Source organism: Hyla sarda, chromosome 8 (assembly GCF_029499605.1).
Source record: "Hyla sarda isolate aHylSar1 chromosome 8, aHylSar1.hap1, whole genome shotgun sequence".
Taxonomy (NCBI): domain Eukaryota; kingdom Metazoa; phylum Chordata; class Amphibia; order Anura; family Hylidae; genus Hyla; species Hyla sarda.
The window spans coordinates 204,924,964-205,069,142 of NC_079196.1; the positions used below are offsets into that span (position 1 = coordinate 204,924,964).

Sequence of the window (144,179 nt, forward strand, 5' to 3'; positions counted from 1 at the left end):
TCTTACCCAGGAAGAAGTACAGTGCCGCCTATTAAAAAATCAAAATAGACAAATCATCAGGTGCAGATGGCATTCACCCCCGTGTTCTAAAGGAATTAAGTAATGTAATAGACAGATCCCTATTTTTAATATTCAGGGACTCTATAGTGACAGGGACTGTACCCCAGGACTGGCGCATGGCAAATCTGGTGCCAATATTTAAAAAGGGGTCAAAAGGTGACCCCGGAAATGATAGGCCTGTTAGTTTAACCTCCATTGTATGTAAATTATTTGAAGGTTTTCTAAGGGATTCTATTTTGGAGTATCTTGATAAAAATACATTTATGACCCCATATCAGCATGGCTTTATGAGGGATCGGTCCTGTCAAAATAACCTGATCAGCTTTTATGAGGAGGTGAGCTCTGGACCAGAGGCAATCGCTGGATGTCTTATATCTGGATTTTTCCAAAGCATTTAATATGGTGCCACATAAAAGGTTGGTGCATAAAATGAGAAGGATCGGGCTGGGGGAGAATGTGTGCAAGTGGGTAAGTAACTGGCTCAGTGATCGGAAACAGAGGGTGGTTATTAATGTTACTTATTCTGATTGGGTGACTGTTACTAGTGGGGTACACTAGTAACCACACTCATTGCAGTCTTGGGTCCTGTTCTATTTAATATATTCATTAATGACCTTGTAGAGGGGTTGAATAGTAAAGTAGCAATCTTTGCAGATGATACTAAACTCTGTAAAGCGGTAAACACAATAGAGGACAGTGCACTGTTACAAATGGATCTGGATGGGTTGGAGGTTTGGGCTGGGAAGGGGCAGATGAGGTTCAACACTGATAAATGTAAGGTAATGCACATGGGGAAGAAAAATCCAAACTGGGATTATGTATTAAATGGGAGAACACTTGGGACGACTGACATGGAAAAGGATTTAGGAGTCTTAGTTAATAGTAAATTTAGCTGTAGTGACCGGTGTCGGACAGCTGCTGCCAAGGCAAAAAAAATCATGGGGTGCATCAATAGGGGCATAGATGCCCACAACAAGGAAATAATTCTACCACTGTACAAATCACTAGTCAGATCACACATAGAATACTGTGTACAGTACTGGTCAGCCCACACATAGAATACTGTGTACAGTACTGGTCAGACCACACATGGAATACTGTGTACAGTACTGGTCAGACCACACATAGAATACTGTGTACAGTAGTGGTCAGACCACACATAGAATACTGTGTACAGTACTGGTCAGACCACACATAGAATACTGTGTACAGTACTGGTCAGACCACACATAGAATACTGTGTACAGTAGTGGTCAGACCACACATGGAATACTGTGTACAGTACTGGTCAGACCACACATAGAATACTGTGTACAGTACTGGTCAGACCACACATAGAATACTGTGTACAGTACTGGTCAGACCACACATAGAATACTGTGTACAGTACTGGTCAGATCACACATAGAATACTGTGTACAGTACTGGTCAGACCTCACATAGAATACTGTGTACAGTACTGGTCAGACCACACATAGAATACTGTGTACAGTACTGGTCAGACCACACATAGAATACTGTGTACAGTAGTGGTCAGACCACACATAGAATACTGTGTACAGTACTGGTCAGACCACACATAGAATACTGTGTACAGTACTGGTCAGACCACACATGGAATACTGTGTACAGTACTAGTCAGACCACACATAGAATACTGTGTACAGTACTGGTCAGACAACACATAGAATACTGTGTACAGTACTTGTCAGACCACACATGGAATACTGTGTACAGTACTGGGCACCAGTGTACAAGAAAGATATAGTGGTCCTGGAGAGGGTTCAAAGACGGGCAAGCAGAGTAATACGGGGAATGGGAGGACTACAGTACCCAGAAAGATTATCAGAATTAGGGTTATTTAGTTTAGAAAAAAGAAGGCTTACGGGAGACCTAATAACTATGTATAAATATATCAGGGGACAGTACAGAGATCTCTCCCATGATCTATTTATACCCAGGACTGTATCTATAACAAGGGGGGCATCCTCTACGTCTAGAGGAAAGAAGGTTTCTACACCAGCACAGACGGGGGTTCTTTACTGTAAGAGCAGTGAGACTGTGGAATTCTCTCCCGGAGGAGGTGGTCATGGGGAACTCTGTAAAATAGTCCAAAAGGGAAAAGGGGTCTGGATGGATTTCTGGGGAACATCTCTGGTTATGGAAATTAGATTTATAAGGACAGAACGTTGATGCTGGGATTTATTCTGATGCCATATTGGAGTCGGGAAGGAATTTTTACCTCTAGTATGAGGTTTTTTTTTACCTTCCTCTGGATCAACTCAGTAGGGACTCATTAGGGTTATAGGTTGAACTCGATGGACTCCGGTCTTTTTTCAACCTTATGAACTATGTTACTATGTTACATCATCACCTACTAGATCTCTCCCCTTCCAGCTCCATGTACTATTTCTATGGGATTAGAATATATAGTAGTTATACACTTCCCTTCCAGCTCTATCTGTATACTGCTGTTATCTCTATGGCATCAGTGTGTGTATATGTATATATATATATATATATATATATATATATATATATATATGTATATACATATATATATATATATATATATATATATATATATATATATATAGTAGTTTAACACCGCTCCAACAGCTCTATCTGTATATTGCTGCTGATATATCTATGGTATCAGGATATATAGTAGTTATACACCTCCCCTCCAGCTCTATCTGTATACTGCTGCTATTTCTATGGGATCAGGGTATAGTTGCAATACCCCTCCCCTCCCCCTCCAGCTTTATCAGTATACTGCTTCTGCTTTCTCTTTAGGATTAGGATATATAGTAATTATATACCTCCCTTCCCAGCTCTATCTGTATACTGCTGCTGCTATCTCTATGGAGATTTTTTGCTGCAAAGATCAGTGCTATTTTACCGCACTTGTGCAACCATGTAATTTTTTCTGTGATTTTGGAAAATTGCCGCTAAACAGCCTAAATGTAGAAATATAGTGAACGTTGATGTAAAATCTCAACATGCAAACTCAGCCTAAAGACTTCAAATCTTCATTTTAAAAACGTGTTAAGAATATAGATCAAATTACTTTCACCTGATATTTCTCTAAAATATATACTGTGAATAAGAAAATCATCAAAACTGCACATAATGTGAACTGACCTAAATCCACTTATGAGTCTAATGAGTTCCCTTGGCTGAACTCCAGCACTAGCAACTTAATTAGTCGACCAGGTGCAGTGATCAAACACCACAACCAAAACAAGATGATTGATGGAAAATGAAGGCTTCATTACAGAACCATGTCAGTGATGGATTTACATTCCAAATGAATCCAATCTCTGCCTGCCAAATTAGCTAAAACAGGTAAGAACTAGACATACGCAAGAACCTCTACATTATAGCCTATGCTGCACTATATAATCAAAAATTCTGGAATGCTTCTTTAATACAATTAAATAAACATGTTCAAATTACCTCTGGTTTCATCTAGCTAATATAGTCACGGTAATAAAAAAAGTTCCAACTTTCATCTCTTAGAGCAGTGGTCTTCAACCTGCGGACCTCCAGATGTTGCAAAACTACAACTCCCAGCATGCCCGGACAGCCGTAGGCTGTCCGGGCATGCTGGGAATTGTAGTTTTGCAACATCTGGAGGTCCGCAGGTTGGAGACCACTGTCTTAGAGCAATAGAAAGTTAAATTAAAGGGGTATTCCAGCAAAAAACTTTATTTATATATATATATATATATATATATATATATATATATATATATATATTAAAAAAAAAAAAAATATATATATATATATATATATATATATATATATATATATATATATATATCAACTGGCTCCAGAAAGTTAAACAGATTTGTAAATTACTTCTATTAAACAATCTTAATCCTTTCAATAATTATCAGCTGCTGAAGTTGAGTTGTTCTTTTCTGTCTGGTAACAGTGCTCTCTACTGACATCTCTGCTTGTCCCGGGAACTGCACAGAGTAGAAGAGGTTTGCTCTTGGGATTTGCTTCTAAACTGGGCGGTTCCCGAGACACGTGTCATCAGAGAGCACTTAGACAGAAAAGAACAACTCAACTTCAGCAGGTCATAAGTACTGAAAGGATGAAGATTTTTTAATAGAAGTAATTTACAAATCTGTTTAACTTTCTGGAGCCAGTTGATATGTATAAAAATTTTTTTTTCCTGGATAACCCCTTTAAGTCTGTGTTTCTACCTTCATCTCTACATCTCATACATGAAAATGTAACATTCTGACTTTAGTTGCCTTTTAATTGAAGTCATTCGTGATGATGACCCCCCTCTTGTCTGGGAATCTTACATCCGCTTGACAACAGGACCGGTGCCATGGATTCTGGATGCGGTCCAGACCTTCCCACCCCGGAGGCCGGCTAATATTTATCTAATTACACTTCAAGGTCTGAGTTGCTGAACAGTATTTTAAAATCAATGGCAGTTCATATTCTGGTCAAAAGTGAGCAAACATCAATGCCTTGTCAGCATACACGCATTAAAATGAAGGAATATACTTGAATAGCTACAAGGGGGGTTCACTTTAAGGGGTTGTCTAGTCTGGTTTATTGCAGGACTGTCATCTATTAGCCACAGTGAGGAGCAACTGCAAAGAGTTGACCATGCATTACCCAGACTACCTTTTACTTTGAAAGAAGACGTGTGGCCAATATTCCCCCCAAAAATAGTTCGCATTATCATTAACCCCTTAAAGGGGTACTCCGGTGGATAACTTTTTTTTTTTTTTTTTTAAATGAACTGGTGCCAGAAAGTTAAACAGATTTGTAAATTACTTCTATTTAAAAATCTTAATCCTTTTAGTACTTTTAAGCAGCTGTATGCTACAGAAGAAATTCTTTTCTTTTTGAATTTCTTTTTTGTCTTGTCCACAGTGCTCTCTGCTGACACCTCTGTTCGTGTCAGGAACTGTCCAGAGCAGCATAGGTTTGCAATGGGGGTTTTCTCCTGCTCTGGACAGTTCCTGATACGGGCATCAGGTGTCAGCAGAGAGCACTGTGGACAAGACAAAAAAATTCAAAAATAAAAGAATTTTCTTTTTTTAAGGATTCAGCGTTTTTCCCTTTTTGCATTTTCATTTTTTCCTTATCACCTTCTAAAAATCATAGCGCTTCAATTTTGCACATAAAATTCCATATGAGGGCTTATTGTTTGCGCCAACAATTCTACTTTGTAATGACATCAGTCAGTTTACCCAAAAATCTACGGCGAAACGAAAAACATTAATTGTGAAGAAAAAATGTAATTTTGTAACGTTTGGGGGCTTCTGTTTCTACGCAGTACATTTTTTGGTAAAAATGACACCTTTTCTTTATTCTGTAGGTCCATACGGTTAAATTGATCCCCTACTTATATAGGTTTGATTTTGTCGTACTTCTGAAAAAAATCATAACTACATGCAGGAAAATTTATATGTTAAAAATTGTCCTATTCTGACCCCTATAACTTTTTTATTTTTCTGCCTATGGGGCGGTATGAGGGCTCAATTTTTGCGTTGTGATCTGAAGTTTTTATTGGTACAATTTTTGTATTGATCAGACTTTTTGATTGCTTTTTATTCATTTTTTTATGATATAAAAAGTGACCAAAAATACGCTATTTTGGAATTTGGAATTTTTTTGCGCGTACGCCATTGACTGTGTGGTTTAATTAACAATATATTTTTATAGTTCAAACATTTGCGCACGCGGCGATACCACATATGTTTAATTTATGTTTTTATTTTCACAGTTTCTTTTTTTTTGGGGGGGGAAAGGGGGGTGATTCAAACTTTTATTAGGGAAGGGGTTAAATTACCTTTATTAACTTTTTTTTTTCACTTTTTTTTGCAGTGTTATAGGTCCCATAGGGGCCTATAACACTGCACACACTGATCTTTTAGCCTGATCCCTGCAAAGCCATAGCTTTGCATGGATCAGCATAATAGGGGGTTGATTGCCCAAGCCTGTAGCTCAGGCTTGGAGCAATCAAGCGCCGATCGGACGCGACGGAGCATGGTAAGGGGACCTCCGCTTGCGTCCTAGCTGATCGGGACAGCTAGTCCCGATCAGCCCGACTGAGCTGCCGGGAAGCTTTTACTTAAATTTTTGATGCGGCGATCAACTTTGATCTCCGCGTCTGAAGGGTTAATAGCGCGCGGCACAACGATCTGTGTCGCGTGCTTTTAGCCTAGGGTGTGATGCGGGGTGACGGCCTGACCCCGTTTTAAACACCGGGACCGGGCGCAGGGTGTACAGGTACGTCCTGCGTCCTTAAGAAGTTAAAGAGTACCTGTCACCAAACTAAACTTTTAATATATTGTTACTAATATAATTATAAGACACTTTGCTATTTACCTGCTGGTAAAATTCTCAACCTTTATATGTTTTTAACGTGATTGAAAAAAATGGCAACTAGGTGGCTCTGTTTTGTTCTCTGCACAAGTCAAACAGTTAGTTTGGTCTCCTCCCAGCCTGACAGGAGACCAAACTCAGGAAGGTGGTGTAGGGCATGGTGAGGCACAGCTCATACAGGCTTCAGTGATGTCACGCCTGTTGGGGAAGGCCCATGTTCTCCTGCCAGGAGCTCACACAAAGGGAGCAAAGGGAAGGGTGTGATACAAAGCTTTTTAAAGCTTGGAATTTTTTTTTTTGAAGTGCAGAAGGGGTGTTGGGAGTAGTTAAGGAATATAATATGAGTTAGTTTAGAAAATATGGTTTAATGACAGGTAACCTTTAAATATCTTAGGATGCCCTGATCACAAATCTTTTTACAATTTCTTGACACTTCCTTCCGATCCTTAAATAGACAGTCTATGGACAGTGTTGCAGTCTTTAAATGGTCAAGGGACAGCCAACACTGTTCAGATGTTAATAGGGTGTGAACCTGAGCGCCCTGTTAAAGAGGAACTGTGGCCAACACCCAAAGAATAACTTCACAATATCAATAAATAGCTAAGAGTGTCCTGATCACAAACCTTTTAACAGTTTCTTGATACGCCCTTCGATTCCTGAGATATGAGAGTTTATAGATTGTCTGACAATTCAGGGAATTAGTCAGATTGTCGTGATGGGCGGGATTATACAGTCATGGGGTGTGTATTAGACAGACCCGCCCCTTATTGTTCGACATTCACATCCCCTAACTGTGCAATCCTGCCCATGACCTTGGCTACAGCAAGTCAGGATGCATCATTGTGCTTTTAGGCTGGACCTGAGGAAGGAGTACGTGAACTCCGAAACGCGTTGTCCATTCTTCTTTTTTCTATACATAGAACCAGACCTGTAAAATTGTGGCAGCTAAGTTTTCCTTGCATGCAGACAGCGGCCCTCAACAAGACTCCCTTTTCTGTTCTTCGTTCGTTCCTTTTATTAAAATTAAGTTCCCATCCATCTGACTCATTCCCTGAATTGTCAATCTATAAATCCTCATATCTCAGGAACCGGAGGGAGTATCAAGAAACTATAAAAAGAAGCGTGATCAGGGCACCCTAATCTATTTAATGGCAATGCAATCTTTTGAGTTGGCCACAGGTCCACTTTAAATAAGAGCTATGTAGTACTTAAAGGGGTATTATGGGCAAAAACATCTTATCCCCTATCGAAAGGATAGAGCATAAGATGTCTGATCGCGGGGGGTCCCAGTGGCGGGCCCCCGCGATCAGACATCTTATCCCGTATCCTTTCGATAGGGGATAAGATGTTTTTGCCGGGAATACCCCTTTGAGTACTACTTAGGACTTATTTAAAGTGGACCTTTGGCCAACTCAAAAGATTGCATTGCCATTAAATAGATTAGGGTGCCCTGATCACGCTTCTTTTTATAGATCTCCCTGCAGCAGCCCGCATTCTATGCGTAGCTGCGTCTGCAGTTTCGGAAACCGCCGGGCTTCCGAGACGGGGACGTGACGTCATGCCACGCCCCCTCCATTTATGTCTATGGGAGGGGGCGTTGCGTCCGCAACGCCCCCTCCCATAGACATGAATGGAGGGATAAGATGTTTTTGCCCGGAATACCCCTTTAATTTGCCCTGTGGTGGAACTGCAATGAAATTGAAAGCACTTTGCCTAGTTATCCTCTCCTGTGCCTTGGAATAGCATACAACAGAGAACTCAACCATGTTGAATGTATATCTTGTGATAAGTTACTGCTATCTGTGCTTTGTTGACCTTTTCGTGTGGTTGGGGCGATTTAGTATGAAATTGGACTTGGGAATTGGAATGTAATATATCTGCATATATGTTGAATTGATGCTTTTGGGAGACACCCCCTGGACAGTGGCTAAATATATGCACTGTTGTGTTACATGATGATATATTAAGAGATAATCTCTAATGTTAAAAGTAATATTGGGAAGTGTTCAAATTATTTCCTGTGTTTTTGTGTTTTGACTACGGCTTTTGTCATTCTATATTACTACACTGATAAAATAAACAAATAAACTAAAAAAGAGGGACTCGACAAGCATTGCAAAATAGCACTATGAAGCGGATTTCAAATTGAGGAGTTTCAGAGTTGAATTCCGCTTCGAAATTCCGCTTGGAAATTCTGGTGCTGCCAATGGGATTCCGCTGCACAGTGCACACCACGGAATTCCAGCAGCAAAGTTTCCTCCACCGGAATTCTGCCTTCGAAGAAAAGATCTTATTCTTTTGGCTGAATACGCATGGAATACGCTGTCATTTATGGGTATGGCAATGTCCGTACTGTCCTACCCCAACTTAATATGTTGGAGGAGGGCGTCCTCTGTTTTTCAGCCCCTGGAAAAATGGTGGCCAGAGAATCCGAGGGCCCCCGGCGCCAACTGAATCACTGAATTCTCAATGTAAACCCTGCCTTAGTATTTTCAAATGATATTTATTTTTAAATGGAGTCCAAACCTACCAGCTGGTGTGATTTGCATGATCAAGGTAAATTTGCCCAATTTTTACAGCAATTTTGCAAAAATCATGGTAAAAACACAGTGACCTCACAACAGTATAGCAAATAAATCACAAAGCCTAATGATAGGCAAACTTACCTCTGGAACAAGTACGGTATATCTTTTTCAGCATGTGAATTTTTTTGTGGGTTCCTTTTTTGGCTTCTTTTTAGTAGGCGTCTTCTCACAACATTTTTGGATTCGAATTATGATTTGTAAGATAAATCTTCTTCGGTCACATAACTTTTTTATTTTTGTGGGATATGACAGGTTCGAATTAAGTAGAAATGACGAGAAGAGAAATGGCACTTAGGTTACTGGACCAACTCAGGGGGCCATCATGAAGTTTTGGCAAGCTATATTTTTTTTCTTGTGCTTTTCCATGACATGTTTGACTGCTACATGCTGTACTTCTAAAATTATCTTCTCTCCAATATTTCTGTGATAAAACAGGACATTATCGGGAACACTGTGTTTTATTATGCAGTAAAGTAACAAGGCATTGCCAAATGTCAATCATTATTTTTCTTCTCTGATAAATGATGAAGACTGGGACCAGAAGTCTCAACGGGAATAACAATCACAATGAGGCTAAGAGATGTAGGAAAAGAGCATTTCAGAAGAAGAAGAAAAGTACAAGAAAGTAAATGAGAGATTGGGTGGAATTCAAGAAGATCCCAACAGAGTCAAAAGTGGATTGATCCATAACAAAAAAGAATGTTCTCAGAAACTACATAGCCTAGGTTCCACACGGAACTGGACTAAAATTCATATTTTTTGTAAATTGACTTCAAAGGGGTACTCCGCCCCTAGACATCTTATCCCCTATCCAAAGGGATTGCTAGGGACCCCCGGGATCTCGGCTGCAGCACCCACCTGTTACGGCTTCCGGAAACGCTGGAGGCTTCGGCTCCCGACCACGGTGACGTGAGATCGTGACGTCACGACTCCGTCCCGTGTGACGTCATGCCCCGCCCCTCAATGCAAGTCTATGGGAGGGGGCGTGGCAGCTGCCACGCCCCCTCCCATAGACTTGCATTGAGGGGCCGGGGCGTTACATCACACGGGGGCGGAGTCGTGACATCATGATTTCCCATCACCGTGGTCGTGAGGCATTAGGATGAGAGCCTCCAGCGCTGCCAGAAGCCGCAACAGGTGGGTGCTGCAGCCGAGATCCCAGCGGCGGGACCCCCGCGATCTGACATCTTATCCCCTGTCCTTTCGATAGGGGATAAGATGTCTAGGGACGGAGTACCCCTTTAAAGGGATATAGGATAGGGGATAAGATGTCTAGTAATGGAGTACCCCTTTAAGGTAATTAATGCATACCCAGAGCTTAGTAGGGTATTGGGTGACTGGTGCCATCTAAGGTTGTATTGTTGTTACGCCAAGCGCTCCGGGTCCTCGCTCCTCCCCGGAGCGCTCACAGCGTTCTCCTGTTCGCAGCGCCTGGGTCAGACCTGCTGACCGGGTGCGCTGCGATAATGTCCCCAGCCAGGATGCCATTCGCGATGCGGGACGTGCCCGCTCGCGATGCACATCCCGTCCCGCTTACCAGACTCGTTCCCCGTGTGTGCTGTCCCGGCGCGCGCGGCCCCGCTCCCTAGGGCGCGCGCGCCGGGTCTTTGCAATTTAAAGGGCCGGTGCGCCACTGATTGGCGCATGGGTTTTAATCAGTACCTTCATCTGTGCACTTCCCTATTTATACCTCACTTCCCCTGCACTTCCTTGCCGCATCTTGTTGCCATTGTGCCAGTGAAAGCGTTCCTTGTGTATCCCTAGCCTGTGTTCCAGACCTCTTGCCGTTGCCCCTGACTACGATCCTTGCTGCCTGCCCTGACCTGCTACGTCCGACCTTGCTCCTGTCTACTTCCTTGTACCGCGCTTATCTCAGCAGTCAGAGAGGTTGAGCCGTTGTCGGTGGATACGACCTGGTTGCTACCGCCGCTGCAAGACCATCCCGCTTTGCGGCGGGCTCTGGTGAAAACCAGTAGCAACTTAGAACCAGTCCACGCCAATCCCTCTCTGACACAGAGGATCCACCACCAGCCAGCCGAATCGTGACAATTGTGATAGACCTTTTGGGCTCCATTTTAGGGGTTCTTTATTGTGTCACAACCTGGGCCTATAAGAGGATCCTCTGATGGGCAAATCCAACCATGATAACATGTGGGGAAATTTTAGCCATTTAGCCACCCATATACCGTATATTGAAAATTTAGATATTCAGAATGGCAGTGCAAGCACCCAGAAACACCATTTTGATGATGACTAAGGAACCTGTTCCTGAGATCCAGGAAGAAGGGACCAGCAGTGAACAGATAGCAATTCCTTATTCTGAGGATAGATAACTTGTAGTTGTGGGACAACTTCTTTAAAGGGGTACTCCAACAGAGCAGGAGAGGTTAATTATGGGGATTTGTTCCTGCTTTGGGCAGTTCCTGACACAGACAGGGGTGTCAGCAGAGAGCACTGTGGTCCGACTGGAAAGAACTACACAACTTCCTCTGGAGCATACAGTAACTGATAAGTAGTGGAAGGATTAAGATTTGTATGTAGAAGTCCTTTACAAATCTGTTTAACTTTCTGCCACCAGTTGATTTAAAAAAAAAAAAAAAAATTCCACAGGAGTACCCCTTTGAGGGTGCTAAACGCTGAAGGGTAAAGTGATTGACAGATATCTTTAAAGCTAGTTTTCAAAATTAGCATTGTAAGGAAAAAATATAGGGGGAGATTTATCAAAACCTGTGCAGAGGAAGAGTGGTGCAGTTGCCCATAGCAACCAATCAGATTGCTTCTTTCATTTTCCACAGGCCTCTAAAGAGGCCTGTGGAAAATGAAAGAAGCAATCTGATTGGTTGCTATGGGCAACTACACCACTCTTCCTCTGCACAGGTTTTGATAAATCTCCCCAATAATCTTTATATAAACTATAGTAGTCACACAGTGTGGAAAAAAAGGTTGGAATTGAAGCAAGTCAGATGTTTACAGATTGAGTTAGGCCAATATCCAAATTGAGCAATAGCATATATCAAAAGTTAAAAAAAAACATATGCACCAAATTACAGCCAAATATATGAAAATGTATGCATCAAAGCAAGGACTGAGTTATAAACACATATCAATAATCCAGAATTACCCAAGGAGGGTGCCTCCAGCTGTTGCAAAACTTCAACTCCCAGTTTTGCAACAGCTGGAGGCACCCTGCTTGGGAAACACCGCAATAATCAATAGTACACATCCTAGTATAGGCTACTGTGTATGTGATATACAGAAATGATCACCTTAATGTAGGAAAATATAAAAATCTCCACTCACATAGACCTTTAGTGACCTGCGGAGGTCCAGGCTCCATAACTGTATCATCACCCCAAATGTCCAGGAACATATATGCATCAGTTCTTGCTTTGAGGTATATATGTTTACATATGGCTGCAGTTTGAGGAATACATATTTTAATAGACTGAATATGGCTGTAGTTTGATGTACATATGATTTTTTTTTAATAAGTACAGCTACAGTTTCATGCATATATGTTTTAATAAATACATATAGTTTGATGTGTATATGTTTTTATTATATATATACAGCTACAGTTTCATGCATATATGTTTTAATAAATACATATAGTTTGATGTGTATATGTTTTTATTATATATATACAGCTACAGTTTCATGCATATATGTTTTAAAAAATACTTATAGTTTGATGTGTATATGTTTTTATTATATATATACAGCTACAGTTTCATGCATATATGTTTTAATAAATACATATAGTTTGATGTGTATATGTTTTTTTTTTTTATATATATACAGCTATAGTTGGATGTGTATATGTTTTTAACATATATGGCTGTTTGATGCTAATATGCTTCTAATGTTTATGGCTGTATGGTTCGGGTTTTCTAAGTTTAAATATCTTATTTGCTTTGATAATTTTTTTTCCCTACACAGCACTATATGATACTATAGTTTACATGCTAATGGAGAATTTATACCAGCATGTGGAATCGTTATATCAGTATAGAAAAAAATAAGTGTAATTACATAAATATATATATATATATATATGTATCTGTGTGTGTGTGTGTGTGTGTGTGTGTGTGTATATATATATATATATATATATATATATATACAAATATGTATACGACAAATCCAATGTGGTTAATTAACTTTAGCTCCAAAAACAGAAACCCATAGACACTACTGTACATACAACCGCAATCTTATCTTTCATCTAGAATTCACATGGCCTACTGGATGCAGACTATAAAATACAAGAGACAATGAATATTCAGGTGATTGGTGATAATTATTCATTACAATAGTAATAAGTGCTCAGAATAGGATTTTTATAATCTATGAAAAGGTTCATACACAGATTTGTAGCTCTGTAAAACCTCCTAGTGATATAGAGTTGTAATATGGCACCCCCACCAATCCATGGGGTGTAATGTACCCCTGTTGGGCTCCAACATAATATGGGACTCATTTCTGCCTAATTTCATATGTATCTGACAAATCCATCATTTCTGGGGCATGCTCCATTGGTTCCCATAATTCGGTGCCTTAAAGGAAAACGGTTACCCGTTCATCCGCACTATAATGTGATACACCAGGTTATAGTGCGGGTGAACAGGAGACCGATGCGGGGTCTGGGACTGCTATACCTACCTGCAGTCCGGAGCCTCGATCCCCCAAAGGTCCCCCTCTTTCAGTGCTAACTTGCGCTTTGAGGCGGGCCCACCGGCTGGATTTAAATATTCATAAGCACTGGTGACATGAGCACTCGTGCCTACGGAGCGCTCATGTAACCGGCGCTTATGAATATTTAAATCTAGATGCAGGGCCCGCCTCAAAGCACAAGTCAGCGCTGAAAGAGGGGGACCTTGGGGGATTGGGGCTCCAGACTGCAGGTAGGTATAGGAGTCCCAGATTTTTTCCATGCGAAAATCGTCATTAAATTTGTATAGTGCGCATGCGCGATTATATCTTTCAACTAACACTATACCCTACACTAGAACCTATCAACTAAACTAAACTACCCTAAAGGACCGTTTATCGTATCTCCCGATCGTTTCAGGGTCGGGCTCCCTGTCTCAGCCTCTCTCGATCCTTGTTGACAATTACGTTCAACCTTGGATCAAAAAATTGTAGATGTGTCTTATCGATACTAATGATTTTCTTGGTAGACTAGAAGCCATCAATAGTGAGGGAGTGACCTTTTTATGTACCCTTGATGCACAAAGTTTGTACACCAATATACCTCAAGGAGAAGGGATTCAATGTATTAGAGAATTATTGTCTCAGGATGTTAAACTAGATAATAGGAAGATTATTTTCCTCATGATACTGTTGGAGTGTGCCCTCATGAAAAATTATTTTAGTTTTTATCAAGATTTTTCAGTGGCCCTAGGATTGCTAATGACTTTATGGCCAATTTTGAAAAAACATATGTTTTCAGATCTCTCAGCCTGGAGACATCGTCCATGTGGCTTCGCTACGTGGATGATGTCTTCATGCTAAGGAGAGGTTCAGAGGAGTCATTAATGTCATTTCTGGATCAGTTAACTTGATGTCATAATACTATCAAATTTATATATAGAATTTGCTTTTTAGATGTGGAGGTAAGAAAAATGATGACAGGGTTTGAGACTATATTATTTACAAAACCAAAAGATAGAAATAGTATGCTCCATCGATGTAGTTATCACGCTCCCACAGTTTTTAAGAGACTTCCCAAAAGTCAGTTTGTAAGAGCACAACGTATTTCTAGTAATAATGGTGAATATATAAAAAATAGTAAGAAAATTGTTGAGAGATTCGTGTCAAAAGGATATAGTAAAAAATGGTGGAAAGGTGGGGACATGTTACGCCGAGCGCTCCGGGTCCCCGATCCTCCCCGGAGCGCTCCGGGTCCCCGCTCCTCCCCGCTGACCGGGTGCGCTGCGATAATGTCCCCAGCCGGGATGCGATTCGTGATGCGGGACGCGCCTGCTCGCAGGTGCGCATCCCGACCCGCTTACCAGACTCGTTCCCCGTCTGTGCTGTCCCGGCACGTGCGGCCCCGCTCCCTACCCGCTCCCTAGGGCGCGCGCGCGCGCCGGCTTTTTTGGATTTAAAGGGCCGGTGAGCCACTGATTGGCGCATGGTTTTAATTAGTGTGTTCACCTGTGCACTTCCCTATATTACCTCACTTCCCCTGCCCTTCCTTTCCGGATCTTGCTGCCATTGTGCCAGTGAAAGCGTTCCTTGTGTATCCCAAGCCAGTGTTCCAGACCTCTGCCGTTGCCCCTGACTACGATCCTTGCTGCCTGCCCTGACCTTCTGCTACGTCCGACCCTGCTCTTGTCTATCCCTTGTACCGCGCCTATCTCAGCAGTCAGAGAGGTTGAGCCGTTGCCGGTGGATACGACCTGGTTGCTACCGCCGCTGCAAGACCATCCCGCTTTACGGCAGGCTCTGGTGAAAACCAGTAGAAACTTAGAACCGGTCCACCGACACGGTCCACGCCAATCCCTCTCTGACACAGAGGATCCACCTCCATCCTGACGAATCCTGACAGGACAGAAGTGGGTAGAGAGGATTTAAGAGTAAAAACGAAAAAATGAATGTGTACTGTATGTTGGGAGATACGAGAAACGGTCCTTTATTATTCAAAATTCCAATAAAAAGAAATTGCTATCTACAGGTAAAAAATATGGATCATTGTTTCGCGATCCCCCCCATCTTTACATATAAAAAGGGTAAAACTGTGTGTGATAAACTAGTGAGAAGTGATATTACAAAAAAAGCGTAAGGATAAACAAACATTTATGGCAGACAGAAAAAATGGTACATTTTCATGTCTCTTAGAGTAATGGTATTATAAAAGGTGGTGATATTTTACATCCAACTAAGGGCCACAAAATCCCTACTAGAGGATATCACACATGTAACAGTAGTAACGTGATTTATCTCTTAAAATGCCCGTGCGGGTTTGTCTATGTAGGACAAACCACACGGATGATTAAATTAAGGGTAGGGGAACACAAGCCTGCAATAAGACGGTATTCAAACGAAGACTCTGTGGCATGTGCGGTACCTCAGTATGGAGAAACAATCGTGGCCAGACATTTTAAAGATTATGGTCATGTGGCGTCTGATCTAAGATGGCAAGTTATTGAGGAAGTAAGAAAAAACAATGATGTGGATATGAATAAAAGGAACTTGCTGAAAAGGGAAACATTTTGGATAGTAGAATTGGAATATCTGGAACCGAAAGGGTTAAATGAAAATTGTAATTTTAAAGTGTATTTGTAATGGTGGATTTTAGCATGCTAGCGAGTTCTAGATGGTTAATGAAGTATGACGATGTGCGCTAGTCCTGTAGGGTTAATTACTCACCTGAATCCAGCCGCTACCATTCTTAAACCCACTCCTCTATCGAACCATGACTAAGGGGGCGTGCCCCTGAAACGTAGCGCGGCAGGTTTGTATTTGTGTCTCTCTCCATCTGACCGAGGTATGCTTTTTCCATCTTGCATTATGAATAATGGCACTCATATGTAGTGTTGCTCACGAATATTCGCAATTCGAATATTATTCGCGAATATCGCATATTCGCGAATTCGCGAATTTCGCGAATATAGCGCTATATATTCGTAATTACGAATATTCGTTTTTTTTTTTGTTTTTTTTTTTCACAGTACACATCACAGTGATCACCCCTCTCTGCTTCCAGCTTGTGTGGTGTAAAGAAGGCTCTAATACTACTGTGTGAGACTGGCGTGCGAAAATTCGCATATGCGAAAATTCGCATATGCTACTTTTCGCATATGCGAATTTACGCGTATGCTAATTTTGTATACGCTAATATTCACGTATGTTAATTTTCGCATACGCGAATTTTCGCATATGCGAAAATAAAACGAATATAACGAATATGCGAATATTCGCGAATATATGACGAATATTCGTCCATATATTCGCGAATATTCGCGAATTCGAATATGGCCTATGCCGCTCAACACTACTCATATGTCATGTCAAGAATTGAATAAATACATGAAGGATTTATCATCTGTATAAAAGTATGGGCATTATGCTTTATTCTACCTGTCTGCAGTACTAACGCTTGATCATATGAGTCTATATATGTGTGAATTGGGTCCGTAGAGCCCATGGATCAATAGCGTTGCCCAGAATCATTGACTTTCTAGGTGCTATATTGGTAACTATGGGGTTCTAAAAGGTGGGAGCAGTAGTGGAAAAATGGGAAGTCTGGTATGGATGGAAAAAAAAGATGATGGGAGTAGTGGTGTGAATGGTGGGTCTGGCTCTGGGTCTCGTCCGGCTGCCCCCCCCCCCCCCCCATCTCCTAGGAGCTATGCTAATGTTGCTGCCGGGGGTTTTGGGGAGTCCCCGTATCTGTCCGGCCCTGGAGGTTACTTTCAGCAGCGCCTCCTGGATGCTTGTGTAGGGGCAACAGGTCGATCCAGGTAGAGGGGAGAAGTGAGGTTGACCTGTCTTTCTGGATAGAGAGGCACAGTTTGGGGGCTTTCTGAGAGCGGAATGGGGAGGTGGTCTTGTCCCTCCCCACACCCGGGCAGGGCAATAACCGTAGGAATGTGGTCTGTCTGATTTGGAGGGGCAAGGATGCGTGCCGCCCATGTGCTAAAGTGGTTGAGCTCCTCCTTCAGATGGAATTCAGGGCAAATGACATCTTTGCCCTGATTCACCCCTACGGTTCATCCGTGTTTGACATCAGTTTCGTTCAGCCAGAGGGTCTTGAACTCTTCTTGTCAAACTACGAAGTGGCGAAGAGCAAGCCCAGCTGGCGGGATTTCGCCATAAAGGTGATTTCCTGTCAGAACTCAATCAAGAAGGTGACCGTTTTGACCCGTAACAAGTCATTTTCTTGTTATGACATCATTACCTGGCTCGGACAGTATGGAGATGTGACGGACATGCCCAAGAAAATCTTGGATGAGCATGGGATCTGGTTCGGGGCCTGGACATTTTCTGTCAAACTCAAGCGTTCCGACAGTACGATTGCCTACATTCTGTCAGCTGCCGTCCTTGGACATGATAGAATTCAGATCTTCTACCAGGGGAAACCTAAGGTCTTTCACAGGTGTGGCAGCCCCACCCATTTTAGCGCAGCCTGTACTGCGCAGGTCTGTGCTTTGTCTGGCTGCATCCTGTAGACAGATCCGGTGCCACCTGTGTGGTGTCCTTGGGCACCCTTTCAGCCATTATCCTAGCGTCTTTGCCTGTGCGGCGGCCGCTTTGGTCGCGGAGAGCTGTGAAGTTAACAGGGTTAGCGCAACAGGGTTAGTGAGGAGGAAAAAGGACCCCACTAAACTAATGCAGAAGGTAAATTGTAGGAAGAGTAGGGAGTTGGAGAGTGCCCAGGTGACGGGGTAGCTCCAGCCCCTGCTCCTGAAGCTAGCCTTGTAACCGCTAAAGCCCTGGAGGATGATGTGCTGAATGAGGAAATAAGGAGGATTTGCAGAGAGAAAGGCAATATGGTCGACCTTTCTGATCCCTCCCACTATGAAGGTTTGGATGGGAAGGGGCCCAAAAAGAAAGACAAGGGCAAAAGGAAATGGAAAAAGAAAAGGTCCCAACCCTCTGTACCATGTACTGCCGGCCAGGTCCAAAACGTAAGCCTGACTGCCCTCCCCCCTCTGATTGACCTGTCAAACTGGTAGGAAGAGCCTCTGGGGGAACTGGGTCATGTCGAGGCACCTTTCTCTGATGGCAGGGCTAGACCGGGTCCGGACAGAGACGGGGATCAAATGGATCAATCAGAGTCTAAAAAAAGACCTTAAAGTGGTCCTGCCCTCTCATCTTCTTCAGGGGATGAGGGGCTAAAAAAAGAAAGGGAAACAAAAGTAAAGGGTGTGGCCATCTAATTTAATCACCCAGTATGGCGGCACTCACCCCACTGATGCTGGCATCTATTAATTGTGCAAGCATGAAGTCTGGCTTTGTTGAAGCCAACATTTTCTTTTTACAGGAGACCAGGTTGTCAGATCTAGCCCCTCTGGTTAAAGCCAGAAGAGAGTGGAGGCGCTGTCCCTCCCCCTGGTCTTCTTTGTGGGACTGCTGGGGTTGCAGCTCAAGGGTAGGGTCACAACTTTTTGCAACTTTTTTTCTGCAGCTGATTTTGCTACCCATTGACTTCTAATAGTAGAAAAATATGCAGCAGCAAATACCCTACCCTAAAGGTCCACATACACCTGAAAGCACTTGTGTATTATGTAAAGGATGCCATCTTGCTCTCTTATGCCACCTATTGGATGTACTGTATGTATGTATAACACACATTTTTAATCTAAAATGTGTAGCTTAAAGTCTGTGTGTTATACGCCGATAAACTATTTCTGGCCCCGCATAAGTCGCTGCGGTTCAATGATTCAAAGCGGCCGCTTTAAATCATGTAACAGCAGTGGCTTCTGCTGGGCCAGAGTCCCGCTGCCCCGATTCCCTCCTCATCCCCAGCTTTCATATATACCTCTCCTGGGGGGCGCTCCTGAAGGCTCAGTGCGACGTCACTCGTCATTGCGCAGCCAACAGCGCAGGATGCCGCCTGAGCCTGCAGGAGCGTGCCCCCAGGAGAGGTAGATATGAAAGCTGGGGAGGGAATCGGGCAGGGGCGGCGGGACTCTGGCCCTGCAGAAGCTGCAGCAATTACCGCAGTGGCATTTGTAGGGCCAGAGTTTATCGGGGTCTACATGCACCCTGATTTTAAGAACCTTTTTGACCCAAATTTCTTAGGAAAAATAAGGGTGCGTGTCATATGCCGGTGCGTGGTATACCCCAATAAATACGGTATATGTCTTGTGCTTACCAGTTTTAACTCCTTACCAGTTTTAACTTGATATTATTGCCTACACTTCACATGTATGATGTGGTTGTCCAGAGAGATTGGGTGTAGTGTTTGATCACTGCACCTGGTCAGCTCATCAGGCTGCTGGTATCCAAGTTGGTTGAGATCAGTTCACATGAGTTTTAGTGCACTCAAATTATGTTTATATTGCTATTCTTATTCTAAGTACAATAAAAATTGCCATAAAGTGAAAGTAATTTCATTTTTTTTATTACAATCAAGGTGTTTTATGAAGATTGGAAGACTTTAGGCTGTGTTCACATGTTGTTTTTTTGCTGCATTTTCACACTTTTTACTGCATGCCGTCTGTTTCTGATGGGGTTTTCCAAAATCGCAGTGAAATGAGGAAAATCATGGCAAAAAGAGAACAAACGCAACAAGAAATACAAAATATATCCTCATCCCAGAGAGATAGTAGAAGTATATAGATAGAGAGGGGTAGGGAGGTGTATAACTACTATATATCCTGATCTTATAGAGATAGCAGCAGCAGTATATAGATAGAGCTGGAGGAGAGATGTATAGCTACTATATATCCTGATCCCATAGAGATAGGAGAAGTATATAGATAGAGAGGGGTAGGGAGGTGTATAACTACTATATATCCTGATCTTATAGAGATAGCAGCAGTATATAGATAGAGCTGAAGGGGAGGTGTATAGCTACTATATATCCTGATCCCATAGAGATAGCAGCAGTATACAGATAGAGCTGGAGGGGAGGTGTATAACTACTATATACCCTGATCCCATAGAGATATCAGCAGCAGTATACAGATAGAGCTAGGAGGGGTAAAAATAAAGGTGGTGTTGCATCTGCATGATATGGGGAAAAAAAAAACTTTAACGGACAGTATAAAATAGCAGCAGATATACATTTCATAGTTATGAATTTGATATCAGTATAATGGTCCATCTATTCCGCTCATTAACAATTTGTGCTTAATTTTATTGTTCTAAAAATAAGGAATAATCTTTGTTCCATGCGTATTACATGTGTCGGCACTAAGCACGTATTTTATTAAACAAAGGGAAAAAAATCTTCATATCTGAAAGGGTTCCATTATGAAATTACTGCAAACCATGATTACATTAATTACCTAATTTCCTCATTAATGAGGCATGATATGCAAATCAGCCGTGACCATTTGTCCCCGCGGGCACCATTCTGTATCTATAGCAGGGATTTTTTTGTATATTCTCTGGTAGTGCAGATCACCATGTAACATCAGTACTGAAGAATATTTTTTTAGAATTTTATTGTATTTGTCATTTATTGTATTGTAATTCCTGACTATATACATTGCCAGTCAGATATCAATTGCTTCTCGTATTAATTCATATTTCTTTTCCATAAAAGGTGATATTGTATTAATAGGTCTCACTGTAGTAGATATAGGATATTCTACTTATTGGTTATTCCAATAACCTACCCTTTAGGATGGTGTTTCCCAACCAGGGTGCCTCTATCTGTTGCAAAACTACAACCCCAAGCATGCCCGGACAGCCTTCGGCTGTCCGGGCATGCTGGGAGTTGTAGTTTTGCAACAGTTGGAGGCATCCTAGTTGGGAAACACTGCTTCAGTCAAAAGAGTAAGATAATGCTTAAAAAGGCACTACACTTCCATCAAAGTTCGCTTAAATCAATAGTAAAAGCAAATGTAAGAAACTTTGTAATATATATTTAAAATAAATTGTTTACTTAAATCTATCTTGAGATACAGTAGATCAACTTGCCGAAGGAAGTATCAGGTTACAGCTGCCCATAGAAATCTGTAGAGGGTCATTGGCTGGAGAGAGAGAGAAAGGCTTCAGCAGCTTGTAGTGAGCATTATCTTTTATCTGAGTTCAGTTTACACTGCTCTGTACTGCTCTATAATGTTCTCCATGTTGCTGATGCTTTTCAAGGTGTGCTTTAAAGATACAGATTTTTTTTTTATTGATTTTTTTTGTGTATGAAGTATATGAGTGACATCATAACAGTTAGTCTCAGCCTACCAACTCAGAAACAACTGATGTCCAAAAATAGTGCTAGTACTCATGTGCCCACTTATCCTGGCATGGCATGATTAAGAACATATTTGTTCGAAACGCGCCGGTGGACGTGGGTTTTTAACTCACTAGAGCACTTTTTTGTTATGTGTGTTTTCCTTTCATCAATTTTTGTTTATATGATATGAATTAAAGTTACCTATTTTTAACAATTTTTTGGTGGAGCTGGAACCCGTCTTTTCGTATTGGAATGTGTCACCAATGCTGGGTAGCGGCAATGCCAACATAGGTACCGGTGCTGGGTCCTGGCAGCGCCAATAAACTATGCTGTGTCTCGAACCTAGTTACACAAATACGAGAGCGTTTTCCTCAAAGTTTAAAGGGGTACTCTGCTCCTAGACATCTGATCTCCTATCTGATTGCAGGAGGTTGCCGCTACCCCAAAACCCACCACCCCCCTACCCCTCCCACCCCTGCGATCTTTGGTGCCGCACCCAAGTCTTTCGGTGCACAGAGCAAAGACTGCTAGGTGCCGGATGGCTGGCGACCACTTGGCAACCACAGCTTCCTTCCATTCATGTCTATGGAGGGAGGCATGGCAGCTATGTTCCGAGCGCAACGGCGTTCAGAACATAGATAGGGGATAAGATGTTTTGTGGCGGAGTACCCCTTTAAAGTGTCAGGATGTATTTGTATTTTATTTATTCTCTTCTCTGATTTATTTGCTGCATAGGTATTGTATGCCGATGCCGGTTGTATATACATTGAGAATGTACTGACAGAAAACATAAATTTTTGGAAGAGAAAGCCGGATCAATGGCTAAATGTCTCGGTTGTTTGTGATGCTTCATTAAATATTCTGAATGTCATGGCAGTATTCCCGAGTCCACCACACAAATCACACGTCGGAGGAGAATCTGTATTGTAAAACTACTGTGAAATCAGCAATTGATAATGCTGCGTGTGCTGGAATTAACTTTACTTTTCACTTCTTCTATGTGTGTAGTATTCTAAGCTTTTCAATATATATCGTGTTTAAGAATAAATATTAAAATTGCTGGACTAGGATCGTAACAGGTGGTAAAACTCCTGGTGTAAGATGCAATATATAGGACTCCCCTTTACTCACTCTTTTGGAGGCAGTCTGTGACACAACATTCGTAAAGGAAGCCCTAGAATGAAAAATATTGCTATGGAGGGGTGCATGACAGGGGGAGGAAAAGCTAGGTAGTAAGGGGTTAATGAGAGAGCGTGAGGAAAGGGGGTGGGAGGAGCTAGGAGGGGTTAAAAGGAGGTGAAGGAGAGGGGAGGGGTCACATCGGTACCTCAGGACGTGAGAAGAAGTTATCGCCCACCCGTCCTTGTTTATACAGTGGTCCCTCAACATATGATGGTAATCCGATCCAAATGAACCACCGTTTGTTGAAACCATCATATGTTGAGGGATCCGTGCAATGTAAAGAATAGGAAGTTGTACTCACCTGTCCCCGCCGCTCCGGACCGTCACCGCCGCCCTGGATGTTGCGCTCCATCGCTGTTGCCGCGTCCCCGTGGTGTCCCTGCCACTTCGGAACGTCTCTGCTGCCCGGGTACGTCGCTCTGACGTCTCCGTCATCACGTCACTAAGCACACCGTTCCTATTGGATGATGGGACGGCGTGTGCGACGACATGATGACGACGTTGGAGAGCACTGGCGATGGAGGGGATCCCAAAGAGGACGCTTCGGAGCCCCGGGGACAGGTAGGAGACCATCACCGGAGCACACGGGGCACCCTAAACGGTTATCCGGTGGCAGCTGAAGCAGTCAGCGCTGCCGGATAGCCGTTTATACGATGGCCACCATAGGTCGGGGGGTCACTGTATTTTGATAGCAGCAGTTGCAAGGAAAGGTTTTCGGAGGCACAGTAAAATTTGGTAAAATGGGTGGGCTGGGGCGGTTCCCAGCCTGATGATGTTTTCTTGCGGGCATGGGCCCAAGGGAGGAGTGGGGGCCTCTAAAATGGTGCCCCTGGGTCTGGTGCCTTACGACCAGGGGTACAGTAGGAGGCCCAGAGTGGGTTAATTGATGATGGGAAGAGAGCGAGGTGCCTCCAGGGCCTTCTCCTGAGGGGGTTAGACTCAGGAAATATTCACATAATATTGGGAATGTTATAACGTTTGGATACGTTTTATACTGTATGATGTTCATACGTTTTGTTTGTTATTTATTATTGTTTGGTGAATTTGTTAATAAAATTTGGCTGCTGTGGCCTCCGTAACACCAATAAGTCTCTTTGTGTTTTTTGGGTTAATGGTATGGTAAGAGGAGTGGGTACTCCAAGGGACACATAGCTACTAGACTATCCCCTGGTCAGGGCGCATCCAGGGAAATCCTTCCTATCTTGGTAGACAGGCTGGCAATGGTGCAACCAGAGGCGCACAATAAATCATGAAGGTCCTTGTACAACTTTTCCTTTCTGGAAAATATTTTCCTCTTGAAGTCTTAAGACGATGTAAATAACTAATTTTTTTTTTTTTTTTTTTAAATGAGTTCTCGGAGAGTGAACTGGAACTAGGCTTATGGACAATGGGGGGAGATCTATCTAAACCTGTCCAGAGGAAAAGTTGCTGAGTTGCCCATAGCATACAAGTGCAATGCAGACAAACACTTTCACAATACTTCTCTATCCAGTACTTACAAGGCAAGTTATGCATCCAGCAAACCTCTTATGGGTAACATTGCTAAAAATGCTGTACCTGGCTATCACACTGCAGAGGAGTAGCATGGAACCTTGCTAAGAAGCAGAGTCTGAGGCCGGATTCACACTACGGAATACCCATTCAGAGAAATTCCGGGTGGATATTCCATGCACAGCAGATGCCAACTGATTCCGTCGGCATTAGAAATGCCCTGTTTTCCTTGACAACTATGCATTTCCGATGGATTCCGCTGAAATAATTATTTACTTTAGTGCAATTCAGAATTTGAATTTCCGTGGCGGAAATTCTGAAGGGGACACAGTGCAGCAGAATTCCATTGAAGACATTGAGGGGCTGTTGCACTCAACTTTCTGATAGGAAATGCCATAGTGTGAATGTCTCCTGGTCTTCACCCTTAAAGGGGTACTCCGCCGCCCCAGCTTTTGGAAAATTTTGTTCTGAACGGTTGGAGCGGGCAGCGGGGTCATGATGTAATGGCCACGCCCCCTCAATGCAAGTCTATGGGAGGAGGCATGATAGCTGCCCCTCCCATAGACTTTCATTAAGGGGTGTGGCATGACATCACAAGGGGCATGCTGCACAGAGATTGTTAGTGTCCCAGCAGCGGGACCCCCGTGTTCAGACATCTTATCCCCTATCCAAAAGATAGGGAATAAGATGTCTAGGGACAAGGCATCCCTTTAACCACTGCAAGGGTCTATGGACATCTGTGGCAGGGAACTTCCAGGTGGCTACCCTTAAAATGTTGACATTTGTCAGCTGTTGGTATAGATATAGCATGGTACAAAAAATAGGCAGAGGTATAGTCATATAGGAAATAGGTTCATGGAGGCATAGTTTGTTCAAATTGAGGTCACAAACACAGATCAGGAGAGGAAGCTGACCAAAGAGTAGTCAAGTAAAACTTGAGAGAGATGCATCCAAACACACCTATCCCCATGCCCCCCCCCAAACTAAAAGCTATTTTGTGTAACCAGAAAGTGGCTTGGTGAGAGCAAACACAGAAAAGGAGTTGTATTCTTTGGCCAATAACTTTTTATAGGAACAGAGACTGACAATAACCAGATCCCAGTGATTGTCAATTCTGCGACCTCCAGAGGCAAAGTCAACCTGTGTGAGAAAGAAATAGCTAGTGTTTAATTTCCCTACAGTACCCCCACAGGTCAAATAAAGTATTACACGGAAGCAATGAAAAAGTGCTGTGCAGGAGATCGTAAGGAGTCGCAGCGGTCGGACTCCAATACACCCCCCCCCCCCCCGCGCGCGCGCGCGATCAGACGCTCATCCCTTATCTTTGAATAGGAGATACACTGCAGTACCCCTTTACCTACCAGTGTTAAATCACAGTTGTGTTGGGTCCTCCAAGTTGACTCACATGTAGAGAAACAAAACATGGTCCCACATCCACAACTTTTTTGTTGTGATCACTTGGGTTAAAAATGAGGTCCACAATGGGAGACGACCATTATTTACTCAGAATTAAAGGGGTTATCCAGGAAAAAACTTTATTTTATATATCAACCGGCTCCAGAAAGTTAAACAGATATGTAAATTGCTTCTATTAAAAAATCTTAATCCTTTCCGTACTTATGAGCTTCTGAAGTTAAGGTTGTTCTTTTCTGTCTAAGTGCTCTCTGATGACACCTGTCTCGGGAACCGCCCAGTTTAGAAAAGGTTTACTATGGAGATTTGCTTCTAAACTGGGCGGTTCCCGATACACGTGTCATCAGAGAGCACTTAGACAGAAAAGAACAACCTTAAAGGGGTACTCCGGTGAAAACCTTTTTTCTTTTAAATTAACTGGTGGCAGAAAGTTAAACATATTTGTAAATTACTTCTATTAAAAAAATCTTAATCCTTCCTGTACTTATCAGCTGCTGAATACTACAGAGGAAATTCTTTTTTTTTTTTTGAATGCTCTCTGATGACATCACGAGCACAGTTCTCTCTGCTGACGTTATTATAATAATAATAACGCTTTATTTATTTTTGTCCTTAGTGGGATTTAAACCCAAGTCCCCAGCACTGCAAGGCAGCAGTGCTAACCACTGAGCCACCATGCTGCCCTTAGCATATATCTCCTATGCATCTGCTATGCATCTGTATGCATGGTTGCTAAAATGGACAGAGATGTCAACAGAGAGCACTGTGCTCGTGATGTCATCAGTGTTCCAAAAAGAAAGGAATTTCCTCTGTAGCATTCAGCAGCTAATAAGTACTGAAAGGATTAAGATTTTTTAATAGAAGTCATTTACAAATCTGTTTAACTTTCTGGAGCCAGTTGATATATACAAAAAAGTTTTTTCCTGGATAATCCCTTTAACTCTTTAAATTGATCATTAATATGGTCCTGACCCCTGTCTTATGGGTGGTGTCCTCTAAGCACCTGCAGATTCTGAACTCTTCGATGCACTAACAGTGACAAAGCATCTTAGAAAATGGCATTCAAATAGTGGTAACCCATTGAGCGACTGGTATGAAATTCTGGGAAGTCTATAATGCTATCATTCTTCTGATGCTCACAAGGACAAATGCAGTATGCAGAACAACACAGCAATCAATCTTTTTTTTTTCAACTTTCTCCAGATTTCTCTACGGCATCCAACAAACGATTTAACCAGCGAGCAGACTTCCATTAAGATTCCACATGAAAAAATGCCTTTCCCGGTGATAAATTAATTACTGTTTTGGACAAATACGTACAGCTCAACCCAAGGGTTTAGCCTTCGTCTAAGCTGCGAGCCGCATTGTAAGCTTGTCGATGAACAGAGAAGTGAGTTTAATATTTTATCTTCCTTCCGCCTGAGCCTTCTTGCCTTTGTCTCGGCAGGAGATTGGCTACTATCACACAATCCTGTCTGTGAGGGGGTCATAAACAGGCAGAATTATCCAATGGTTACCAAAGTCATGCTGTGGATTATTGCTATTAAAACAATAAGCAGAACCAAATTTCTGCAGTTACAAAGGCATGTAAAAACAGCGGTGTCTCGCAGAGGCCCGGGGGCTGTTTTTTATGACTTTACAAAACTTAAAGAAGCAAAAGAAGGTAAAAATAAAATAAAAAAGAAAGTAAAAAAGAAAAAGTGCAGCTTGTCAGGACACTTTGAGCAGAGGCTGGAAGATGGATGAAAGTGCCTTTTCTTTATATTTCTTGTCCAGTGCAGTTAAACCCGCGGGGGGCACAATGCCGAAGCTGCGTTGACAAGCAGAGAAGGCTGACATTTATAGCAAGTTCTGTTCAGACTTAATATTGAACTCTGTCCCTTTTTATTAGTACTGTAGTGGCTTGACTAATCAGACCTTTGTCTATTAGTTTGAAGGGGTATTTAAGGAAAAAAACTTTTTTTTTTTTTTTTTCATATCAACTGCCTCCAGGAAGTTAAACAGATTTGTTTAACTTCTATTAAAAAACCTTAATCCTTTTAGTAGTTATTAGCTGCTGGATTTGAGTTGTTCTTTTTTGTCTAACCACAGTGCTCTCTGCTGACACTTCTGCTTGTCTCAGGAACTGTCCAGAGCATTAGAGGTTTGCTATGGGGATTTTCTCCTGCTCTGGACAGTTCCTGAGAAAGGCAGAGGTGTCAGCAGAGAGCACCGTTGTCAGACAGAAAAGAACAACTCAACTTCAGCAGCTGATAGATACTGAAAGGATTAAGATTTTTCAACAGAAGTAATTTACAAGTCTGTTTAACTTTCTGGAGCCAGTTGATATCTATATAAATAAAAAAAAGTTTTTTCCTGGAATACCCCTTTAACCTCTTATCCCCTATCCAAAGGAAAGGAGATAAGATGTCTGATAGCAGGGGCCTGGCCTCTGGAGACCACCGCGATCTCGGCTGCAGCACCCCAGACACCCAGTTCATGGAGCGAACTTTGCTCCATGCCGGATGACTGACGATGCGGGGCGGAGGCTCGAGACATCACAGTCACGCCTTGCTCGTGACATCACGGCCTCGCCCCCTCAATGCTGTCATTCCCCCTCCCATAAACTTTCATTGAGGGGGCGTGGCCGCGAAGTCACGAGCGGGGTGTAACCGTGACATCAGGAGCCTCTGGCACTCCGGTGCTGCACCCGGGATAAGATGTTTAGGGGTGTCTAGGGCACCCGCAGTAATTGTACACTTCTTTGTGCACATAACCGCATGGTGCGGAGCGGCTATGAAGCTAGCACAGAAGACTCACCCACTGATCACACTGATGTATGGCTTTAACCCTATCATTATTTAGGCATCTACAGGGAAAATGGAGGTGCTGTTGGGTTCGGAGGAAGGGGGGGGGGAGTCATTAGACCCCTGCTGTGTGATTGTGGGGATCTGATGAGTTCAAATGGATGCTAGAGGTCTCTTAACCTTCTCCAGCAGAATGGATCTACAATCTTCTTGTATGGTCTGCTAGGCAGGCTGTACAAGAAAATTGCAGATATCTCTACTTATTACTATGCTTAGCCATACTCTGCTACCTTACTCCCATGCCACTGCCAGTCCAACAGCAGTCCCCATTGCTTTTAGCTGCATTCTGGTTCCTGTGATGTGTTGTTCCTGAAGAGACTCCCCACTTCCTGTTTGCCTGTCTTGCCTGTGACCTACTGAACAGGCATTTCCTCCAGGGAAACAGGTCACAGGAACCAGCCGAGAAAAGTGGAAACTATGAACCATTCATATTAAGCCATATGAAAAGTGTTGCTGACGAAAAAAGAGTCGGTTGCTGCCGTAAAACTTGGCTTTTATTAAATGGGTTTTTAGCTACAACCTGTTAATAAAAGCTAAGTTTTACGGCTCCTTATATTTTTCTCTTTCGTTTGCTATCTGAAAGGTGGTGGTATCATGGCATATATGTGGTCTCATTTCATACACGTATACTTTATTTAACCATTGGGGGTGGTCCGGATAGGTGAAAGTTTATTGAAAGAGCTTGGGTAATCATACAGTCGTCATTACATTTCATACAATAAATTACAATCATACATAGCATGACAGTTCAATATACAGCACAGGTGCCCTATGCTATACACTATACCACATGCTGCACGAACAGTCTGCTCCATCACTCCTTATCGAAAAACAAAGTAAAAGAAAAAATGCATTTCAATCTGTGATCTGGGAAGGGTGTGGGGTCTATGGGGGTAGGGAGGGGCGAATCACAGGGCCAATCTGCTCAGCAATCATGTGGGGAGGTGGGGAAGTAGAGGGGTTTTAGTCCTCTTCTTCATCGACGTCCGGACTGTCCAAGATGGAATAGTCTCTAAGCAGTCTATGGCTGAACCTGCGACAGTCCCGGACTGGCATGTCTTCCCTGTTGAAGATGAGGCGGTTCCTGGCAGACCATATAGCGTCCTTAAAACAGTTCATAAGGCGCCAGTTCTCGACCTCGTGAAATCCCAGGAAAAAGTCCAAAAAGAGTCTCTAAGTTCAAGTTCCAGGGCGTTCAATAGACCTTGCGCAAAGGGGCACTGCCAAAAGACGTGCACAGATGTTGCCAGCACATAGGGGCGATGGGTGAGTACCTGGTTCTGCTAAGGCCATGGGCATGCATGAATGACCTGCGAGACAGACCTCCCTGAATGGCTATCCACGACAATTCCTTGTGTCCATTGGTAAGTCTTGCAGAGGCCACATTGTCCCATACAGTCTCTACAGTGGCCTTGCAGCCCTGGAATGAGCTCCAGCAAGTCCTTAGCTCTGATGAGCTTGTACACATTCTTAGGCTTCCAGAGGTTGGGATTGAGTCCCTCCAGTTGATGTTCCCTTATGAACCTGACCACATCCCCATAGAACAAGGGAGTGTCCCACTTGTCCCAGCCGAGCCTCTTCCAGAGGGGTAGGAGAAACAGGTGAGACATGGACCTGCCCGCGGAGCCTTTCTTTTCGACCAGAGTCCTCTGCACGCTGACACATGCAAAAGAGGACCCCAGCAGAGTGGGTATATCAGGGATGCCCTTCCCACCCATGCTGGGCTCCTTGTACATCAAAATCCGCATAACTCTGTTCATTTTGCCCCAGAAAGTTGAAGTGAAACACAGTCTGGGTGATGGCCCTGCAAATGGTGGTATGGGGGGCCAGGCAAAACTTCACTCCGCAGGACAAGTGTTTTATCCTCAATAGAGAGGTGTCTGGTACTACAAAGTGCGATCTTTGAGTCCATTTTAGTCAGTCAGTCTTGCCAGGACTTGCGGGCCATGCCTTCCTTGCCGAACCAGACTCCGATGATATTGATGAAGTCTGGTTTAACTGTGAAGGGAAAGGGGGCAGAAGAAGCCAGGTGCCAGTTCCAGAAGAGCATAGCCTCTGACTTCCCGCAGTTGATCTTTGTCCACGAAGCTCTGCTGAAGTCCTCGCAGGTCTGGACGAGTGCAGTCACCGAACGCCGATCAGTGCAGAAGACGGTCACATCATCCATTTAGAGCAATCACTTGACCTCGTAGTGATCTGGTCCTAGTGCAGTGATCCCTCTGATCTCTCCATTCTGCTGGATAGACTCTGTGAAGAGCTCTATAACACAAACAAAAAGAAGAGGTGAAAAAGGGCAGCCATGTCTGACCCCGGAACGGATAGGAAAGGGGTCAGTCCTCCAGCACCGTGCTGCAAATGTCAAGATACATCACGCTAACAAAAGAACAAAACATCTTCCCCAGACCCAGCTTGGACAGGATAGGGAAAAGCAGCGAAGTTGCAATCTCCCATTGATTTTAATGGAAGTTGTACAAAGGGTGTAGCCTGCCGTTTACATAGCTCCCATTAAAGTCAATGAGAGTTACTCTAATTGCATAACTTCCCTGATACAGCTGCTTTTGGCTTTCCCAACCACCCCTGGTAGCCTTATGCAGGCAAGAGGTTGCCGGAAAGTCAAATTGTCCAGATGGGACAAACCTGTCCCATGGCTTATCGGAGAACACAGAATTGGGATTCAGCTGGTTGTCTTCGGTACCTATGAACACCACTGTTCCTAATGGGGAGGGTTCAATGGTTTTTCCCACACTGGCCACCCCTGCTATTAATTTAGAAAGGGGAGGAGACAGCGTAGTGACATTATTATACTGTCTTCTCCTTTTCATAGGTACTACTGTGATACTAGCTGAGACCGACTGGAGGCACTGACGAGTGAGACCCGTCCTTCTAATGGGTCATGTCATGCTGGAAACAACCAAGAACCAAATTACTTAAACCTGAATACAAAGATCAAAATTGGTAGCCTGCACTCAGCGGTAAACTTGAGACTCCATGGGGGAAATTTATCAAAGCTGTCTATGTCCCGCATCAATATAGACCAAACTACAGAGTGTTAGGCCGGTCTATTGTGCGCCTAATTTATCAAAAGTCGCACGGCTCTTGATAAATTCTGCGCACGGACTTCGTGATCTATGCTTTAGACTGTATTTAAACCTGCTCCAGTATGGTCTGACATTTCCGCCTACTTTCAGTCGATGCGACTTGTTGCTGAAAAGTCGCTATTGATAAATTCAGCACCAATGCATTTTTCCATCTAAAATAGACTAGAATGCATCATGTTCTAAAAATCCTCTAAAGCAAAAGTCGCAGAAAAGTCGCACATATTTAGACTGTGACTTTCTGTGCGACAAATTTAGACAGGAAAAAACAGTCTAAATCCTTTGATAAATCTCCCCCCATAATTCTAAATGGATCGACCGTTGATCTAAGTGCCCCACGCCAGTTCTGGAACCAGGTCCGTTGGTCGATTCATTTAGGAGTGCGGGATACCGATTTTGATATTTCTACCCTACTCCAAGAAAAACATCCAAATAAATTCAGATCTCTGTAGACTAGTCAGGCAGCTAACATAGGATGAAAGAGCAATGATCATCTTGCCCATTTTATTCCAAAGACACTGTTTGTTCACTGGACAACATGTTACATTTTTCCTTAATTTAAAATTGAATTTTATTAAAAAATCAGAAGGGGCAATCACTTTTTAACATCACGACACCGTGCTTGTTGAGTTGACAGCATTATTTGGGTTTGTCTTACAGCGTCTGGTAATTATTTTTGTCTTTTACCAGTTAGCTACTCCCGTTTAGTTGGACTCCTATTGCCTCCTAAGCGGCATTTGGTGTCAGGGGGAATAAAGCGTATTCTAGTGACATTAGTCCTGCCGAGCAGAATTTCGAAGCACTTTTCAATGCAGTATTATGAATCTTTGCAGGCACAGCTTGAGAAGATTCATTGTGTGTATCAATCTTCCCAGGACTCTTTCGGCTGAAGCCCGTGCTACATAACAATGTTTAAGTTAATTTCCCAGCACAGCCAGTCCCTCTCTACAAATATTTGCTCTAATCAGTAGGTTAAAAAAAAAAAAAACTAAACTGCGAATAATAAAAAAATTAAGAAAAATTATAATATATAAATAATTTTACAATTAAATATTAGAATAATAACGAATTATTTTAAATATAAATTGACATGAAATTTTCACTAGATGTTATTAACAATCTTAGTAATCCTTACATACAAAGAAACCAAAACAAATAAACTCTGAAATTAAATTATTGGTAATGACAGCTTCAAGACGCCTCCTGTATGAAGATACTAGTCGCATGCATTGCTCTGGTGGGATTGTGGCCCATACTTCCAAACAAAGTCTTCAAATCTTGAAGGTTCTGTGGGCCTCTTCTATGAATCATGATCTTCAGTTCTTTCTCTAGATTTTTTCTAAAGGGATTTAGGTCAGGTGATTGGATGGGCCATTCTAGCAGCTTTATTTTCTTACTTCGAAACAATTTGAGAGTTTCCTTGGCTGTGTGTTTGGGATCATTGTCTTGCTGAAATATCCACCCTTGATTCATCTTCAACATCCTGGTAGATGGCAGCAGATTTTTGTCACAATGACTCAATATGCCCATTCGTCCTTCCTTCAGTTTTGGGAAGTTTGTCAGAACCATTTGATGAACATCAGCCCCATACCATGATGTTCCCACCTCGAAACTTCACTGCTGGTTTGGTGTTTTTAGGGTGATGTGCAGGGCCGTTTCTCCTCCAAACATGGTGGGGGAGATTTATCAAAACCTGTCCAGAGGAAAAGTTGCTGAGTTGCCCATAGAAATCTATCAGATCACTTCTTTCATTTTTCAGAGGACTAAAGTTGCTGAGTTGCCCATAGCAACCAACCAGATCACTTCTTTCATTTTTCAGAGGCCTAAAGTTGCTGAGTTGCCCATAGCAACCAATCAGATCGCTTCTTTCATTTTTCAGAGGCCTAAAGTTGCTGAGTTGCCCATAGCAACCAACCAGATGGCTTCTTTCATTTTTCAGAGGCCTAAAGGCCTCTGAAAAATGAAAGAAGCCATCTGATTGGTTGCTATGGGCAACTCAGCAACTTTTCCTCTGGACAGGTTTTGATAAATCTCCCCCGTGTGTATTATGGCATCGAAACTGTTCAACATCTGATCGCACTATATTGTACCAGTATTTCACTGGCTTTTCCAAATGTGCAGCAAACTTCAACGTACTTTATATTCAGCTTCAACGTGCTTTATATTCAGCTTCAACATACTTTATATTCAGAAATGGAGTCTTGTGTGGTTAGCATGCATAGAGGGCCATGGCGGCAGAGTGCAGTACTTACTGTTTTCTTTATTTCCTGGTCTTTTTGAAGCTCTTCACAAGTGTTCTTGGCTCTTGGACAAGTCTTCTTATCCTTCCTTTCACTCCTTTGTCAGTAATCTTGCAAGGAGCACCTAGCAAATTTTAACGTACTTTTGTACTATGGCCCCAACAGTGCTCACTGGAACATTCAGAAGCTTAGAAATGCACCTGTGACCAACACCATTGTTATATTTTGCTACAACTAGGTTGTGAAGGTCTTGAGACAGCTCTTTGCTTTTACCCATCATGAGATGCGCCTTGTATGACACCTTGACAATAAGACCTTTTTGTAGCCATCAGTTGGGACTGAACCAGCTGATATTAATTTGCACTGACAAGGGGATGAATTGATTTTTTCATTACTGATAGATTTCAGCTGTTGTCTTGGCTTTCCAGGCCTTTTTGCATCTCCCTTTGTACATGTGTTCAATACGTTTTTCCTTTGTCATTTCACACTATTGCAAATAACCTAATTTCTGAGCTAATTAGTTCTGGTTTCTTTGTATGTATATCTTAGTATGTATAGATTCCTTGGGTTGTTACCAACAACAGATTTTGCATTGGTGTTCAGGAACTTAAATTTTACAACTCTGATTCTGAGCTCTGTACTGCACCATAGAATGTGTTGGCACTATATGTAGATTAGAAGATAAAAACACTTTCTTTCAAGTCTCACAGTCATTATTATTTTATATCTGTGCATAGATTTTATTCACATCTAAAATATTTAGAACTCCTGACGTGAAGTAGAAATTTGTGTCCCAGGACTCCCACATATTGAGGTTGTTTGTCATAGCCGAGCATATTTATGTGACTTCTGGTCCCTGCCAATACCCTGCTCTAACAAGCTGAATATTCCCCACTTATGTATTATCCTGACTTAATAGTTCCCACTTTAGTCAGTAATACTGTAAAATAGCTCAGCTTAAATCTGTAGTCTTTTCTTGTTAATAGCAAGAGAATGTTTCTTCTAAGACGTTATTATTGCAGAAAGTCCCTATCTTGACAATATTTTTTTTATCTCTGTCAAAAAGCGTGCAAACATGAATAAAGGATGGGGATTTTATACCGGAGGAAGCTTTGCATTAAATGGGGGTGTTTTAAAATAAATGGGGGGGGGGGGGGCATAGATCAATAAAGGGACCTAAAGTTCCCTTTCCTCTCCCCAGAGCTGTAACTTGTAGCTTCTGGGCCCCATGTGCCAAATATTTTACTGGTCTCTTATGGGGCATTTGGACCCCAGTACGACTACTACCTCTGCACCCCCTATAGCTATACCTTTGCCCCTTATTATACATATCTTCCTCTTCACTGGTTGTAGCTAATTAACACATATCGTTCTTCAACCACACTGTAGACTGAGCCATGTGCAAGAGGTTAGAGAGCACCCCAATGGACAACTGCAACATGCTCCATCTAATTCTCTTTGCTAGGAAAGAATATTTCTGCAATACCGTATCTGATAGAAATTGTCACAATTATCACACCCACTCCCATAGACATGAATGCAGGGGGGGCTTGACGTGACATCACCAGTTCCAGAAACACAGAGGTTTCCAAGATTGGAGAAGCAGCCCCACATAGAATGCAGGTGCTGTCAGAGATCGGTGGGTGGGGGGATGTCCCAGTGGCGGGACCCCTGCGATCAGAAATCTTATCCCCTATCCTTTGGATAGGGGATAAGATGTCTTTGGCCAGATAACCCCTGTAAGGAGAAGACCATAACAGTGTGTAGAACGTTATAGGGCATTAACACTCCACTTGGAATTCTGGGAAGAAAAGATATGCAAAGCAGCTCCATTATGCTGTAGCGTTAAGACTAAATACTAAATACTAAACCTACTTTTTAGTTGACTCAAAATATTATGTTTTGTTTGTAATCTTAAAAAGTGTGTTCTAAGAACGAATGCATATGAAGTAAGGTGCTTAAAATATCAATGTAAATGAACCAAACATTAGTTTCTTTGTGGAAATTGCTATATTTTTTCTTAAAATAACAACCCAACAAAATAATTATAGCATGTGTGAGAAAAGGGAATTGATACACTAGGTTTGCAAGGTGTTACGTGAGCAGAAACAAACAACTGCAGTATCACTGCAGGAAAGGAGTTACATCACAAAAGAAGCCATGGTCTAAGCAGTGTACTGCTGAAAAAGATGATGACTAACCAGCAGCTGAGATGATCACTGCCAGGAAGGGGGTTATATCACAAAAGCAGCTTGGTGCCCTGGTCTAAGCAGTGAACCACCGGTGATGATGATGATGAGATTGACAAACTAAAGGAAGGGGGGTAAAGATAATTATATTCAGGAGGCAGCACAGTGTACATAGTAAGAACACAAGTATTTACACACTTACACACACAGGACAGTTGCCCATAGCTTTATGGATGGTCAGAGATAAGACGGCATGCCACCACAATCACTGTGTTCAATATTGGTTTGTAAAAAAAAAAAAAAAAAAATGTCCAATAAAGTGCTCCTCCTTTATTAGTGCTGCCCTGGGTACTAGAATTTGATATATTTCTGTCCCTGATGTCCAATTTTCATCCCTGGCATTAAAGTGAATGCACATGTACAGGGATCAGCTACTACTTATATGTATTTTTTTATGAATCATTATTATTATTATTATTAAGATTATTATTAAGATGAATTATTATTATTATTATTATTATTATTATTATTATTTGTGTTATTAGGTTTTAAACCTTTTCTTTGAACACATTTATTTATTTATTTATGTTAAATATTGTTATAATATTTTGCACATTTGATTCTATCCCAGACTTTTCAGCACCAGACGGCAACGGTGACACCTGCAGGTACCGGAATGAATTTGTGAAACCGGAAAATGAAATGATAAGTACTAAATACCAAGTATTAATTCTAATATGACCGTATTTATGTATCGGCAGTAAAAATAGCATTTAATCATATTGAACATCTATACTCATCCAGGGGGTTCTGTGAAAGGAGCAGACGGCTGAGCGCATACAGTGGAAATGCATACGGCTTATGCAACCTTCCTATAAAACTTGTGGGGTTGAAGATGTCATGGGAAAGTACAGTAAAACCGGAGTATTCTATTTGATTCAAATACATGAGAATCTCTCAGATTCCATTAAGAATAATTTCTGCAGTCTCTGCTTTTCCCAAAGTGGCTGAAAGGGGAGGTTGCCTAGCAACAGGGACAACCTTCAGCCAGTGACACCTGTCGATCCCCATGTTCTTGCGGAAATCAAAGGGTTTATGGAAGCTTATATAGATACCTATTTAAACATTTTTCATTGTAATAGAATAGTGGTCTCCAAACTATGGACCTCCAGCTGTTGCTAAACTACAACTTTCAGCATGCCCGGACAGCCAACGGCTGTCCGGGCATGCTGGAAGTTGTAGTTTGGCAACAGATGGAGGTCCAAAGATTGGAGACCTAGGTAATAGGGCATGATAGTTTTCCAGCAAGGTCCTTTATCCTCTATTAGGTCTGTTCCCCAGATATCATTGGCATTAGTGTCAGCACCCTATATGCTAGTGATCGTACCGGCGTGATACCCATCACTCATGTAATCAACAGGGAGAGCATTCAGGTTCACAATCCTTTGACAACTGAGCAGTATCGTCTGCCCCCAGGACAGTCTATGGACTCTGTTATAGTCTAAAGTTGGTCAAGAGTCCGCCAACACTGCTCAGATGTCAATATGGTGTGAACCTGAGCACCCTGTTAAAGAGGACCAGTGGTCAACCCCTAAAAAAATGAATTGTATAACTCTAAATAGCTTAGGGCGCCCTGATCCCAGGCCTTTTTACAGTTTCTCGATACGCCCTCCCGTTCCCGAGATATGAGGGTTTATAGTTTGTCTAAATATTCAGGAGATAGTCAGATGGGCGTGAACTTAATTTTAACAATAGGAGTGACTATCAAGTGGTGGGCTGGATTATACAGTCAGGGGGTGTGCATTTGGCATACACGCCCCTCAATCTACAACATTCACTGCCCCTGACTGTATAACCCCATCCACCACCTCATAGCCGCTCCCATTATTAAAATTAGGTTCACGCCCATCTGACTGATTACCTGAATTGTCAGACAAACTATAAACCCTCTTATCTCAGGAACAGGAGGGTGTATGAAGAATCTGTCAAAAGGTGTGTGATCAGGACACCCCAATCTATTTGGCTCAATTTTTGGGCAGGCCATAGGTCCTATTTAAGAACTGAGCAGTGGTAGCCACCCAGCTGACTTAGCATATCAGGCACTGACAACTGAGGAGCAGGGAGCTGTGAGGAAGATCAGAGGCTGGACATGGATCATAAGAAGATTTTTGGAGACACCCCAAGTCTATATCTAGTTTTGTGGGGATAACTTATGAAAGCCCTTTAAATCTTAACTTTTTCTGGGCTAAGTAGTCAAGTGGGAGGTCCTATCCAGTGATTGACAGTTATCGGCGTATAAGTGGAGGGACCGCCCACATGACTACTTACCCCAGAAAAAAGCAGAGGCCTACATGAATAAATGACAAGTTATCCTGGAACTTTTCCCACAAAACTTAATATCAATTTGCTCCTCCTGCTATATAACCTGATACCTGCAGATACAACTATATGCCCATTGTCACAGTTAAAGATATGCTTTACAGCAGCCAAATGGACCATAGAAGCCTATAGTCTGGAAATGACTAATTGACTTTAAAAGGAAAGTCTTCCAGAGCTCATTGTGCATGGGGAAAGAGGCAAGTTATGACCATCACCTATTGTGAATGGTGATAGATCCTGTGTTATCTATATAAAAGTGTCACATTTCATTGTAATATGTAATGATAATAAAGAATAGATCATTACAGAATAGAAAGCTTTAGTTTATTATTATATAATGAAGGAGGTCCCAGAACTCACCGATGCAAGCAATTGATATTTTATTGTATATCCAAGTCACAGGACGCGTTTCAGCACTTAGCCTTCCTCTGCTGTAAGCAGAGGAAGGCTAAGTGCTGAAACGCGTCCTGTGACTTGGATATACAATAAAATATTAATTACTTGCATCGGTGAGTGCTGGGACCTCCTTCATTATATTGCATTACCCTTTTCCTCGTGCACCACCACCTTTCAGATAGTGCTGACCATTGCTCTACCATTAGTTTATTATTAGACTGTCCAAAGTAAATACTGCAGGATATAAGAAATGTTTTTTAATGCTGATAGGGAAAAGTTTAAACATTCTTGAAAAATGTGTTTAACATAAAAAAACTAAATAATTTTCTAATTAAATATTAATTTTCATTTTTATAAATCACATAATTTACCAAACATTATTTCTTACCCTGGAAACTCAGCTCTAAAGTCTTGTCCGCTAGATGTCTCCCTTTCTAGCAATGTTGCCAGGGGATATTTTTCTTTAGTAACATAGAGACCAAGGAAAAAACACTGAAAAGTGGGGGCGGGGCTAGCTGCAAGCTGAGCCAGTCTTATTGGTGAAGATAGTTCACAACATTCCTAGAAGGTAAATCAAGGCTTCTCTTTCATATTTGACTTCCCAAAAACCACAGGTTAGCTGTCCCTAGTGTAAATACCAGTCTTCCTATTTCTGTATATCCACAGTGCTGCAGTGTAATATCCCCCTCCCTTCTGAGTTGTAGCTAGTGTAACCCCTTCATTGCTGCTGCTGTTTTTTTTCTTTCTGCTACATAGCACCTTGCAATCCCAATGCATAAGTAACTACTGCCTCAAAAAGTTCTTTGACACCATAATAGTGCATTAGCTTTTTTGCAGAATGTCTGGTTTTGCAGACATCATGGTGGTGTATTCTATGACCACATCACTGGCTCTTTTTGGATTAGTAGATGCCAAATAATGATCAAAACATCAGAGGTCAATTTTAATTTATAAAGGAGTGCTCCACTGCCCCTGCATTCGGAACATTTTGTTCCGAACACTGGGTGGGGCCGGCGGGGGTTGTGATGTCACACCACGCCCCTTCAATACAAGTCTATGGGAGGGGGCGTGGTGGCATGGCTATGATGTCACGACCCCTGCAGGGGTGCTACACAAAGATCATGGGGATCCCAGTGGCGGGACCCCCACGATCAGACATCTTATCCCCTATCCTTTGGATAGGGGATAAGATGTCTAGGGGTGGAGTTCCCCTTTAAGAATAATCCTATTACAGTTACTTGGAATCTTCCAGGTAAGGATGTACAGTATATTACTAAATATACAGCGAGGCTTTTCCTTTCTCTAATGAATGCTTATCTGATGGAGACATGTGAGGGGCCTCGGTGGGGACAGATGTGGCTGCAGGGCTTTTGAGTTCCAGCTCAGTCAGCCCATAGGCAACGGTCGCAATCTCAAGACTGACTCCTTGTGACATGCGGGAACGCTCTTTCAATTATTTCCTGCCTGGCTATAGTTTTCTCCTCATTGTTAACAAGGTCTTTGTACTTCTGTTTCTATATAATGGGCATGATTATTTTTGGTTATCTATTAACAATTATATATTTTTTTCCTCTGCACAGCTGCACAGCTGAACAATGCGGAGCAGGATGCGGAGGGGCGTTCATCTTAATTATTGATTGAGTGGTGACATAATAAGCGGTTACATTGTGAATCTGTCCAGTATTATATTTTCTTTAGTATTTTACAGCATTTCCCTTAACAATAAATGGCTTCTATCTTTCTCCTCATAAACATTTCTGTATGCAGTGAGCTCCCCCTAGTGGTGGCTGTAAACACCTTTATAAGCAACAATAAAACCCCTCCTGCTGCAGTGATTTTTACTGTTTGTTCTGTCTTCCTTGCCATCAAAGCCACATCTTTTGTATTTTTTGATCAACAGGAAAAATCTTAACGTTTCTGTGTGTGTAAATATATATATATATATATATATATATATATATATATATATATATATACAGGGGCGGACCCAGACAACAGAGGGCCCCTGTGCAAAGAATGTGCCTGGGCCCCCCCCCCCAAAAAAAAAAATAAAAGTAATATGCCATAAAATTGCACTGCAACTCACATTAATCTGCATTAGGTAGGCAGCAGTTCCCCCACATTAGGTAGCATAGTTTCCTCACATTATGTAGCATATATTCCCCACATTAGGTAGCATTGCATAATTTCCCCACATTAGGTAGCGTAGCATATATTCCCCACATTAGGTAGCATAGATTCCCCACATAAGGTAGTGTAGGATAACCCCAACAAACACACACACACACACACACTCTCACTCACCCACACACTCTTACCTTGCCTGCACTACTTACATCTGCCTGAGAGGGCTTCCTGGCAGAGGTGAACGCTATAAGTGACGTTATCGAACGCTCTGCGCTGGACGTCAGCGTCCAGGTGCTTGCGATGACGTCACTCACCGCACGCACCTCAGCCAGGAAGTCCCCATGGGCAGATGTAAGTAGCAGTTTAGTGACTGGGCAAGACTGGTTTCCCTGTCATATGTGCACTGGCAGGGCTGCCATCAGAAATTTCGGGGCCCCTTACACAACTCAAGGCCTGAGACCCCCACCGATCACCTTGGTTGAAGTGGTTCTCCAGCTGTTGGAAAGCTAAAACTCCCATCATGTCTGAAGAGCCTCTGGCAATGGGAGTTGTAGTTTTGTAACAGCTGAAGAGACACAGATTGGACACACTTTTACCCATCATCACTGCAGAACTTACAAGTGACTACAGCTCTGATGGGACAGTCATAAGAACACACAATGATGTCAGTGACCTGAGTGACGTCTTCTGACTTAAGTGATATCTTCTCTGTAATCTTTTCTTCTTCATCTCGTCCAGAGACCAGGTCTTCCTCCAGCTCCATCTTCTCTGCAGAGTCTGACATCCGGACATCATTGGCTCCTCACTTTGTCAGCAGATCCTCATCCTCTGCATGAAGACAATAATCATTATAACCTTGCCAGAAAGTGTAACCTAAATAAAATACTGCCCCACACTGTACCCTGAATATAATCCTGCCACACAATGTACCCTGAATATAATCCTGCCACACACTGTACCCTGAATATAATACTGCCACACACTGTACCCTGAATATAATACTGCCACACACTGTACCATGAATAGAATACTGCCATACACTGTACCCACTAAATATAATACTGCTATTAACTGTACCTACTAAATATAATACTGCCCCACACTGTACCCTAAATATAATACTACCAGACACTGTAACCTGAATATAATACTGCTGTACACTGTACCCACTAAATATAATACTGCTATACACTGTATCCACTAAATATAATCCTGCCACACACTGTAACCTAAATATAATACTGCCACACACTGTACCCTGAATATAATACTGCTATACACTGTACCCTGAATATAATAATGCTATACACTGTACCCTGAATATAATACTGCTATACACTGTGCCCACTAAATATAATCCTGCCACACACCGTACCCTGAATATAATACTGCTATACACTGTACCCTGAATATAATACTGCTATACACTGTGCCCACTAGATATAATCCTGCCACACACCGTACTCTGAATATAATACTGATATACACTGTACCCTGAATATAATACTGCTATACACTGTACTCACTAAATATAATCCTGCCACACACTGTACCCTGAATATAATACTGCTATACACTGTACCCACTAAATATAATCCTGCCACACACTATACCCACTAAATATAATACCTCTTATCCTCTGTGTCCTCATCATTCCTCATCACCCCCATAACCCCTGCCAAACCTCTCCTCAACACTACTATAACCACCACCGCACCTCTCATCATTGCTACTATAACCCCCTGCACCTCTCCTCATCACTACTATAACCCCCCACACCTCTCCTCATCACTACTATAACCCTCCCCGCACCTCTCCTCATCACTACTATAACCCCCCCAGGCACCTCTCATCACTACTATAACCCCCCCCACACCTCTCCTCATCACTACTATAACCCCCCCGCACATCTCCTCATCACTATTATAACCCCCTGCACCTCTCCTTATCACTACTATAACCCCCGAACCTCTCCTCATCACTACTATAACCCCCCGCACCTCTCCTCATCACTACTATAACCCCCACACCTCTCCTCATCACTACTATAACCCCCCCACACCTCTCCTCATCACTACTATAATCCCCCTGCACCTCTCCTCATCACTACTATAACCCCCCTGCATCTCTCACCACCCCCAAAACACCCCCTGCACCTCTCTTCACCCCCATAACACCCTCCTGCACCTCTTATCACCCCCATAACCCCCCTGCACCTCTCATCACCCCATAACACCCACCTCTCATCACCCCCATAACACTCCCTGCACCTCTCATCACCCCCATAACACCGCCTGCACCTCTCATCACTCCCATAACCCCCCTGCATCTCTCATCACCCCCATAACCCCCCTGCATCTCTCATCACTCCCATAACCCCCCCTGCATCTCTCATCACCCCCATAACCCCCCTCTCATCACCTCCATAACCCCCTGCATCTCTCATCACCCCCCCCCTGCATCTCTCATCACCCCCATAACCCCCCCTGCATCTCTCATCACCCCCATAACCCCCCTGCATCTCTCATCACCCCCATAACCCCCCCTGCATCTCTCATCACCCCCATAACCCCCCCTGCATCTCTCATCACCCCCATAACCCCCCTGCATCTCTCATCACCCCCATAACCCCCCTGCATCTCTCATCACCCCCATAACCCCCCCTGCATCTCTCATCACCCCCATAACCCCCCCTGCATCTCTCATCACCCCCATAACCCCCCTGCATCTCTCATCACCCCCATAACCCCCCTGCATCTCTCATCACCCCCATAACCCCCCTGCATCTCTCATCACCCCCATAACCCCCCCTGCATCTCTCATCACCCCCATAACCCCCCTGCATCTCTCATCACCCCCATAACCCCCCCCTCTCATCACCCCATAACACCCCCCTGCACCTCTCATCACCCCCATAACCCCCCTCTCATCACCCCTATAACACCCCCCTGCACCTCTCATTATCCCCCATAACCCCCCTCTCATCACCCCTATAACACCCCAAGCACCTGTTCCCCTGCACCTCTCATCACCATTGTAGTCTGCAAACAACATAGCCCCCATCTCCAACCCCCCCCCCCCCCCAGGTTCAATTAACCTGCCGGGGTTCGGTGCAGCTGCTGCTCCTGTCACAGTGTTCCACTGCACGGGGAGGAATCGTTCGGGAGGCTGCTGGACTGGAGATCGCGCCGGGACAGGTCAGGTGACTGGAGTAGACGTGCGTGCCTGCGCGGGGCACGTCGACTCCCATCAGCCCCCGGCCTGTCCGGCCCTGCCGTACTTTTTAAGGGGCCTGCGCCCTAGAAAGAGCGGGCCTCATAGTCCTGCGGTCCCCCCAGACTATGAGGCCCGGTCATAGTTCTGACAGGTACCCAGCCAGGAGTCAGTGAGTGACAGTCGCAGTCACTCACTGACTAGCCGGAAAAAAAAAAGTACAGGGACGTCCGGGCCTCCCTGAAGCTCCGGGCCCCATACAAGTGTATGGGTTTACCCTCTGATGGTGGCCCTGTGCACTGGGTCCGATGGTAGGACCGGCCCAGCGTGTGAGGGCCCCTGTGCAGCTGAACCTGCTGCACAGGCGATATGTCCGCCCCTGTATATATATATATATATATATATATATATATATATATATATATATATATATATTGTAACTGTATGTATCAGTGTTTTCCGACCAGTGTGCCTCCAGCTGTTACAAAACTGCGACTCAGCATGCCCAGACATACTGGGAGATGTAATTTTGAAACAGTTAAAGGCAAATGTATATATATAACTATATTTGTGCTACGTCCCACATTATGTGTGTATTATTGATTATATTGCCCAGTATAGCTACATTGCCAGGTGTAACAAGGATTAAAGCACTACACAATAAATGATGCAGAGGTTACACTGGAGTTAGGTTCCCTTTAAGGGCTAAAATCACGTCAGATGTAGTGAAAGGAAGTCCATACATGGCCCAGTTACCTGTCCCTAGCTGAGTATGAGTTGAGAACATGAGTGGAGACAGAAATGAAAAAGCAAGGAGAACCAGATAGGGAGACCAAGTTCATCACTGAACCTATTCCGCACTGACAGGGAGTCCATTGACCATTACATCCAAGAGGGAGCTTTCAGGAGAAGTTTGAAAGGACCTGACAGCACACAGAGAAAACTGATCATCCTTTGCTTTAAGGACCTGGTCCAGTCCGCAGTACTTATTGTCTAGTCGGGGAATGCCAATCTGGACGTGCCAGCAGGATCATGTTGCAGTGAAGTCAACACTTTTAATGTGGAATCCTATGAAAAAGTTAGGCTGGGTTCATATATATCCGGCATAGGCGAAATCAGCTTAGATCTCGACACAACTGATGCCACGACTGATCAGTTGTGGCATCAGTTGTATGGCATCCGCTGTCCATTTTATTTCTGCATGGCGGACAGGGGAATGCAACAAGCCGGTGCCCATTGGCCTGTCCAACCATCCGGCGTCAAAATTGAGGCAGTGGATGATTGTAAACTATCCCATTTAAATGAATGGGATAAGTTCTAGCATCAGTTTCCCTCCAGTGCTAGACACCTGATATATGTGAACCCAGCCTGGCACCTCTAAGAAGACCATGCTTTAGTAAGTAGAATTTGGAAAAGATAGATATGAGATAGATAGATAGATAGATAGAAATGAGATAGATAGATAGAAATGAGATAGATAGATATGAGATAGATAGATAGATAGATAGATAGATATGAGATAGATAGATAGATAGATAGATAGATATGAGATAGATAGATAGATAGAAATGAGATAGATAGATAGATAGATAGATAGATAGATATGAGATAGATAGATATGAGATAGATAGATAGATAGATAGATATGAGATAGATATGAGATAGATAGATATGAGATAGATGCATATGAGATAGATATGAGATAGATAGATAGATATGAGATAGATAGATATAAGATAGATAGATATGAGATAGATAGATATGAGATAGATAGATAGATAGATAGATATGAGATAGATAGATAGTTATGAGATAAATATGAGATAGATAGATGTGAGATAAATAGATATGAGATAGATAGCTAGCTATGAGATAGATAGATAGATAGATATGAGATATATATATATAGATATGAGATATATAGATAGATATGAGATATATAGATAGATATGAGATAGATAGATATGAGATAGATAGATATATAGATATGAGATAAATATGAGATAGATAGATATGAGATAGATAGATATGAGATAAATAGATATGAGATAGATAGATAGCTATGAGATAGATAGATATGAGATATATAGATAGATATTAGATAGATAGATAGATAGATATGAGATATATAGATAGATATGAGATAGATAGATAGATAGATAGATAGATATGTGATAGATAGATAAATAAATAGATAGATATGGGATAGATAGATAGATACGAGGTATATATGAGAGAGATAGATCGATAGATAGATATGAGATAGATAGATAAATAGCTATAGCATCAGTTTCCCTCCAGTGCTAGACACCTGATATATGTGAACCCAGCCTGGCACCTCTAAGAAGACCATGCTTTAGTAAGTAGAATTTGGAAAAGATAGATATGAGATAGATAAATAGCTAGATAGATATGGGATAGATAGATAGATAGACGGATAGATATGAGATAGATAGATAGATATGAGATAGATAGATAGATATGTGATAGGTATGAGATAGATAGATATGAGATAGATAGATAGATATGAGAGAGATAGATCGATAGATAGATATGAGATAGATAGATAAATAGCTAGATAGATATGGGATAGATAGATAGATAGATAGATAGATAGATAGACGGATAGATATGAGATAGATAGATAGATATGAGATAGATAGATAGATAGATATGTGATAGGTATGAGATAGATAGATATGAGATAGATAGATAGATATGAGATAGATAGATAGATATGAGATAGATATAGAATAGAAGGATGCAGCACTCCCAATTAGTGTTGAAAAAAACTTGTAGTTTATTCCATGATGCAGATAGATAGATAGATAGATATGAGATAGACAGATAGATCTGAGATGAATAGATAGATAGATATGAGATAGATAAATAGATATGAGATAGATATGAGATAGATAAATAGATAGATAGATAGATATGAGATAGATAGATATGAGATAGATAGATATGAGATAGATAGATAGATAGATAGATATGAGATAGATAGATATGGGATAGATATGAGATAGATAGATATGAGATAGATAGATATGAGATAGATATGAGATAGATATGAGATAGATAGATAGATAGATATGAGATAGATATGAGATAGATATGAGATAGATATGAGATAGATAGATATGACATAGATAGATAGATATGGGATAGATATGAGATAGATAGATATGAGATAGATATGGGATAGATAGATATGAGATAGATATGAGATAGATAGATATGACATAGATAGATAGATATGAGATAGATATGAGATAGATAGATATGAGATAGATAGATAGATATGAGATAGATAGATATGGGATAGATATGAGATAGATAGATATGAGATAGATATGGGATAGATAGATAGATATGAGATAGATATGAGATAGATAGATATGGGATAGATATGAGATAGATATGAGATAGATAGATAGATATAGAAGCAGTCTCTCTCACTCGCAGTGTACTGCACATAAATAAATCCGTCTTCTCATCCTCTCCACAGGATAGTGCCCTGCGTGCGCCTCACAATACATAACCACAAGCCTCTCGGTCCCCAAAGCAAACCTGTCTGGATCAAAGCGCAGCCGAGTAAATATGGCTCCTCAGTCAGGGGACATGAAAGAGAAATGAAACTTTTATTCTTTTATTCTGTTTGATTTGTGTACAGGTCACTGGAGATTACAGGGATAGAAAAACAAATGGAGGGAAAAAAACCTATTGGAGGGAGTAGAAAGTGTTTTATCATAAGAAAAGTGTTTGAATTAGAGATTTGCTCGGCATACGGACTTGTTTAGCCGTGTCCGGGGTTACGAGAAGGGGAGATAATAGGTTAACAAATTCTCTTTTAACCTGGTACTTACCTGGGGGAGTACCACAGCTTCATATACTCGCAGGGAAATATTGAGGTGTTTAGGGCTGGTTTTAGGGTTTGTTCTCATATTAATAATTAAGTGGGGTCCCCCCGGCCTACCACAGTACCGGAGGAGGTTTCCCCGGCAGGACCAGCCTTTCCGAAAATACTATGGAGGAAATCACTTGGCACTACATTCTAGTTCAGTGTTTCCCAACCAGTGTGTCTCCAGCTGTTGCAAAACTACAACTCCCAGCATGTCCGGGCATGCTGGGAGTTGTAGTTTTGCAACAGCTGGAGGCACACCGGTTGGGAAAACATCAATGTAGTTCACAAATATCCTATCAGACCTTACTGATGATAGGTGAAAACAAATTACCTTTATTTCGGTAATTTGTGCCAAAAACTGTAGTAATTAGTTACGGTATCGTTAATCCGCCGCAACATGTGAACACAGCCTTATAAGCCTCCCGCAATGTTACGTTCCGATGCGTCATTATCGGCCACACGTCCCCCATGTGCACAGAGATCATTTAAAGGGGTACTCTTTTTTTTTTTTTTTTTTTTTTAAATCAACTGGTGCCAGAAAGTTAAACAGATTTGTAAATTACTTCTATTTAAAAATCTTAATCCTTGCAGTACTTATCAGCTGCTGTATGCTCCACAGGAAGTTCTTTTCTTTTTGAATGTCCTTTCTGTCTGACCACAGTGCTCTCTGCTGACACTTCTGTCCATGTCAGGAATTGTCCAGAGCAACATAGGTTTGCTATGGGGATTTGCTCCTACTCTGGACAGTTCCTGACAGGGGCAGAGGTGTCAGCAGAGAGCACTGTGGTCAGACAGAAAAGAACTACACATCTTCTTCTAGAGAATACAGCAGCTGATAAGTACTGGAAGGATTAAGATTTTTAACAGAAGTAATTTCCAAATCTGTTTAACTTTCTGGCACCAGTTGATTAAAAAAAAAAAAAAAAAAGAGTACCCGTTTAAATTATCTCTGTGCACATGGGGGACGTGTGGCCGATAATGACGCATCGGAACGGCCAATCATTGACGTGACATTGCGGGAGGCTTATAAGGCTGTGTTCACATGTTGCGGCGGATTAACGGTACCGTAACTAATTACTACATTTTTTTGGCACAAATTACCGAAATAAAGGTAATCTGTTTTCCCCTATCATCAGTAAGGTCTGATAGGATATTTGTGAACTACATTGATGTTTTCCCAACCAGTGTGCCTCCAGCTGTTGCAAAACTACAACTCCCAGCATGCCCGGACAGCCAAAGGCTGTCCGGGCATGCTGGGAGTTGTAGTTTTGCAACAGCTGGAGACACACTGGTTGGGAAACACTGAACTAGAATGCAGTGCCAAGTGATTTCCTCCATAGTATTTTCCGAAAGGCTGATCCTGGAACAAGTTGATTTAAAAAAAAAAAAAAAAAAATTTTCCAGCGGAGTACCCCTTTAAATGGCCACAGAAAAAGATCCTATCTGAAAGAGCATTTGCTTGTTCGTCGGCTGATCGCTAGCCCTTCAAAGGCACGTTCACACGTGGTGTTTAATTAGCGTTACTGCACCACAACATTCTGGTGACCGGTTGGGGTCTGAACACTCAGACCCTGATAGATCAAAACTCTTGTCTTGTTTTTTTTTTTTTTTTCTTAAAGCGATAGATACATTTGAAAAAAAAAATCACATTCATGCCCAGGTCTCCAACACAATACCCTTCCTGGTGCCATTTTCTGGCCATACCTGTTTTTTTTTTTTTTTTTTTTTTTTTTTTTTTTAAACGCTCACGGCATTTAAAGGGGTATTCCATTGGAAAACTTTTCTTTTTTAATTCAACTGGTGCCAGAAAGTTAAACAGATTTGTAAATTACTTCTATTAAAAAATCTTAATCCTTCCAGTACTTATTAGCTGCTGAATACTACAGAGGAAATTCTTTTCTTTTTGGAACACAGAGCTCTGTGCGGACATCATGACCACAGTGCTCTCTGCTGACATCTCTGTCCATTTTAGGAACTGTCCAGAGCAGCATATGTTTGCTATGGGGATTTTCTCCTGCTCTGGACGGTTCCTAAAATGGACAGAGATGTCAGCAGAGAGCACTGTGGTCATGATGTCCGCACAGAGCTCTGTGTTCCAAAAAGAAAATAATTTCCTCTGTACTATTCAGCAGCTAATAAGTACTAGAAGGATTAAGGTTTTTTTTAATAGAAGTAAATTATAAATCTGTTTAACTTTCTGGCACCAGTTGATTTAAAAAAAAAAATGTTTCCACCGGAGTACCCGCTTAATGCATAATGTTCAATATAAAAAATGTCTATAGGAAATGTAAACCATACCGGTCATATCACAGAAAAAATAATGCTTCAGTATGCTACTCAATGGGTCATGCAGATAATTTACATGTCTTTTTTATATGCCTAGTTTCCGTATTTGACTCACAATTTCCTCTGTTCTTTTGCTCACTCATTCTGACATCCACTGCTCAAGAAGGGGTGTGTTTGTGGCCCTCACCATGCATTCACTTCCTCCCTGAGTCTGCTGTGCTGGGTCTCTTCATCCAATCACTGCAGGCTGCTCTATAACCCCCTCCTCTCTGTTTTCATGCTGCAGTCTGATAGGTTTTCCACAGGAGTTCCACTTTAACGCCAGAGCACTCCTTTAAAAAAAATGTTGTCTTCTTGTATTCAGGGCAGAGTGGTGAGGCTCCTTCTACAGCCAGTTGCCTTAGGATATGTTCACACGGCGGAATTTTGAGGATGTATTCCGCCATAATTTACTGTCTACTGATTCGAATGGGATTCTGCTGTCCCATTCAGACAGCAGAATTCCCGCCATGGAAATTCTGCTTTCTGCACTCTACAAAAATATAACACTAGTCTCATGTTTTACAAAATTCCGTGGCGGAATCTCATTGAAATCAATGGGGCTTAAATTTCTGCGGAAATCTGAGTTCTCGAAATTCTGTAGGAATTCTGTAATTTCGTGATTCCGTTCAGCAAGCTTTGCTGTACAGATTTTCTGCGAAATTGCGGAAATTGTGCTCTTACAGAGACAGGATTCTGAGCAAGTGGATGATATTCATTATAAATATCTCCTTTTTTACAACCAGAGAAAAATGATCATGAAATGAGAAGATAATTAAAAAAAAAAAAATTTCTATACCTCTTAGGCTGGGTTCACACTGCAGAATTTCTGCCGGAGCCGGCGGCGCTAGGACCGAGCAGACTGCAATTCATTTCTGGGAGGATCTTTTGGGAAATCTGCTCCGAATTGCATTGCCATCCACTGGAACGGCAATGCAGTCTGCGCGGTCCTAGTGCCGCTGGCTTGATCTCAGGTAGAAATTCTGCCCAGAAATTCCACAGTGTGTTACAGAATGTCCCATTTTCTTCATGGTAGATCAGTGGTCAGAATTGTTGCCTTGCAGCTCCGTGGTCCTGGGTTCAAATCCAACCAGGGCCATACATGCATACAGTTTGTATGTTTTCCCCTGTTTTTGTGGGTTTCCTCTGGGTAGTCTGGTTTTCGCTCAACTCCAAAAACATAGTTGTGATTTTGTGCCCCTAATGGACATGAAGACCAATGTGAAAATCCTTGTACAGCTCTGTGGAATAGGTCAGCACTATATAAAGACAACAAATATATATGGAGCTGCAATACCAGGTACAGCTGCTACCGAATGAGTTGTGCCTGGTAGGTAAATGATGAGGCCACCCCACTTGCTCCTCAATCAGCTGATCGTTGGGGGTGCCAGGGGTCAGACCCCCACCAATCTGATATTGATGGCCTATGCCAGTGTTCCCTAGACTGTGGACCTCCAGATATGGCAAAACTACAACTCCTGGAATGCCTTAAGAGCTATATGCCTTGATAGGTCAATGGTCTCCAACCTGTGGATCTCCAGCTGTTGCAAAGCTACAACGTGTGGCTATCGGGACAAGATGTAAAATATTAGAGTGTAATTGTGCATCTGGACAGCCATAGGTTGGAGACCATTAGTCTACTAAGGCATATGGCTGTCAAGACATGCTGGAGGTCCACAGTTTGGAGAACCCTATAGGTCATCAATATACAAAATCTCACAAACCCCTTTAAGTGGATCCAAAGGATAGGGGATAAGATGTCTGATCGTAGGGGTCCCGCCGCTGGGGACCCCCGCAATCTTTCTGCTGCTTTCAGCGTTCGTACAGAGCGTCTGGTGCAGCACCGGAGGCTCGTGACATCACGACCTGCTTGCGAAGTCACGGCCACGCCTCCTCAATGCAAGTCTATGGGAGGGGGCGTGACGGCCGTCACGCCCCCTCCCATAGACTTGCATTGAGGGGGCATGGTCGTGACGTCACAAGCCTCCATCCCGTATCCCCATTCATCCGGCACGGAGCGAAGTTCGCTCCATGCACCGGATGTCTGAGGTGCCGCAGCCGAGATCTCGGAAGTCCCCAGTTGATATCTAGGGGTGGAGTACCCCTTTAATGCAGGTGAAGTTATCTACTAATTCATTAATAGAGTTGAAACTCCGGAGTTTCCTAAAAGTCCTATTATCCGCCTCCCCATCAGTGCCAACCGGTTCTTTCCAGCAGAGATATGGTTAAATGATCGCAAACAATTTGTCAATATGTTCTGCTGCTCTCATCTTGAGGAATCACTGGATGAATGATAATGATTAAAACAGGCTCGATGGCCCGATTCATCACCCGGTGGATGTCCTCACTGCCCGTGGTTCTATTGGGCTATTGATTTAAGAGCGCGTTAATGCTAGATGTACATTCTGCTCGTATTTATCAACCAAGTGTGATCTCCATGGTTAAAAAGAAAAAATCTGTTGCCAATCTCCGCTCTATTCCATTTACAGAACATAATACGTTTGTACACTTCGGCCATGTTAGTTAGTTGTTAGTTATGGAATATAAGACTCTTTCGGATAGAAGAGGAACAATGCACAAAAGTGGCGCTCTTGACTCCTTCAAAAGGGCTGTATATCAACAATCATCAAGACTGGGTATAGGGGTAGGCTACACGGCTACGAATACGGCACCAGACACCATCCACTCAGATGATATCTCCTTATGTCAAAATGTGGTCAAAGGTTGGCAGAAAGTCATCTAAATTGGCCTTTTTGAAAGTCTTACATCTCCATAGTGTATGACTAGATGGCTCAGTCTACTCTCTCAGATTTTAGCGGCCTTATGACAGAATCATTTAGTCTGCTGTGTGTTATTCTTTTTTTGCAAGGGAGGAAAAAATTTGCAACCTTAGGAACCAACTACAGTCACCCCCCCCCGACATACGATGGCCCCGACATACGATCATTTCAACATACGATGGCCTCTCAGAGGCAGCATCAGCATACGATGCTTTTGTATGTCGGGGCCATCGCATAAACGGCTATCCGGCAGTGCAGACTTCTTCAGCTGCCACCGGATAGCCGTTTACGGTGCCCCGTGAGCTCCGGTGACGATCACTTACCTGTCCTCGGGGCTCTGGCGCGTCCTCTTCGGGATCCCCTGCATCGTCGGCGCTCTCCATCGTCGTCATCACGTCGCTGCGCACGCCGTCCCGTCATCCAATAGGAGCCACGTGCGTAGCGACTTGATGGCAGCGACAGAGAGCGCGGATGGCGGGGAAGCAGAGGCCTTGCTGGAGTGTTGGGGACACCTCGGCATCGCGGCGACAGCGATGGAAGGCGACATCCCGGGCAGCGGTGACGAGCGGTGACGGTCTGGAGCGGCGGGGACAGGTGAGTACAACTTCCTCTACCAGTGGTCTTCAACCTGCGGACCTCCAGATGTTGCAAAACTAGAACTCCCAGCATGCCCAGGCACGGATCCCTCAACATACGATGGTTTCAACAAACGATGGTCCGTTTGGAACGGATTACCATCGTATGTTGAGGGACCACTGTATAGGTATGGGGCCCATCAGTGTCTGTGAGTATCCATTGTACAACAGATCTATCATTTAACACTCATGACTAAGTTAGATCAGAGCCCAAAACAAAGGCTGATTTAACCGTATCTTTACTTTAGAGCTAATTCAGTAAAAGGTAGAGATCACAATGTAAATGGTTACTATTACTTTATCATACAGGTTTATTTACATAAACAGGAAATGTCCCACCTGAAAGAGGCAAAAATCCTCAACAAAAAAGTCCTCACACTTGGTGGAGAAGAGGATCGGCAGGAGCAGCCATATGCAGCTTATTGGTTCTGTGTCAGCTGGCGTCACGAACGGGAGACAAAAGATACACTTTAGCCATTATTTATCAAGGAGAGGAGAAGGGTTGGAAGGGTTATGGGTGACGAAATTTCACACTTTTTTAAAGGAAATTTCTATAAACACTATGCCTACCTGGCAGTGGTGGTGAAGATGTTTGCTTCTCATTTGGCATAGAGTTGTATCTAAAAGGTCCCCTAGTTTTTAACCTCCAGACCCTGTAAAAGGATCTGGGCTTCGCTGCAGAGAACCATAGGTGACCGGCGGAGTAGATAAAAACATACTACCGCTATGTTCCTGCATTCTGATTCTGACAGCCGTTATTCAGCAATAAAAAATGGATGAAAAAGCTGACTACAACTGATGATAACTGATGACCAATTTTGACAGACATTCTGTCAAAATAAAGGAAATGTGCCATCCGTTATCACCCGTTATAGTCCGCAATTTTATGTTTGTTATTTTATTTCCATGTTGTGATGCTATACTGAGCACGCTCAGTACAAATAAGGGATCATAACGGAAGGTGTAAAAAACGGTCAATAACGGAACAAAAATTAGTGCATGCACCGTCTTTTGTGCCATCTAAAATAACAGCCATTATTAGTAACGGACATAACTGATGCTAAAGGATGGTCAAAAAATCTTATTGACATGAATCGGATTTTTTGACGGCCGTTTTCAGGACTATTTGACGGTAGTAATGACAGAGGTTTTTACAGGAGGATATCGGTAGTGTGAAAGAGGCCTAAGATTGTACAAGCAGAAGTACAGTGAGAGCAGGAGTTTGGTTGTCAAGGTGTGGTGTCCCGATACCGTATTGCATACCGTACCTAGTGTGGTGGTCCCCAAAGTCAGAATTACTACGCTCAGGTAGGGTCCCCTCTAATTCTATAAGTGTTTATATGTGTAGTTATCTAATAATATGTGTATTTAATATAATGTATAGAGTACTTACCTTGTTAGCGTCGCAGGACCTTCGGTCATGTGACCATGTTGAATCCTCTATGGTATGTTGGAGGACCTTTGGAGGTCCTTGGGTCACATGTTACCTATAATCCTTTGTAATGGTGATTGACACAAGTATTGGACCAATTATCTCTAGTCCAGCCCCTGCCCATATAAGGGATCTGTAGCCAATTATCGCTCTCTTGGGTTGCTGCTTTTGTGGATGCCGGACTAGCAGAATGGATCTGCACAACTTTCAAAGACACGCTAGGTGAGAAAACCTACCGGCCTCAGCTGAACTAAACCTTCTAAACTAATCCCCGCTAAAGCTAGCGTGACTACTGGACCACAACTAAATCCCCTAAATCCAGTGGAACAGCGCATATTATCCTAAATACTCTAAATTGCTTAAAGAGTAGCTATCACTAAATTAAATTTCCCTATTCCCCCTCCCCATCTGTCCCTGACACTAACTACATCTATCCCTGTCTGAATTTCTGCCCAAATCCCCCTAAAAATACCTTTGGAAAAACGGCTGCAGGAGCTCAGAGTTGAGCTCTCTGGTGAGGGCAGGAAGTGGGCGGCCCCGGCAGGCGCGACGTCATCTGAAGCCTGGTCGGGGCTCTCTCTTTCCTGCAGCTCGCGTGCTGCAATGAATGAGGAGAGGGAGATGCAGGGGGGCGGGGATATTAAAATTTCACGCGCCGTGCGCACACCATCGCTGTACTCGCTCTCTGCCTGTATAGGAAACAGGCAGAGAGCGAGCATAGTGCTCGCGTGCACGCGGCACGCGAAATTTAAGTATCCCCGCCCCCCTGCATCTCCCTCTCCTCATTCAAGTGAACGCGCGTTTCGGACCACGCTGGGCCATGTTGCCCGGCCAGCGTTGGTCCGAACGTGCTGAACGTCACGGGGGGGAAAGTAATCCTGAGCCATATAGGGTGACACCTAGTGGCCAGGTTTACAAACGTAAAAAAAACACATAAAACATGATTTTTTTTAAATAAAATTTATTGGAAACATTTTTTTTTTCATAATCTATTTAATATTTTTTTTTTTTTTATGAGAGTACCCATTTAAGGTCCAAACCTTTGTCAATCTCCAAGAGAAGTTGCATGCATAGAGACTGTTCCGGTTATGAAGCTTGCATAAAATCTTCAGTAAAAGTTACAACTGTTTTCAGCAAACTCTCCGATTGTGGACATTCCATTATTCTCTACCTCCCTATCGCTCTTGGGAAGGGTGGCGGTAGGACAAGCATTACAGAGGAGCCCACACCCTGGCGTCACGAATAGCAAAGGTTAACTATGCACCCTTTAGTCACCGCACAGCTACACTCCCTACACCCAACTCCCCCAGGCTATCACATAGCGTTTTAGGAAAGTGCGTCAGGGCAAGCAGCAGTAAAGATAATGGTCAGGAAACATGGTGGGTCAGACTCAGAACCATAAAAACTAATGAAGTATATGTTTTTTTTTTTTTTTTCACTTAGACTAAGGAACCAAGGAGAATCCCTTTAAATAATATATGGTGGCAAAAGATTGGAGGAGGGAAGAGATTGGCCCATTCAATCTGTAAGAGCTACAGCATTAGTCAGAAGGACATAGGAGGACAAGGGTGGTCACAGGGAGGTGACAGCAGGGAAGGTCCAGGTGGGCAGCTGTGTTTGCTGTGTGAAGTGAGCATTCGGGAGTCGGGCAGTAAATTAGGGAGGAGTGGGAGAAGGAAAACAATTGGGACATTATCCTTTTATGCTAGGTGCCAGTGGCCATCAATAATATAATTTGCATTGGACAGGCTATTTAGACGTAGAGCTAGGGCCTAGGTCTTCAAACTGTGGACCTCCAGCTATTGGTCCAAGTTTGGAGGCCACTGGACTACGGTAACAAGTCAAAGTAATGCCTAGTTAAAGCCTCGTAGGTGTAAACATTTCTGTGAGTAACATTATAGCATGGTGAGCAAGTGCATCCATTATGTAAACCATAGTCTACCCCTTCTTTCCACAACACTCCTAGAAAATGAAGCTTTTCAAGCTCACTGGACTAGGGTAACAAGTCGAGTCTTTGCCCCAAGAGAAGTAAAGCCATGCAGGTGTACACATTTCTGTGAGTAACATTATAGCACAGTAAGAAGGCGCACCCCTTATAAAAAACCTAAATCTACCCCTTCTTTCAACAACACTCCTAGAAAATGAAGTTTTGCAACGGGTCACGTTTAACGCTCAGGTCAGCGCTCACAGGGCTAGGGTAACAAGTCGAGCTCTTGCCCCAATAAAAGTAAAGCCTAGTTAAAGCCTCATAGGTGTATACATTCCTGAGAGTAACTTTACAATGCGGTAAGCAAGCGCACACATTATACAAACCATAGTCTACCCCCCTCCTAGAAAATGAAGCTCTTTAAGCTCATGGGGCTAGGGTAACAAGTCGAGCTCTTGCCCCAATAGAAGTAAAGCCAAGTTAAAGTGCAACTGTCATGAACTTGGGGCTATGTGCTGTATGCTATATGTTTTATGCTGGCAAGCGCGCGCTCGCTCCCGCCACCTGCCTCCTCAGTGAGCCTGCGCAGTGCTAGAGGCAGAGAACGCGCTCTCTGCCTCTAGTACTGCGCAGGAGCACTGAGGAGGCAGGCTGCGGGAGCGAGCGCTTGCCAGCATAGCACGCTGCAGGATAAGCTAAGATGCGCTTGTGCTGGGACCTGTGTGTCAATCACATTGCGGTCCCAGCACTGATGTACAGGGGATAGGCGTGTCGGCGGTGGGGCATGGCAAACCTTGCGCCACGCCTATCCAACTGTGTGCGGCTGCTATCAAAAAAATTTTTTGGGGTGATAAAAGCAGAGAGAACTAAGGTAAAAACACTACTGTAGACACAATCTACACACGGTACAAAGGCTGTGTGTAGGGTATATAGCCCCAAGTTCATGACAGTTGCGCTTTAAAGCCTCCTAGGTGTACACTGAGTAACATCACAGCACGGTAAGCAAGCGCACACATTATACAAACCATAGTCTACTCCCCTCCTAGAAAATGAAGCTCTTTAGGCTCATTGGGCTAGGGTAACAAGTCAAGCTCTTGCCCCAAGAGAAGTAAAGCCTAGTCAAAGCCTCATAGGTGTATACATTTCTGAGAGTAACTTTACAGCACGGTAAGCAAGCGCACACATTATACAAACCATAGTCTACCCCCTCTTTCCACAATACTCCTAGAAAATGAAGCTCTTCAAGCCGGAAAAGATATAATCATTTGGTGCTGAAACATGTATTAGCCTTTATAAAAAGGCAATGAAGCTTTCATCTTTCTTGCCGGTGGAAATAGTATTTTGTAAATAAAATACCAGCTAAAAGCATCATATATGGCTGGAATGATCACAGGAGGCCGAGTGCCATAATAAGACATTACATGCTATTATATTGTTAAAGATGTGACAAATGCACATGTTTTTGAAAAGCCCATACGTGGATCTACATACATTAATAAACATATGTATTCCGGAGATATCTATAGAGGGAAAAAAGTCTTCTTCCATTCTGATGATGACGGTAATGGAGATGTTCTTTCAAAGCCTCTTGTCGAAATTGTTGTAGATTGAAGGACCAAGATGAATGCACTGCTGGTTGGATTGATGGGAAGAATGGTCATTCACGCAGATGCTATATTTTCACTTCGGAACTGACGGTATACGGGAGGGAATGGTTTTATGACATGTGTTAGCTCGAGATATAACAGAATATTCCTTAAGGTCTTCAAGAAAGAAGGATAGAACATGTGTTGTGGATGCATGAGATGGCTATTTCCTTTGCTGAACACAACTCTCCCTTATACTGTATATAACCTCTCAATGACCTGGACGATTTTGGCCTTGACTAAAGTAACCCCTTAAAGGGGTATTCCAGTGGAAAATATATATATATTTTTTTTTTTTAATCAACTGGTGCCAGAAAGTTAAACAGATTTGTAAATTACTTCTATTTAAAAATCTTAATCCTTCCAGTAGTTATCAGTTGTCGTATGCTCCAGAGAAAGTTGTGTAGTGTGACCACAGTGCTCTCTGCTGACACCTCTGTCCATGTCAGGAACTGTCCAGAGCAGGAGCAAATCCCCATAGCAAATCTCTCCTGCTTTGGACAATTCCTGACATGGACAGAGGTGTCAGCAGAGAGCACTGTGGTCAGACTGAAAGAACTACACGACTTCCCTTGGAGCATAAAGCAGCTGATGAGTATTGGAAGGATTCAGATTAGCATGTTGCAAAACTACCACTCCCAGCATGTCCGGGCATGGTATTTTTGCCACATCTGGAGGTCAACAGTTTAAAGATGACTGGTATAATGAAACTTTGAGAAATCCTAAAAAATAAGAACTGGGTGGTTGCTGTAATATACTAATACTACTACTACTAATAATAATGATAATTAAAAAATAAAATACAAATAATATAATTATAAAAACTAAGTAAAATAAATACAATGATAACAATAATAATAATTATTATTATTATAATAATAAATTTTTATAAAATAAAAATAATATAAATATAAAATTAAAGTAACAAATACAATAATAATACAAAGAAATTATCATATATAATACAGTAAAATATAAAAAAAAAATTCTCATTGAGGTGGAAATGGAGGAAGGGAATACACATTGTTTTTGTATGGCTGGGATAGGTTTCAGTTCAAATATACGGTAATCTATTGACTTGGTTTCAATAGATTCCAGTTCATTGATGTTGCTTGAACAAAAAAAAAAAGATGAAATGTGTTTACTGTTATTAATATTCCAGAGACACGCGAGTCGCCTCTTTGTTCATATAATCACTTGAAATAGGATCTCGCAGACTTCATTGGAATTAAGTTCCATCATTCCTCACAATTTATACAACAAAATTAAAACCTGGCAGGTAAATCAGAAATAAATGACAATTAATGTCCAATTTTCATTATACCTGGCAGCGATATTCATAGCGGCAGCGGATATAATGGGTTTAATTATTGGTGGAAGCAGAGCTAAAAAGTCTATTCCTTATTACAGAACCTGCAGTGTCATCGTAGGAATCATATAAGAAATCAAAGGGGACCATAGTGGATGACCATGGGGTCTTAGGAGAGTCCTTGTTGGTCCCATCACTTTTTTCAATTGGTAAAACTGGTGTAGAACTCCTCTCTCCAAGGAAGCCCCATTATATTAAAATTTTCTTGAGATTCTTCATGACTCTCATCAGTTTTTGTGATCTTTTAAACCTTTTACAAATGCAAAAATAATATCTTTTTATCAACTGTTGCCCAGAACTTACATACACATTAAAAGGGTATTCCAGATTTGTTTTTCTTCAGCATTTAAGCCCATGTTGCCAAGTTATAATACTGTGTCATTTGCCTCTATTACTGCCATGCATCACTTTGTCCCGTTTTCATGCACAAGACCCACACCGGAAGTGCTGTAGTCTTTTTATTTTACTATATTCCACAACAAGCATAAAAGAAATGGAGCACTCACCAGGTCATTCGGGCTTCTTCATTTCATGTTAGCTTGGCAATGTACAAACATGCATGGGAGAGTGGACGCAACAGAGAGGGTGGGGGAGAGAGGATTGGGCGACGGTCAGTATCGCGCACTCAGCGCTTCTTCAGGCCCCTTTGGGGCCTGACGAAGCGCTGAGTGCGCGATACGGACCATCGCCCAACCGGCCCTCCCATGCATGTTTGTATATCCCCAAGCTAACATGAAATAAAGAAGCTTGATGACCCCGAATGACCTGGTGAGTGCTCCATTTCTTTTATGCTTGTTGTGGAATATACATTTGCACTGTTTTATGTGAGCACCGGGAAGGTCAGCCTATAGAGAAGAGCATTACAGATTAGTGGATAGCGAAGTAGCAGTGCCGGGTTTTCTCTGTTCAGGACTATTGGGGAGATTTATCAAAACCTGTCCAGAGGAAAAGTTGCCCAGTTGCACAGAGCAACCAATCAGATCACTTCTTTCATTTTTCAGAGTCCTTTTCAAAAATGAAAGATGCGATCTGATTGGTTGCTATGGGCAACTCAGCAACTTTTCCTCTGGACAGGTTTTGATCAATCTCCCCCTATGTGCTTTTTATTTTATTGTTGTCTCTGACCTTTCCCAGCATTCCATGTAATTTTGTAGTCGTAGCCATTTTATAATTGTGTAAAATTGCTGCAATTTTTTGCTCAACTGCTCCAATTTTGGTGCAATCTCACTAAGGCCCGGACCACACATTTAAACTTGGGAAGATCAGAGCAATCTATTCACAAAGAACATGCGCCTTTTGATAAATTTGTGGGAAGTACACCTGACGTACGCCAGGAAAATGGTGGGAAAAATAACTTGATTGAGGGTATGTTTTCACTTGTTTTTTTTCACTTGAGAAAAATGCCCCCCAAGAAACTTCCCTTTTATTTTGTACTCCCAAGATGCAATTTCTGTGGTGTTTTTTAAAGAGTTTTAGTCTTGGCATTTATTCCCTATGCTTTTTTATCATCACAAAACATTTGATTCATTCATCATGTGACTCAAGCATTTCTGTTGAACAATTGGGCAAAACATCAATTTTTTTTTTTTAACTAAGAGCCGAGGAACGTGCAAGAAAAAGTGCAAATGTGTTACACTAAAAAAAAAAACATGCACAAAGGATGCGGTCTATCGCAAGCCCTTCTCCGATAGGAGAGAGGCCCCCCAACAAATCTTACCCTTCGCCTCCGGACCAAAAGGTACCTGCGAGGTTCCAGGTTCAATGTCCCTTTTCACCGAAGCTACTAAGGGACCACAAATGCTCCCAGCATCCCCCTTGGCGTTAACCAAGGTATCTGCTCGCAGAGCCGTTAATGGTTGGTACCCTGCCCATACAGGAGTACCCAGGGTTTTTTTAGGGAGGTGCAGAACCTGATGGCCACAAACACCTCCCCTAGACCGCTAGGAGGGACACCCAGAAGGGCTCCCGCATCCTGACAATCCTGTGGACACACAACACACAAAAAGTGACACAGTGACAAAAAAATAAAATAAGTGAATGTGTGCAGATACACTGCCCGGACATCCGAACGGATCTCTAAAAATTTCTCTGATACTTGCCAGAAGGCCGGGAATCAAGATGTGAGTGCCACAAGGTCAAGAGTTCATGTGCCCGTGCTTCAACTCAGTGAGTCTATCCTCCCAGTGAGTTTCGGCACCTCAGGGTCACCACTCCCCAAGGCACTAAAGTACCTCGGCACTAGACCCTCTCAGCCTCATGGCGAGACCCGGAGGAAACAGGTCACATCGGGGCAGCCATTGAGATGATTCCTCAGAACACCTGCCCACTACCATGCAGCACCCATCCCTACCAGCTCCACACCGGCGGAAACTGATAAGAACAGATGCTTCACTTGATCTTAGCCAAAAGGCCGAGAAGCAAAACATAAATACTATACCCACATGGCATTTTCTTATTTTATTTTTTTTTTGTTATTTTTTTTTGCAAAGGTTTCATCATCATCGTCCCAACATACTGCTGTTTTAGAAATTGTCTACTGAACCCAAAAATGCTGAAAATGTCAAATGCCAAAGACAAAAACATCAAATGGGTATGGCGTTTTATAAATCCCTATTGACTTTATTTTTTTGGGACTTTTTTTTTTTTTTAAAGAAAAATGGAAACTTTCTGCATTCCTGCCAGTGGGTCCTTCAAACAATAAGGATGAACACTTTTATGATGTCCTGTATACTGTATACCAACCATGTTTTATTCTCTCTATCATATATATTGTCAAATCCGGCTAATTCACTGCCCCAAAATATAATTTATCTCTATAACATGTACGACATCTATCCAATTTAACCGGAAGCTCGGCAACATATATACAGTGACCTCTTGGGCTCCGATGGCCCTGACATATGATAATTTCAACATGCGATGGCCTCTCAGAGGCAGCATCAACATACGATGCTTTTGTATGTCGGGGCCATCGCATAAACTGCTATCCGGCAGCGCAGACTGCTTCAGCTGCCACCGGATAGCCGTTTACGGTGCCCCGTGTGGTCCGCTGACGATCACTTACCTGTCCTCGGGGCTCCGGCGCGTCCTCTTCGGGATCCCCTGCATCGTCGGCGCTCTCCATCGTTGTCATCACATCGCTGCGCACGCCGTCCCGCCATCCAATAGGAGCGTCGTGCGTAGCAACGTGATGGCCGCGACATAGAGCTCGGATGCCGGGGAAGCAGAGACCTTGCCGGAGCGTCGGGGACACTTCAGGGACATGGCGACAGCGATGGACGGCGACATCCAGGGCAGCCGTGACGAGCGGTGACGGTCCGGAGCGGCGGGGACAGGTGAGTACAACTTCCTCTACCAGTGGTCTTCAACCTGCAGACCTCCAGATGTTGCAAAACTACAGCTCCCAGCAGCCAACGGCTGTCCGGGCATGCTGGGTGTTGTAGTTTTGAAACATCTGGAGGTCTGCAGGTTGTAGACCACTGTTCTATACTTTACATTGCACGGATCCCTCAACATGCGATGGTTTCAACAAACGATGGTCCGTTTGAAACGGATTACCATCGTATGTTGAGGGACCACTGTATATATATATTTTTTTTTTTATTCCTCAATTTATTTTTCATGATATAAAATATTAACCACATCTTGCATTTCACATAGCTGGCACGTAGGTTCCCACAAGATGGTCTCCGTCTCCTTCCCTGCCACGCGGGGTTAAGTGCAGGTTTAAATGCAAGCATTATTTAAGATCACCGAGCTAGCGTTGCTTACAAAGCCATCTCCGTGATTTACTGGGGGACTAGACGGATAGTTTATTCACCGACAGGATAAACAGTTGCAAAGTTAAACAAAAAAAATGCTGCTTTTTAGCCTGGCCTTGGGGATGGGAAGAAGCTCGGGGGAACATATTGACGAGCCATAAAGCATTCATTACAATTACGCGGGCACCTCTCTGACAATATTGGCCCTGAAGGCCTTTTTCTTATCACTAAAAAAAAATTTTTTAAATGGATGAATGGTCACAGTCGGGCGAATAAATTATGAATACAAAGCAGATCAGGCAATGACAGCTTATGTTCCAAACTTACAATGTAGTATACAAAGTGACGGAGCAGATTTCTGCAGATAATGCAGATTCCTCTACTATTAATATTCTTATAAAGGTATAACTTCAATTGTATGTACTGCTCCATAAGAATGCAATGATTGTGGTGTCACTGGAGCCTAAGGGAGCCAAAAAAAGGTCCCCAATTGAGATCGGTAGTACCGTATTTTTCGCCGTATAAGACGCACTTTTTCTTCCCCAAAACTGGGGGGAAAAAGTCGGTGCGTCTTATACGGCGAATACACCTGCGCCCATCAACGGCCGGGACCCGCGGCTAATACAGGACATCACCGATCGCGGTGATTCCCTGTATTAACCCTTCAGATGCGGCGATCAAAGCGGACGCCGCATCTGAAGGGAAAGTGACACTAACCCGGCTGTTCAGTCGGGCTGTTCGGGACCGCCGCGATTTCACTGCGGAGGTCCCGAACAGCCCGACTGAATAGCCGGGTTAGTGCTTACAGGACACCGGGAGGGACCTTACCTGCCTCCTCTGTGTCTTCTCCGTTCAGGGATCTCCTGTATTGCCGGCGCTCTCCTTCCTCGTCGTCGCGTACGTGCGTCGGCGTGCGTAACGACGTGATGGCGGCGACGGAGAGCGAGGATACCCGGCCGGCAGCAGAGACGTTCCGGAGCGATGGGGACACGGCGACAGCGATGGAGCGACATCCAAGGCAGCGGTGACGGGTCCGGAGCGACGGGGACACGTGAGTATTACCTCTTATGCAGTGGTCTTTAATCTGCGGACCTCCAGATGTTGCAAAACTACAACTCCCAGCATGCCCGGACAGCCGTTGGCTGTCCGGGCATGCTGGGAGTTGTAGTTTTGCAACATTTGGAGGTCCGCAGGTTGAAGACCACTATTGGGTTCAAAATCTTAATTTTTTTAGATTTTGCACCTATAAATTGGGTGCGTCTTATACGCCGGTGCGTCCTATAGGGCGAAAAATACGGTATACGCTATATTGACAATTATATACAGGTGAAACTCGAAAAATTAGAATGTTGTGCAAAAGTCCATTGTATTTCATTAATGCAACTTAAAAGGAAAGGAGGCATGAAATGTTCCAAAATCTGCGTTGACCCTGGACTTAATGAAGCATAGTGACCAACACCAGCAGATGACATGGACCGCCAAATCATAGTTATTGGGGGGGGGGGGGGGGGGGTGTCTTTGGGGTTTCATGAGCTGTAAGCCATAATCATCACAATTATGACAAATCACGGCTTGAACTATCTTGATTTACATGTAATGAGTCTCTCTCATATATGAGTTTCACCTTTTAAGTTGCATTACTGAAATAAATGAAGTTTGCACGATATTCTAATTTTTCGAGTTTCACCTGTATATATATATATTTATTATTGGGCTCCAGCTCTTAATCATTTAACTCAGGTGCAGTGGCCCCTCAAGTTACAATATTAATGGTTCCAGGATGACCATTGTATGATGAAACTATTGTATGTTGGGACCATTGTATGTTGAGATCATTGTTTGTTGAAACCAACCATTGTATGTTGAAACCATTGTATTTTGGGACCATTGTATGATGAAACCATTGTATGTTGGGACCATTGTATGATGAAACCATTGTATGTTGGGACCATTGTATGATGAAACCATTGTATGTTGGGACCATTGTATGTTGAGACCATTGTTTGTTGAAACCAACCATTGTATGTTGAAACCATTGTATTTTGGGACCATTGTATGATGAAACCATTGTATGTCGGGACCATTGTATGTTGGGACCATTGTATGCTGAGACCATTGTATTTTGAGACCATTGTATGATTAAACCATTGTATGTTGGGACCATTGTATGATGAAACCATTGCATGTTGAGACCATTATATGTTGAAACCATTGAATGTTGGGACCATTGTATGATGAAACCATTGTATGATGGGACCATTGTACGACGAAACCATTGTATGTTGAGACCATAACTCTTTGGAAACCTGGTAACTTGGTTCTAAAGCCACCAAAATGTCATAAAAAAATAGGAAAAAATTAGGACGCGCCCCTTCCTAAGCAATGGATGTCAGAATGAGTGAGCAGAGAAATTTGTGAGCCAAATACAGAAGCTAGACACATGAAAAGGACATGTAAAGTATCTGCATGACCCAGTGAGGAACATATTGAAGCATTATTTTTTCTGTGATATGACAGGTATGGTTTAAGTTTCCTATAGACATTTTTTATATTGAACATTATGCATTAAAGGGGTACTCCGGTAGAATACAATTTTTTTTTCCAAAATCAACTGGTTCCAGAAAGTTGAACAGATCTGTAAATGACTTCTATTTAAAAATCTTAATCCTTCCAGTACCTATCAGATGCTGTATGCTCCACAAGAAGTTGTATAGCTCTTCTGTCTGACCACAGTACTCTCTGCTGACACCTCTGTCCAAGTCAGGAACTGTCCAGAGCAGGAGCAAATCCCCATTGCAAACCTCTCCTGCTCTGAAGAGTTCCTGACATGGACAGAAGTGTCAGCAGAGAGCACTGTGGTCAGACTGGAAAGAACTACACAACTTCCTCTGAAGCATACAGCAGCTGTACTGGAAGGATTTTTAAATAGAAGTAATTTACAAATCTGTTTAACTTTCTGGCCCCAGTTGATTTAAAAGAAAAAAAAAAATGTTTTCCACCGGAGTACCCCTTTAAACCTTTCGCAACCCCTGTTCCTATGTAGTACTAGTTGAGTATTAAATGAATGTTTTTCTCATTTTTACAATTCAAACAAACTCCACTTGTCTGGAGTCCTCACGGCCATGTATTACAAGGCTATCCATTCATGTCATCCCAGTCATTGGCTTAGTGGCAATTTCCTGTGTGTCCACATGTGAAGCAGGAAGCAGTGATCAGCGGGGATCGGGCACCACAACAGTGATTGGCTGCAGCGGTCACCGGACACAAGTCTGTGCTGAAATGGACAATGCAGTAGAGACCAATGGGAGAAGCAGAAATGTTGGAATGGAAGTGGCCGATAATTTGTAAGTCATAACTTTATTAATTTACAACATTCTAAACTGTTAAAAAATTAATAATTAATGGGGCAAAAACCCTTATTAATATTTAAGAATGTGATATATTGTAGTACTGTAGTACAGTAAACCTCTTTGAAATATATAAAAGTTTCCTTATAAAAGTCCTGTCCACCCTCACGTAGCTGCCTTCTGCCTCCGTCATCATTATAGGGGTACTCTGGCCCTGAGACATCTTATCCTCTATCCAAAGGATTGGGGAGAAGATGTCTCACAGCGGGGGTCCCGCCGCTGGGGATCCCCGCAATCTTGTATTCGCCACTCACCTGCTTGAGCAGCATGCCGTGGTGCCAGCTCACAAACTGCCGGGTGGCGACTACAGGGCAGGAGTATCGTGACATCAACACTCTGCCCCCGTGTGACGTTGATAGGGATGACCCTTATGTTTTTAATAACTGATCAATATACTAATACTAAAATGCCATTGCTACTGGAAAAATATATCTATTACCTACTAGTGTTGCTCACGAATATTCGCAATTCGAATTTTATTCGCGAATATCGCATATTCGCGAATTCGCGAATATTCGCGAATATAGCGCTATATATTCGTAATTACGAATATTCATTTTTTTTTTGTTTTTTTTTCACAGTACACATCACAGTGATCATCCCTCTCTGCTTCCAGCTTGTGTGGTGTAAGAAGGCTCTAATACTACTGTGTGAGACTGTTGTGCGAATTTTCGCATATGTTAATTTGTTGTATATGCAAATTTTCGCATATGTTAATTTTCGCACACGCGAATATTCGCATATGCGAAAATAAAACGAGAATATTACAAATATGCGAATATTCGCGAATATGACGAATATTCGTCCATATATTCGAGAATATTCGCGAATTCGAATATGGCCTATGCCACTCAACACTATTACCTACCCTTTAACCCATATACATCAGAATGCTATCTGCTCGTGACTCTGAATATAGGCCTTGAAATGACTCCATGCGGGAGTAGAAAGACTGAACATCTGACAAACAGAGAACTTCTGTCAAGAAATTAATGGACACTAGATATGCTAATATATATGGACACAATAATCGAACAACCAATCAAAATGTAACATGCTAATCGTGATGTCATTACTAACCCTCCTTTTTCCAAATGTAAAAACCAAATTTATTTCCTGTAATAAATCAGAACTCCCTGGAGTTCGTACCGAGGAGGGAACTCATACCAACCTGACCTGGTGTTAATTTTCTTGTGTTGACACTCGGAAAAAATAGTACAGCGGTAGTCACTCACAGATTAAGGCCGCACATTAACCCATCCTTAACAATATCACCCCACGCCCCCGCCACGCAAGTCTATGGGAGGGGGCGTGACGGCCGCCACGCTCTTTCCCATAGACTTGCATAGCGGGGGCAGGGGGGTGACGTCACACGGGGAGGAGTCGTGACGTCACGATACTCCAGCCCTGTGGTCGCCACCCAGCTGTTTGTGAGCTGGCACTGCGGCGTGCAGCTCAAACAGGTGGGTGGCGAATATAAGATTGCGGAGGTCCCCAGTGGCGGGACCCCCACGGTGAAACATCTTATCCCCTATCCTTTGGATAGGGGATAAGATGTCTCAGGGCCGGAGTACCCCTTTAAAACATTTTTGTTTTTGTATTTTTACATTTTCTCTCTAAATTTGTTTAAATAACCCTCTATCCCGGCTGCAGTCAAAATCAAAGGGATGTCTTGCAGCCCTTCTGCTCATAAGAAGTGATTTACCAGCACGTGTCCTGTTTGAAGTCCATTATTTTGCATTAAGTGGATTTTAATCCATATTTGATGTTCTGGTTCACAAAAGTTTATGATCTGAAATCACGAAATCACAACAACTGGTATGGACCTTCTGTTCCATCACCCTCCTTTCATTTGTTGAGTTGTATAGTTCTAGTATGCTGAAAAACATGTTTGTAACTCTTTGAATGACAGCTTGAAAGGGTTGTCTGCTTTATAAAGTTTTTTTTTTGCACAAATGGCAGTACCGAGTGTAAGGAGGAGACTGATGTCTCATGGGATGTCTTGCTTGGTGGCAATGGTGACATCCTATTACCATATTCATAAATGTTTGTGAAGGCGACTGCATTGATAGGGATGGGATTTTATACACTTGTGGCAATGGGAATGACTAGAAGTCATTTACAAATCTGTTTAACTTTCTGGCACCAGTTGATAAAAAAAAAATTTTTCCACCGGAGTACCTGTTTAATGCATAATGTTCAATATAAAAAAATGTCTATAGGAAATGTAAACCATACCGGTCATATCACAGAAAAAATAATGCTTCAATATGCTACTCAATGGGTCATGCAGATACTTTACATGTCCTTTTTATATGCCTAGTTTCTGTATTTGGCTCACAATTTCCTCTGTTCTTTTGCTCACTCATTCTGATATCCACTGCTCAAGAAGGGGCGTGTTTGTGGCATGCACTGAGCCTGCCCTCACCATGCATTCACTTCCTCCCTGAGTCTGCTGTGCTGTGTCTCTTCATCCAATCACTGCAATCTGCTCTATAACCCCCTCCTCTCTGTTTTCATGCTGCAGTCTGATAGGACAGGAGTGAGCACACATTAGTGCTAGTCCCGCCCTCATTTTCTGGACTGTGTCTCAGCATGTGCTTCAGCTGGGACAAAGATGATGTGGTTGCCAGACCGTATTATGTTCTGGATGGTATGGGGACCCCTAGTGGTCTTTTTTTTTATAAGCCATGATTTCTATAAAAATGATATGGAGTATATTAGAAAGGTTAATGTTTTGCCAAGATGTACAACATATAAAAAGTTATTGATTCTGACAGCACCCATTTAAAGAATTATATAGGACAATGCGGCTCATGCATAATGTGCTGAAGATTGAATAGAAAGTTTCTTTCGAGAAGATGAATTATTCCGAGCAGGACTCGGTTTATTGTTCTTTGAAATACAAATAAAACTTTGTCGAAGACTGTGACATTGAAGTAATGCTTCCATCTGGCATACTGTCTATCTCTCCGTTTTATTAACGTAATTGGATGATCTCGGCCCCAGATAAATTGGCCTTTGGTGCAGCTGCTAACAAAAAGATTTTAGAACAAGTGACATATTAGGGTTTTTATTCTCTTTTTTTTCCTTCCTAAGTCAGACCCTCCAGCTAAGCCCAGCCATTCATCTGAATCTCCAACCGTAACATCAACCATGGTAAATCAGGGATTTAGAGACCTCGGACACATTCAAATGAAAAGCACGTATACGGATAAAACTAAAACCTTTTCTTTTTCTTTCCAACATATAAAGAAAGATGGAAAGTCGACGAAATGAGTCAATAATAATTCCTGCAAACAAATAATTCATTAGCTGAACATACATGAGCGGATTGCGGATTCTCTCCTCCCACCACCCAAGGGATTCTGGGAGCAAATCGAATTAATTATCCCTTATGCATTACATATTTTATTTATGATGTTCTACTAAGTCATAGTTTAGGGCTAAGAGGATAAAATGGCAGAACAAGCCACATAATGCCTGAATTATATTGGAAAATACAACTATTTAGGCCATAAATACATATATACACTTTTCTCTTTGTGCGGCACCAATTAGGCCGATGTAGCTTTCATATGTCTCGAAGCCGAGCGAGGAAGAGCAGAAAATACACAATTATGATCCAAATGGCTTTAAATCATTGTTTGTGTGGGAAATAGGGAAATAAAGGAGGGCTTGAAAGACTATCGAGAGAGAAAAGGAAACAAAAAAAAGAGTAAACATCTAAAAAAGAATATATTTAATAGATGAAGGTCATCAAGCCAGTTATAGAATGTATAAGGATAGTAGGATAAAAGGGTGGGGGGATAAAACCTCAAGAAACATTATTCATATCGGTTTAATCATTGAATAAAAAAAAAAGTCTGGAAAAGGTGGAGATTCATGTTATTACAAAAAAGCTTAAAGAGGTGTTCTGGGGTTTTTGTTTTTATTAGACTATGCTACAGGGGCTGTAAAGTTAGTGTAATTCATTATATAGGAAATTAAATAAAATTGGGGGGGGAGGGGCAGCTTGTAAACCGCTGTCTGCAGCGCAAGACGCGGGGATGAAATATATAAACTGCAAAAGGTACCTTGAGAGGCGGCTAGCCAATCAGGTAAGAGATACTAACTGTCAATGCACATGCCATGCACATGTTCTGAGTGGAAAAAAGGAAGGAAGGAAAAAAAATTAACTAACCCCCAATTATTACCCCGGTACCCACCTCCACAGGGGTGCCTGGAAGAGCTGGTACCAACAGGCTCGAAATGTAAAAAATGGTGCTCCTGGGCCTAGGCGGTAACAGGCTGGCGTTATTTAGGCTGGGGAGGGCCAGTAACAATGGTCCTCACCCACCCTGGTAACGTCAGGCTGTTGCTGCTTGGTTGGTATTTGGCTGAGAATAAAAATAGGGGGAACCCTATGTTTATATATATATATATATATATATATTTAATCATTTATGCAAAAAAAAAAAAGCATGAAGTTTCCCCTATTTTTATTCTCAGCCAAATACCAACCAAGCAGCAACAGCCTGACATTACCAGGGTGGGCGAGGACCATTTTTATTGGCCATCCCCAGCCTAAATAACACCAGCCTATTACCGCCTAGGCCCTGGAGCACCATTTTTTTACGCTCTGGGCCTGTTGGTGTCACGATGCCGGCTGGCAGGTAGTGGATCCTCTGTGCCAGAGAGGGATTGGCGTGGACCGTGCTAGTGGACCGGTTCTAAGCCACTACTGGTTTTCACCAGAGCCCGCCGCAAAGCGGGATGGTCTTGCTGCGGCGGTAGTGACCAGGTCGTATCCACTAGCAACGGCTCACCTCTCTGGCTGCTGAAGATAGGCGCGGTACAAGGGAGTAGGCAGAAGCAAGGTCGGACGTAGCAGAAGGTCGGGGCAGGCAGCAAGGATCGTAGTCAGGGGCAACGGCAGAAGGACTGGAAACACTGGCAAGGGACACACAAGGAACGCTTTCACTGGCACTAAGGCAACAAGATCCGGCAAGGGAGTGCAAGGGAAGTGAGGTAATATAGGGAGTGCACAGGTGATAACTCTAATTGGAACCACTGCGCCAATCAGCGGCGCAGTGGCCCTTTAAATCGCAGAGACCCGGCGCGCGCGCGCCCTAGGGAGCGGGGCCGCGCGCGCCGGGACAGAACAGACGGGGAGCGAGTCAGGTAGGAGAGCCGGGGTGCGCATCGCGAGCGGGCGCTACCCGCATCGCGAATCGCATCCCGGCTAGCAGCAGGATCGCAGCGCCCCGGGTCAGAGGACGTGACCGGGGCGCTGCAGCGGAGGAGGTGAAGCGAGCGCTCCGGGGAGGAGCGGGAACCCGGAGCGCTCGGCGTAACAGTTGGTACCGGCTCTTCCCAACACCCCTGTGGAGGTGGGTACTGGGGTAATAATTGAGGGTTAGCACTAGCTGTTTTTGGGGCCAACACTATTCCCTGGCTTAGTAATGGATTCAGTCTATAAGACAGCTTCCACTGCTAAGTCTGTCATGTAAATAAATAAAAAAACACAACACGTTTAAAAAAAAAAATATTCCAAAAAAACACTCCCCCAAAAGCCCTTGTTAACCATTTTATTAACATTTGACAAAATAAAACGCTGGTCACCGTACTCCTCCGAATCTAAAGTAATCCACAGGATACACGGATCTGTAAAAATAAACAAACAAAAAATTAGTTAGTACATTTATGGGAAAAAAAAGTGGTGCAAAAAATGTAATGAACACACACACACACACACACATATATATATATATATATATATATATATATATATATATATATGTATATATATATATATATATATATATATATATATATATAATATCGCACATTTTTTTCAAAGCTGCAAATTGGTGTTCTGAAGTCATTTATTGGTTTTTGCTTATGTGTGCAAAAAAAAAATGGAATTCAAAAGTGATTTATTGGTTTTTGCTTATGTGAGACACAATTATCAACTCCCTGTGATAGTTTAATAAATGTGTCACACATAAAACCAAAAGCAAGAAAAAAATGCCTACAGAAGTCGCTTACTGAAGCAACGATGATAAATGTCCCCGATGGTTGCTTCGGTGTAGGATGAGAAAGGATGTATGGTCCTGATGGGTTTGGCATCATGGCTGGTCCCAGGTGAACAAGTGCTCTAAAATAGACAAAAAATGTTTTTTATGATAATACGTTTTATCACTATTTTATCACTATTCGTCATACACCAAAGTTTCTACGGACACATTAGGGGCTACATCCATTAACGTTTCATAATTTTTGGAAGTACAGTAAATTCACAGTTTAAACCGTTTGGTTTAAGACAGTTTAACTCATAGGGTCACCCTGCAATAGGGTCACCCAGTCACCACCTCTTTTCAGAGGAGGGATGTGATCCACGATCATGCATTTTAAGTCGTTCTCAACATGTCCGGCTTTCATGAAATGCTTGGAAACCGGCAGATCACACCAATTTTTTCTAATTGAGTATCTATGTTGGTTTAATCTTGTCCTTAGATCACATTTAGTTTCTCCTACGTATATAAGGTTACAGGGACACCATAGTATGTACACAATATGGTCACTTTCACATGTAAGGTAGAAATTTATGGGATATGTTTTCTGTGTGGCAGGATGTGTGAATACAGCGTCGACATGGAAAACACCCTTTGGCTTTAATGGACAAATATTTTTGTGTCTAACTGATGTTACCTGATATGTCTGCTTTAACCAAACGGTCTCTTAAATTCCATGCTCTTCGTTATGACATTAAAGGGGGTGTTTGAAATTCCATGTTTTGGGGGTAGCTGTTTTTGACCAAGTGCCAATGTTTTCTGATAGCTATAGCAATGTTGCTGGACATTTCATTATACGTAGAAATAAATGGTATATGATTTGATTGATCCTTTTTTGCACCTTGAGGTTTACCAAACTTTCCCTCTGTTCTGATTTTATGGACATGGCGAGAAATGATAGTTAGAGGGTAACACCTATTTTTAAACTGGTTGACCATTCGGTCCACGGCTTTGTCAAACTTAGCCTCAGAGTCGGTGATGCGACTGGCTCTAAGTATTTGGCTATACAGGAGGGAGGTGATAATGGGTCTTGGATGGTAAGACTCAAACTTAAGAAGGGTGTTATAGTCAGTAGGTTTGTAGCAGATAGTAGAGATAAAATGCAAAAAGAGGAAGAAAAACTAGTGGCACCGGTAGCTTGGTATGCAGCTCCACGAGATGGATATAAAGACGTATGGGCGAATAATCAGATTGAATCAGAGGCCGGTGGTGCAAGGACAATAGAAGACACAGTAAATCAAATGTAATAGACAAAGACCACAGGCGTCCTGCACTCACCATGCAGATTCTGATAAATCAGCTCCCATCTCCGGCTGTTACTCCGGCATGGCAGACGACGGGGAGTGGGGCGCTCAGAGGCAACTGCCGGCGGTTTCACGCATACAAATGCTTTTCTTCCAGCCTCAGTAACGTCATCACGCCGTGCAATGATATAGTGCAGCTGAACGATCATGTGATCACAAGTAAAGTGTCACGGGGAAAAAAAAAGCAGAAAGAAAGACACAAGGGTTAAAATAACCACAGTTATCAATCTGCGCTAGGGTAAGTGTATACCTTACATAAACACAATGGCACTAGGTAACTATAAAAAAGAAAAATGCAAAAAACCAACTGACTCATAGGAATGGGGATAGATCCAGCCTATCACTAAGGCCAAGCGGGTCCTGCGCATCAGTGCGCAATATCCTACGGGCCTCCGCCTGTAATGGGAGCAGCCGACGATCGATTCCATTGGTATTTCTATGAATCAATTCAAGTCCACCAAATTTCAGAGTAGAGCAATTGCTATTATGGAATTCTTGCATGTGGTTTACAAAGCGAGGAGATCCTCCCCCTTTCTTCACAGAATAAAGATGTTCCCTAATTCTCACTCTAAATTGTCTCTCTGTCTTTCTGATGTAAAAAAAAAGCTGCAACCACAGCATATGAAATATACAACGAATGAACTCCGGCAGGTAATGAGATTTCTTACAGTGTAGTGAGAACCTCCCAACACTCCTGTAGAGGAATTAATATTGAGAGGGCACTGAGGGCAAAAACCACATTTCTTGTCGCCTTTAGGAGTGGCAGGGGAAAGCCAACACTCAGAGAAGGTTCCATTCTCTGGGATAGTATGTCTTTTGATATAGTCAGCAATAGTACCATTCTTTTTAAAAGTAATCACAGGGCGGTTGCTAACAGTTTCAGCAATATCTGGGTCTGTAGAGAGTAAATGCCAATTTTTTGTGATGGTTGTTTTTATAGTATCGTTCAATGGACTGTTTTTGAACGCAAACATGAATCTCTTCTTGCTGTTGTCGCTCTTAGCAACAATTTTCTTCTCAACTAGGAGACTAGACCTGTCTTTATTAGCAGCTCTGTAATATGCTTTAGACAATACATGCTCCGGATATTGTCGTTGTTTAAATCTACCAAAGAGATCCTCTGCTTGCCTTACAAAATCTGTTTCGTTAGTGTTGTTCCTTTTTAAACATAAAAACTGGCTATTGGGAATAGAGTTCTTAATTTGCACAGGGTGTGAACTCCCATAATGTAGTAACACATTATTTGCTATTTTTTGCGGAAACCCTGAGATTTTAACTGGTCGTTCTCCACAAATAATTTCAAATCCAAAAACTCCAAGCTTGGACCCCCATAGACACTGGTGAAGGCCATATTCATCGTATTAACACTATTTAGATGTTCCACAAAATTCTGAAACCTTTTTTAAGTCCCATCCCAGACAACTAGTACATCATCCATGTACCTCCAATATGCACGGATGTGGGTGACAAAGGGATTAGTTATACTGAATACATATTCTTGTCCAAACACTGCCAAACAACCAGTTAAAATCTCAGGGTTTCCGCTAAAAAATTGCAAATAATGCGTTACTACATTATGGGAGTTCACACCCTAAATTAAGAACTCTATTCCCTAAAGCCAGTTTTTACGCTTAAAAAGGAACAACACTAATGAAACAGATTTTGTAAGGCAAGCAGATGATCTCTTTGGAAGATTTAAACAACGACAATATCCGGAGCATGTATTGTCTAAAGCATATTACAGAGCTGCTAATAAAGATAGGTCTAGTCTCCTAGTTGAGAAGAAAATTGTTGCTAAGTGCGACAACAGCAAGAAGAGATTCATGTTTGCGTTCAAAAACAGTCCATTGAACGATACTATAAAAACAGCTATCACGAAAAATTGGCATTTACTCTCTACAGACCCAGATATTGCTGAAACTGTTAGCAACCGCCCTGTGATTACTTTTAAAAAGAATGGTACTATTGCTGACTATATCAAAAGACATACTATCCCAGAGAATGGAACCTTCTCTGAGTGTTGGCTTTCCCCTGCCACTCCTAAAGGCGACAAGAAATGTGGTTTTTGCCCTCAGTGCCCTCTCAATATTAATTCCTCTACAGGAGTGTTGGGAGGTTCTCACTACACTGTAAGAAATCTCATTACCTGCCGGAGTTCATTCGTTGTATATTTCATATGCTGTGGTTGCAGCTTTTTTTTTTACATCGGAAAGACAGAGAGACAATTTAGGGTGAGAATTAGGGAACATCTTTATTCTGTGAAGAAAGGGGGAGGATCTCCTCGCTTTGTAAACCACATGCAAGAATTCCACAATAGCAATTGCTCTACTCTGAAATTTGGTGGACTTGAATTCATTCATAGAAATACGAATGGAATCGATCGTCGGCTGCTCCTATTACAGGCGGAGGCCCGTTGGATATTGCGCACTGATGCGAAGGCCTAAGTGATAGGCGGGATCTACCCCCATTCCTATGAGTCAGTTTGTTTTTTGCAGTTTTCTTTTTTATAGTTCTCTAGTGCCATTGTGTTTGTGTAAGGTATACACTTACCCTAGCGCAGATTGATAACTGTGGTTATTTTAACCCTTGTGTCTTTCTTTCAGTTTTTTTCCCCGTGACACTGTACTTGTGATCACATGATCGTTCAGCTGCACTATATCATTGCATGGTGCGATGACGTTACTGTGGCCGGAAGAAGCGCATTTGTATGCGTGAAACCGCCGGCAGTCGCCTCTGAGCGCCCTACACCACCTCGTCTAAAGGGTTAATGCCAGGCATCGGCCCAATCGGCAGTGCCCAGCATTAACCGTGGGTCCTGACTGCCCATAGCAACCGGGACCCATGGGGTTTAACCCGTTCTCTGCTCGTGAGAACGGTTTAAACCCCATTAGTGGGACTTAGGACGTACAGGTATGCCCTGAGTCCTTAAGGACTTGGGAATGGGGGCGTACCTGTATGCCCTGTGTCCTTAAGTGGTTAAAGTGTAACTGTCATTTCAGAAAACATGCACAAGACAGTGGGGAGAAGCAGCATTCAGCTGTGCACTTCTCCCTGCTGATTATATTGATCAGGGGAGTCCCAGTAACCAGACTCCCAACAATGAAAACTTTTAACATGTCAAAAGTTTTCTGAAATTACACATTTTAACTTGAAGCTCTTGAGCCCCAATGCAGAAATGTCCTCATTGCACAATAGTTATACCAACTTCCCCTCTTCTTCCTTCCTTTCCTGCAATATGGTCACTGCCCAACTCCTCGCCTTCCGTCAACCAGAAGACTTGCCACTTTCTACAAATCTTTTCACTTCCTTGGTGGAAAAATCCCTATCCTCTTGTCCACTACCAAAGCAGTTCTTCTGGGGAGAATAGTCCTGCATAATGTCACTCCAGCTGCTGCATGGTTTACCTCTATGGTGTGTATACCATTCATAGCATGAATGCAACTATAAGTCCCATGAACCCTTGTTTGTAAGTGTAAGGTCACTTTTCTCTCTCCCACACATTGGCCACCCCACCCAATTAAGCACACCTAAGCTGCCTTCCATGCTGTGCTGTAAACATAAGACAAGTGTTTTTTAACCAGGGTGCTTCCAGCAATTTCCTGCAGAATTATCTCCCCCCCACTCAGCGGTCGCTCCACCCATTAAAGCATGAACAGACTTCCTTTCATCCCCTGACTAGTGACGTAATGTCTAGGGCCACACTGCAACCTGGGAAAGCCTGAGAAGACTCATTATATATGCTGTTAAAAAATAAACATTGGTGAAAAGATCACATATGAATTGCGAGACCACCATCAAACATAGGTACAGACACTATATTATCAACTACACTAACTTTACAGCCCCTGTAGCATAGTCAAATAAAAAAAAATCGTGGAATACCCCTTTAAAGTGAATGAGAGCTGAGCTGCCATAACCCAAAACAGGCATTCCACAATATGAAGTTATCGGCATATAGCTTTGTTTGGGTGCAACAGTTTTGGGTATGGACACTCCACTGATCAGATTGTGGTAAACTGCCTTGGGGTGTTGTGTAGATGGGGTGTTGCTGGGTTGGTATATGAGGGGTTAATTTAACCCTTGTCACTCGTGATGCCAGGGTGGGGGGTTAATACGCTGAGGTAAATCTTCGGCCTATCGCCACCCTTCCCAGAAACGATAGGTGTGTGCATAAATGACTGAATGTCCACAGTAAAGATGAACTTGAACTTGCGTGAAACTTTACTGAGGTATTTGCGGTACATCCAATAACAGTCTTATTAACAAAGTCTCTATTCAGCACGGCAGTGATTGACAGATGCTGAGGACCATTGAGTTATCCAGAAATGATTAGAATTAGGGGTTTTTGCAGAGATTCGCTGGATTTAGAGCATTTAGGTCCAGTGATCTTGCGGAGTTAACAGGGATTGAAGTAACTCACAGGTTTTGAGAGATGGCCGCGGCCGCAGGGGTGAGGCCTAGCAAGTGCTGATGACAACTGCGCAGATCCGTCCTCATCAGCAGCGCAGGAACAAGAGAGCGATTAATGGCCGCTGCTCCCTTATATGGGCAGGGCCCTTTTGGATTGGTCCAATGTCAGCTGTTACTCACCGTTACAATGCATGGTGGGTGATCACCTGACTACCTCCAAAGGTCCTTAACTAGAAAACCATAGAGTTCTGGAACTCATCATGTGACCCGCAGGTCCTGCCACACCACAACAAGGTAAGTATACATTATATACATATATACACTTAGAATTTGAATAATTTTAACTAATAAAGGGGTGACTAGGGGCTAACTATAGATGAGGACCCCACCGGTACCTAGGGACTCTGATTTTGGGGACCTCACCACAAGGTAACAGATGCAATCTGGTACCAGGACACACCGCAAGATATTAATTTCTTATCCTAAGGTTAGTCCATCAGTCACAAAATCTCAAAAAAAAAAAAAACCTTTAACCCCAGGCACTCTCTGAGTTCTAGTGTAGTGGGCGGTAATGACAGTCTGAGTAGTCACATACGAATATACTTATCTAAGCCTTCTCTATAGACTCCCCCACTGAATTTACATTGTCTTATTCTTCCCCAATAAAGCAGCTCTAGATTCCATGATAACATGAATCTCATGACAATGGTGTACACAAACATCTATTGTTTCGCTAGCCTTTCAGATATAGCCTCACGACTGATCCATCAGGAACTCAATGTGCAGTAATGGCACGTTAGAAGCTCTTTATGATGGCCTCAACACTAAGGGGTAAATAAGCACTTACCATAAAAGCGACTTCATAGAATCCCATGTTATTTTATCTGTCATTCACAGCAATCTCTAAATAGAGCAATGTAGAAATCATAGTGCTACCTACCACCATCAGGACTCATTAGATTGGCAATACTACTCTCCTGTATACAGCCACCCAGATTGAACCTGTCAAGAGACCATACGTGCTTTAAATGCTATTAAATTGTTTTCTGTTCTGGAAATTGTTTTGTCATGTGTTTCTATGACGACAAAAATTGTTATGAACCAAGATGCCTTAGGTGCCCTCAAAGCCGATGAACTAAAAAACTCTGAGCAAGTAGACTTGGAGACTCAATTGGAGAACGTAACACAAAGGTTCATATATTCTTATGATCATCTGTGGAGGGAGCTACCGTATGACCCTGTCTTTTAACTCCCATCCAAGAAAGCATGAGTTCTCCAGCTCCGACCCTCCAATAATCTTAAAGGGGTATTCCAGGATTATTTTTTTTTATTTGACTATGCTACAGAGGCTGTAACGTTAGTGTAGTTCATAATATAGTGTTTGTACCTGTGTTTGATGGATGTTCTTGCAATTCTTATGTCATCTTTGCCCTGATGTTTATTGTTAACAGCATACAAAATGATCTCAGGTCATCTCAGGTTTTCCCAGGTTGCAGTGTGACCCGAGACATTACATCACTGGTCAGGTGTTTAAAAGGTGCATGTCTGCTTCAATGAATGGGAAGGAGGGTGGGGCAAGACGAATAGCCATTTCACAAAAATTAAGCAGCTGCATTATGGTGGACAACATAGCCATTTAACCCCAGGACAAGCACAGATCCTTCCTAAGCATGTCCATTAATGTCTGGCAGGTACACACTAAAGTCACCTTATGAAGGATAACCCCTTTAAAGATGCCCAACTACTGTTACCGTATTAGAGAAATGTATAGGGAGGGGGAGGGGCAAACATCTCTTTGAAATATTAATAGTAGATAAAGAAAAACTGAAATGTGATTTTATATATAATGTACAATTATTGTTGTCAAAGGAAAAATTAAAATATTTAAAGAAAAAAAAAAAAAGATGCCCAACTTCATGGCAGCCTGCTGTCGGACCCTAGGCTCATTTACCTCCATGAATCTGCTGTGTCTTTAAAGGGGTGCTCTGCCCCTAGACATCTTATCCCCTATCCAAAAAGATAGGGGATAAGATGTCTAATCGCTGGGGACCCCCGGGATCTCGGCTGCGGCACCCCGCAGTCATCACTGCATAGAGCAAACTCATAATGATGGGCAGTACAGGGGCCGGAGCATCGTGTTGTCACGGCCAGCCCCCTTAATGCAAGTCTATGAGAGGGGCGGGCTGTGACGTCATGATGCTTCGGCCCCTGTATCGCCCGTCATTACGCACTGAGCAAGTTTGCTCTCTGCAGTGATGACAGCGGGGTCCCGCAGCCAAGATTCCGGGGGTCCCCAGTGGTGGGACCCCTGCGATCAGACATCTTATTCCCTATCCTTTGGATAGGTGATAAGATGTCTAGGGGCGGAGTATCCCTTTAAGACTGATGCAAATGTGAATTACAAAATCCCACAGCCTGGAGGCCAGTCGTATGCTGGCATCTTTTTTGCTCCTGACACCCAGATTAATGGCCCCTTCCATGGATTAAGAGCTTCAACAAGAACGTTCGGAGCTACAAGTGCGTCCCAGGCTCCAGTTTGTGTATCACTGCTGTAATGAATCATAAGAGTCTAATCAATACCATAAGTAATAGAAAGCTTTGTGTTAAATCATTTGTTTTGCTGTTGTAACAGCTCTGAAAATACCACAAGGAGCAATGAGGCAGGACGTTCTCCGACAACTGTGTTAGTTCTGCATTTCTCCAAACACCAAGATGCTGGGGCCGCACAAATAAAGTTGATTGATTAAAGTTGTGTAAATCAGCCGGTCTACAGCTCTTAGGAGGCCTCTATTATGTTCCTTAAGCCAAACTCACTCCACTATGTTAAAGCTGGCATTACACCACAGAATTTTATCAGTTCTAAAGATTCTGCTTATCAATTATTTACCTTTCCATCTGCTGAATGGTAAATGAGGTCTCTAACCAGAAATACTCACTATTCACTCTTACAGGTGTTTTCCTGTACCCTCCAGAGTTCTGGAAGAATCAGAAATCTAGCCCTTGCTGTGACATTTGAATGTCAGGGCCAACTATGACTTTGACCCCAGCATCAGGATGATGGAAAAGGTTCATCAAAGGGTGTAAATCAGTCTTGGAATGGGGTGCCAAGAGCCCACCAGTGGAAGTGATGCTGGGGTTCTCCCCACATTACTGTGCATTACCAAACATTACCTGAACTTTTTTAGGTCACATGCACATGCACCTACTGCCATTGAAAATGACTGGAGAGGAGCGAATTCTTTAAAAATTTGATTTGGCCGATTTGCCGAATTTTCCCAAAAAAATTTGGTAAGTTTCCACCCTTATGGATCCACTTCTGCCTTTGGCTCAAAAACTGTAGTGGCAGTTTTCCAAAAACTGCCAGAAAAAAAAAACAAGTGGAAACTTAACCTTAGTGAAAAAATACTGTTATTCAGTCTGACATGCAGAACAGAGGCATTGCTATGGGAATCACTGTTGAAGAGTGGCACAATGACAGAACCTGAGGGTGGCATCAGTATGAGGAGACCATATATTGGCTGAATGACAGCGTGGAGGTGGCTGCAGAATGAGGAGACCATATAGTGCTAAATGACACAGCCTGGAGTTGGTGGCAGCAAGAGGAGACCATATAGTGGCTGAATGACATGGCCTGGTGTTGAGGGCAGCAAGAAGAAACCATATAGTGGCTGAATGACACAGCCTGGAGATGGCGGAAGCATGAGTAGACCATAGAGTGGCTGAATGGCACAGCCTGGAGTTGGCGGCAGCAAGAGGAGACCATATAGTGGCTGAATGACAGCCTGGAGGTGGCAGAATCATGAGGAGACCATCTAGTGGCTGAATGACACAGCCTGGAGGTGGCGGAAGCCTGAGTAGACCATATAAGTAGATCATATAGTGGCTGAATGACACAGCCTGGAGGTGGCGGAAGCCTGAGTAGACCATATAGTGGCTGAATGGCACAGATTGGAGTTGGCGGCAGCAAGAGGAGACCATATAGTGGCTAAATGACACAGCCTGGAGGTGGCAGAATCATGAGGAGACCATATAGTGGCTGAATGGCACAGCCTGGAGTTGGCGGCAGCATGAGGAGACCATATAGTGCCTGAATGACACATTGTGGAGGTGGCAGCAGCATGGGAAGACCATGTAGTGGCTGAGTGACACAGCCTGGAGGTGGCAGAAGCATGAGGAGACCAAATAGTGGCAGAAAGAGCTCAGGCCACTCGCCCCTAGTCTGCTGCGACCTCTGCCAGCACCTGATGTATTTAAGCCCCTGCCACTCCTCTGTGCACGTCCTTGCACTTTTCTACCTGACATACTTAGTGCGTTTATGAGGGGAGGACAATGCGCTCCACTATGCTTAAAACAGTATTTGTCTACAACACCAGCAGGTGTGTACTTTTGGCTGGCATTTCACAGTATCCAGGCTCTTAAGACATTAACAGGAACAAAATGGTACACCACTTAGATGTACTTATGTGGTATGCACTTAAGAGGGGAGTACAATGCGCTCCAGTACACTTAAAACAGTGTTTGTCTATAACACCAGCAGGTGCATACTTTTGGCTGGCCTTTCACAGTATCTAGGCCCTTAAGACTTTAACAGGAACAAAATGGTACACCACTTAGATGTACGTATGTGGTATGCACTTATGAGGGGAGTACAATGCGCTCCAGTACACCTAAAACAGTATTTGTCCACAACACCAGCAGGTGTGTACTTTTGGCTTGCCTTTCGCAGTATCTAGGCCCTTAAGACTAACAGGATCAGCAAAATTGTACACCCCTTAGATGTACGCACAGGTTACACTTAACAGAGGACAATACGCTTTTAGTGCTCTGCTCACCCTAACTGGCTGGCTACTATTAGCTTTTTAGTTGTTGTACACACCAGTGCTGCAGCACACAGACGCTGGGTACTACACCCAAAATTGCACTCTCTCTCTCAATCTCTTTCCCTTCCCTATCCGTGGTTCTAGGCTGGATTTGGGCTGGAGGTGAATTGCTGCTGTAATATAGCCACGATTTGCACTCTCTCTCTCAATCTCTTTCCCTTCCCTATCAGTGCTTCGAGGCTGGATTTGGGCTTGAGGTGAAAATGCTTTTCTGTGCAACACAATGCTGTCTGTCCCTCTCTCTCTGCAATAGAAAGCTGATGTGACTGGTCGCAAGATGGCTGCTGATTATAAAGGGCTTTGACATCACTGGGGTGACTGGCTGCTGATAGGCTACCTCCTGCATGTGATTCAGGGTCATCCCGCCTACCCACCTTGCCTTCTCAGAGTTCCTCACCCCATGTCCTCACTTGCCCCATGTCCTCCCTATTGCTGTACCCCATTCCTTTCAATGAGCCATCAGCTAGGGACTTTGGTTGGCTCATTTCTAAATTGGACTGAAAACTGTACCAGACCACGGTTTTTAGTCCGGTTCAAAAACCGGAAACGGACAGAAAATGAGCCGACCGGAGTAAGGCTGGGTTCACACCACGTTTTCTTAAATACGGTTCCTGTATACGGTTTGGAGGAGGGGGCAGGGCTTAATCGCGGCGCCCGCACTCAGCCGTATTCGGGAACCGTATTTAATGTATGTCTATGAGCCGACCGGAGTGAACCGCAGCCTCCGGTCGGCTTCGTTTTCGGCCGTATGCGGTTTCCCGACCGCAGGCAAAAACGTGGTCGACCACGTTTTTGCCTGCGGTCGGGAAACCGCATACGGCCGAAAACGAAGCCGACCGGAGGCTGCGGTTCACTCCGGTCGGCTCATAGACATACATTAAATACGGTTCCCGAATACGGCTGAGTGCGGGCGCCGCGATTAAGCCCCGCCCCCCTCCTCCAAACCGTATACGGGAACCGTATTTAAGAAAACGTGGTGTGAACCCAGCCTAGCAAGCTTACTCCTAGAAATGAATGGGATATGACACAGATCTGGCAGGGATAAGCCAGGATATAGATTTAACATCCTCCCACTGGATCACGCAGCCAGAGAGTGAAAATAAGATGTGAATGCACTTAAGCCCCTTGAGGTACTGTATCCTATCAGACCTTACTGGCGATATATGAAAAAAAATTACCACAATTTCGGTAATTTGTGCCAAAAAACGCATGCGGTAATAAGTTGTGGTACCACTATACCAGTTTACTGGAAGTTGTAGGTTTGAAACAGCTAGAGGCCCACTAGTTGGGAGACACTGAGTTAAGAGATTAACCTCTTAATTTTGCAGCCAATTGTAGTTTTTTCTCCTTTTACAAAAGCCATTACTCTTTTTTTGTCAATAGAGCCATATTGGGGCATGTTTTTTGCGGGACCAGTTGTTTACTTTTAAATGTCATCTTTCATTTTGCCACATAATGTATTGTAAACCAATGTACAGTATTGTGATATACTTATGCGAGCAAGATGTCAGATGCAACTGAAGGCTCATAGGGTAAGAAGAGCAAATCTGGTGTCACCAAAGCAGTGGCCGACACGCCTCCTTTGTGCATTTCTATTTGGGGGGGGGGGGTGCTGTATCTCCCCCACTCTTATTGAGATACATGGGGTGACATGACAGCCATTGCGTCATGCGGGGGTCAACACACCCACTTCCTGGATACCACTGGGGTGCCGTGTAGGAGATTGCGGGGGTCCCAGTGGTCGAACCCCTCTGTGATCTAAAACTTATCCCCTATACTTTAGATAGGGGATAAGTTTTACTGCACTGGAGTACTCCTATAGGGTCTGAAGTCCAAGTTGTCGATTACATTTTTGGGTGTGATGATGGAATCCAAAAGATTAAGATTGGATGCCCATATTTTAAATCCATTTTAGGGTAAGAAGTGTGCTGCGATCATTGGGTCTTAATTGACTTCATGGTCAGACACAAAATCCTGTGTATTGCCTTATAATATCACAGGAAAAATATATAAAAAATAGATAGAAAACTGCAATTGCCAAAAAGTACAAATTATAAAGGAACAATCCCCCTGTAGACTATACAAGAAAAGGTTGTAGCAATAAGAATGTAACAAGAAATGTTCCAGTGAGCAAAATAAAACAGAATAACACAAACCAATAAAGTGATATCTAAGGCAAAGGAACCCGTGAAACCCAATTGTATACAACAAATGTCAGTATATATAATATTTAGATTACATTTTTAAAAATACAACTCATCCAGCAATAAATATACCCTCAATAGGAAAATAGAAAAAACAAAACAACAAAAAATAGCCGTGTATTTATTAATGGAAATCTGTCACCAGTGTCAGCTGCACTAACCTTTCGGAACCGACAGATAGTGCAGGTGACACTTATGACAACGGTACTTACCTTGTCCCATTCTCTGGCAGGGATCTTCGGTAATCTCCTCCGTTAGCTCCGCTCCAGGCATCCGGCTTTGGGCATGGGTGGAGCTTAGTGAGGTCACCGCTGCTGAGCAGCAGCGGTAACGTCACTAAGCTCCACCCATGCCCCAAGCCGCTGCTGCTCTCTGCAGGGTCTTGCAGTAACGTTGACATCAGTAAGCTACGCCCGTGCTCCAAGCCGGCTGCCAGGACTGGGGTTAACTGAGGAAATTACCGAAGATCCCCGCCAGGGAACAAGACAAGGTGAGTACCGTTGTCATCAGTGTTACCTGCACTATCTGTCAGTTCTGACCGGTTAGTGCAGGTGACACTGGTGACAGATTTCTTTTAAGGGCATCACAGACTGTGGAGCAAGGAGAAATTATTAAAAGTTACCAGACCAGTAAACTTGCTTTACATGAAAAAAGATGAAATCTTGTGTAGTTCACACAATATAATATTTCAGTATATTGTCCCGTAATGAGTCATACTCTGGGTGGTCAGATGGTGTTTTATAGAAAAGAATGAAATAAGCGTGTGCGTGTCTGCAGGAACACATCCAGTTATGAGCTTAACCTTCGCTGTTCTAAAGTACTGAAACCAATTAATCTCACACAGTAAAATATTTTCCATGTCCAATTACCCCGGGGATCTAATTCCTGATTAATATCCACTTGACCATTATTTTTTATTAAGACTATTGTAAGATTTAATCATAGACTCTGTGTATCTCTTAAGGATTCTATAATTATTTCTGCTTTTCCTGCTGTCGTACAGTATGTGTAAATCCATTTAATTGCATCTTGAAAGTTCATACAGAATGTAATGTGTGACACATTTTTGCCTGTACCTTGGTAACAGAGGACAGCGAGAACACAAAGAGGCACAGCCTTGTATACTGTATGTTAACTAATATTTTCTCTTAGAATGTGATAAATTCTCAGAATAACTTCTACAAAGTTATTAAATCATTAAAGGGTACCTCTCATCAAAAAAACTTTTGATATATTATATATTATAAATTGGTGTATGACTAAGGCTTTGTTGTAAAGCCGAAACGCGTCACTGTACCCTGTGTTCCTGTTATGACCATCTGGTGAATAAATATTATCCTCCGAGCTTCTGGACGCTGGACTCCTCTTTCTTCTGTTGTTCATTTGGGCGAGGTCCGCGCCCTGTCCGTGCGCACCTGGGGTGAGCTGAAGCACTGTTGTTTCTCTATTATAGATTAATGTATGCAGAATAACTTTACAATTGCATGTTATTAAAAAATATGCTTCTTTCTATTGAATTTTCCACTTTGAAGAAATGACCACTAGGGGTCTCCCTACCAGTCCTGGCAGCAAGTATTTCCTGCTGGAGTCCTAAACACTACGAGCTTCCAGTCTGCTTTGTTCACAAAGGAGAACACTCAGAGCTGCCAGCCTGCTTTGTTCACAGCCTGTTTGGCTGTGAACAAAGCAGGCTGGCAGCTCTGAGTGTTTAGGACTCCAGCATGAGTCAGAAATGCTTGCTGACAGGACTGATCGGGAAAAATACAATAGAAAGAAGCATATTTTTCATTAACATGCTATTGGAAAGTTATTCAACAATCATTAATCTAAAATACATCAAAAGTTTATTTGATGAGAGGTACCCTTTAACGTTTTATACACCAGCTTGTTGAGAATACTATACTATAGATATGATTGTCCATGTGATCTGATTCATTAGGGTGATGGCATCAAGGGACGAACTTAGGCAGAATCCGTATCCCACTGGGCTTCAGAGGACATCCTATGGTGGTCCAGGTGAATATGTTGTATGCCCATATTGGGGCTCCTGTGACTGAAGTGATTGACCCCCCCTGCACTCCTGTGATTAACTCCCTGCACCCTTGTGACTGAACCTCCCTGTACTCCTGTGACTAAAGTGACTGACCACCCTGCACTCCTGTGAGTAAGGTGACTAACCCCCTGCACTCCTGTGACTAAAGTGACTCCAGTCAAATTGTATTACCTTTTTATAGCTGCACGTATTAAAGTTATATAATGTAAAGTGTAATCGTTGCTGAGCACATACCCTGTTTCTCTCAGCTGTTCCTTCAGACAGGAAGTCCAGTAGATCTTATCATACAGGATGCCTAGCATCTACAGTAGATGACACACTCTCTTTTCCTCAGCTCAGAGAACCGTGCTTCAGTGTGCCGTATGTGATTGTCCCTGATTGGCTGAGGCTCACATATTCCCCTCATCTATATGCACATGCTCACTCAGTCCCTCCCTGCAGCTCACACACTGGATTTTTCAAAGGGTGTTTGTGGGGGCTATGGGGGTCCAATTTTCAGATAAATCAGCTGGGATGCCTCGTGGAGTCATGGTTAGCAGATCTATAACTTATTTAAGTTTTCATTTTTACCACTTTTTGATGGATATCTCCTTTAAGGCTCTCACACCCCAGAAAGTATTCGTTAAGTTCTCTTCAAGATGCTTGGGCTGCTTTAAGAAAATGATATTTGCATAAATGTTCTTCACAAGATTCCATTCAGCCAGTCAAAGGCTGGAGTTATATATAGCTATGTTTTTGTATCATAAATGAGTAAGGAGACTCCATCTGCATTATGAATGACACCTCTTCCAAACAACTCGCAAAGGACATCGGTGCTGGACAATTTACACATGTCTCTAATAGGACCAAATGATGGTTAATTGCTTTTGCAGGAGTTTGTGTCATAAAAAGATAAACAGCTGCTATTCCCTTGTTGTAGATGAGAAGTGAAGATTATCAGCAGTGCCGCTCGGTGTGGAATACCTAATAGACCCGGTGAAGGAGGGAACGATTAGCCGGGAATATAGATTCTTCTTACTGACAATTGCACAGATGAATCTCAGATTCAAGGTTCTGTGGTAATGTTCAATTTATTGAAGAGTTCTTCTATTTTCATAAAATCCAATGGTAATGAGATAATGTGCTACATTACAATTCTAAGCCACACACACATAGCTTATTTTACTTTACCTTCTTGTTTAAATAAGTTCTGTTTATTCCCTGAAAAAACGTAGCTAAATGGTGTCGGAAGTAAGAAATAACTTTTAAAGTATTACCTATTGGAGTGTCCCAGTACTAAATCCCAGCTGCTGTAGTAGAAGGTTATCATATGGCGTCCATCACTGCCATATTTTGAAAGTTCAAGGTCGTGCATATAGAAAAAAATGTTGTCCTCTATTGACACAGTGGATGGATTACCCATGTTTAGGACGCATTAAACTGTGGTCAAACAACCTGCCCTCAGAAGAGTCTCTAAATAGAAACTGCTAGAAGATTCCGAGGAAGGACTCTCAAGTCCAACCTTCTCTCCCCAGAGGGCTGGAACCAAACCAGTTAAGTCTAGTCCCAGCCAGATAAGTGTAATTTCCTAGTCAATTCACTAGTAACAAAGGAGACAAGTGCACTCACCACTTCATATGCTTCTTCTTTATTTACGAAATCATTCGATAAGCAAAGACATCTGTCACGATTCCGGCTGGCAGGAGGTGGATCCTCTGTGCCAGAGAGGGATAGGCGTGGACCGTGCTAGTGGACCGGTTCTAAGTCACTACTGGTTTTCACCAGAGCCCGCCGCAAAGCGGGATGGTCTTGCTGCGGCGGTAGTGACCAGGTCGTATCCACTAGCAACGGCTCAACCTCTCTGACTGCTGAAGATAGGCGCGGTACAAGGGAGTAGACAGAAGCAAGGTCGGACGTAGCAGAAGGTCGGGGGCAGGCGGCAAGGGTCGTAGTCAGGGTGGATAGCAGAAGTTCTGGTACACAGGCTTTAGACACACAAAACGCTTTCACTAGGCACAAGGGCAACAAGATCCGGCAAGGGAGTGCAAGGGAGGAGCTCAGATATAGCCAGGGAGCAGGTGGGAGCCAATTAAGCTAATTGGGCCAGGCACCAATCATTGGTGCACTGGCCCTTTAAGTCTCAGGGAGCTGGCGCGCGCGCGCCCTAGAGAGCGGAGCCGCGCGCGCCAGCACATGACAGCAGGAGACGGGAACGGGTAAGTGACCTGGGATGCGATTCGCGAGCGGGCGCGTCCCGCTGTGCGAATCGCATCCCCGACGGCCATGACAGTGCAGCGCTCCCGGTCAGCGGGACCGACCGGGGCGCTGCGGAGAGAGAGACGCCGTACGCGCTCCGGGGAGGAGCGGGGACCCGGAGCGCTAGGCGTAACAGTACCCCCCCCCTTAGGTCTCCCCTTCTCTTTGTCCGGTAACTGCCTCCCCTGGGATGAGGACACCGGGAAAGGATGGAGGGATTCCTCAACGGCAGGCAGAACAGCAGGAGTGGGAATGGGGAGGGAGGGCAGAGGGCGAGGCCTGGCACGGGGCAGTGTGACACCAGGACGAGGGCCATGAGGAGGCACCGAGGCTTGCCTGACTGGACTGGGAGGGGGGGAGAGGCACTTCTTAAGGCAGGCAGAGTCCATAACGACCTTAGGGAGACCGGATACAGGAGGAACCACAGGGTCACGGCAGGGAGTACTGGGAACCGGTTTAAGGCAGTCCTTGAAGCAAGAGGTACCCCAGCTCTTGATCTCCCCTGTGGACCAATCCAGGGTTGGGGAATGGTGTTGAAGCCAGGGTAGTCCAAGGAGAATTTCGGACGTGCAATTGGAGAGGACCAAAAACTCAATTTTTTCGTGATGATTTCCGATGCACATTAGGAGGGGCTCCGTGCGGTAACGCACGGTGCAATCCAACCTGGCTCCGTTGACCGCAGAAATGTGGAGTGGCTTGACAAGACGGGTCACCGGGATGCGGAATTTATTCACCAAGGACTCCCGAATAAAATTCCCAGAGGCACCAGAGTCCAGGCAGGCCACGGCTGAGAGGGAAGAGCTGGCTGAAGTAGAAATTAGTACAGGCACCGTGAGACGTGGAGAAGCCGACTTAGCATCAAGAGACGCCACACCCACGAGAGCTGGGTGCGAGCGTGCGTTTCCTAGACGTGGAGGACGGATAGGGCAATCCACCAAAAAATGTTCGGTACTGGCACAGTACAGACAAAGATTCTCTTCTTTACGGCGATTCCTCTCTTCCAGGGTCAGGCGAGACCGATCCACTTGCATGGCCTCCTCGGCGGGAGGCCTAGGCGCAGATTGCAATGGAGACTGTGGGAGAGGTGTCCAGAGATCTAAGTCTTTTTCCTGGCGGAGCTCTTGATGCCTCTCAGAAAAACGCATGTCAATGCGAGTGGCAAGATGAATGAGTTCATGCAGGTTAGCAGGAGTTTCTCGTGCGGCCAGAACATCTTTAATGTTGCTGGATAGGCCTTTTTTAAAGGTCGCGCAGAGGGCCTCATTATTCCAGGATAGTTCTGAAGCAAGAGTACGGAATTGTATGGCGTACTCGCCAACGGAAGAATTACCCTGGACCAGGTTCAGCAGGGCAGTCTCAGCAGAAGAGGCTCGGGCAGGTTCCTCAAAGACACTTCGAATTTCCGAGAAGAAGGAGTGTACAGAGGCAGTGACGGGGTCATTGCGGTCCCAGAGCGGTGTGGCCCATGACAGGGCTTTTCCAGACAGAAGGCTGACTACGAAAGCCACCTTAGACCTTTCAGTAGGAAACTGGTCCGACATCATCTCCAAGTGCAGGGAACATTGCGAAAGAAAGCCACGGCAAAACTTAGAGTCCCCATTAAATTTGTCCGGCAAGGACAGGCGGAGGCTAGGAGTGGCCACTCGCTGCGGAAGAGGTGCAGGAGCTGGCGGAGGAGATGGTTGTTGCTGCTGTAGCTGAGACTGAAATTGCTGTTGCTGTGACTGGAGCTGCTGTAGCTGCGACTGGAGTTGCTGTGTCATGGTGGTCAAGTACGACAGCTGGTGCTCTTGTCGGGCTTGCTGGGCGACCAGTGTAGGGAGGTCGGTGACAACTGGCAGAGGAACTTCAGCGGGATCCATGGCCGGATCTACTGTCACGATTCCGGCTGGCAGGAGGTGGATCCTCTGTGCCAGAGAGGGATAGGCGTGGACCGTGCTAGTGGACCGGTTCTAAGTCACTGCTGGTTTTCACCAGAGCCCGCCGCAAAGCGGGATGGTCTTGCTGCGGCGGTAGTGACCAGGTCGTATCCACTAGCAACGGCTCAACCTCTCTGACTGCTGAAGATAGGCGCGGTACAAGGGAGTAGACAGAAGCAAGGTCGGACGTAGCAGAAGGTCGGGGGCAGGCGGCAAGGGTCGTAGTCAGGGTGGATAGCAGAAGTTCTGGTACACAGGCTTTAGACACACAAAACGCTTTCACTAGGCACAAGGGCAACAAGATCCGGCAAGGGAGTGCAAGGGAGGAGCTCAGATATAGCCAGGGAGCAGGTGGGAGCCAATTAAGCTAATTGGGCCAGGCACCAATCATTGGTGCACTGGCCCTTTAAGTCTCAGGGAGCTAGCGCGCGCGCGCCCTAGAGAGCGGAGCCGCGCGCGCCAGCACATGACAGCACAGCACATGACATGACCTGGGATGCGATTCGCGAGCGGGCGCGTCCCGCTGTGCGAATCGCATCCCCGACGGCCATGACAGTGCAGCGCTCCCGGTCAGCGGGACCGACCGGGGCGCTGTGGAGAGAGAGACGCCGTACGCGCTCCGGGGAGGAGCGGGGACCCGGAGCGCTAGGCGTAACAACATCGGTGCAGGGGGACACAGCGACGTGCGTCGCTGTATCCCCCTGCACCGATGTCTTTGCTTATCGAATGATTTCGTAAATAAAGAAGAAGCATATGAAGTGGTGAGTGCCCTTGTCTCTTTTGAACTTACTAGTGAATTTACAGTGGACTGTTTTTTCGGACGAGTATAGCACCATCTATATGCAAGGATTGACAAACTGCTACTAGGTGTCCATTTGGGATTAGTGTTACAAGTGTGTGAAGCAGTAGTGCCAGGTCGCCTGTCTTCTCTTGATACTAGAATTACCTAGTTAGACTCCATCCTGCTTTTCGGGTTTCTATCCTGCTGTGATGCAAGTTAACCAAGCCCTGACTCTACAAGTGAATCTAGACCTATTTCCAGAAGCTACAGTCAGCTATGTGTTAGTCATGGTGACTATGGCAATGTGTAGGAGGGTTACCCAAGACTATCTTCAGTCCACTACTAGAGGGCAAACCATCTCAATTATCCTTCTCCGAGAAGGAGAATCATCTAATCATTTAGCCTGAAGAGGGTATGGCTGAGCAAGTACTCTTTTGCAAATGCTTAACTCTTTGTGGACTTCTGGTCAGAGTTAGATTTGTACCGCTTTAATGTCACTATGGCCTCATGATAGGGAATAGTAATACCCCCAACCATGAGTAAAAGTCTTCTCAAGTGTGTTTTCACCACAGTCACCCAATCTATGTAGGCCCTCCTCTGTAGAAATGTATCTTGTTGAACTGCATAGATTACTAATAGCAACACTACAACAGTATGTAAACTATAATAAGGGACACTGTTGTCAGTATTACTGCTAAGAAAAAAACAACAAAAATGAGACTTTGACCAATTTGTCTGTGCACATTAGACTTTAGTAAAGTTAGCCCCATTTTTTAAGTTGGATTAATTTATTTCCACACCCCATCAAAGTGTACCCCTATTATTGTGCAGACCCCTATTCATAAACATTACAAGTGTTTCCTGAAAGACTACTTCCCTCAGCTGCCCTGGACTACTTAACCCATCTTCCTTGTGGGCACCACACTATCATTAAAGCGGTACTCCGGCGCTAAGACATCTTATCCCCTATCCAAAGGGGACCCCGTGATCTTGCACGCCGCAGCCAGTTAGAATCAGTCCCCGGAGCGTGTTTGCTCCGGGTCTGATTACTGGCGATCACGGGGACGGAGCATTGTGACGTCACACGGGGCGGAGCTGTGACGTCCCAATGCTCCATCCCCGTGATCGCCAGTAATCAGACCCGGAGCGGACTGATTCTAACAGGGTGCTGAGTGAAAGATCACAGGGGTGGCCAGCGGCGGAACCCCCGCGATCAGGCATCTTATCCCCTATCCTTTGGATAGGGGATAAGATGTCTTAGCGCCGTAGTACCGCTTTAAAACAAAATCACAGTGACTTTATAGGCAGAATGTGGCTTCTCCATATCACAAACTGTTTAATTCAGGATAGACGTAAGTGCAGAGTTAAAAAATTTCCCTTTACCCCTGCCAAGGAGGTGTATACTTTGATAAAGAAGGATTGCTAGATTTCAGTCCATAGAAGTGTCGAGGTTTGGCAGTGACCACATTGATGGACCAGTAGCTTGGTAAGAAATAGTCCTGAGGGTCATCACTAGGAAATCAATTTCTGGGGTGTGGGGTGTATAGATCCTGTGCGTGATGCCTAAGATTTTGGGGCAGCCACAGGGAGTTAGACAAATTGTGGTACATGACTAGGGGTGGTTAGATGTATCACTTAGGGCACAGTTAACCTACACGTTTGAGGATACAATAGCTTCTACTAGGCCAGGCTCGGGATAATAAATACGCCTTGCTGGGAGTTGTAGTTGCTGTTGAATGCAGCTTTAAGATTATTAGCAGCACATGCTGACCTGAAAGACTTAACTTGACTAACCGAAGAAGAGATTTTCCCCAAGAGCTTTGCTTACTGCGAGGCTTTGACAATTCCCCTGAGCCCCAGGGTCTTTTCCTGAGATTCGGCGTGGCTGTGGAATTTAGTAGACTTCTCCCTAGGCTTCTCCTCAGATTGCTAGCTGGGACACACTCTCCTTCCACTAACTCACTCTCCAAATGCACTGCACTGAACTGCAGCTCCTCACTAACTCCCTCTCCTCACTAAATTGTCTACGGGAGGGGGTAGTCATGCACCCTCCCATAGATATGAATAGAAGGGGTGTGGCGTCACATCACGTCTTCAGCCGCCCAAACCCAGCATTCTCAACATACTGTTTAGAATGCTCTGTGCGGCACAGGTGCTGCAAGAAGATCACAGGAGTCCCAGCAGCGGGGCTCCCGCAATCAAACATCTTCTCCCCTATCCTGTGGGCAGAGTACCCATTTAATCCTTCCAGTACTTATCAGCTGCTGTATACTAAAGAAGAAGTTGAGTTGTTCTTTTCTGTCTGACCACAGTGCTCTCTGTAGACACCTCTGTCCGTGTCAGGAAGGGGCCAGAGTAGGAGCAAATTCCAATACCAAATCTCTCCTGCTCTGGACAGTTCCTGACATGGACAGAGGTGTCAGCAGAGAGCACTGGAAAAAACTACACAACTGCCTCTGAAGCATACAGCAGCTGATCAGTACTGAAAGGATTAAATGGATACTCTGCCCACAAGATAGGGGATAAGATGTCTGAACACGGGGGGACTCCTGTGATCTCCTTGCAGCACCTGTGCCCCAAAGAGCATTCTAAACAGTGGCCCTGATTTACTAAGAGTGTCTGGTTATTTTCAGAGTGTTTTTTTTCCCCAAAAAAAAAAAAAAAAAATAACAAATGTAATATAAAAGGCTACTAAGGGGACAAAGTAACAGTATTTTCAAAAAACCCACACTTTTTAACTGATTCCCCACACCTCAAGGCAGTCAGGTTTTCAAGTTCAGTATTTCACTATTTTTCTGGTGGGTTTTTAAATACAACTGTCAGGTTTTCAGGAAAATGTCGGGAACACGCCCCTAATTATGCAAACCCTTTAGTCAGGTTAAAAAAATACTCAGAGTAATTAGAAAACCATTGGGTTTTTACCAGTAAAACGTGCAACACAAATTGTGTTGCATAACCCGATAAAAAGAGTCGGGATCATGTTAGTAAATCAGAGTCAGTATGTTGAGATTGCTGGGTTTGGGTGGCTGAAGATGATGTCATGCCACACCTTCTCTATTCATATCTATGGGAGGGTGCATGACTACCCCCTCCAGTAGACAATTTAGTGAGGAGAGGGAGTTAGTGAGGAGCTGCAGTTCAGTGCAGTGCAGTTGGAGAGTGAGTTAGTGGTAGGAGAGAGTGTCCCAGCTAGCAATCTGGGGAGAAGCCTAGGGAGAAGAAGTCTACTAAATTCCACAGCCACGCCGAATCTCAGGAAAAGACCCTGGGGCTCAGGGGAATTGTCAAAGCCTCGCAGTAAACAAAGCTCTTGGGAAAAATCTCTTCTTCAGTTAGGCTGGGTTCACACTACGTTTTCTCCCATACGGGAGCGCATACGGCAGGGGGGAGCTAAAACCTCGCGCTCCCGTATGCCTTCGTATGCGCTCCCGTGTGTCATTCATTTCAATGAGCCGGCCGGAGTGAAACGTTCGGTCCGGTTGGCTCATTTTTGCACCGTATGCACTTTTCCCCCGGACCTAAAACTGAGGTCCGGTCGTAAAAGTGCATACGGCGCAAAAATGAGCCGACCGGACCGAACGTTTCACTCCGGCCGGCTCATTCAAATGAATGACACACGGGAGCGCATACGAAGGCATACGGGAGCGCAAGGTTTTAGCTGCCCCCTGCCGTATGCGCTCCCGTATGGGAGAAAACGTAGTGTGAACCCACCCTTAGTCAAGTCTTTCAGGTCAGCATGTGCTGCTAATAATCTTAAAGCTGCATTCAACAATAAACTACAACTCTCAACAAGGCGACAGGCTCCCCGGGATCCACTTTGCCCATCTCTCTGCACAATAGACTGTATAGTTTGAGATTTGCTTCCTCCAGCAAAGAGACAGTTATCTGTTACCTGGCATCGGTGTATTTATAATTCTGCACCAGGCCCAGTAGAAGCTATTGTATCCTCGGACCGTGTAGGTTAACGGTGCCCTGGCGTTGCAAAGTGATACATCTAACTACCCTGAGTCACGTACCACAATTTGTCTAACTCCCCATGGCTGCCTTTAAATAGAAGTGATTTACAAATCTGTTTAACTTTCTGGCACCAGTTGATTTTTTATTTTTTTTAAATCTTATGAAATACTCTGAAACCTGTAATCCAAAGTTTCCATTTAATTCCCCTTTAAAAAAGTTACCATAACCATTGTAGATTCTGTAGAAAATTCCTTTAAATTGACTCCAAGCCCATTCTTACGTATTCCCCTCTGACCTCCCTTATTTCAACACTAAATTCAGCTTGCATCCCAAATCTCTTCTCCAATTAGAGGTTAATATAACTTGTCGTTTGCCCTGATTAACTTTGTGTATCAGAAAAGAAGTGGCTATTGATTTTAAAGACCTGCTTTTTTTTTCTTCTTCTCAAGCAACGGAATGAAAATGAAGGCGGCTGCAAGGAAGAAACTTTTGTACTTTCAGATCAGGTGAAAGAGACGACTCGCATTGTTAGATGGACCACAAGGCCAAGAAATGTCATTCAGGAGCGGACAGGAACACTGGAGACCCTGGAGGGTAGAATGTGGAATTACCTGATACATGTTGTATTGTGACAGATACATTTATGACATATAGACTGCCCCCTTGTACTTATTAGAACATCTGCTTTTCTAAGTTCTATGTCAAAGTCATTTAAAATATCTATGAATGATAAAACTTCTCATTGTAAAAGAACCCTGTTAGTACCAGTCATACAAATATTATAGCGTACTTCTCATAAAATAATAATAATTATGTTACTCCCTAGGTCATGCAAATGCTTTACATGTCTTTTTTATGCAATTAGCTTCTATATTTCACTCATTCTGACATCCACTGCTCAGGAAGAGGTGTGTCCGAGGCAAGCACTGAGCCCGCCCTCACTCTCTATGCATTCATTTCCTTCCTGAGTCTGCTGTGCTGTGCGGGGTATCTTCATTCAATCACTGCAGGCTGCTCTGTAACCCCTTCCTCTCTGTTTTCATGCTGCAGTCTCACCCTCACTTACTGGAATTTGTTCCTGCCTGTGCTTCAGCTGGGACAAAGATGATGTTGCAGCCAGATAGGATTATGTTCTGGATGGTATGGGGACCCATAGTGGTCTTTATCATAAGCCATGATTTCTTTAAAAAACTAAATAATAATAAAAATTATATATATATATATATATATATATATATATATATATATATATATATACATACTTTTTTTTTTATTAAGTATATTAGAAAGATCAATATTCTGCCAAAATGAACAACATACAGTATAAAAAGTTATTAAATCTGACAGTGGCCATTTTACAAATGAGAAGGGCTTGTCCAGTGTTTTCTAAAAACATAAGCTGTGCTGGGGAATGGGAAAACTATACAAAAACTGATACTTAACTAGCCCCAGTCCTCCACTGGTCCTCCACAGTTCCCATTTGGCTCTATCTTCTTCCTGCTTCTGAGATGAGCCCTTGTTACAGAACTAGCCAATCACTGGTTGTGTCCCATCTTGGCTAGTTATTGGCTGAGCCAGCAGGTCCTGCAGCAAGCGTTTGACTAAGAAAAAGGAAGAAGAGAGAAGATCAGGGGACTAAATAGAGCTGAACAAGAGCTAGGAGGTGACCAGAGGGGGGCCAGGGCTAGGTAAGTATAGGCTTTATTTTTTCTTGATGAAAAAACTAAGGGGGGGGAATCTTTCATGGTGTATTTGATGTACATATTTTTTTTTACGGTTTTTCTTATGGTGTATTTGGCGTAACTGATACTAATTTATCAAAAAGTTGCACGGCCTTTCATGAATTGTGTACAGAAGTGTGAGAAAAATTTGTGTGACTTAGTGCATAAATGATCAACTTTTTGTAAAAGTCACAAATGATACATTGATGACCTCCAATACCTCCACAATCTCCAGAAAAAATGCCCCAAACCTCCCAGCAGAAAGCTGTAGCCCCCACCTCATCTCATTAGAGACAGCCCACTCAGCCAATTACCGGCAGCAGCATTACATAGTTACATAGTTACATAGTTAGTACGGTCGAAAAAAGACATATGTCCATCAAGTTCAACCAGGGAATTAAGGGGTAGGGGTGTGAATTAAGGGGTAGTTTTTGGCTGAGCAGGCCATCACTGCTGAGATTAGAATGTCTAAGAAGGTGGGGGCTGGAGCATTTAGCAGAGAGAGACCAGCCCTGTTCTGAAGACCTGCCATCTCTGAGCCACCGTGATAACATATCATCCCCATCCTATGGATAGGGGAAAGTTTCATCACTGGAGTACCCCTTTAAGAATCAGTGGCATCTCTAGGGCATCTATATATGGCATAGGGTAATTATGTAACATAAATTCCCAGAAGGATTTCAGGTACAGTTAACCCGTTAAGGACCAGGCCAATTTTAATTTTTGCATTTTCATTTTTTCCTCCTCGCCTTCTAAAAATCATAACTTTTATACACTGCTAAAAAAAAATAAAGGGAACACTAAGATAACACATCCTAGATCTGACTGAATGAACTAATCATATGAAATACTTTCGTCTTTACATAGTTGAATGTGCTGACAACAAAATCACACAAAAATTATCAATGGAAATCAAATTTATCAATCCATGGAGGTCTGGATATGGAGTCACACTCAAAATCATAGTGGAAAACCCCACTACAGGCCGATCCAACTTTATGTAATGTCCTTAATACAAGTCACAATGAGGCTCAGTAGTATGTGTGGCCTCCACGTGCCCGTATGACCTCCCTACAACGCCTGGGCATGCGTCCTGCATGGTGTTGGGCTGTAAGCACAACCCCCACCTGTGGACGTTGGGCTTTATACCACCCTCATGGAGTCTGTTTCTGACCTCTTGAGTGGACACATGCACATTTGTGGCCTGCTGGAGATGATTTTGCAGGGCTTTGGCAGTGCTCCTCCTGCTCCTCCTTGCACAAAAGTGGAGGTAGCAGTCCTACTGCTGGGTTGTTGCCCTCCTACGGTCTCCTTCACGTCTCCTGATGTACTGGCCTGTCTCCTGTTATCGTCTCCATGCTCTGGACACTACGCTGACAGACACAGCAAACTTTCTTGCCACAGCTCGCATTGATGTGCCATCCTGGATGAGCTGCACTACCTGAGCCACTTGTGTGGGTTGTAGACTCCATCTCATGCTACCACTAGAGTGAAAGCACCGCCAGCATTCAAAAGTGACCAAAACATCAGCCAGGAAGCATAGGATCTAAGAAGTGGTCTGTGGTCATCACCTGTAGAACCACTCCTTTATTGGGGGTGTCTTGCTAATTGCCTATAATTTCCACCTGTTGTCTGTTCCATTTGCACAACAGCATGTGCAATTGATTGTCAATCAGTGTTCTTCCTGAGTGGACAGTGTGATTTCACAGAAGTGTCATTGACTTGGAGTTACATTGTGTTGTTTAAGTGTTCCCTTTATATTTTTGAGCAGTGTATTTTCATCCCATATGAGGGCTTGTTTTTTGCGTCACCAGTTTTACTTTGCATTGACATCACTCATTTTACCATAAAATGTACAGCGCAATCAAAAAAATATAATTTATTTTGGGGGAATTGAAAAGAAGGAATTTTGGAAGGTTTTGTTTTCACACTGTACACTTTAAGTAAAATGTAAAAATGTTTCCTTTATTCTGTGGGACAAATATAATAGAACACCAGTTAACGTATCTAGGGTGTGCCTAGAATTAAACTTTTAATAGAAGCTGTTTAAAAATAAGTTGGTAGTTATATGTCCTTGTGTAGCCAATCACCAAAACAAAATGACAAGGGATGTGGTTGATGTAGACGGGATGGCCCAGGTGGGCTCTGCTTGGCCTTTCCAGCCCAATTGTGCCTCCTGGACATCTATTACTCCCACCAATCTAATCTTTATTCTGTGGGTCAATACGAGTAAAATGATACCCATCATATTTGATTATTAATAATTGTACCACTTTAAAAAAATCTCAAACTATTTTAACAAAATTAGTATGTTTGAAATTGCCCTATTTTGAGCACCTATAACTTTCTAATTTTTGCGTATACGGGGCGGCATGAGGGATAATTTTTTGCACTGTTATCTGTAGTTTTTATCGGTACCACTTTTGCCTATAATTTACTTGTTTAAAATTTTTTCTAAAACATTTTTTGGAATAAAATGTGACTAAAAAAGCAGCAATTTTGGATTTTTTAAAATATATGTTTACAGGGGAGAGGACCTCCGGCCGCCATGCTGGATGATTGGATCCCTGAGGCAGCGCTGGCAGCGATTCGATCATCCATTTTAAGTGTATTGATAACGGCATCTGAGGGGTTAATGGCGAACATCAGTGCAATCACTGATGTCCACCATTGCCAGCAAGTCCCTGGCCGCTGATAGCAGCTGGGACCTGCCGCGCATGATGAGAGCACCATTTCGGTGCTCGCGGTCATGTCCATGACGTAAATTTACGTCATAGTGCGTTAAGTACCACTTCAACATGATGTACATTTATGTCCATTGTCGTTAACCCCTTCCCGCTACTGGACATATGCATACGTCCTGCACGGGCTCCCACGATATAACACGAGATCACGCGTTGACCCCGCATGATATCGCATCGGTCATCAACGGCCGGGACCCGTGGCTAATTCCGGACATCACCGATCGCAGTGATGCCTGGTATAAACCAGTATATCAAAGTTTATCGCCGCATCTAAAGTGAAAATAAACATTGACGGTTAGCTCAGTGGTGCTGTTCGGGACCGCCGCGGTGGTAGTGGGGAAGTGGTTAGACGGCAAGAAACCACTGCACTCAAGGTAATGTGATGTCCTGCTGGGGTTCTCAGCAGCAGCAGCACCTCACCTGGGAAGTGGGTGGAGTGGAAGGCGGTAGTGGGCAGTTGTGCAGCTCGAAACCCCTATCCGTATCTGCAAAGGGTACGGAAACAATGAAAACAGGAAAAGGAGAGGGCAAAGGGGGTTATGAATGAGCACTACTGCTTTAAGAAAAGGATTCAGGATGCCACTGTAGCAGAGGACAGTTTATTATGGTTCAGAGCGATAGGACAACGCGTTTCGGCACCAGCATGTGCCTTCCTCAGGTCTACAAAACAATTAATTTATGACGTCCTGTAGCCTGTGTTGTGCTAGGGTGGCGTGCTTGCACGCCACCCTAGCACAACCAGGCTACAGGACATCATAAATTAATTGTTTTGTGGACTTGAAGAAGGCACATGCTGGTGCTGAAACGCGTTATCCTATTGCTCTGAACCATAATAATCTGTCCTGTGCTACAGTGGCATCCTGAAACCTTTTCTTAAAGCAGTAGCGCTCGTTCATAACCCCTTTTTTCCTCTCCTTTTCCAGCTATCACATGCAGCTCTTACATTCATCCGGCTTGCTGATCTTGTTGTTCAGTATCTGCAGTGTGCAGTGCATCACATTAAAGTGCCGTCACATTGGGCTGATTATATTTGAATGGCCAATTATGTAATAAGAATACAGTACATCTGAATGGAGCATCTCCGGTGTAATCTGCTGCTACCGCTGGGAATTAGCCAACAGGGAGAAAAAAAAGAAAAATAACAGCCGATATAAAATGATATAACAAAAGCAGCATATGATTATGTCATACAATGGAGCAGCAGGCTAGAAAATTGTGATTAAAAACTGGACTTGAAACGATGGGATTTACTCCCCGCGCGATGACTGACAACTTCTCCTTTCACTGATCTGGCAGAGAGGATGCAGCCACCATCATTAATGCTGATTGGAAGCTGTTCTGACAAGACCGGCACCGTCAGAAATGGCTGCCACTTCTTTCAAAAAAGGTTACCACAAATCCATATCTATTTATCTTCGCCAATTGCTTCTCAGACCTATTTTCGTATCAGATATTTGAAGTTTTTTTTTTTTTTTTCATTTGGAAAAAGGAAATCTGAAAAAAAAAAAAAAAGAGTGACCTGTTGAGATAAAGCTGACATAACATCTCACAGAGCCAAAGCTTCAGATAAGATTTTGTTGAAAATAAAATTCCCGAGTGTATCTGTGGTGAGGGTGTGATGGGGGCAGATGGAATTACCCTAGGGGCAGATGGCATTAACTCCTTCTGTTCGTGACGCCAGGGTGTGGTTTATCCTCTACACCACCCAAAGGAATACCGCTGGATCCTGGGCTAGGCACGGGGGCAAATAATGACTCCGACGCCGAGTTACGGAGCAACGGCAGCTTTACTGAGTCAGACAGGTGTAACAGTCTATACAGCTTGGCTGGGTCCAAGGAGGTGACCAGTGACTTCAGAGACCTCAGGGCTTGCTGGGACTTATGGTGGGCTGGGACAATTTGCTGCAGAGCCACGCTGACTGAAGACAGATTGACTTGGATTGACTTGACTATGGCAGACTATGACTGACTTCACCCCTTCTGTAGCTTACCAGGCTTTGACTTGAACTGTGGGGTACTAGACTTTAGGATCCGTGGCTGCATGGTAGACTTTAGGTCTCTTCTGGACTTCAGACACAAACCTAGGACTTGACCGCACTCAGCAAAGACTTGAAGAGAGAGAGCCAAAGAGAGAGAGTTAGCTCCACCCAGGGCTTATATGGGAGAGAATAGGAGAGGTCCCATAGGTCACCCTTAGGTCACATGGTCACTGGTACCTCACTGGGTTACAATCACATGACAACAGGTCTTAAAGCTATAACACATTTTATGTTCATTATATGGTATAACATAGGCATTTAACCCCTTAAGGACTCATGACGTACCGCTACGTCATGAGTCCGCTCCCGATCTATAACGCGGGGCCACGGCCACTTCATAGCGGGTCAGGCCCGGCCTCTAACAACAGTCGGGACCCGTGGTTAATAGCGCGCGGCACTGATCGCAGTGCGGTGCGCTATAAACCCTTCAGACGCAGCGATCAAGGTTGATCGCCGCGTCTGAAAACTAAAGTAAACCGTTCCCGGCAGCTCAGTCGGTCTGATCGGGACATTGCGATAAAATTGCGATGTTCCGATCAGCTGGGATGCAGGCGGAGGCCTCCTTACCTCTCTCCGCGGCGTCCGATCGTCGATTGATTGCTCCAAGCCTGAGCTACAGGCTTGAGCAATCGACCGCCTATCTGACTGATCCCTGCAAAGCTATGGCTTTGCAGGGATCAGCATAGGAGATCAGTGTGTGCAGTGTTATAGGTCCCTATGGGAGCTATAGCACTGCAAAAAAAAGTGAAAAAAAAAAGTTAACAAAGGTCATTTAACCCCTTCCCTATTAAAAGTTTGAATCACCCCCCTTTTCCCATAAAAAAAAAAAAAACTGTGTAAATAAAAATAAACATATGTGGTATCACTGCGTGTGAAAATGTCCGAAATATAAAAATATATCGTTAATTAAATCGCACGGTCAATGGCGTGTGCGCAAAAAAATTCCAAAGTCCAAAATAGTGTATTTTTGTTCACTTTTTATATCATGAAAAAATGAATAAAAGGCGATCAAAAAGTCCGATCAATACAAAAATGGTACTGATAGAAACTTCAGAACATGGCGCAAAAAATGAGTCCTCATACCACCCCATATATGGAAAAATAAAAAAGTTATAGGGGTTAGAAGATGAGAATTTTTAACATATACATTTTCCTGCATGTAGTTATGATTTTTTTCCGAAGTACGACAAAATCCAACCTATATAAGTAGGGTATCATTTTAACCGTATGGACCTACAGAATAATGATAAGGTGTAATTTTTACCGAAAAATGCACTGCGTAGAAACGGAAGCCCCCATAATTTACAAAATGAAATTTTTTCTTCAATTTTGTCGCACAATGATTTTTTTTTCCATTTCACCATGGATTTTTTGGTTAAATGACTAATGTCACTGCAAAGTAGAGTTGGTGGCGCAAAAAATAAGCCATAATATGGATTTTTAGGTGCAAAATTGAAAGCGTTATGATTTTTGGAAGGTGATGTGGAAAAAATGAAAATGCAAAAACGGAAAAACGCTGAGTCCTTAAGGGGTTAAATGAGAAGTGGGTGTGGGGGGGGGGGGGGTCAGGGGTCACTGTACGGAGTCTGCCGGACAGAGCAGCTAGGGTACAGAGGTGCAACTCCTGTACTGGGATTTTGGTAACATTGAAAAACATTTTTTTTAATAAACGGGTGAAAGAAAGTTAAACGGATTTGTAAATTTCAATCCTTCCAGTATTTATCAGCTGCTGTATGCTCCACAGGAAGTTCTTTTCTTTTTTAATTACTTTTCTGTCTGACTACAGTGCTCTCTGCTGACACCTCTGTCCATATCAGGAACTGTTCAGAGCAGGAGAGGTTTGCTATGGGGATTTGCTCCTACTCTGGACAGTTTCAGACATGGACAGAGGTGTCAGCAGAGAGCACTGTAGTCAGACTGAAAAGAACTCCAAAAAGAAATACAACTTCCTGTGGTGCATACAGCAGCTGATAAGTACTGGAAGGATTAAGATTTTTAAATAGAAGTAATTTACAAATCTGTTTAACTTTCTGGCACAAGTTGTAGTTCACAGGATATCAGCTGACCCAGAACACACCAATTCATCAGACACATAAGGTCAGGACATTTTCTGGTGGCCTCAATGCTGGTCACATGACCCAGGTACAGCAGTGAAACATATGGATACAGCTGTGCTGGAATAAAACAGGACTGTAGGACTGGTGATGGGGAATGTGCATTAATGGGGGGGGGGGGAGAATAAACTGGGAGTGCTTCTCCAAATAATGTAAAATTCACTAGATATGGCCACCCTAAAAATGCAAGAACTCCCTAGGACAAAGGAACAAACAATGTTGTCGTATTCAAGAGAAAAATCTTCACTGAAAACACAATCCCCAAGCTATCTCCCATAGACTTCAAGGGATGACCTATTGTTCTGCCCTCCCTTTCAGAGCACAGATATATTCCCCATCTTGTTGAGCCCTTTAAACTATTTAAAAGTCAGGCTTTTATCTCCTTTCTGACTCCTCATCTAAAATTCATATATTGATTTTGTGAAGATCCTATACAACTTCTGCATCTCCAGTAGGTTCAGAATAAAAACATAAAAAATAAAAAGAGAGATAAAAAAAAGATGCTTCCTTAGGGTTTAGAAACAGAATAGGATATCCCACATCTTGTGTATAGAAACATTTTGATGTAAACGATGATTGTTACATCTTGTTCTTTGGTAGAGAAATAAGTTAGTCTATAATTCTTCTTGTGCGGTAGATATTCAAACTTTTTTTTCCCGAATAAGTTTTAATCTCCGACTGTGCAGGCGTTTGCTGTTCTCTTTGCGCTGAGAGAAGCAAATCCCATTTGTTCATATTATCGATTTGTTAAAGAATATACAACATCCATTGTACCTGGGTCGGTTGTTCTCTATTAAGTTTTAATGTTTTTTTTTTTTTTTCCTGTCTTACTTAGCCACTTTTTTAATAACTCTACAAATTCCAACGAAGCTCATTCATCTGTCCCTGGGAACCCAAAATATTATTCCTCTTTTGAATTTGCACCTTTCTATTCTTTTTACTTTATATTCCATTAAAAGGTAACAAACCATGGAGAAAACAAATTTGTATTTGCAAATGGCTCTTAAAAACATCTTATCCCCCATACAAAGCATAGGGGATAAGATGTCTGATCACAGGGGTCCCACCAGTGGGGACCCCCTCGATCTTGGATGCGGCACCCCAGACATCCAGTGCACGTAGTGAACGTCGCTCCATGCCAGATGACTGAGCCGGAGGCTCGTGACGTCTTGGTCACACCCCGCTCGTGATGTCACAGCCATGCCCCTCAATGCAAGTCTATGGGAGGGAGCGTGATGGCCGTCAATCCCCTTACCATAGACTTGCATTGAGGGGGCATGGCCATGATGTCACATGCTCTAAACGAACGCCGGGTGCAGCAGGGAAATCGGCGGCAGGTCACCCGTGATCAGACATATTATCCCCTACCCTTTGGATAGGGGATAAGATGTCTAGGGACGGAGTATCGCTTTAAAGGGGCTTAGTAATTGTACACTATTAGGATCATAATACACTGCAATACAGCAGTAATGCAATGTGTAGTACAAATGTTCAAATGATTGTTAAAAGCCCCTTGGAGTAATAAGTTTAAAACAACAATGCAAAACATCCCTTTTTCCTGTTTTTGTATGTAAAAAAAAAAGTAATAAATGATGCTAAATATCTCCTTTTCCTTTTTTTGCATTAAAAAACTAAAAAGCATTTAAAAAAACATAAAAAAAAAAGGTTAAACATGATGAAAATGTCACATTGGGCAGGGAACAGTATGCCCTTTGCTTAACAGAACCTCTTTCCCTGCCTACTTGCATAACTGCTCTAAGCTGCGGTTCTACAACTGGGCGCCAGTCCCTCTACCAGATTTAAGAAGTATTCCTCCCCTAGACATCTTATCCCCTATCCAAAGCATAGGGGATAACATGTGTGATTGTGGAGGGTCCAACCACTTGACCCTCCCACAATCTTCGGTCCGACACCCCAGTGTTCTGAACATTTATGTCTCTGGGAGTGAGACGGGCGTGGTCGCTCAATCAAAAAGGCTACCAATAAAAACTACAGCTCACCACACAAATATTAGCCCCCACACAGCTCTGTAGATGGAAAAAGCATTCAGTTTTTAGGGTACGTTCACAAGTCCAGGATCTACTGCAGATTTCAATGTAAAAGAAATGACTGAACAAAGCATCAAATCTGCAGCTGATCCGGGATGTGTGAATGCACCTTTAAAGATTTCACAAGATGGTAGAAACATGTTTTGTTTGTTTTTTTCATTTACCCCCCAATATCTATCTATCTATCTATCTATCTATCTATCTATATATATATATATATATATATATATATATATATATTGGGGGGTAAATGAAATGTATATATTGTTCCTTTTTCTTTTTTATAATAACTTATATGGTAAGGCTAATCTTACAAAAATCTTATCTTACAAAAAAAAAATCCCTGTTGATGGTAAAATTCTAAAGCCATAACTTGTAAGAAGTAAGGAGTAAAAGCAAAACCATAATTAGGGTACGTTCACTCAAGCAGATCCCCAACGCGTATTACGCTGCGGATCCGCCGCTGAAGGACCGCTGTATGCTGCCTTTACAAGTGCCTGCTTGGAGCGCAATACACTGCTACGAGCAGATAAACTGGGATATACTTGCACATCACGGCAGCTCTCGGCCTAGCTCATAGAGCAGGGGGAGCGCCCGCGATGTGTGCGAGTACACCGCGCATGCGCAGTGACTCGCACATCGCTTCATTGTGTCTGCATACAGCGGTCCTTCAGCAGCAGATCCACAGCATAACGTGCGCTGGGGATCCGCTCGTGTGAACGTACCCTTAGTAAAAGAAATTCCTGCAGCAAAAAAGGGCACATTCACACTACGAATTTTCTGAACGGAATTCCGCACTGGAATTCTGCTTGTAAAATACAATACAGCAGCCTCCCATTATTCTCAATTGGATTCTGCTGCACTACACTGCACTTCGGAATTTCAGCGGCGGACATACATTGTCATCTATTGAGACGGCACATTTCTGAGCAGTCCTATCGCCAGATTGCTTTGCCAGCTCCCGGCTGCCTGGAATATCTCTGGCCATGGATTCTGTAATGTGAACGAGCCTTAAGGGGTTCATTTCTTTGTAGTGGGCATACCTCTGTTTTCCCAAACCACTACATAGATATTAATATTGCAACTGCAGCCACCCCTAGGGGGAGCTAAGGAGCTTGCTACATACTGGTTTACTATAGAGTTCAATGTATAAACAGTATGAAGTAATGCTCGGCAAAACATACCCTAAATGTAGAATATAAATAAATAAATATAAATATATATATATATATATATATATATATATGGTATGCCTCGGGGGGTGTAGGGTAGTTGGGGTGTTGCTGTAGTATATGAGGGGTTAATTTAACCCTTGTCACTCGTGACGCCAGGGTGAGGGTTAAAACTCTGAGGTAATGCTGGGCCTATCGTCACCCTTCCCAAGAGCGATAGGTGAGTGTAGAATAACGGATTGTCCACAACCGGTGCTGAACTGGAAAACTTGTAGAAACTTTACTGAAGATTTTCTGTACATGCAGTAACAGTAACAGTCCATATAACAGAGTCTATATACAGCACGGCAATGACTGAGAGTCGGTTGGGACCGGTAAGTTCTCTTTGGAGTAGGAGAATTGGATTGCATAGATCCGCTGGATTTAGGGGTTGGTTTAGGTCCAGTGATCTTGCGAAGATTTCGAGGAATTGTAATAACTCACAATTTGGATTATGGCCGAGGCCAGCAGGCTTTGGCCTAGTGGTTGCAGATGACAGCTGTGCAGATCCTACCTCATCAGCAGCCCACGAGGAAAGAGAGAGATTAATGGCCGCAGCTTCCTTATATGGGCAGGGGCTGAACCGTTTTAGATTGGTCCATGTCAGCTGTCATTCACCGTTACATAGGATTGTGGGTGATCACCAGACTAGAACCACCAAAGGTCCTTTAGCAAACCATAGAGTTCTGTGAACCAAGTCACATGACCCGCAGGTCCTGCGACGCTAACAGGGTAGGCATCTTAAATATACAAATTTTAGCTAACTGAGGCGTGACGAGGGGTTAACTAAAGAAGAGGACCCCCACTGTTCCTAGGGACTCTGGCCTTGGGGACCCCACCACAAGGTACGGTATGAAATACGGTACCGGGATACCACATATATATATATATATATTTTAGATAAAATAGTCCTAGTACATATACTCAGCTAATTTTTTTTTATCGTCATTTTTCAGCCTTAATTTTTATTTTTTTTGCAACTATTCATTATCAGCATTTTGTGCATCTTTGTACACAGTCTCCGTTCGAGTTTGTTTGCTTTGCATTAATAAAAACAATATTTCAGCTTAATGGCTTCACAGCTGAATGAAACGTAAAGGAATGTCTTTGTCTGATGCTGGAAACGGCAGTCAAAAACTGCTGAACCAAAGCAATGGATGGGCATTATAATTCACTGGAGGTCCCCGGCACCCGCTCGCTTCTTGATAAAAGGGACCATTCTGACAGTTTTACTATTCGGATGTTTCTTAAATAAATAAATAAAAAAGTTTATTTTAAAGTGTTAAGCTAGCATAAATGCGATGTCTGATACATGCTTATGACTTATATATATTTAGAGAAGTCGTCTTCAAACTGTGGGCCTCTAGATGTTGCAAAGCTACAACTCCCAGCATGCCCGGTATCAACTATGTAGATATCCCTAATTTACAGCAATTAATTATTTTATCCCAAAGCAATGTTCAACCTGCGGCTGTTGCAAAACTAAAACCCCTAGCATGCTTTGATAGCTACAGGCTGTTAAGCAATCATGAGAGTTGTAGTTGTCTAACAGCCAAAAGTATTAAAAAAAAGCACTGTCATAAAGAGGCATGGTGTATAATATTAGTGCAGAGGCTCAGGGGCAGTGCATAACACAGGTAATCTGTCTTTTTGTGTCATGCCCCGCCCCTGAGGGGCTTTCAGTGCACATCATACAGTGAGCAGTGAGTATTCCTATGATATTTATGTTTGATTAGATACAAATTCATTTACTTCTATCTTTATGATGATGTATCTGACACAAACCTCCAAAGACATAACTGATAACAGTTTCGCTTCCTAAAGCCAACATTACTGTAAGATGTAGGAGCTTACCGCATACTGCTATATCACTGAGTTTAAAGGGGTATGTTTGAGGGAAAAAAAAGTTTTTACATCCACTGCTGCCAAAAAAGTTATACGGATTTGTAAATGACTTCTTTTTAAAATGTGTAATCTTTCCAGTACTTATCAGCTGCTGTATGCTCCAGTTGTGTAGTTCATTTCTGTCTGACCACAGTGCTTTCTGCTGCCACCTCTGTCAGTGTGAGGAACTGTCAAGAGAAGGAGCAAATCCCCATAGCAAAACTCTTCTGCTATTGATAGTTCCTGATATGGACAGAGGTGTCAGCAGAGAGCACTGTGGTCAGACAGCAGCTGATAACTACTGGAAGGATTAAGATTTCTAAATAGAAGTCATTTACAAATCTGTATAACTTTCTGGCACCAGTTGATTTGTAAACATATTTTTATTCCGGAGCACCCTTATAAGGTATCAATAGGATGAAGTAAGCTCCAAAATTCTTCCAAGCTTTTTGGTATCTATACTTAAATTCTACTGATACCATCTACTGTATATACTCGAGTATAAGCCGACCCGAATATAAGCCGAGGCCCCTAATTTCACCCCAAAAACCGAGGAAAAGTTATTCACTCAACCATAAGCCTAGGGTGGGAAATACATCATCCCCCCATGTAATCATCCAGACCCCCGTCATCATCCAGACCCCTGTCATCATCACCCTGTCATCATTACTTACGTCATCATCACCCTGTCATCATTACCCGCGTCATCATCCCCCCCCCTTCATCATCACCGCCTGTAAATCCCTTCATCAGTGGTTTTCAACCTGCGGACCTCCAGATGTTGTAAAACTACAACTCCCAGCATGCCCGGACAGCCATCGGCTGTCCGGGCATGCTGGGAGTTGTAGTTTTGAAACCTCTGGAGGTCCGCAGGTTGAAGACCACTGTGGCCTTCGTCATCATCCAGACCCCCCCTTTTGTTTTCTACTCACCTCCCCTCGGCGGGACTTTAGGGTGAGCTGGTCTGGGCCATCTATGCTGCAGGGACCATCTGGTGGGGAGGGTTAGTCGTTCCGGGCTGTCCATTTTCACCGGGGGGGGGGCCTCTTCTCGGTGCTCCGGGCCTGCCCCGGACTAGTGACGTTGCCTTGACGACGACGCACAGGGACGTTCATGCGCGTCCCTGTGCGTCGTTGTCAAGGCAAGGTCACTAGTCCGGGGCCAGGCCCGGAGCGCGGAGAAGAGGGCCCCCCTCCGGTGAAAATGGACAGCCCGAAATGACTAACCCTCCCCACCGGACGGTCCCTGCAGCATAGATAGCCCGGACCAGCTCACCCTTCCTTCCCACCGAGGGGAGGTGAGTAGAAAACTAAAGGGGGGTGTGGATGATGAAGAAGGCCGCAGTGGTCTTCAACCCGCGGACCTCCAGATGTTTCAAAACTACAACTCCCAGCGTGCCCGGACAGCCGATGGCTGTCCGGGCATGCTGGGAGTTGTAGTTTTGCAACATCTGGAGGTCCGCAGGTTGAAGACCACTGAGAAGGGATTGACAGGTGGAGAGTTCACTCGAGTATAAGCCAAGGGGGCATTTTCAGCACGAAAAATCGAGCTGAAAAACTTGGCTTATACTCGAGTATATACGGTATGTTTATGCATATAATTTTGATCTCTGCATATGAGGAAACAGAACCCCAAAGATTATACATTTTTTTTATAGATTTTTACAGTTTCTAAAAAGCATGTACTAATTGCCATACAAATTATTTTAGTGAAAAAAAAAAATGCGGATGGGGATAAGTGTCTAAGACTGCTTTTCGTGATGCATTTTCGATGATCAGTAGCATATGAAGTCCGTCAGTATAGCCATAAAACATTTATATATGTTTCACTTACAGTATATTTATTTCAAGAATCCCGATTTCCAAATTACAGATAGTAAGTGCCTTCGAGACAACATATGTCCACAACTGTTCACTCCACAAAGACTTTATGCCCTTCGCATCATTTTCCGTTTTTTGCCCTCATCATTACAGATAGTGCCCTTTGCTCCTCAGAAAAGGTGCATTTAAACAAATTCTCCACAATGACTCAGATCATTCCAAGTACTCTTCATACAGAAATTAATCTCTGAAATAAAACTAACTAGAACAATTATTAGAATATAACATTCTCCACTCGAGGAGACCTTGTAAAATTCATTTTTTTTTTATCAGGTTGAGATGTTTGACCTTGTTGGTGAGAGGTTCGGATATGAGAACAAACAGGAATTACATATTGAGAGAGGTATTAGAGGTTGTCTTACCCTAAGAAAAAGGATATGCTTTATTTTCAGAAAAAGACACTCTTGTCAATGCGTTGTCTGGTATTACAAGATTAACTTCAATAAGATAAGCTGTAATATCAGATACAACCTGGACCAGTGGTGGTTAATTGAATGGGTAGTTTAGGCAGCTGCCCTGGGGCTGAGGTTCCTAGGGGGCACAGAGCCGCCCATAGTGTGATTTAATCTGCAACATAGCCTAAAGGGGGTACTCTGCCCCTAGACATGTTATCCCTTATCCAAAGGAAAAGGGATGACATGTCTTATCATGGAGGGGCCATCCGATGTGGGACCCCTTGTGATCTCCAGGCCGGCACTGTGCCGTTAAGGTCACGGAAGCCTGGGGCTTCCGTTTATTGGACACCACGCCCCCTCCATTTACGTCTAGTACACAGTCTCACAGTCACTGTTCTCCCATAGACATGAATAGAGGGGGCGTGGCACCTGTGATCACCAGTCATACGTGCACCAGATGACTGTGGCGTTGCAACAGAGATCCCCAGCGGCTGGACCCCCACAATCAGACATATTATACCCTATCTTTTGGATACAGAATGACATGTCTAGGGGCAGAGTACCCCTAAGAAAACTGCTGACAACCTTAGCTGTCATATCATATAGATACCTGATACAGATGTACAGTCCACTTTATGCCATCCCTGCACTTCTCTCCGGGACCAGGTGACTAACTTTTTGACTACAGGTATATTGCATAAATCTTTCCTCTGCCCTAAACCATCAGGGATCTGACCATCCTGGACCGTATGATCTTTTCAGCTACATATCCTTGCCAGAAGCAATCTTATCATTGCCATGTACATTGATGCAAGCTCTTTAGGTCTATATGTAAATAATAAAGGGGTATTCCGGCTTTATACATCTTATCCACTATCTCCTATCCTATCCCCTGCCCCTGAGGACCCTCACGATCTCGGTGCAGCCCCTGGCATTCTGTGCTGGACACTGCCTCCGAGACGGGGACGTGATCTCACGGCCACGCCCCCTGTTGATGTCACGACATGCCCCTCCATTCATGTCTATGGGAAGGTGAATGACATCACGCTCCCTCCCATAGACATGAATGGAGGGGTGTGATGTGACGTCACTAGTGACGTGGCCGTGAAATCACGTCCCCGTGTAAGAGGCAGCACCCTGCACAGAATGCTGGGGGCTGCACCGAGATCATGGGGGTCCCCAGTGGTGGGACCCCTGAGATCATACATTTTATCTTCTCTCCTTTGGATAGGGGACAAGATGTATAAAGCCAGAATGCCAACTTTAAGCCATCCATTGAAGCAAAGCACCAGTGATTTGGACAGTGGTCTTTTCTAAGCCCTAGACGACTGGATAGACTGGCAATAACGCCTTCTCTTCTCTAGACCATCAAGGATACTGACAACAAACCTTGTTCTGCCTTGGCCACTAATGATGCAGATATTAACTTCCTTTCTGCCGTAGACCTCTATGTGCAAGATCAGGTCTAAATTGAGCAGGCCTTTAGATCCGACTGGGGTGATGCTGCTGTCATAGTTTTTAATGGCTCGAGTAACTTTAGGATGAGATTCCCCACTCCCCCCAGGTCAGGTATAAGGATAAGGGCGTCCACACAAGATGATAGGTGTTGATAGATAGAGGTTTCCAGGGCTGAAGGCATTTCAGAGTGCCATTGATGTTAGTGTGGTACAGAGAGAAGTCATGACAACAGAACTTAAATGGGCACTGTCAAACCCAAAAACTTTTCATATTTTGTTACTGATGACAATTAAAGACCTTCTGTAATGTGGTTATTTAAAAAATGGCTCCTGAAAATCCCACCACTAGGGACCCCCAGATGGACTGGGACACTAACGGCAGCAGCATCAGAGATCAGTCATGGACAAGGCTGCATGAGTAGACACACCAATCACCTCTCACCACCGCAAGGGAGGGACACAACTGCTCCCACCACACACCAATCACCTCCCACCACCACAAGGGAGGGACACAACCCCTTCCACTACACACCAATCACCTCCCACTTCCACAAGGGAGGGACACGACCCCTTCCACCACACACCAATCACCTCCCACCACCACAAGGGAGGGACATGACCCCTTCCACCACACACCAATTACCTCCCACCACCACAAGGGAGGGACATGACCCCTTCCACCACACACCAATCACCTCCCACCACCACAAGGGAGGGACATGATCCCTTCCACCACACACCAATCACCTCCCACCACCACAAAGGAGGGACACGACCCCTTCCACCACCACAAGGATGGGACAGGCCCCCTCTTACCACACTCCAATCACCTCCCACCACCACAAGGGAGGGACATGCCCCCTTTTACCACACACCAATAACCTCCCACCACAAGGGAGGAACACGCCCCCCCCCCCCCCCCCCCGAGTGGATTTCTAACACTGTGAGCTAATGAAAAGAGGTATTTTTATTATAAATATAGATAATAGAGGCATAAAAATGAGATGTACATGATCAGGATTAGGTGCTGAGTAACAATTTATTTTTATTTTTTTGTGTGTGATATCTGGCAGGTACTTGTTAAGAAGCATTACTTATGCATTAACCAAGCTGCCCAGATTTTGTTATCTAATAAAGTTGCCCCTTTGAATTACAAATCTTTTCCTTACATTTACTTGTTATATATTTTGCTTAGTCATTGCATCATCTCCCATTACTGAACAAGAGCCATTAGTTACTGTGGTGTAAAAAGTTCGATATGTGCAGTATTACAGAATAGGGATTTACGAGCGGGGTTCTGCCAAAGTATTGGCCGGAGTGGAATAATTACAGGGACTGAAAGTATTTCTGGATGGGTTAGAAATGAGGCCGCTCCAGCTTTCAACTTTTTATTGTTATTGTTTATGGAGAAGTTCGGTGCGAACATCTCGCTGTTAATGAAGGCTAATTTACCAGTGTGCCGATACAATAGAACACAGGCACCGGCCTGAGATAGAGGTTTCGTGATGACAAATAGAAAGCACTCCGTGTCAAACTGTTCCAAAGCAGCGGTGGACAAAAAAAAAGCCTCGACTTTTATCCAAGATGCTTATAGCTATAATAGCATAATATATCAAAATGTCTAACAAAACCTGCTGAGCTGGTTATCAGGTTTAGAGGTTTATTCAATTGAAAGATGTAAAAAAATAAAATAAAGGGAACACTAAAACAACACATCCTTAATCTAAATGAATGAACTAATCCTATGAAATACTTTCGTCTTTACATAGTTGAATGTGCTGACAACAAAATCACACAAAAATAATCAATGGAAATCAAATTTATCAACCCATGGAGGTCTGGATATGGAGTCACACTCAAAATCACAGTGGAAAACCCCACTACAGGCTGATCCAACTTTATGTAATGTCCTTAATACAAGTCACAATGAGGCTCAGTAGTGTGTGTGGCCTCCACGTGCCCGTATGACCTCCCTACAGCGCCTGGGCATGCTCCTGATGAGGTGGTGGATGGTCTCCTGAGGGATGTCCTCCCAGACCTGGACTAAAGCATCTGCCAACTCCTGGACAGTCTGTGGTGCAACGTGGCGTTGGTGGATGGAGCGAGACATGATGTCCCAGATGTGCTCAATCGGATTCAGGTCTGGGGAAGGGGTGGGCCAGTCCATAGCATCAATGCCTTGCTCTTGCAAGAACTGCTGACCCACTCCAGCCACATGAGGTCTAGCATTGTCTTGCATTAGGAGGAACCCAGGGCCAACCACACCAGCATATGGTCTCACAAGGGGTCTGAGGATCTCATCTCGGTACCTAATGGTAGTCAGGCTACCTCTGGCAAGCACATGGAGGGCTTTGTGGCCCTCCAAAGAAATGCCATTCCACACCATTACTGACCCACCACCAAATCGGTCATGCTGTAGGATGTTGCAGGCAGCAGAACGTTCTCCACGGCGTCTCCAGTTTCTGTCACATCTGTTACTTGTGCTCAGTGTGAACCTGCTTTCATCTGTGAAGAGCACAGGGTGCCAGTGGCGAATTTGCCAATCTTGGTGTTCTCTAGCAAATGCCAAACATCCTGCACGGTGTTGGGCTGTAAGTACAACCCCCACCTGCGGACGTTGAGCCCTCATACCACCCTCATGAAGTCTATTTCTGACCGTTTGAATGGACACATGCACATTTGTGGCCCTCTGGAGGTCATTTTGCAGGGCTCTGGCAGAGCTCCTCCTGCTCCTTCTTGCACAAAGGCGGAGGTAGCGGTCCTGCTACTGGGTTGTTGCCCTCCTACGGCCTCCTTCACATCACCTGATGTACTAGCCTGTCTCCTGGTAGTACCTCCATGCTCTGGACACTACACTGACAGACACAGCAAACCTTCTTGCCACAGCTTGCATTGATGTGCCATCCTGAATGAGCTGCACTACCTGAGCCACTTGTGTGGGTTGTAGACTCCTTCTCATGCTACCACTAGAGTGAAAGCACAGCCAGCATTCAAAAGTGACCAAAACATCAGCCAGGAAGCATAGGAACTAGGAACTGGTCTGTGGTCACCACCTGTAGAACCACTCCTTTATTGGGGGTGTCTTGCTAATTGCTTATAATTTCCACCTGTTGTCTGTTCCATTTCCACAACAGCATATGAAATTGATTGTCAATTAGTGTTGCTTCCTGAGTGGACAGTGGGATTTCACAGAAGTGTCATTGACTTGGAGTTACATTGTGTTGTTTAAGTGTTCCCTTTATTTTTTTTCGAGCAGTGAACATATAATGCAATTTCAAGGTAATTTAATCCTTTCAAGGACCTATTTTAATTTTCCATTAACCCATTCTGAGAGCCATCCCTTTTTTTTTCTTTAATAATTTTTATGGTGACATAGTTACATTTCTAACAAAGAGAACTTGTATCTTACCATTTGTTTTTGTATTTTTGGGATACACGTCATTTACTAATTGTTATTATCTGTCTCTGGGGGATCCTAGAAGTACAACAGGAACTCCGCAATTTTTATAGATTTATTTATTATTTTCTTGCCTTCTTGAATGTTGCGCTGTTTACCATGCTGCAGAAATAATGGGGGAGATCAATGAAGCTGCTCAGTGGCATTACAGAATTTGGGCAAAATAATCAATAAATAAAATTTTGCCACACCCCACCCAAAAAAAAGGGTGACCTTTCAAAAAAAGATGCTGCTGGCGCAAAAGAGGGCAGAAAGTGGACAGGAAAGGGTTACATCAAACTTCACATGGAGGAAGCGTACCGGTGGTGCAAACTTCACACATGCGACTTTATGCCCGATTTTCGGCAGCGAAAGTTGCCGGTGTTGCTTTCTACACCAGCTCAAAGCTGATGTAGATTTAAATTCTGGGTGCAATGGGCGCATTTCTTTTTTCCTTTCCGAACAAAGCCAATAACCCCATTTTCCGCCAATAATTTTCAGAGGCCAAAACTTTGGTGCAATCCTACATTTAAATATTTTATTCTTTGGAGGGAATGGAGTAAACATTTCTACCTTTGCATTTGAATCTTTTTCAATGTTGCTTACCGTGGAGTTTAAAAAACGGTAACCTTATTATATAGGTCGGGACAATTGTCGTCACTCCATTTATTTTTTATCAACACTTTTACTAACCGAAACTACTTTTTGTTGTACACATGTTTTCAATTCACTTTGATTACGCTTGAATGAATTATTTTGTTTAGTCCAGCTAGATGACTTTATATAGAAAAAATTTGGCTGTTCATATAGCACTTTAGTATACTTATAGTCTAACTCAGTGTTTCCCAAACACGGTCCTCAAGCACCCCCCAAACAGGTCATGTTTTCTGGATTTCCTTAGTCTTTCACAGGTGATATAACTGTGGTGATGCCTGATTCACTGACCATAGTTATATCACCTGTGAAAGACTAAGAAATCCAGAAAACATGACCTGTGTGGGGTGATTGAGGACCGCGTTTGGGAAACACTGGTCTAAATAGACCGGGAGATCTTTGTTAGGCCTTCAGCTGCCATGGCAACCCATTGTTGGCCTGTGATTAGGTTTAGTAAATACAGAAGGGGACAGAGGGGTCAAGGAGTGTTCGCTCCGATGCCGGCAGAGGAAAGTTGGCTGTATATAACTACAGGATCTTACTGCAGATGGTAGGGGTCTAATGGGTTATAAGGCAAAATAAGTACTTTTTCGTGATATAGAAGTAAATTAGGAGGTTACGGGGAGAGCAGAGCTTATGTTTAGTATGGGACTTGGGAGGGGCTTTTATTTGGGACAACAAAAAATCCACTGGATTGACTAAGTAATGCACTGGAAATATTGGAGGGGAAAGTAACAGAAAGAAGGCTGGAAAGAGATAAAGTCAGCAAATAAAAAATGGCGCTGACCGAGGGTGAAGATTTTAGGATTTTTGAGACAGTGGGGGAGATTTACCAAATATGTCTAGAGGAAGAGTGGTACAGTTGCCCATAGCAACCAATCAGATCACGTCTTTCATTTTTCCCAGGCCTCTCTAAAAATGAAAGAAGCGATCTGGTTGCTATGGGCAACTGCCCCACTCTTACTCTAGACAGGTTTTTATAAATCTCCCCCAGCCTCTTCTTTAGGAAATTGTCTAGCAAAATGTATCCCCTGTCCGCAGGATGAGGTATAAGTATTAGATTTCTGGGGATCCGAGCACTGCAGCCCCCGCAATTGTCTATATGGAGCCCCGACTCTCCCACAGAAGCAGGGGACGCCACACCCCTCCATATATCTCTATGGGAGAGCCGAAGATGGCTCTCCCATAAAATTTGGCTGGACCACAAATCGCCATGTTGCCTTATGTGGATCACGTTGCGTTGCATTTAAGGTAAGTAAATGAAGTTGCACTGTGACCCACAAGTGGCCATGACCTAGGCCTGACATTTTTGACGCAACCAAACTATATGTGCAACTTTTTAGAGACTTGCTGTTGTTTGACTATGTTACAGTTGTGATTTATTAAAAATAAACAAACGCATAAAAAAAAATGGTAACTCCAAGAGAAGTTACAACCAGGCTGTAGCCACATGTGACTTGTATTATGGTTAATTGTCACAAAGTAGCATGTGACCTACAATCTGCAACCAAAAATACCCCATGCAAAGGAAAGGGAATAAGATGTCTGATCACGGGGGTCGGGCCGCAGGGACCCGGCGTGATGGGGTTTCGAACATAGAAGCCTGAAGCTTCCGTGTTGGTGACATCACGGCATGCCCCCTCCATTCATGTCTATGGGAGGGGGCGTGATGGCTAGTAGAGAGCCATCATGCCGTCTCCCATAGACATGAATGGAGAGGGTGTAGCGGCTGTGGTTACCAGTTATTCTACATGGAGGGGAGTTCGCTCCATGCACTGGAATGGCTGGGGTGCCGTGCGGGAGATCGCATGGGTCCCCAGCAGCCAGACCCCCATGATTGGACATCTTATAGGATAGGGGATAAGATGTTTAAGGGCGGAGTACCGCTTTACAGGTGCATTCACAAACACAGGATCCGCTGAGAAGCTGTGCCCAAGGCTCCCATTGGACTTTATGTACGTTGGATTTAGTGGGGCATGGTGGAGCTTCTGAGACAGGTGTAAACAGTTACTTGTGCAAGGTGTACAATTCTTGTGACATGGTAGATGTAGCCCTGTTACAGACTTTACAATAGGCCTCAGGGCTTTTAAACAACAACTCTGGGCTCAGTGGTTTTTGTGTTTAGGGTTGTCCAAACGTGACTATTGCTTTAAAAGGGGTACTCCGGTGAAAACCTTTTTTCTTTTAAATCAACTGGTGCCAGAAAGTTAAACAGATTTGTAAATTACTTCTATAAAAAAATCTTAATCCTTCCTGTACTTATTAGCTGCTGAATACTACAGAGGAAATTCTTTTCTTTTTGGAATTCTCTCTGATGACCTCACGAGCACAGTGCTCTTTGCTGACGTCATTATAATAATAATAATAACAATACCTCTTTATTTATTGTTGCCCTTAGTGGGATTTGAACCCAAGGCCCCAGCACTGCAAGGCAGCAGTGCTAACCACGGAGCCACCATGCTGCCCTTAGCATAGATCTGCTATGCAAGGTTGCTAAAATGGACAGAGATGTCAGCAGAGAGCAATGTGCTCGTGATCAGTGAATCAGTGTTCTAAAAAGAAAGGAATTCCCTCTGTAGTATTCAGCAGCTAATAAGTACTGGAAGGATTAAGATTTTTTAATAGAAGTAATTTACTTAAAAGAAAAAAGGTTTTCACCGGAGTACCCCTATAAGGGCCATTTAATGCACTCATAATTGCATGTAGGCTGGGTATAATCTATTGATCATTACATAACAATTACATTGATCAGTAGGAAAAAAATTACATTCATCAGTAGGAAAATTGTATGCATTTCTTTTGGGGGGGGGGGGTGGGGAGGGGGCAAAATGGTGCCAGTTAAAGATAACCTGACATCATGAAATGGTTATCTAATCTGTTGGCATCATGTTATAGAGCAGGAGAAGCTGAGCAGATTGATATATATCAAAGATTCAGTAAAACTTGTCATTTATTGATTTATTGTTTTTTTATGCTTGGGAGTCCAGTGGGCGGTCCTATCACTGAGTGACACTGCCTTACTGGACTCTGAATTTTCAATCAGTTCAGTTAGTTAAACAATTTTTTCCCACAATGTTATATATCAATCTGCTCAGCTCTTTCTGCTCTATCCCATTCTGCCAATAAATAAGATTTTCACGGTGAGAGGTTCTTTTTTATGCGGTATTTATAATGTGTGCCCATAAAAATCTTATTTGGTCCTCTGTAAATTCCTTCCCTCTCTTCCTTTTCATATTCTTTCAGTACCCTGCTTCTGCTCTTACTATTTTATGCACTCCTGTGTTTCCTGCATACATCACAATCTTTTCATTTTCCGCACATGATTTTTATGAATTGAGCTTTTCCTCATGTAACAGTTAAGTGAAATATTCAGGTCTTTAAAAGATAACATTATTTTGTGATGCTTAGAGCATTACCACAGATTAGATTCAATGTGGAAAGTTATTGCCTTCTGGAGCATAAAAGTGTTTTACTTCTCAGCCCGTCTTCTGTCTGAAGTGGAAATGGCATCTGTAAGCAGGGAAGTGTGCAAAGCTAAACCTACCTGTTTAGTACAAGTGGAAGGTTTGCACCTTGTATTCTATCAAGTAGATACAATAGATTCTTAACCCCATAAAGGAGTACTCCACCGCTAGACATGTTATCCTATCCTCTTAAAAATGCCCTATTGTGACTACTATGATTTTCTTGATTTTCCGTATATGAGGCCGTATGGTGGTATTTTTTTTTAACACTTTTGTGCATATGTGACTTTTTTTTTTTTTTACTACTTTTTAGAAAAAATAAATAAAATAGTTCTGGGATGTGATGTAACCAAAAATCTGCAATTTTGCCATTCACTGTACGGGGTTATTAACATTATATTTTAATAGTCTGGACATTTTTGCATATGGTGATACCAAATAGGTTTATTTTTTATTTATTTATTTCTGTGTAAAATGTGAAAAGGCTTATTCACATAAAAAAAAATATTTTATGTAGTCGTATTTTGTAGCACTACTGATAAGATGACTTTTTAAACTATACATTTATTTAAATGGGCACTGTCACCAAACTTTTTTTTTTTATGTACTACAACATATCTCTAATCTACATTCATTATTTTTTTTTTTCATTAAAATTGTTTAATTTACACTTGAAAACTGGCAACTAGGGATCTCCCCCCTAGTGGCCGGCTGCAGCCTGGCGTGACGTCACACTTAAATTCAGACCGAAGGTGGCTGGGCAATCGGTCCTAATTCATTCAGCCTGCGCTCGCTCCCTGCCTGTAAATCAGATAGGCGGGAGCGAACGCTTTGAACGAAGAGGATGCGCGCAGGCTCCCTGGCCTCGTGCGCCGGCCCTGGCTCCCAGTGTGAGGTAGGACTGCCCTGCACTATATTCTTTTTCGGGGGGGGGGGGGGGGGGGGGAGTAGCGGGTTGTGTGGCGGGGTTTGGAGGAGCTGGATGTGCGGCAGCTGCGGCCATCACAGATACTGTTTTCACCACAGTGTGCCTCCAGTTGTTTCCCCACTACAACTCCCAGCATGCCAATATATGTCAGGGCAAGCTGGGAGTTTTAGTGGTGAAACAGCTGGAGGCTCACTGCATAGGTTAACTAAGGGCGGAAGTTGGCCCCCCAGCAGGCATCAGTGACATTGTGCCTGCTGGGGAAGTCTGCCTGGTAAGCGAGCACACTACCAGGCAGACAAAAAGGCATTTTTAATATAATAAAAAAAAAATGTAAGACAGTGAGGGGGTTAGGGATATATGGGCAATAGGCAGGGACAGAAAAAAAGGATGGTGGAAGCTAATCTTTATTTACAAAAATAAAATAAAAAAAATTAAAATATCCGCCCCTAGGGGTCATCTGTCTTAATACAGTCAGACTACTGTGGATTTTGCTGCATAATGAATACCAGCCATAAAGTGTGTTGGTATCCAGTATAGGAGATCACCATTGCACCACTGCAGCCTTCAGCTGTTCCTAAATTACAACTCTCATGATGGGAGTTGTAGTTTTGCAACAGTTGGGGGTAAAATCTTTGTAAAACTCTGTGTTAGAGTTGTGTATTCTCCAGCTGTGTAGCCTCCCGCTCTTGCAAAACTACAGACAAAGGATGTGTGGGCATGCTGGGAGTTGTGGTTTTGCAACAGCTAATCATCTAATCATAGGTAATAAAAAAAATCTGTGCAATTACCTGTCTGTAATCAACCTGTAAGTCTCATGGCGTTGTGCATTGTGTGCTATACTGGAAGTAGGTCACCGGAAGTGAGGTAAGTGAAATGGCAACGTGGCTCTACACGCAAATAAAAAATCAGAACGAGGCTCAGTACACAGTCGACGTAACCAAGTTATAACCCATGTATATTACCCGGAAGTGGGGCATAGCGGAACAAAAATCGATCTGCATCAAAGAACAGGACATAATCAAATGGAAGTGGGGCAGAATTTTACAAAATAAATATCACATCGTGCACTAAATCCATGTAAGGTAGAAAAATAAGCTGATACACAAAAATATGGTTCTTAAAAAATGTCCATGGGATAGTGGGATAGTCGTTCTGGGCTGTCCATCTTCACCGGGGGGCCTCTTATCCACGCTTCGGCCCCGGAATAGTCACGTTGCCTTGACGACGACGCACAGGGACGTTCATTAGCAACGTCCCTCTGCGTCGTCGTCAAGGCAACGCCTCTATCCCGGGCCCGAAGCGCGGAGAAGAGGCCCCCCGGTGAAGATGGACAGCCCAGAACGACTATCCCACCGGACGACCTCCCCTCCGGACAGTCCTGCAGCACAGATGGCCCGGACCAGCGCACCCTAACGTCCCGCCTAGCGAAGGTGAGTACAAAACTAAAGGGGGTGAGAGGGTGGGAGGGGCTGGATGATGTCGAAGGCCGCAGTGGTCTTCAACCTGTGGACCTCCAGGGGTTTCAAAACTACAACTCCCAGCAAGTAGTTTTGAAACCTCTGGAGGTCCCCAGGTTGAAGACCAATGTCTCAGACATTGACAAGCGGTGATGATAAAGGGGGGGGGGGCTGATGACATGTGGTGATGATGACAAGGGAATGATGAAGGGGGGGTGGGATGATGACAAGGGGATGATGAAGGGGGTGTGGGATGATGACAAGGGGATGATGAAGGGGGGGTGGGATGATGACAAGGGGATGATGAAGGGGGGTGTGGGATGATGACAGGGGGATGATGATAAGGGGATGATGAAGGGGGGGATGATGACAAGGGGATGATGAAGGGGGGGTGTGGGATGATGACAAGGGGATGATGAAGGGGGGGTGGGATGATGACAAGGGGATGATGAAGGGGGGTGTGGGATGATGACAGGGGGATGATGATAAGGGGATGATGAAGGGGGGGATGATGACAAGGGGATGATGAAGGGGGGTGTGGGATGATGACAAGGGGATGATGAAGGGGGGGTGTGGGATGATGACAAGGGGATGATGACAGGTGGTGATGATGAAGGGGGGATGATGACAGGGTGATGATGATGAGGGAGTTAATGACGGGGGTCTGGATGATGACAGGGGGGATGATGGATTTCCCACCCTAGGCTTATACTCGAGTCAATAACTTTTCCTGGGTTTTGGGGGTGAAATTAGGGGCCTCGGCTTATATTCGAGTATATACGGTACATATTTGTTCCGCTATTGATTTTTGTTCCGCTATTGATTTTTGTTCCGCTATGCCCCACTTCCGGGTATTATACATGAATTATACCTTGGTTATGCCGACTGCGTACGGAGCCTCGTTCTGATTTTTATTTGCGTGTACAGCCTCGTTGCCATGTCACATCCTGGGACTTACCTCACTGCCGGTGACCTACTTCCGGTATATCGCACAATGCACAACGCCATAAGACTTACAGTTGATTACATACAGGTAATTACTCAGATGTTTTTTATTATCTATGATATATAAGATTGACAATGTGAGTATCAAATCCCTCCTGAGGAAGCCACCGTTGCTGGGGGCGGAACGCGTGGGCTTTCCCCTGTCCTTGGCTATGGAGTCCCGGTAGCTTTATTAGACAGTGTTGCCCTCTAGCAGCATTTCTTTCCTGCATCCTAGTACATTTAGCACACAGCACTTTGTGATTCTAGCTCTTTGTGATTTATTTAATTTATTCCATACATAGGATGCTCTTTGTATGATTATTGTTGTATGTATATTTTTACATCATTGTGGGAGAACTCTGGTACATATTGTATCTGGTATATAGATTTAATGTTGTAAAATATGAATGTACCTTGCTCCCTTGTTTTTGTGGTGCAGCTGGTATCGGGATTGCCTATACCCTTGGGGTTATTATATCCAGTACGGGGTGAGCGTTGCAGGTTTATATGCCTTCAGTCTGGTCAATTGTATTTGAAATTATTTTAATTGTGTGTATACAAATTTTTTGTGTCTGTTTCAATAAAGATGTACTTTATAACCTTCATTAGTTGGTGTACATTGTCATATAGTTGCAAGCTTTTTCCTTTTTTTTGCATATGTCATAAATTTTGCAACTAGTTTGCACACAAAGGTATATTGTTGTAGGTGGTGCCAGTCTCTTTTTGCATTTTTGGAGCTATGTTGATTAGCACCCAGCTTTACTAGGAAGAGATAAAAAAAAAAAAAATGTCTGCATAAAAACTACTGTGCATTGATTTGCAGACTGCCAGACTGCTCCCAGACTCAGAGCAGATGAGTCACCACAGTGAGGGAGAGAGATGGACACGTCCCCTCCCCAAGGCAAGAAGACAAAGCAAGTGAGCAACATATAAATGCTATTTGTTAGGAATATAGGTCCTAGACAAATAAAAATGACATGTACACTTTAAATCTTTCGATTGCTATTACTGTTCACTGCTAAGCATTTGCTCAGAACTGATCAGTAATATTGTTGATAAACACATATAGCCTGTGTTTTTGTGATGTCCCAGTACAGGACATGGTCTTGTACTACCCTTAGGCTGTCAGGTTGAGACCCTCAGTGACCTGGGGGCTCCCCTGCAAGGTCTCTCCCTGTTGTTCCAGAATGTTGTGTGCATTGCTTTAATGCCTAGACAGTATACTAATGTATAGCTAGTACATAGGACCTGTGGGAGGTCTCAAGGACCTGTGTAAGTCTGTCACATGTTATGTTATGCAGTCACATGATTTGTTCTCACATGTTCTCCCAGAGAGCACCAGCTTAACCTATGACCTGCATCTTGACCAATGGGCTTTAGTCCAGCCCCCCACTATATAAAGGGGCGGCCATTACAATTCACTGTCTTCTCCTAGCTCTTACCATCTGCTACTGAGACAGCAACCACCAGAGATCTCAGTGCAAGTGATCAGCATCTGGAAGACCCCAAAAGCTACAGTCATTCCAGTAAGTCTCAAGTCTATGTCTGCTGTCACTAAAACTAGTCAAGTCCTGCATATAGTCAAGTCCAGTCTCGAGTCAAGTTAATTACGAGTATAGTGGTCCAGCAAGCTTTGCGGTCCTTCTGGGTCCTGGCCACCTCTCTGGGAAATCTGGCCTTAGCTGTGAAGATAATTCCATCTGTCTTATACTCAGTAAAGCCTCCGTTTGACCATAACTGGTTGTGGACTCTCATTTCACTACTAGCAACTGGGATAGTGGAGGAACCGGGCGTGTGGTGTTCCGGAACCCTAAAACCACACTGGCATCACGAACACTAGAGGTTAACAGCATCTTGCCCCGGGGTTAATAACATCTGATCCCACCACTCACACCGCTACACCCGTGATCCTGCCATACACCCGTGGGCCACCACAGTTTCCCAACCAGCCAACGGCTGTCCGGGCATGCTGGGAGTTGTAGTTTTGCAACAGCTGGAGGCACCCTGGTTGGGAAACACGGCCCTAGATCAATGGTCTCCAACCGGATGATGTTGAATGGTTACAAAACTACAACTCCCAGCCTCCTATGGTCCTTCTGAGCAGGGGGAAGAAACGTATGTATCATTTGCACAAGCCTTAGTACATGTCCCCTTTAATACTTCCGTAGTCATGCAGATCATACATGCTCCAAGGCGTTCAAACTTCGCTCAAGTAATGTACTTAGATCCCACAGGATTAAAAGGTAATTTCTAACAATGAATTGTGTTACATCCTTCTGGGAGGCATGCACAATTATGTAAGACCCTTAACACAACCAACACGTCGTAGGATCCATTCATTTCAATCTGAATTTAACAATTAATTTATTTTTTCCTTTCCGTTCCATCATTCAGGCTTATCGGAAAGCAAATTGAGAATGTAATTGATTCTTCCTTTTTTTCCCCCTGGTTTTATTAACCCTTGCTCCACGCAAAACCATAAATATGCAGAAGAGGCTTCAGTGCTGTAAAGGGGTATTCCGGTTTTAAACATCTTATCTCCTTTTCAAAAAATATGGAATAAGATGTCTGATCGCAGGGGTCCCGCCACTGAGACCCCCCCCCCCTTGCATCACATACCATTCTGTGCCACGTATTGCTCCCGAGACCGAGACGTGACGTTACGAGGGGGCGTAACATCACATCTGAACTAATATTGGGGAAAGGGATAATTCACATTTATTAACTTTTTTGTTTACTTGTTTTACACCATTGTTTTATCCCCATAGGGGACTATTACATGCAATCCTTGCATACACTGTTAAAGGGGTACTCCACTGGAAAACTTTTTTTTTTCTAAATCAACTGGTGCCAGACACTTAAACAGATTTGTAAATTACTTCTATTTAAAAATCTTAATTCTTCCAGTACTTACCAGTACTTGCTGTGTGCTCAACAGGAAGTTCTTTTATTTTGGAATTTCCTTTCTCTCTGACCACAGTGCTCTCTGCTGACCCCTCTGTCCATGTCAGGAACTGTCCAGAGCAGGAGAGGTTTGCTATGGGGTATTGATACTGCTCTGGACAGTTCCTGACATGGACAGAGGTGTCAGCAGAGAGCACTGTGGTCAGACTGGAAAGAAATTCAAAAAGAAAATAACTTCCTGTGGAGCATACAGCAGATGATAAGTACTGGAAGGATTAAGATTTTTTACCCCTTTAAATGATATGCCATAGCATAGCATTGATCAGTCTTATCGGTGCTCGATTTCTTCAGGCTGCTGAGGCTTCCTGGAGCATCAAGTCAACGATTGGATGGCGAGGAGGCAGGTATTTGCCCTCCCGCCGTCCTATCAGCTGTTTGGTGGTCCCGATCAGCTCTGCTGAGCTGCCGTGAATTATTTTTTTTTTATTTTAGACGCAGGGATCAACTTTGATCGCTGCGTCTAAGGGGTTAATGCCGGGCATCACCCCGATCAGTGATATCTTTCATTAGACACGGGTCCCGGCAGTCGATAGCCACCGGGACCACCTTGCTATGAAGCAGGGTCAGCTCTTGAGCCTGCGTCATAGAAGGGGAACAGGCGCAGGGCGTACATATACACCCCGCGGTCTTAAGAGGTTAACAAAGGTCTTTAGGTTGGCTATGTTCTCATGCTAAATGATAGTCAATGAATAATCTGCACCCAAACAGATATAGTGCAGTTGAATAATCAAAGTCACCCTAGTAAAATTAGGCACTAACAATGCTTAGTCATGTAGATCCCAATTGGCTACGTCCTTAAAGGGTTAAAGCTTAATACGAGTCAGTTCTTTGCTATTAAACCGAGAGGATCTGTGGCCCCCAGGCTCATCACATATGCCAGGTAGAAAGCGCAGCGATGGAATAATGATGCCAATGTTTAAGAATCATTTCAGTCATAACCATGGGCAAACTTGAGTTGTTCATCATTGTTTCAGATATTTATGTACCTGAAGTGACATTTCCATAATGGAAAGTGTCTAATAAACGTACATAGAATGTCACGGCTTGAGAAAATGTAATAGAAAAAGGTGAGTAGCAAAGAGAAACAAAAAAATGCTAATTTTTCTAGAATCAATACTAGAGGGGAACACATATGACAGATAATGGATAGATGTAGGACTAGGGGCTTGATCTCCAATGGCATAGTCTTATAATACCGTATAATACAGCTCCGCGCTGTTATACAAAGGTGCTCTGCCCTGGGGACATAACTACCATAGAGACAGGATACTCCTAGGGACATAACTACCATAGAGACAGGACACTCCTAGGGACATAACTACCATAGAGACAGGACACTCCTAGGGACATAACTACCATAGAGACAGGACACTCCTAGGGACATAACTACCATAGAGACAGGACACTCCTAGAGACATAACTACCATAGAGACAGGACACTCCTAGGGACATAACTACCATAGAGACAGGACACTCCTTGAGACATAACTACCATAGAGACAGGACACTCCTAGGGACATAACTACCATAGAGACAGGACACTCCAAGGGACATAACTACCATAGAGACAGGACACTCCTAGAGACATAACTACCATAGAGACAGGACACTCCTAGGGACATAACTACCATAGAGACAGGACACTCCTAGGGACATAACTACCATAGAGACAGGACACTCCTTGAGACATAACTACCATAGAGACAGGACACTCCAAGGGACATAACTACCATAGAGACAGGACACTCCTAGAGACATAACTACCATAGAGACAGGACACTCCTAGGGACATAACTACCATAGAGACAGGACACTCCTAGGGACATAACTACCATAGAGACAGGACACTCCTAGAGACATAACTACCATAGAGACAGGACACTCCTAGGGACATAACTACCATAGAGACAGGACACTCCTATAGACATAACTACCATAGAGACAAGACACTCCAAGGGACATAACTACCATAGAGACAGGACACTCCTAGGGACATAACTACCATAGAGACAGGACACTCCTAGAGACATAACTACCATAGAGACAGGACCCTCCAAGGGACATAACTACCATAGAGACAGGACACTCCTTGAGACATAACTAACATAGAGACAGGACACTCCTAGAGACATAACTACCATAGAGATAGGACACTCCTTGAGACATAACTACCATAGAAACAGGACACTCCAAGGGACATAACTACCATAGAGACAGGACACTCCTAGGGACATAACTACCATAGAGACAGGACACTCCTAGGGACATAACTACCATAGAGACAGGACACTCCTAGGGACATTACTACCATAGAGACAGGACACTCCTAGAGACATAACTACCATAGAGACAGGACACTCCTAGGGACATAACTACCATAGAGACAAGACACTCCAACGGACATAACTACCATAGAGACAGGACACTCCTAGGGACATAACTACCATAGAGACAGGACACTCCTAGAGACATAACTACCATAGAGACAGGACACTCCTAGGGACATAACTACCATAGAGACAGGACACTCCTTGAGACATAACTACCATAGAGACAGGACACTCCAAGGGACATAACTACCATAGAGACAGGACACTCCTAGGGACATAACTACCATAGAGACAGGACACTCCTAGGGACATAACTACCATAGAGACAGGACACTCCTAGAGACATAACTACCATAGAGACAGGACACTCCTAGGGACATAACTACCATAGAGACAGGACACTCCTTGAGACATAACTACCATAGAGACAGGACACTCCAAGGGACATAACTACCATAGAGACAGGACACTCCTAGAGACATAACTACCATAGAGACAGGACACTCCTAGGGACATAACTACCATAGAGACAGGACACTCCTAGGGACATAACTACCATAGAGACAGGACACTCCTAGAGACATAACTACCATAGAGACAGGACACTCCTATAGACATAACTACCATAGAGACAAGACACTCCAAGGGACATAACTACCATAGAGACAGGACACTCCTAGGGACATAACTACCATAGAGACAGGACACTCCTAGAGACATAACTACCATAGAGACAGGACCCTCCAAGGGACATAACTACCATAGAGACAGGACACTCCTTGAGACATAACTAACATAGAGACAGGACACTCCTAGAGACATAACTACCATAGAGATAGGACACTCCTTGAGACATAACTACCATAGAAACAGGACACTCCAAGGGACATAACTACCATAGAGACAGGACACTCCTAGGGACATAACTACCATAGAGACAGGACACTCCTAGGGACATAACTACCATAGAGACAGGACACTCCTAGGGACATTACTACCATAGAGACAGGACACTCCTAGAGACATAACTACCATAGAGACAGGACACTCCTAGGGACATAACTACCATAGAGACAAGACACTCCAACGGACATAACTACCATAGAGACAGGACACTCCTAGGGACATAACTACCATAGAGACAGGACACTCCTAGAGACATAACTACCATAGAGACAGGACACTCCTAGGGACATAACTACCATAGAGACAGGACACTCCTTGAGACATAACTACCATAGAGACAGGACACTCCAAGGGACATAACTACCATAGAGACAGGACACTCCTAGGGACATAACTACCATAGAGACAAGACACTCCAAGGGACATAACTACCATAGAGACAGGACACTCCTTGAGACATAACTACCATAGAGACAGGACACTCCTAGAGACATAACTACCATAGAGACAGGACACTCCTAGGGACATAACTACCATAGAGACAGGACACTCCTATAGACATAACTACCATAGAGACAAGACACTCCAAGGGACATAACTACCATAGAGACAGGACACTCCTAGAGACATAACTACCATAGAGACAGGACACTCCTAGGGACATAACTACCATAGAGACAGGACACTCCTAGAGACATAACTATCATAGAGACAGGACACTCCTAGGGACATAACTACCATAGAGACAGGACACTCCTAGGGACATAACTACCATAGAGACAGGACACTCCTTGAGACATAACTACCATAGAGACAGGACACTCCTAGGGACATAACTACCATAGAGACAGGACACTCCTAGGGACATAACTACCATAGAGACAAGACACTCCCAGAGACATAACTACCATAGAGACAGGACACTCCTAGAGACATAACTACCATAGAGACAGGACACTCCAAGGGACATAACTACCATAGAGACAGGACACTCCTAGAGACATAACTACCATAGAGACAGGACACTCCTAGAGACATAACTACCATAGAGACAGGACACTCCAAGGGACATAACTACCATAGAGACAGGACACTCCTAGAGACATAACTACCATAGAGACAGGACACTCTAGAGACATAACTACCATAGAGACAGGACACTCCTAGAGACATAACTACCACAGAGACAAGACACTTCAAGGGACATAACTACCATAGAGACAGGACACTCCAAGGGACATAACTACCATAGAGACAGGGCACTCCTAGAGACATAACTACCATAGAGACAGAACATCCACTGTTGTAGGGCCTGTGATGAAAGATGGTTCTGCTTGGGATAAGATGTCTGATTGTGGGGGGCCGCCACTGGGACCCCCCTGCAATCTCCGTGCAGCAACCGCATTCTATGCGGGGCTGCTGCTCTGGTCTCGGAAACCTCTGTGTTTCTGGGACTGGAGACGTCACGTCACGCCACGCCACCTCGTGATGTCACACCTCCTCCATTCATGTCTATGGGAGGGGGCGTGATGGCCATCACGCCCCCTCCCATAGACATGAATGGAGGAGGCGTGGAGTGACGAGGGGGCATGGCGTGATGCCACGTCTCCAGTCCCAGAAACACAGAGGTTTCTGAGATTAGAATAGCAGCCTCGCATAGAATGGACGGAGATGGGGGGGTAATGATGGCAGTCCCGGCTTTGGAACACCAAAGGGAACATGCATGTACAGACACAGGCTCTATTGACTTTAAAGGTAGAGAAATAGTCAACTAATATTCTCGTAAGGTATATGAATATAATCAACATCTCAAAACCATGGTGTGCTTTTCTTTTTGGGCCTAAGTAAATGGATGTATATACACAGGAAATGATCTGAATTTAGTCTCCAGTTGACTTCTCACGGGCCATTAAAATCAGTGAGGCCCATGACTATCTGTGCCCGTGCCTGTAAGTTGCCATCTCGTTTTTACTGTTTGCCGATGTATACATAACACAGAGGCCATTGTCTTGATGTGAACAAGAGTAACTGATCAGTTTTATTGTGATGGACCAAAACTGAAGAAATAAAGATAGAAAAAGTGCAACAAACACCGGAGTACGATACAAGTACAATCTTGAAAGAGTTCGCCCCTAGTGGAGAGGAACGGGACTAACTTCCACAACTCATTTTGGTACCAATAGCGCCTGTGATATATTATACTGTGGTGGGCTTGACATAGGGTTGTGAAACAGTTTCCTGATGATGACTGTACATTCCTATACTGCGAGTGACAAATAACTGCGAGATATACACAATTTACAATAGCGTCAGCAAGATAATTGCACAGTCCAATCTTTGGGGTTCAGTTGCCACAGATGTTGGCATTTTTCATTATACCCTTGGTACACGTTAAAAGTGTATACACAACCTAAATCCCCTCTACAACATCCATGCAGAGCACCGCCATCTTGAGAGCAGCTACACTACAATTTGTTAGGAGAGTGGCGATGCACACAGTACTGGATGCATTGCTGCTCAATACATTCACCGGCCCAGGTGTGAATACATTGAGCAGCGATGCACACAGTAATGTATGCATCATCAGTCAAAGTACAAGACCAGGGAGTCCAGAGATAAACAGGAGTCCCTGCTCCTTTTGATGACTTCTGTGGTGGGGTACACCAAATGTGTTGCATGCCCATAGAAATAGAGTAGGGCACCATGGACAATGTTCCATCACTAGTTTCCCAATAAGAGAATTGCAAGTCCAAGCAATGTCTATTTACATCATATTGCAGCAACTCTGGTATTATACTGGGATCTAGCCTGGGGATGCAGGGTTCAAAGCACAAATGGAGTAGGATAGGAGGCAGGATTGTATTCTGGGGCAGACTACTGGTCAGTGAGGGACTCTTGGAAATCTGGATGATTTGCCTTGTTCAGCCAATCCGGCTTCCTCTATATCGCAGAGGCATACAGAAGCAAGAGATGCTGGGAATTGTAGTCCACAGCACCAACAGAAAGCAAGTACATAACATATAAACACATTTAAAGGGGCACTCCACTGCTCAGCATTTAAAACAAACTGTTCCGTACGCTGGAGCCAGCGGCGGGAGCTTGTGACGTCATAGCCCCACCCCCTCATGATGTCACACTCCACCCCCTCAATGCAATCTATGGGAGGGGGTGTGTCACGCCCCCTCCCATAGAGTTGCATTGAGGGGATGGGGCGTGACGTCAGGAGGGGGCGGGGCTATAGCATCATAAGCTCCCGGCTCAAGCATTTGGAACAATTTGTTCCAAACACTGAGCAGCGGAATGCCCCTTTAACCCCTTAAGGAGATTGTACATGCTGGTGCCCTGGTTCTTTACGCACCAGGATGTATATTTATGTCCTGAACAGCATTCTGACTATAAAGCGAGCGCCGGAGTTACACTCGCTTCATAGACTGTGAGTGATGGCTAGGCCACTATCAGCAGATAATGATGGACGGACAATAACAATCACACCGATATCCACCATTAACCGTATAAGTGCCATTTTCAATAACGATCACAGCTCTTAAAAGGGGTACTCCACTGGAAAAAAAAATTCTATATCAACTGGTGCCAGAAAGTTAAAGAGATTTGAAAATGACTTCTATTAAAAATCTTAATCCTTCCAGTACTTAGCTGCTGTATGCTCCACAGGAAGTTGTTTTCTTTTTGAATTTCCTTTCTGTCTGACCACAGTGCTCTCTGCTGACACCTCTATCCATGTCAGGAACTGTCCAGAGCAGGAACAAATACCCATAGCAAACTTCTCCTGCTCTGGATAGTTCCTGACATGGACAGAGGTGTCAGCAGAGAGCACTGTGGTCAGACAGAAAGGAAATTCAAAAAGAAAAGAACTTCCTGTGGAGCATACAGCAGCTGAGAAGAACTGGAAGGATTGAGATATTTAAATAGAAGTAATTTACAAATCTGTTTAACTTTCTGGCACCAGTTGATTTAGAAAAAATGTTTTCCAGTGTAGTACCCCTTTAATAGCTGCAATCAATGTGCTTCTAACCCATTGGCACCCTTGTAACAGGTATGTGGGGGTCTGGTTGGTTTGAATGCCTACCAGGGGTTCACTGACCTGCTCTGTGTTTGTACTGCCTCCGATCTACCGATAGAGTCTGCAGAGCCAGGCTCTACTAGCAGATAGTCGTTAACAATAGCATAGCACTACTCAGTATTAGCAATCTAATGACTGCAAGTAAAAGTTTAAAAAAGTAATCATTTAAAAAAAATGTCCTCTTTGCTGCCACCTCTGTCCATGTCAGGAACTGTCCAGAGTAGGAGCAAATCCCCATAGCAAACCTCTCCTGCTCTGTAGAGTTCCTGACACGGACAGAGGTGTCAGCAGAGAACACTGTGGTAAGACTAGAAAGAAAGAACGACACAACTGCCTATGTAGCATACCACAGTTGATAAGTATTGGAAGGATTAAGATTTTTATATAGAAGGAATTTACAAGTCTGTATAAAATTTCTGGCACCAGTTGATTTGAAAATGTTTTTTTTTCCCTTCGGTGTACCCTTTTATCACAGACCAGTGTTTCCCAACCAGGGCACCTCCAGCTGTTGCAAAACTACAACTCCCAGAATGCCCGGACAGCCGAAGGCTGTCCGGGCATGCTGGGAGTTGTAGTTTAGCAACAGCTGGAGGCACCCAGGTTGGAAAACAGTCATAGAACAATTCATAATAATAATAATTAGTAAAAAATTATAATAAAAATAATAAAAACAATAGTAAATAAATAATACTAAATGATAGTAAATAAATAATAGTAAATAATAGTAAATTAAATAATACTAAATAATAGTAAATAATAAATAATAATAAATAATAAATAATAGTAAACAAATAATAGTAAATAAATAATAGTAAATAATAGTAAATTAAATAATAGTAAATAATAGTAAATAATAAATAATAATAAATAATACTAAATATTAATAAATAATAGTAAATAAATAATAGTAAATAAATAATGATAAATAATAGTAATAATAATGATAAATAATAATAATGATAATAATAATAATAATAATAATAATAATAATAATAATAATGCTCTTTCTGACCCTTTTTACAACCTCCACATGAATGCATCAGTTTTATAACATCCATGTTAGAGATGAGCGAACTTACAGTAAATTTGATTCGTCACGAACTTCTCGGCTCGGCAGTTGATGACTTTTCCTGCATAAATTAGTTCAGCTTTCCGGTGCTCCGGTGGGCTGGAAAAGGTGGATACAGTCCTAGGAGACTCCTTCCTAGGAATGTATCCACCTTTTCCATCCCACCGGAGCACCTGAAGGCTGAACTAATGTACGCATCAACTGCTGAAGTTCGTGACGAATCGAATTTACTGTAAGTTCGCTCATCTCTAATCCATGTGTTACAAAATGTATTGCCGGGACAGTAGATATATATATATATCTTTCCAGCAGATGTTATGATTCCTGTTCTATTCTTCAGACTAGAGACAAGAAACCGCACTAAGGAAATATTCAGAGATCGGCAAAAGTTCAGCAAAAATAATGGATAGAGGAGAAGGGCAGAAGATCCGGCATGAGTGACAGCAACGAAAAGTGAATACAAAATAAAATGCATGTACCGTGCTAGTGTAGAAAGCCGGGGGTAGCTACATCTAGCGAATGTGGGGTCCATTGATGGATCGGGGCCTTGTCAAACACCCCTCACATGTACTGTGGCTCCAGGACCGTATGTGCACTTAATCACACTGTCAATTTAAAGCAAAGACTCAGCTACAAACCAGCAATTTCCCACTAAACACAATTTCGGCAGAATGTGTTGGTATGCAGTTTGAGTCTATTACAGGTTTTTTCCCCTCCATACACACTTGATGGGCTGCAATATTGATCTGTACCAGCTGTCTACTGTTAACTGGAGAAATAGATCTTCAAAGACAACGTAGCTACATCTAATGCATTCGGTGATCCCCTCGCTGTCTTCTGAAATGCCGGACGGACGTTTTTTAAACAAAGGTGATTTTTCAAAATTTAATATATATATATATATATATATATATATATATATATATATATACATATATATATATATATATATATATATATATATATATATATTTATTTATTTTTTTATTTTTTTATATAGTGTGCGTGTGTCTGTGTGTATTTAGAAGCTATCCATTTATCTATATTATTTTTCCCCAAGATATATACACACTATATAATATAATATATTATTATTAATTATTATTATTATTATTTCCCCCAATCCCCCCCTATTTATTGTTCACTTCCTTCCTATTGCAAAAAAAAAAGCAGCTTTCTAAATTGTCTTCATTAATAATAAAGAAAAAATAAAAAAAAAACACAATACCTTATCAATTTGCGGGTATGTTCACACGGCGGAATTTACGCAATTGGAAAACTATTTTTTGAAAATCAACTGGTGCCAGAAAGTTAAACAGGTTTGTAAATTGCTTATATTTAAAAATCTTAATCCTTCCAGAACTGTATACTACAGCTGCTGTATACTACAGAGGAAGTTGTGTAGTTTCAGTCTGAATACAGTGCTCTCTGCTGACACCTCTGTCTGTCTCAGGAACTGTCCAGAGCAGGATAGGTTTGCTATGGGGATTTGCTCCTGCTCTGGACAGTTCCTGACACGGAAAGAGGTGTCAGCAGAGAGCACTGTGGTCAGAGTGGAAAGAACTAAACAACTTCCTCTGGAGAATACAGCAGCTGATAAGTACTGGATTTTTTAAATAGAAGTAGTTTACAAATCTGTTTAACTTTCTGGCACCGGTTATTTAAAAAAAAAAAAATTTCCACCGGAGTACCCCCTTAAAGTGTTACTATCGCTTAGATCTGGCGGCAGGAACTCATTGTCATAAACTCATGTGATCAAATGGATTACCGGTACTCCTATGATAGTCTATGGGAGTTCCTGGTATCCATCTGATCAGGTGAGTCTGGGGCTCTGAGATTGTCTGCCAAGTATGTACCCAGAGAAGTGAAGGTAACACTTTAACCCCTTAAGGACCAAGGACGTATGAGTACGTCCTTGGTCCCGCTCCCGTGATATAACGCAGGGTCCCACGGTGACCCCGCATCATATCACGGCGGGCCCGGCGTCATAGTGAAGCTGGGAAACGGCCTCAAAAAGCGTGCGGCACCGCGATCAGTGCCGTGTGCTATTAACCCTTTAGCCGCGCGCTCAAAGCTGAGCCACGCGGCTAAAAGTGAAAGTAAAAACTGCCGGTCAGCTCAGTCGGGCTGTTCGGGATAGCCGCGGCGAAATCGCGGCATCCCGAACAGCTTGCAGGACAGCCGGAGGGTCCCTACCTGCCTCCTCGCTGTCCAATCGCCGAATGACTGCTCAGTGCCTGAGATACAGGCATGAGCAGTTAAGCGGCAGAATCATCGATCACTGGTTTCCTATGAGAAACCAGTGATCAATGTAAAAGATCAGTGTGTGCAGTGTTATAGGTCCCTATGGGATAACAATGCTCAGTATAAGAGATCAGTGTGTGCAGTGTTATAGGTCCCTATGGGATAACAAAGATCAGTGTGTGCAGTGTTATAGGTCCCTATGGGATAACAAAGATCAGTGTGTGCAGTGTTATAGGTCCCTATGGGATAACAAAGATCAGTGTGTGCAGTGTTATAGGTCCCTATGGGATAACAAAGATCAGTGTGTGCAGTGTTATAGGTCCCTAAAGTGAAAAAAAAAGTGAATAAAGATCATTTAACTCCTCCCCTATTAAAAGTTTGAATCACCCCCTTTTCCCATAAAAAAAAACACAGTGTAAATAAAAATAAACATATGTGGTATCACCGCGTGCGGAAATGTCCGAATTATAAAAATATATCATTAATTAAACCACACGGTCAATGGCATACGTGCAAAAAAAATCCAAAGTCCAAAATAGTGCATTTTTGGTCACTTTTTATATCATTTAAAAATGAATAAAAAGCGATCAACAAGTCCTATCAATGCAAAAATTGTACCGTTAAAAACTTCAGATCACGGCGCAAAAAATTAGCCCTCAAACCGCCCCATACGCAGAAAAATAAAAAAGTTATAGGGGTCAGAAGATGACAATTTTAAACGTATTAATTTTCCTGCATGTAGTTATGATTTTTTCCAGAAGTACGACAAAATCAAACCTATATAAGTAGAGTATCATTTTAATCGTATGTACCTACAGAATAAAGATAAAGTGTCATTTTTACCGAAAAATTTTCTACGTAGAAACGAAATTACCCAAAATTTTGCAAAACAGCAGGGTTTTTTTTAAATTTTGTCACACAATGATTTTTTTTTCCGTTTCACCGTAGATTTTTGGGAAAAATGACTGACGTCATTACAAAGTAGAATTGGTGGTGCAAAAAATAAGCCATCATATGGATTTTTAGGTGAAAGATTGAAAGAGTTATGATTTTTTAAAGGCAAGGAGCAAAAAAACGAAAGTGCAAAAACGGAAAAACCCCCGGTCCTTAAGGGGTTAAAAGGGTACTCCACTGCCCTGCTTCTGGAGCTCCACTCCCCAGCGTCTGGAAGTTTATTGTTCCGAATGGCTGTGTGCGGGCTTCCGTGTTCAGGGCCGCCCCTCGTGACATCACGCCCGCCCGGGGCGGGCGTGATGTCACGAGGGGCGGCCCTGAACACAGAAACCCGCACACAGCATTCGGAACAATAAACTTCCGGACGCTGGAGAGCGGAGCTCCGGAAGCAGGGCAGCGGTAAACCCCTTTAAAGCAAGATCAGAGCAAGCTCTAGCTTTGACTTAGCCTGAGATCAAATTGTAGCACGACATGCCAGATATGTTAGCACAAGAGGGTTAAGCTGGCACTACCACCTCCAGACTCTTACTGGTGCGCTGAATCCCCCAACGATGCGCTGCTACCCCTGCTCCTCTACAGCCTGTGAAATCCAAGTAAATGGAAATGTCCAACCAGTACAGAGTGTCTGTTCTATTTCTACTGGTTGGACATGACAGAGTTGTGCTTCCCTGCCAGGACATGTGAGATATTTCTTAGTACTTCTACTAACACTTCTACTAATTATTATGATGATGTTGATTTTTTATTATTATTAATAACAGTTTTGTAAACATTTTCAATTCCTTTCCATTCATCTTCTTTGCGAATTGTTTTAATTAAAGGCTACCTCTCATCAAAAAAACGTTTGATATATTATAGATTAATGTATGCAGAATAACTTTACAATTGCATGTTATTAAAAACTATGCTTCTTTCTATTTAATTTTCCACTTTGAAGAAATGACCACTAGGGGTCTCCCTACCAGTCCTGGCAGCAAGCATTTCAGACTCATGCTGGAGTCCTAAACACTACGAGCTGCCAGTCTGCTTTGTTCACAAAGGAGAACACTCAGAGCTGCCAGCCTGCTTTGTTCACTGCCTGTTTGGCTGTGAACAAAGCAGGCTGGCAGCTCTGAGTGTTTAGGACTCCAGCATGAGTCAGAAATGCTTGCTGACGGGACTGATCGGGAAAAATACAATAGAAAGAAGCATATTTTTCATTAACATGCTATTGGAAAGTTATTCAACATTCATTCATCTAAAATATATCAAAAGCTTGTTTGATGGGAGGTACCCTTTAAGGCTTATTATCCCTTCGCCTTTTCTATTTTTCAGAAAGCCTACATTTTTTTGTGCAAACATTTTTGCAACTTTTTGACACTTTGTGCCACACTGGCCAAGTGGACAAGCAATTTTTTTATTTTTTTTTTACAATTTTTTTTACAATTAACTCCTACAAACAGTTACTAAAATTGTTACTAAAATCTACGCCAGCTCCAAGCTGGCGTAGATTCAAGTGAGGGTGCAGGGGCAGCCTGAGATGCTTTAGGAATGATGTAAAGGCATGTGCTGGCAGGGAATTATTTAAAGGGGTACTCCAGTGGAAAAAAAATTTAAAAATCAACTGGTGCCAGAAAGTTAAACAGATTTGTAAATCACTTCCATTTAAAAATCTAAAGCCTTCCAGTACTTATAAGCTGCTGTATGCTCCAGAGGAAGTTGTATAGTTCTTTTCAGTTATTTTCAGTTCTTTTGCTGCCACCTTTGTCCATGTCAGGAACTGTCCAGAGTAGGAGCAAATCCCCATAGCAAACCTCTCCTGCTCTGGACAGTTCCTGACATGGACAGAGGTGTCAGCAGAGAGCACTGTGTCAGACTGAAAATAACTATACAACTTCCTCTGGAGCATACAGCAGCTGAAGACTGGCATGTGAGACGCTTGTCTTGATGAATCCCCCCTCCTCCCTATGCTGTGAGGCACACTGGTTGGGAAAAACTGCAATAAGGGGATGGGACCAAGCAGGGCTAGACCTCCTATCCCAAATACATACTGTATGTCACATTTTATAGCAATGGACATCCTCCCATTATTACCATCCTAATAGTAATCACATGGCCATTTTTTCTTTCCTTTGTAGCCTCTTTCTCAACAATGTCAGATCCATTTCTTCGGTGATTGCCAATTTGGGATGTGATAATGAAACATAATGTCTCCCAATTAATGGCCACATGATGTAGACACCTGAAAAAGCTTTTCAGCCCTCATTCCCATTTTGATGATGCCCTGGCTGATAAGTGAACTGAACGTGAAGTCTCTGGAGCACTCTTAGCAATCTGCGCGCTCCGCTCTCTCTTGGTGCAGATTTATTACAATGGATTACAAATGAGTTCATGAGATTTGATCTTTTCACATCAGACTTTTAAGATCAGAGGGCGATTGTACCATGAAGTCACTTCCTGAGAAATAAGTTTTAGCTGTGATCTCAACTCAAAAAATAACATATTAAATAGCTGATGAAACAAAATATACTGAAAGTCTTCAGACCCTTTCACTTATTTCACATTTTGTTATGTTGCTCCTAGTACTAAATTTAGAAAATATCATTCAAGTTTTCCCCATCATTCCACACTTTATACCCCATAATGACAAAGTGAAGACAGAATGTTAGAAATCTTTCCTAATTTATTTAATTGAAAAAACGAACATCTTGTACTGACATAAGTCAGAGGCGTTGCTAGGGTTGGTGTCACCCGGTGTGGCAAAAATGGTTTCACCTCATACCTAACCCCCCTACCCACCACCTCCACTAAAGTGAGTTTTTAGCCTGTTGTGACGGACGCCACTGGTGTAACGCATTGTGAAAAGTCCAGTATAATAATCAAATATACCAATTGCCACAGAATGGGAAAACGCTAAAGAAGTTCAGTGACTACAGGTGACGTCTTCTCTATAGTGAGGAGAATACACAATATCAGTGACTACAGGTGATGTCTTCTCTATAGTGAGGAGAATACACAATGATATCAGTGACTACAGGTGACGTCTTCTCAATAGTGAGGAGAATACACAATGATATTGTGACACTCACCGGAGAGGACAGGAGGTGGATCCGCTGGGCACCGCGTGGCAGGTGTAGAGAGCTGAACCAGGGAGCAGAATCTAAGAAGCCGCTGGTCTTTACCAGAGCCCACCGCAAAGCAGGATGGACTTGCTGCGGCAGGCGACGTCCAATGGGCAGCCGAGGAGGAACTTGGCACAGAGAGGAGTCGCCGGGAAGTAGGAAGCGGGCACCAGCCGGGCAGGTGGTAAGTCGTGGTCAGGGTCAGCCTAAGGTCAGAGGCAGGGTGCGCAGTCAGGGACGTAACAGTAGATCAAGGGCTGGCGGCACAGGTACAAAGTCAGGGACGTAGCTATAGGTCAGGTAGCACAGGTAGTCAGAACAGAAGTTAGTACGCTTTCTCTAGGGCAATAGCACAAAGATCCGGCAGGGAACATGGGAAGTGACATGCTTAAATAAGGCGGAACCACTCAGGTGACAAATGAAATGCGCACTGCCCCTTTAAATCTCACAGAGTGGTGCGCGTGCACCAGCACTGCAGGAGGGTGCACGGGAGACGCGCCGAGACAAGCCCAAGGGAGCGGGGTGAGGAGGCTGCCCAGCGGGGGTGACCCGGGAGAAGCACCAGAGGAGGAAGGTAAGCAGCGGGGAGGTGAACGCCGAAGCACGGGCACACCGGAGCGGGGGAGAAGCCGCAGGCGGCCCCGCGTAGGACACTGGGACACGACGCGGGCCGTGACAGATATCAGTGACTA

General features: G+C 43.3%; 1 long non-coding RNA gene and 1 pseudogene across 1 annotated transcript; one reads left to right on the forward strand and one right to left on the reverse strand.

Moving 5' to 3' along the window:
* Positions 1-27,156: 27,156 nt before the first annotated feature.
* Positions 27,157-98,192, forward strand: LOC130284330 (uncharacterized). Its single transcript, XR_008846984.1, has 5 exons — positions 27,157-27,337; positions 36,949-36,985; positions 88,415-88,491; positions 89,448-89,635; positions 97,870-98,192. It is a non-coding gene; the product is annotated as an uncharacterized LOC130284330 (long non-coding RNA).
* On the reverse strand, positions 62,728-62,875 carry LOC130290064 (U2 spliceosomal RNA; annotated as a pseudogene).
* Positions 98,193-144,179: the final 45,987 nt, after the last annotated feature.